Source organism: the organism of the source record quoted next, unplaced genomic scaffold (genome assembly GCF_019419815.1).
Source record: "Pyrus x bretschneideri cultivar Hongxiangsu unplaced genomic scaffold, Pyrus_bretschneideri_v1 Contig23, whole genome shotgun sequence".
Taxonomy (NCBI): Eukaryota; Viridiplantae; Streptophyta; class Magnoliopsida; order Rosales; family Rosaceae; genus Pyrus; species Pyrus x bretschneideri.
Window position 1 is genome coordinate 6021195 of NW_025999535.1, and position 136845 is coordinate 6158039.

General features: G+C 35.9%; 12 protein-coding genes and 3 long non-coding RNA genes across 18 annotated transcripts; 9 read left to right on the plus strand and 6 right to left on the minus strand.

Annotated features, from left to right (window-relative positions):
- Window positions 1-12737: 12737 nt before the first annotated feature.
- Window positions 12738-15362, plus strand: LOC103965914 (indole-3-acetic acid-amido synthetase GH3.6). Its single transcript, XM_009379014.3, has 3 exons — window positions 12738-13198; window positions 13419-14350; window positions 14472-15362. The coding sequence occupies exons 1-3, from the start codon at window positions 12873-12875 to the stop codon at window positions 15056-15058; spliced, it is 1845 nt and encodes a 614-aa protein (XP_009377289.1). The 5' UTR covers window positions 12738-12872; the 3' UTR covers window positions 15059-15362.
- Window positions 15363-35079: 19717 nt separating this feature from the next.
- On the plus strand, window positions 35080-38269 carry LOC125477948 (multiple organellar RNA editing factor 9, chloroplastic-like). Of its 3 annotated transcripts, none has more exons than XM_048585486.1 (5): window positions 35080-35474; window positions 36307-36404; window positions 36491-36556; window positions 36638-36814; window positions 37880-38269. In XM_048585486.1, exons 1-4 carry the CDS (start codon window positions 35128-35130, stop codon window positions 36811-36813), a joined length of 687 nt encoding a protein of 228 aa, XP_048441443.1. In that variant the 5' UTR covers window positions 35080-35127; the 3' UTR covers window position 36814; window positions 37880-38269. The 3 variants fall into 3 exon arrangements, with proteins under 3 accessions (XP_048441443.1, XP_048441442.1, XP_048441441.1); XM_048585485.1 differs by lacking the exon at window positions 37880-38269 and adding an exon at window positions 36892-37206; XM_048585484.1 differs by lacking the exon at window positions 37880-38269 and having other exon boundaries at window positions 36638-37206.
- Window positions 38270-38575: 306 nt separating this feature from the next.
- On the minus strand, window positions 38576-39685 carry LOC125477949. The gene is made up of 2 exons (XR_007258794.1): window positions 38906-39685; window positions 38576-38825 (listed from the first exon to the last, which is right to left on the minus strand). It is a non-coding gene; the product is annotated as an uncharacterized LOC125477949 (long non-coding RNA).
- A 6981-nt stretch (window positions 39686-46666) lies between these two features.
- LOC125477945 lies at window positions 46667-48642 on the plus strand. Its single transcript, XM_048585481.1, has 2 exons — window positions 46667-47233; window positions 48309-48642. The coding sequence occupies exons 1-2, from the start codon at window positions 46786-46788 to the stop codon at window positions 48359-48361; spliced, it is 501 nt and encodes a 166-aa protein (XP_048441438.1). The 5' UTR covers window positions 46667-46785; the 3' UTR covers window positions 48362-48642.
- A 2331-nt stretch (window positions 48643-50973) lies between these two features.
- On the plus strand, window positions 50974-53293 carry LOC125478014. The gene is made up of 3 exons (XM_048585656.1): window positions 50974-51520; window positions 52185-52371; window positions 52618-53293. The coding sequence occupies exons 1-3, from the start codon at window positions 51156-51158 to the stop codon at window positions 53002-53004; spliced, it is 939 nt and encodes a 312-aa protein (XP_048441613.1). The 5' UTR covers window positions 50974-51155; the 3' UTR covers window positions 53005-53293.
- LOC125478013 (mRNA cap guanine-N7 methyltransferase 1-like) lies at window positions 53172-57444 on the minus strand. The gene is made up of 12 exons (XM_048585655.1): window positions 57043-57444; window positions 56415-56554; window positions 56252-56320; window positions 56099-56170; window positions 55632-55733; window positions 55407-55463; window positions 55156-55294; window positions 54818-54882; window positions 54584-54697; window positions 54316-54439; window positions 54148-54209; window positions 53172-54032 (listed from the first exon to the last, which is right to left on the minus strand). The coding sequence occupies exons 1-12, from the start codon at window positions 57116-57118 to the stop codon at window positions 53937-53939; spliced, it is 1116 nt and encodes a 371-aa protein (XP_048441612.1). The 5' UTR covers window positions 57119-57444; the 3' UTR covers window positions 53172-53936.
- A 708-nt stretch (window positions 57445-58152) lies between these two features.
- LOC125478048 lies at window positions 58153-59825 on the plus strand. Its single transcript, XR_007258885.1, has 3 exons — window positions 58153-58306; window positions 59214-59401; window positions 59658-59825. It is a non-coding gene; the product is annotated as an uncharacterized LOC125478048 (long non-coding RNA).
- On the minus strand, window positions 58569-61963 carry LOC125478047 (putative beta-glucosidase 41). The gene is made up of 13 exons (XM_048585760.1): window positions 61822-61963; window positions 61666-61732; window positions 61507-61565; window positions 61016-61091; window positions 60858-60929; window positions 60603-60690; window positions 60272-60527; window positions 60044-60159; window positions 59741-59964; window positions 59354-59385; window positions 59168-59270; window positions 58980-59088; window positions 58569-58881 (listed from the first exon to the last, which is right to left on the minus strand). Exons 1-13 carry the CDS (start codon window positions 61936-61938, stop codon window positions 58686-58688), a joined length of 1515 nt encoding a protein of 504 aa, XP_048441717.1. The 5' UTR covers window positions 61939-61963; the 3' UTR covers window positions 58569-58685.
- LOC125478049 lies at window positions 60401-62400 on the plus strand. 2 transcript variants are annotated; one of them, XR_007258887.1, is made up of 4 exons: window positions 60401-60542; window positions 60644-60681; window positions 60939-61049; window positions 61723-62400. It is a non-coding gene; the product is annotated as an uncharacterized LOC125478049 (long non-coding RNA). The 2 variants fall into 2 exon arrangements; XR_007258886.1 differs by having other exon boundaries at window positions 60521-60681.
- A 3648-nt stretch (window positions 62401-66048) lies between these two features.
- On the plus strand, window positions 66049-69371 carry LOC125477964 (organelle RRM domain-containing protein 2, mitochondrial-like). Its single transcript, XM_048585502.1, has 4 exons — window positions 66049-66317; window positions 67659-67727; window positions 67811-67917; window positions 68982-69371. The coding sequence occupies exons 1-4, from the start codon at window positions 66164-66166 to the stop codon at window positions 69078-69080; spliced, it is 429 nt and encodes a 142-aa protein (XP_048441459.1). The 5' UTR covers window positions 66049-66163; the 3' UTR covers window positions 69081-69371.
- A 4596-nt stretch (window positions 69372-73967) lies between these two features.
- On the plus strand, window positions 73968-75039 carry LOC103938205. The gene is made up of 2 exons (XM_009348203.3): window positions 73968-74484; window positions 74768-75039. Exons 1-2 carry the CDS (start codon window positions 74174-74176, stop codon window positions 74817-74819), a joined length of 363 nt encoding a protein of 120 aa, XP_009346478.2. The 5' UTR covers window positions 73968-74173; the 3' UTR covers window positions 74820-75039.
- Window positions 75040-76271: 1232 nt separating this feature from the next.
- Window positions 76272-82341, minus strand: LOC103938204 (organic cation/carnitine transporter 4-like). Its single transcript, XM_009348202.3, has 2 exons — window positions 81823-82341; window positions 76272-77518 (listed from the first exon to the last, which is right to left on the minus strand). The coding sequence occupies exons 1-2, from the start codon at window positions 82271-82273 to the stop codon at window positions 76323-76325; spliced, it is 1647 nt and encodes a 548-aa protein (XP_009346477.2). The 5' UTR covers window positions 82274-82341; the 3' UTR covers window positions 76272-76322.
- A 4447-nt stretch (window positions 82342-86788) lies between these two features.
- LOC103938208 ((-)-alpha-pinene synthase-like) lies at window positions 86789-90193 on the minus strand. Its single transcript, XM_009348205.3, has 7 exons — window positions 89701-90193; window positions 89217-89493; window positions 88756-89131; window positions 88250-88468; window positions 87989-88127; window positions 87261-87509; window positions 86789-87098 (listed from the first exon to the last, which is right to left on the minus strand). The coding sequence occupies exons 1-7, from the start codon at window positions 89824-89826 to the stop codon at window positions 86802-86804; spliced, it is 1683 nt and encodes a 560-aa protein (XP_009346480.1). The 5' UTR covers window positions 89827-90193; the 3' UTR covers window positions 86789-86801.
- Window positions 90194-103734: 13541 nt separating this feature from the next.
- LOC103926895 (cytochrome P450 736A117-like) lies at window positions 103735-106740 on the plus strand. Its single transcript, XM_009335776.3, has 2 exons — window positions 103735-104707; window positions 106043-106740. Exons 1-2 carry the CDS (start codon window positions 103784-103786, stop codon window positions 106655-106657), a joined length of 1539 nt encoding a protein of 512 aa, XP_009334051.2. The 5' UTR covers window positions 103735-103783; the 3' UTR covers window positions 106658-106740.
- A 7467-nt stretch (window positions 106741-114207) lies between these two features.
- On the minus strand, window positions 114208-117763 carry LOC103926896 (chitin-inducible gibberellin-responsive protein 1). The gene is made up of 2 exons (XM_009335777.3): window positions 117407-117763; window positions 114208-116347 (listed from the first exon to the last, which is right to left on the minus strand). Exon 2 carries the CDS (start codon window positions 116204-116206, stop codon window positions 114458-114460), a length of 1749 nt encoding a protein of 582 aa, XP_009334052.2. The 5' UTR covers window positions 116207-116347; window positions 117407-117763; the 3' UTR covers window positions 114208-114457.
- Window positions 117764-136845: the final 19082 nt, after the last annotated feature.

The window sequence follows — 136845 nt, forward strand, 5'->3', positions numbered from 1 at the left end:
ACCTACAAACATGGACTTGCAAAGGCATCTGAAGAAGGCCGAGATGCGTGGTTTTCCTAGGATGATTGGAAGCATTGATTGTATGCACTAGACGTGAAAAAAATGTCCAAGTACATGGCAAGGCGCTTATGAGGACAGAAAATGAGCAAAAAGTATCATTTTGAAGGCGGTGGTATCTTTTGATACATGGATTTGGCACACCTTTTTCGGGATTCCGGGAGCTTAAAATGACCTCAACGTCCTTACCCAATCCCCAATGTTCAATGATGTCCTGCAAGGAAAAGCACCAAAAGTCACGTATGAGGTCAACAGACGTATGTACAAAGGGCCATACTACCTAGCTGACGGCATTTACCCAAGATGGTCAACATTTGTCAAAACAGTGCCACGTCCGCGAAGTGCAAAGGAAAAACACTTTGCAAGCTGTCAAAAAGGGTGCAGGAAGGATGTGTAGCGTTGTTTCGGTATTCTCCAAGCTCGCTGAGTGATCGTCAGGGGTGCTGCCAGATTGTTTGATGTAGAGTCGCTTTGATTCATCATGATGACGTGCATCATTCTTCACAACATGATTGTGGAAGATGAGTACGATTATGAAGCCGTTGATGAATATGAGCCAGACATGATGAACAATTCAAGAACACGTATATATTGTGCTCATGACGCCACCGATGAGCCCGTGCAACATGAGCCATTACAAAGGGATGGACGTTACAATGAAAGGGTCATTCAACAATATACTGCATTTTAAATGCCAAACATGCACAATGCCCGGCAAAATGACTTGATAAAGCACCAGTGGGCATTGAAACAAGCTGAAGATAATTAAGTTCATTTAGTGTGTTTTTTATTATTTGGTATGTTTATGTAATTTTATTTGGTGTGTTTTATTATTTGGTATGTTTATGTAATTTTTTTAGTTCAGCTTTAGTAAGTTTTTTATTATTCGGTATGCTTATGTAATTTTATTTGGTGTGTTTTTGTCATTTGAATAAATATTCTCTTAGTATAAATAACTTACCAAATTCATTTGAATAAATATTCAATAAATTGGAAACAACATAAAGTACTATATTCAATAAATAATAAATTACAACCCAAAGTGATTGGAAAATTATGGGCTCCGATTACAAAAACTACTCTATTCATCATCACTTAACCAATTTGTGGTGCTAGGATGATTTTCTCTTGTGGTGCTAAGACCATCTTGGCTTGCTCTCGCTTCTCTTGCATGCCTCATTCGCACCACGTTCACTTTCTCTGACTTCCAAAAAAATTTAGAATTTGAAGACTTCCCTTCTAAAGGCGTGTTCATAATCTCACGATCTCGTTGAGCCCGTCTTTCTTCTCTAACATGTTCCCTTTCTTGCTTAAGTAGCTCTCTTTCTCTCTCATTAGCATGAAATTCTCTCTCAATAGCTGCAACTTTTGCGTCCTCTCTAGCCTTATCAGCCTCATATTTCGCCATTTCCCTCGCCAAAGTCAATTCATCTTGACGAGTAAGTTCTTCCATGAACTTTGCATAATCATTCTTGGAAGCACTCCCTTTTCTCTTTGAAGTCTTATTATCTTGAGGCATAATTGGATAACGGGTCGAACCTGATGCTTGTTCAGGGAGAGGCGTTTCGGGCGCTTCTTCTGCATCATCTTCATGAACATGTGAGCCATGATCGGGTGTAGAGTGTAGAGGGGTGATGTTCATGAAAACTTCTGGACCGGCAAGCACAACTCTAAATTTAGGACAATCTTTGACAATATTCCAACATTCCTCCCGGTTGACTGATTTATTTTTGCTTTTGGTTTTGGCACCGTACCAAGCTTGTGCTTGAAGTTTCTACACAATGCGGGAGAAGAAATAATTATAATGAAAATAGGTAACAAATAAATAATACAAACAAATAATTATAATGTAAGTAGGTAACAAATAAATAATTCAAACAAATAATTATAATGTAAATTTGGGTATAGTACAAACAAATAAATAATATATTGTTACTTCATCCGAGTAATTTTCCCCACTTCGAATATTAGTACTAGCTTGTGCTAAGACGTCTCTCCACGTACTAAACGATTGGCTAAGTAATTTCCAACGACTGGACATCGATTCTTTGGTTCTTTTCCCAACAATTTTCTCAAGATAATTGGTATGAATAAGACTCAACATTTCTCGCAACTGCATCTCATTACCCGTAAGCGAACTATGAGTAACTTCAACCTAGCTAGTACACAATACAACATCTTCAAGAAGCGACCAATTTATACATGCATCAATAGTCATTTTGTTGAAAAAAAAAAGGATTGAAACTTTGAGAGAAAGAAAGGAATGCGATTGAAAGTAGTTGAGAAAATATGAAATTGTGGTGTAAGGTAGATGATAATCAGAAGGTATTTATAGAAAAGTAAAAACAATTTTTTTTTAAAAAAAAAAATTCAGATTTTTTTTTGAATTTTTTACAATTTTTTTTTAAATTTTTATTCAACTAATTAATCTCTACCGTTGGATATAAAAAAAATTTGAATTCCAACACTCTAGATTGTGCCACATGTCACGACGATAACTTTTCTTAATTTTAAAACTATTTTTCTTTTATTTTTTTATTTATAAAGCAGATTAATATCAACAGTCGATCTCAGATCGAACGGTTGATATTAAATAAATTTTTTTCTTTTTTTTACCGTTGAGATCGAACGGTCCAAGTTAAAGAGCTGTTGAGATCGAACGGACCGTGGGAAGCCACGTGGCTTCCAACGGTAACATTTCAGTCTGAAAAGTGGGCTAACTTTTCTAAAAATATGTCGGGCGAAGCGTCCCCAAACGCGAGTGGGGTGCACGCGCCTAACGAAAAAAAATAGAAAAAAAGACCTGACACCAGGCTGACGTCACATCCACTCGGGCTCTTGGGCTGGCAATTCTTCACAGGCCGTGAGCTCGGGCCTCCACCTCAACTCGGGCTCCTTCACACTGGAGCGAATCCACAGGGCCTCGGGCCCTTTTCTCTGGCCTGTTCCCCGAGCAATCCACCACGGTTGAGTTGCTCTGATACCTATTTTTGTTTTCGACTGTGCGGTTTTAGGTCAGTGTCATGGTGGAATATCGAAAATTCTAGACTTAAGATTGACGTTTATGATTGAACGTTGCATATATGCATTGATTGCTTACAACTTATACGACAGTCTGAAACTTCCAGCTAATTAATTCAGCTCACTTCGTCAAAACTTTCTTATCATCAGTTGTCATACTTCTTTTCCCCTCAACTTGACTACGCTAGATGTAGGACTATTACAACTGATTATATCAAAGATTTTTATTACCGATTACATGCGTAGAATCGATTATACCTAATTAAATTTTCTCGTTATTAGTAGCTTGAGTTACATTGCATGGGGTTACTTACCAAATAGGCTAATAATGGTGGACCCTTGCAAAAAAAAAAAAAAGCTCAAGATGCAAGAGTAAGTTAGGGGTCATGGACATGAGAAAAATTTCAGTGTGTGGGGAATACAGGCTGATATACCAAGTGTCATAATACAAATTGTTAGAAAATTTTCTAGTATCCAACCACTTTATATTATGACACTTGATGTATCGGACCGTGTTCTTAGCACGTTGAAAAATATCTCCATGCACGTATAGGTTGGAATTTGAGACAAACTATAGATTATTTTTTGGGAAAATTTGAAATAGGTCCAATTTTATAGACTACCTTTTGAAATAAGTCCAATTTTTAGTGACTTTTGACTTTTGAAATAAGTCCAATTTTTAGTTACTTTGGACCCATTTCAAAAAACCCCTTTTTTTTTTGGGGTTGGGGGGGGGGGGGGCAGTTGAATTCAACGGATGAGAATTCTCTCTGGATTCTCTTTGTGGGGATCCTCATATCATGATCGTTCATAGTATATCGTGCGATCAGTTTTCGTTAGGTACTATTTGTGTTTAATTTTAAATAAATAAATTTAAAATAATTTATGACCGTACGATGTACAATAAATGGTTAGGATGTGAGGATCCCTACAACTAGAATCTGGATGGGATCGAAATCCAAATTCAACTTGTACTTTCTTCAACAACTTTCAACGTGCCACATTTTTCCTGCTTGAAACATGTTTTACAGCCCCTCATCATTTTGTTACTTTGATTACTTTTGCACCTGAAGAAAATAAAAAGATTCCACCAATAATTCAACAAGGTAGGGCTTGCCATCAACCCATAAGCATCAGGGTCCTCATTCCATCATTACACAAATAGGAATTGCGAAAACAATATTCTTGCTTATTAATTTTCTGTGGGCTGGGTGCAAAAGCCGAAAAACTACCCACCATGTAAAACCATATGATTTTGCACCCTGTTAATTATAAAGGTTTTTCTTATCAATATATAGGTTAGTTAAAAATTGATTAGAAGACTTTAAAACATGCATGCACAATCTCCAAAGCCCCTTTTCAAGAACTGTCAAATGTAACATAGAAAGTTTACCTTGATCGATCAGCCATGAATCCATAAGTTGCATGTGATAACTAATTGTTTATACAGATTGCATCAAAATTTGAATCCGTTGTGGCTAATTAACTTTTGAGTCAATTTAGTTGGTGTCACCTTATTGAATCATGGTAGTTAAACCCAATATTTTACTGTCACGTTAGGGCAGCAGGAAGCTAGCTTTACGATACGGTAATTATTCCTTTTGCATATCCAATAAAATGCTTCCATGCATGTTTGTGCTGTCAGTGACAATTTTTTCCATGTTACACCTAAAGGGCAGCATGATATTAGGGACCACATTACGGGTCTCTTAAAGTTAATCATATCTTAAAAAGCTGTTAAACGAAAGATTTAGGTTTTCTGTGTACTCTGTGCTGGAATTTGGTTTTATTGTACTATATATGTGTCAAAGTGATTTCTCATTTCTGCCATGCAACAAGAGAATATAATGTGAACATATACTTGCCCCACAAATTGCAGTACCATCATTGATCAATGTGAATGGTTGTGGCTTTGCGCCTTTTGTAGTACTTGTGCATGCACATTTTTTAAGTCACACTACGTAGAGGCACCTATAAATGCATGAACGAAATGTAATCCCAACCAATTAATCGATAATTTTTTTCGTTTTAGTTATAATGCTAACACATGTCATTATCAATTTACACATGTTATAACATATAATATTTTAGTATTAATGCCATACCTTAAAATATAAATTTTTCATTCACCATGTTACAATTTTATGACATACAAATTAATAACATCACGTAGCAAACCTATTCTTACACTTTCGTCATCTATTAATAACTTAAAAATAAGTCGGATAGCTATAGATGATTTTATGCTAGCTGCCTCAAATACCAATTCCCACCATCTGTCTTAATATTATAATATTTGTGATTCTTTTTCCTGTTTGTCATACCATTGATTTTTATACCAAAAAATTAGTTAACAAAAGCAACCGGTCGGTTGTTCATTAGTTTTTTTTTCTTCTTTTTTTTTTCTGTCCCTAATGTAGTTATTTACATTGACTTGTTGATGAATTGCTAACTCGCAGTACTCATTTTCCAATATTGTACATTTTCAATGGAGCAATATTGGGACTCATGCTAGATCGAATACTCCATTACTTATTGAATCAAGAAATGTTATATTGCCCAAAATTTGGTTCCGGTTACTCAGTTAATTTCACGCCTAAGTACTCAGGTAGATCACAACCACAAATCCCAAGGATTTTTGTGAGCAACGCATGATTCAAATTACCCAATAAACAACAAGAACATATTAGCTACCACACATTCCAATTGCATACATCTCGGTTTCAAAAGGCAATTGCAAATTCCAATTTGGAAATGCCTTTTAAGTTGAATTGTAGCCAAATTGAAAAAGATTCTTGGCAAAGATTTACAAAGGGACAACATAAAAAGAATTTACATTGATCAATTATTTCTATAACTCCAACGTATATAGGTTTATTTACTTATTTTTGAACAAACACTAGAATATTTACGTAGAAAGAATTTACATGGGACAACATAACTCTATAAAACAAAATCATTTCTTTGCATGAGTTGAACATAAAATATGTTTTGAGTAAATGAAGACAACTACCACAGAAATAAAATCGTAACCAATACAACAACCATTGTTGACCTAAAGTTATAAATAAAAGGCTAAATTACAGCAAAGGTCTCTAATTTATACCACAAGCTTAGTTTTGTCCCTGAACTCTACTAATAGTTTCTTCCATCCTTGAATTATGTCATTTGTTGCACTAATAGTCATTTTCGTTAACTCTGTCAACTTTTCCTTTAAGTTGAAGAATATAATATGAATTTCATCCAAAAATAAGAAAATGAATTTTTTTTAAGAGAAATACTTGGCTCTTTAAGGATTGAGGAGAAAAATCTCTTTAAAATACTCCGTGACCTATTCACATAACTTCGTGCTTATGTTTAGAGGATTGATTAAATGATTTTAGTCTTAATTGATTATTTGCAAATATAATATTTACATAGTGAGGAGTAACTCCTCCTTAAGCACGAAATTCTGATCAAAATCACGAAATTCTATGAATAAGTCATGAAGTATTTTGAGGAGGAACTCGTCCTTAACCCTAAGGAGCCAAGCTCTTCTCTTTTTGAATAAATTAAATTCTTTATGTATAAAACGACCATTATACCCTTAAATTTGACAGAAAAGAAGACAAATTTGATGGAATGGACAAAAACTAAATATGAAATAAAGTTCAAACACCTTTGATATCAACACACTAGATAAAATATGAAGAAAACTAGGATAATAACCTAATAAGAGAGTAGGGTTTCAAGAAAAAGATAAAAAGGCACGCACAACTGGACTAAAACGTGGATATATATTGACATATTATGTTTGTATAATCAACAATATACTCTGCACATTCATTTCTTTTAATTATTGTCATTATGCAATACATAATGCTATCCACATATGTATCTTTCCGTCTTCCTCGAGATGTTAAATGAAAAATTACTTTTTATGAAAAATTTCTGTGGTGGTAAAAGGTCAACGGTCAAAGATTTGCATTACTCGCTCTGTCTCCCACACAGGCACCACATTCCCTTCCTCTGTAGTTTCAGCTTGTATGCAGTGCAGAACTCTCTCTCTCTCTCTCTCTCTCTCTCTCTCTCTCTAACATTGACACATTCATCGGTCAGTCGTTGGTATAAATAAACAATCCCAAAATCCTTCACTCACACCAAGCACTATGCGTCCCACTTGGGCGCGGGCCTACCTGCTTCCTCGGTGCATCCGTCTTCTCCCAATTCTCCTCCCCCTCTTCTCCACCAAATGCCCTGTGGGTACCACTTTCCCCCGGCCCTTACAGTAGCCTTAGAGCTTTGGGTCACATTTTCCCACCATTATTTTGGGGTTTTCTGACCCTGAACTTGCTCTGTTCCTCGCCATCCGATCATATTACCAGTCGGGGGTTTGACCAGTCTTAGATTAGGCCAAAAGGGTGAACAAACGACGACTGAGGTGGGGCTTTGACACGTGGTCAGATCGAGACATCTCCCCGTGGAGTGTATATGGTGACGGGGGATTGCGTCAGATTGAGAAACTTTAATTTAGTTACTTTGTTCATAACAACCATTCTCTTTTGTATTTCTGAGTTGAAAACTTATCGGTTATATAAGAGTAAGTTCTTAACTTCAATTGTATATAATCCTCTTCCTTAGATCATCTCCAATGGTTGGGATAAAAACCAAATTTTTTAGTCCGGAAAATTTAGTTTTTAACCCAGAAACAGTTTTTCTACTCCAACCGTTCTAATCTAAAATTTTAGCTCGGAATTATTAAAGAATAAACTTAAGCTATTTTTTTTGTTAAATTAAATTTAAAAATAAATAAATATGTAGATTATCGTAAATTAATTTTATGAACATTTTAATCTAAAAAAATTTAAATTCGATAAATATTGGGTGGAGTCCACTCCGATTTATGGGCTAAATTTTGGGGGAAATTTGGCATTGGTTTAGCATTTAGCATTTAGCCCAAAATTTCCCCTTGGGTTGGAGTGGGTTTGGGGGGAAATTTTGGGGGGTAATTTGGCTTTTAGCCCACCATTGGAGTTGGTCTTAGGGTTGCGAATTCAAAACTCGGAAGCCTTTGTATAATAATCACAGATTGTTGTAGAATGCGTTGAATCTTCCATCGGTGAAATACTAGGTCGATAAGGGTTAGATAATTAATTAGTTGTTTTGACTATGATTAGGTGAGAGACTTCCAGACTCTAAATCACAAGAGATTGCGGTCAAGTTAGTAAGAGAAGGATCACAAAATGTTAGATAAGAAAGAATAGAGATGCACCAGATGAGAATTGCAAAAGCATGTAAAAGGGAGTTTCAAATTCCTATTACATGCCTTTGTAATGCTCATATGGTGCATTTCTAATTCCACTTATCTAATATTTTATAATTCAGTGCTTACTAAATTGACCTCAAACCCTCGAAATTTGGAAATCCCTCACCGAAACACAGTCTTGAAATTTAGCTACGAGGTAACTAATGAGTGCTTCATTTAGTCGTGACAACTTGGTAGCAATGCTACCAAATGACAAGACTTGTCATTTTGTATTTTAGGTTCAAATATCGTTAATAATGAGTTTGATACAACTTATGCTCCTACCTCTTAATGTAAATATAACATTGTATTAAAAAAAAGTATCATCTTTAAGTCCTTTGCCAGGAGTCATACTCTACTTATATATGTGCACATGGCTATGCTCTTGACTTCTTTGTTATTTGAATGAGCTTTTTGTACTATGAAAAGCACTTCATTTTTGTAAAATCATAAACTTGCCTTGCCCTTGCTTGTTTAAGGATAAAGAGGAATTGTTGTTTAAGTTAAAGTCAAATTAAAGCACTGTTGATTAAAATGGTCCCCTAAAATCTCTAACGTTGCCACATGCAATTTGGCATTGCCTGTGGTATGAATAGGATTATCTTTGACCTAAACTTCCTTTATAATTGGACACGTTAGGTATCGAATGTTAGGACTAATGACTGCTACCCCCTTGAGCTGTATGTATTATTTTCTTTGTAATAAATTAGATAGTTTATGTAAGCTTGCAAAACAACTTTTTTTTCTTGGATTCAGGCCTATAGTTAACCATTTTCTAATTCCAACAGGGTGCATAACGATTTTCTTTCTTTTCTGTTATATAGGAAGAAATCGAACCCTCAAGCTAATCACGTTCTAACCCATTTTTCCAAACTAATTGTTATTTATTTCTGAGATTTATGAATTATTCGTTGCATACGTGGAACTTTGAGATAGCCTGATTCCACGTGAAGGTTGACAAAGAAATGTGTTTGAATAAATAAGCTTAATATTGAGAGGAGGCATGTTTTTGCTAAGCTTAACCGAGTAGTGCCAGCAGGTGCTTTCGTCTTTATCCTCCTATTTCTAATCAAGAAGTACATAAATAAGATACAAACGAATATCAAAACCTTAAGAGGGCAGACCAAACAATATAGACGAAATTATTTTCTCCCTATATCTGGCATTTGAAAAGTTAAGCCCACCTTGACGTGTACGTGTGTCCACTCGTTTCTCTCTTTGCAGGAGCAAAGAAATCATGCATGCCAATCTAGTCACCCAACAATCTGAACAAGGCAAGCTCCAACTACTCACAAATGATGGAAATTCTCCACAAATTTGCTAGAGAGAAAAGAAGACTTTTGTGGCTTTCGATCTCTAAGGTTTTTCTTTTCATATATCCCACTTAAATCGATCAAAGTTCTTCAAGAAGTAACAAAAATAACATTTTATAAATAAATGACAAGAGTCGTTTTCTTCATCTAACCACTCTACTAGGGTTAGGTTAACTTTCTTTTTATCACTTTGTGTTCATATTATCAAAGATTCAAAATTCAACCATCTTACCACTTCAAATTAGGAAGCATCTCCTCAAACACACAAAAATCCAATCCTCTCGAGTCTTCCTATAATCGCATAATACTCATAATCCCTTGAATACTATGGAAAACGTTAAAGGAGACATCTTAGAAGCGTGTATATATGCAATTCCATGTACTAATTAATGTTCTTTTCTATATAAGGTACTCTTTTGTTATTTTATTTTTTTAATTAGAGGATCCCTCATGAATTATAGGCTTACCAAGGAGGACATGGAATATATTGCAAGTCGTCTCAAACAAAATGAAGTCAACCCAATGTAGGAAATTTATGATCTTATCCTCACTCTAATGAGACAACTATTGGTTTAATTAATACGATATTCATTTAGCGAGTAATGCCAAAGAAATCACATTTTGATATCATATGCAGTATTAGTATAAAGCAGATAAAGAGGAACTATGCTACGTAAGTTGAGATATATCCCCAAATTATATATAAGAATATCTTCCTATAGAATTTTACTCAGTTGTCGTATTCAATTATAATGGATGAAAGTCCAAATATTGGATTAAACTGAGTCGAAATCCCCAAATTTCAATGCCACCCATGATTTTGTTCCCTCCAAAATCATATATAGTTTATTTACTCTTTTGTCAAGCTCATTAAATATTCTCATTAGTAAATTGTCACAACAGTAGTTGGCCATCAATGTCTAAAAAGGTTTATATATTATCATTCATCATCTTTACTGAGCACCTTTAGTTGGATATATAAATGTGCCTTTTATATTGACACGTTCCGATTCTGATGTTCTAAGATATCGCGATGGTCATGTGCTGGCGGACACTCGAAGATGATGCAAGCCATTTAATGAATGCATATGCTGAGAACATCTAAATCATATATATATTTCGTTTATGAAATGTAGCAAGATAATAAAATGTGACTATTTTGGATATCGAGATAGAAGCATGTCATATATTTCAGGTTCCACCCCTTCTTCAAATGGAATGAGATTAATGCTTTAATTATTGGGAATACTCACCATACGCATCAAGAACAACAAATAGAGATTAACTTGTCACGGGTTGTCGAGTCGTAGAAATAAATTCTTTGCAAAGCAAAGTTAAGATAAGATTTTGCAGTATTGGAGGAGTTCCAGCCGAAGAAAAATGTACTCCCCAACAGACTAACAACGTGCAGGCACAGGAGGTCCAATCATACACGTGTCGACAAACCAAGTTGGCAGCCAGCTGGCTGCTCCCACTTGGATACTTGAACAAGTAACCCTCCAAGTCTTTTACCGCACACAACTGCGCACATTATTCTTTTCTTCCGAATTATACTCGCTAAACATTGCTAAACTTGACTAAAGAGTAATGTTATATTTACTACCTATTTGCATTCAAGTTGGCAGCCAACTGGCTAGTTCCAATTGAATACTTGATCAAGTAACCCTTCAAGTCTTTTTCGGTACACTATGGCACACATTATTCTTCTTCTCCCGGATTATACTTGCTAAACATTGACTAAAGATTAATGCTACACATGTGTACTATCTCTTTAATGAAGGTAGGATCTGTTAATGTATGTAGAAGGTAGGATCTGTTAATGTATGTAGATCTCATCTTTATTAAAAAAATAATAATAATACAAATACGTAGTAAAAGTAATAGTAAGTATCACGTTAAAATATCATCGTTACGTCGTTTTTCAATTCTGATTACCGGGTAATGCAACACCACCGGCGATAAAAAATAAATGAAGTGACTGCCGGTATTTTGTGATACATCCATGGTACATGCGCGCATGTAAAGAGTGTACCTACTGCAGGTTTACCGGATATTGCCGGCTGTGAATATTTGTTTAAGAGTTTCAAAGGCCTTCAAAGTTTTTAATTTTTTTTTCCTTGTACGACAAGTACCCTTTGATATGCACTGTAGTAAGCAAGTAGTCCACTACTTTCGCAAGAGGAAAAAGGCGTTTTAAAATGGGTTAAAAACTTAAGCTTACTTAAGCTTCCAAAATGACAAAGTTCATATAAAGGTGATTTCATTTTAAGATTTTTATAGAATTAATATTTTATTTTGAGCTAAAGTTAGTGGGATTTCCATGAAATAGAATTGTCCAATTGGGAAAGGGATTTAGGTTTGTAAAGATTTGATGTACATCATAGGAAAGTTGCTTCACTTTTGATTTTATTTTTGTGGTTGCTTTGTTATGGTGACAGAATTTGACTGATTGAATAATTTAGAATAATTGTACAGTTTAGCTAGTAATGTAGCATGTCGATAGTCTTACATGTTATATTCTTAAACTTTTTATTAAATGTGTAATACAATTTAAAAGTCTAATTCAACTAGTAGTGTAACACGTCGGTAGTCTGATATATGATGTAATGTAACACTAATGTGGCATGTTATATTACTATACTCTTTGTTGAATGAACGATTCAAATTAACTGCCTAATCTCTAACACATGTGTTTTTTTTTTATCGAACTACAATCTTGCATAGCATGTTGTGGAACTCTTAATTAAATGAGGGATTCAAGTTCACAATCTAGTCCAACAACGGAAGGAGATACTTAGTGGAATTAGCCAAGGACGGCAATGAATGAATAGAAACTCCATGTTTTCATGTGAGAGTAGCAAATGTTGAGAAAAGGAAAACAAAATGATACTAACGGTGTATATTTACAACTATGCCCTTCTTTTTATTGTTGTATTTACTTTCCCATCCCCATATAACCCTCCAGGTGAAAGCAAAGCCACCTCCATTTTCCTGCTCTATATAAACACCGGTTCTCCCTTTCTTTCTCCCCACACCTAAACCATCATCTAGTTTTCATCACTCTCTCTCTCTCTCTCTCTCTCTCTCTCTCTCTCTCTCCCATACAGTTTCAAACCAATCTCTCTCTCTCTCTCTCTCTCCCATACAGTTTCAAACCAATTCTCTCTCTCTCTAATTCCAAACTACGCACAAACACCATGCCTGAAGCACCGAAGAAATTTCTGAATCCCACGGAGGACTATAACCTCCAAGACAAGAACAACAAGATCCTTCACTTCATCGAAGAAGTCACAAAAACCCCCCACGAGGTTCAAAAACGAGTCCTCGCTGAAATCCTCACCCGTAATGCTCACGTCGAGTACTTGCAGCGCCACGGCCTCAACGGTCACACTGACCGTGACACTTTCAAAAAAATCATGCCCGTTATCAAATACGAAGATATCCAGTCAGATATCAACCGTATCGCCAATGGTGACACCTCCCATATCCTCTGTTCCAAGCCCATTTCTGAGTTTTTGACCAGGTGGGTTTTTACATTTTACATTTCTTCATGCCTTTAAATTAACTTTTGTAATTGATTATTTGGATGGTTTTGTTGATTCAAGCGATATTAATATTATAAATAATTAGTAAACAACTGGACTGGGATTCGAACTTGGGTGGAGCATACTGTTGTAGCCAACTCACGTCTAGGCCTGCGGTTATTTTAATGGTTAGGCTGAATGGGCTTGTTTTTGTTGCAGTTCTGGCACATCCGGAGGGGAAAGAAAACTGATGCCAACAATTGAAGAGGAGCTAGAGAGGAGGTCTTTACTTTACAGTCTGCTGATGCCTGTGATGAGCCAGTATGTCCCCGGACTGGACAAGGGCAAAGGAATGTACTTTTTGTTCATAAAATCCGAGGCCAAAACCCCCGGCGGACTTGTGGCCAGGCCGGTCCTAACCAGCTACTACAAAAGCTCACATTTCAAACAAAGACCCTATGACCCTTACACTAACTACACCAGCCCCAATGAGACCATCCTCTGCCCGGACTCCTACCAAAGCATGTACTCCCAACTCCTCTGCGGTCTCTGCCAGAACAAGGAAGTCCTCCGAGTCGGTGCTGTTTTCGCCTCTGGCTTCATCCGGGCCATCAGGTTTCTTGAGAAGCACTGGACTATTTTGTGCAAGGACATAGCCTCCGGGACTCTTAACCCCCAGATTACAGACCCGTCAGTCCGCGAGGCAGTGATGAAGATCCTTAAGCCTGATCCGAAGCTTGCAAGTTTCATTGAGGGTGAATGCCGGAAGGACTCTTGGCATGGGATTATTACCAGGCTTTGGCCAAACACAAAGTATGTGGATGTGATTGTGACCGGGACTATGTCCCAGTACATTCCGACACTGGACTATTACAGCAACGGACTGCCTCTGGTTTGCACTATGTATGCCTCTTCGGAGTGCTACTTTGGTGTTAATCTAAACCCTCTGTGCAAACCCAGTGAAGTGTCCTACACTCTTATTCCCACCATGGGATACTTTGAGTTCCTCCCAGTCCAGAGGAACAATGGGATTAATACTAATCCCGTCTCTGTCCGCAAATCACTCAATGAGAAGGAGCAGCAAGAACTAGTTGATCTTGCAGATGTGAAGCTTGGACAAGAATATGAGCTTGTTGTCACAACATATGCTGGTAAGTGGTAACTTGATTTTTTTTATTTAAATTTTTTGTGTTTTAAGTGGTTTAATTCATGAAATTACAAATTTTGTTATTTTTGGTGCTGAAGATTGACATGGGCCTGTTTAATCCGCAGGACTGTACCGCTACAGAGTGGGGGATGTGCTAAGAGTGGCATCATTCAAGAACAAGGCACCGCAGTTCAACTTCATATGCAGGAAAAATGTTGTCCTGAGCATTGACTCGGACAAGACTGATGAGGTGGAGCTCCAAAACGCAGTGAAAAATGCCGTGAACCATTTGGTCCCGTTCGATGCCACCGTGACGGAATATACTAGCTATGCGGACACAACAACAATCCCGGGACACTATGTGCTCTTTTGGGAACTTGGCCTCAATGGGACAACTCCAATCCCACCCTCGGTCTTTGAGGACTGTTGCCTCACCGTCGAAGAGTCCCTGAACAGCGTCTACCGGCAAGGCCGGGCCTCCGACAAGTCCATCGGACCGCTCGAGATCAAGATTGTCGAGACGGGGACGTTTGACAAGCTCATGGACTATGCCATTAGCTTGGGAGCTTCCATTAACCAATACAAGACCCCTAGGTGTGTGAAATTTGCACCCATTGTGGAGCTCTTGACCACAAGGGTGGTCTCAAACTACTATAGCCCCAAGTGCCCCAAGTGGGTCCCAGGCCACAAGCAATGGTGCAACATTGATTAGGAAGGGATTAAAAAATGAAATGGAAGGGGAATGGAGTAGCTTTTGGCCCAGTGATTTTAGAAGAAGCTGCTTTCGTGGAGGTTCACAAGAAGTGCTTTTGTAATCATCTTAGGGAAAGAGTAGCAACTACTACCATTTTAATTAATTAGGTTAACCTTATGTTTTTTATTTTCATCTCTCTCATTTTGTTTTTTTTTTTTTTTGGAAGTTTTTAGAGTACTGCTTTTTTTTTTGGAAGTTTATAGCTCCTTTTTCTACCATGTACAAAAAACTGTTCCAGTTTCAAGGAAAATCTTTTTCTTTATTGTTTAATTAGCTGTATTTATTTATTTATGGAAAAGAGTTATTTTTATTTACTTGAATTAATAAGTTTCATGGCCACTTAGATTGTAGTACTAAGTGGCCATGAAACTTTTTTTTTTCATTAAGAAAAAAAGTTTTTTGGTAACTTAGTACCACGGTCTAATGGTATTCTTCTTTACTTATAAGTGAGAGGTCTTAAGTTCGTTTCTCTCCAAAAGTGAATTTGAACCACATTATTGTTAGTCTATTATGAGTTTAAGTCCAACCAGATAATATTATTTGTTAAAAAAAATAAAAAAAAATTCATGGGAATTTGATTCCTAGATCCTGCCAGGAGTCTTGTCCACTGAAGTCTCATGTGCTTTATAACGGCACTCGGTAAGAGTCTCAGAATTCCAAGTCCTTTCTTTTTCACTCAAGAAAAAGGGTCACCAACTTTTCCCATATTATATGTAGTAATTTTTTTTTTTTTGTTAGTATTATATGTAGTAATTGAGTTACTAATATAAAAACAATGAAAAAGATAACACTTTTCTAAAGATAAAGTATCATATTCCTCCCAGTGACTTGTTCCACGAGCTAGTCAAAGTGACCAAATAATGCGACTTAAGGAAAAAGGTTATGACCCAGATGGAGTATTGTAATCACTTGAAGACAATATTGTTTAACCAAGTTGGCTACAGTATTGTACTTCATCATGTGTACTTAAATGTAATGAAACTATATAATTTTTAAGCTTAGATTTAGATGAATTTAGTGTACTATTCAATCATTTGTCTAAAAAAAATAATGTAGAATTTATCCAAGAAAATTAGGCATATGAAGATATATAGAATTGGATAAAGATAAACTAATTCCTTTCTTTGCTAGACAAGGTGACCAAGCAAATGTCGTGGAATTTAATTCAAGAAATTATGTATATAGAAGGAAAATAAAATTGGATAAACTAAAATTCTTGGTCGATCTGATCAACTATGAGGGCTGTATATGGTCATATTGCAAAGTTTGGATTTATATATAGACTAGTGAAAACCAAAATTGAATGTATGAGACAAAATTGCATGCAATAGCACCAATACTTTGGCATTATTTATTTTGTATTTGAGTATTTTTTTGGATTGGGGCATTGATATTTATCCAGAAATTTGGCGCAAACCGTCAAAGACTCAAGGGACAAAGAAGTGCTTGGTGCTTTGATTTGGAAGGGAAAGGACAGATAAGGTTGAAGCAGAAGTTGTTCCCTGTTTGGCCATTGTCTTTGATAGGAGAAAACAAAAGCAGTTTTTGATATTTTTGAATTGAAGGAAAAGCCAAAACGCATTTTCAGAGAGTCCATTAGGCAGACAAAATCATAATAACCATAGCAGACAAACCCAGAAAAAGATGGAGACAAATTTAGAGACAGAAATTCAGGTCTCAAATAAAAGGAGAAGGGCCATTTTCAGAAGCAGTAGTTCTGGTACGAGTACTGTTTTCTTGTGAGAAGACAAGATAATTCATACAGCACCAGCTACTGTATTCATATGCCCTTGTCTTCACCATGTTGAATCAAAGCAGTAGTCAAGCACTAAAAATAACAAGACTGTCCACTCCTTTGTTCGCCACCCAACTAAATGCTACTACAGCGGAGGAGAAGGATATGACACTGATTAACAAGTGAGTCTGTTGCCACGTACATGGCTGTTATAGAACAAATATTTGATATTTTTTATGACTTTCTTTGGAACAAAAGATAATCGTTCATTGGCTGGAACAAAAGATAATCGAACTCTTAACCTAACAAATTAAGTTCTGACCTAGTTTTCTCTCTCAACGACATACATGCATTCTTCAAATAATATAAACAATTTTTATCACTGAGTCGGAGGAATTCGAACTTTTCTATATTGTTGTTGAGGATAAAAGTTCCACTAGAATAAGAGCAAGATCGCAGAATTATGGGTTATGACTTAATTAATTATACCATGTGAGAGCGTATTTATATTTTACAAACTATAGTATTGGACATAAGAACATTGATTCCATTTTCTTTTTTTCGATAAACAACAAGAACACAGCATAGTGTCATTCGTAAAATAATTTTTTTTAGTTACTATTATTAAGGGGGAGATGGGAGGGTTCAAAAGTATTACATTAATTTTGAAAAGTGGGAGTTTTGAATTTGGAATGCATACGTAGAAACCTAATACCCTATCCTCATTACACATATATCCATCCTATATTCTTGAATCTGGAATGCATACATAGAAACCTAATACCCTATCCTCATTACACATATATCCATCCTATATTCTAAAAAAACCAGGATGGTCAAGGATGTTTACCTAAGCACCTTGTTAGAGAATAATTCCATATCCAAGTTCTTATCTTATGCATGTGGTTCAATATCCTAATGAATAAGATGTTGGGTTTCTATTCATGCGTTTTGAGTTTGAAACTCTCATGTCTCTTTAAATTATTGTAATAGTTTCCCTCTCATTCCCCTTAATCATAATAATAATCTCTATTAATTAATGAAACCCTCTTTATCAACCAAAAGAGGGTGAAAAAACTACTTAATCTTCTATCACACAAAAAAAAATTGATGGGCAATAATGTAATTTCACATGTCCAAATTTTACTGTTTTTTATTTAAACCTTACCTACAAGTGATGTTAAAATACCTCTAATATAAAAAATAAAATAAAATAAAATAAATAAGAAAACCAAAAACAAAAACCTCCCACTCCCCCCACGTTCTCTCTCCCTCTCCCTCTCTCCCTCTCTCCCTTTCTCCTTCTCATTTTCTAAAAAAATGTATTCATACACACAAAATGTGTAGACAAATGCTAGTAGTAATAATAACAACAATAATTTAAAAAAAAATTGGAAAACGTAAAATTTATCCCCAATACCAACTTCAACTTACACACATAAGATAAAACAATCTTACACATGCGGTAAATTACAAAAATAGGATAACAACAAATCAATATATCCTATCTATCTTAATGAGAACTTCTAATTCGAGTGACAATCTATCCTATCCAACTATGCAACGCTACATTATGTGGGTTTTTTCTATGGTGGTTGATAGTTGGGTTCTTTCTTTAATGATTTAAAGAAAGAGTAAGTTGCAGTCATGATCTTTTAACTTTAATCAGATTGAAGCAATTGTCCCTCAACTAAAAATTTATTATCATTGGTCCTTTAACTCATTAAAATGTGTCGTTATTCTTTTGATAGAGCAAAGTTAGGCTGAATGGCTTACTTCCTAGAGCAAATATAGCCTAAAAGATCTGGCGTCTCCAACTATTCTTCTGATAACGGCATGTAAACTATCCTCACAAAAAGTTCTTCAAATTTTCTTGCCCATCACATATTTCTTTATTTACGACAATTAAATTAAATAAAGTAAACAAAAATAATGCATATAATTCCCAAATAAGTTTCGTCCTCGCGATTATTGCAGTCGTTGAAATATTTTCGCATGCGGCAAATCGGCGAGGAAGGCTGATTTCCAGGTACCGATTATCTTATACAGTTATATTTACCCTAATGTGGGTCCCGCAGTCCATGCAGTCACGACAAGGGAGGAGCATAGAATACTTTGCTCCCCTTCAACACGAAGGGGGACCGTGTTGGAGATCTGGCCACGTGGCTGTGAGCATGGTTGACCTAACTTACTGGTTGCCTCTGTTGCTCTAAAGAGAAGTGACCCCACCTTGTTGGGCCAATGAGAGTAAAGAGATCCACGAGGGAAAGTCGTTCCGAGTTTTCATCTGGTCGGCCACAACATAGACTGTGCAAATTCTCGGCGTAAATGGAATCCGGTGGTGGCAGTGCCATTGGAGGAAGGTGGCCTAGCTTTGGTTTCGTGCGGCCACGTGGTAGAACACGGATGACACTTTGCATTGATTGGTGGTACCATAACTTTTAATTTGGAAATTCATTTTAGGTGGTATTGACTAATCACCCAACTCTTGTTATCGAATTATTCAAATTAAGTGTAATGATTAAGAAGTTATGGGTTGAAGTTTTTTCGTTTTGGTTCAACGGTTGAGATCCGTAATGTTTCTTTAGCTCCTCTTATATGCAAAGTAACACATGTGATCGAGTAGACAAATTCATTTTCATGAGTCACGCTAATTCAAATTAGTTTCAATAGAATAGTAATTGAGTTCCGAGATAAAGTAGGAGTAGCTGAAATTAAAGAAAAGATGAGAGAAAATCGTTACGGTGATTTGAACATGTGAAACGAAGGCCTACTGACGCTCCGGTTAGAATATGCGATTACGGGGCAGAGGTTTAGGGCCGAAGGAGTAGAGGAAAACCTTGAAGGACTTTGGAAGAAACTCTAAGAAAAGACTTAGAGTACTTGGATCTAACGGAAGATGCATTACATAACCAAGCACAATGACGTTCTATGATTTATATAACCGACCTTATTTAGTAAGAGAAAGTTTTGTTGTTGTTGTTGTTGTTGTTGTTGTTGTTGTTGTATAGCAATTGAGTAGACCAACCGTAAAATAGGCAGTATTGCCTACCACACCATGAGAAGGCATTTCAGACCGACATTTCTTTTATAATAAAATATTTCATATGCCAAAAGGTAACAAAACTTAAAAAATAAAACTACAAAATAAACAACTCCATATGAGGACGTGGTATCGCCGTTGCAAGCTGAGTTAATTGCTGCTAGGAAGGGCTGTCATGTTTGTAGAGGAGTTGCAAGCTACTGAAGTAGAGCTTGAAGGAGATTTTGCCCTTACAATAGCTACTAAGCAACAACAAGGTGATGATACCTCTAATTTGGAGCCAATAAATGATAATATTCACTTATTCCTTCAAGTTTTCTCTTAATTTAAACTTACTCATGTTAGACGAGAAACAAATTAAGCAGCACATAGGCTTGCAAGAGTAGTAATCGGAGAGCAACATGAGGTGGCTTTTCAAGGAATCATCGGATATAATAGCAGACATCTTGATTTAGGATAGTTGTATTAAGTGATTACATATTTTCTCTTTTATTTTGTAATATTGACCTCTTTTTTCCTTGATTCCGGTTTGAAAGTCTAGGCAACGGTTTTTTTTTTTTTTTTTTTTTTTCCCAAAAAATTCACTTCTTTTTATGTTTTATCCTCTTGGACATATTTTATCAACATATTAATAAATATCGCATCTTTCTATATAAAAAATATATATATAAAAAAACTATATATTATAGAGGAAAAAATAGTAAAAATATAAATTACCCACTTGATTTGCCTAACCTATTGGAAAAAAATAAAAATAAAAATCACGAGATATAATTGAGTGGACATGTCCCGTCAACTTTTGTAGTACAATTTTGCCTACTTTAATTGCCTCTAACAATAGAGATGCTCTTGTGCAGTAAATCATAGGGGATTTCACAACAAAACTATTTTGATTATTTAATATTTAGCAAATAATATTTGTTAAAAAAAAATATTTAGCAAAGAATTAAAAAGTTACAACTTGCATCTAATAGACTCTCCAATTCCTCAAAAATAAATAAATAAATAAATAAAGACTCTCCTATCGTCTGAAGAAAAAAAAAATCTTGTATTTTCTTCAAAGATATCCAAGGAAAAACCCAACTCCAAGATATGTCGATTAGGTTAGCATTCAAGGCAGTGTGCCTGCTCTTTACACCCAAGTTCGAATGTTCTTATCCTCTGAGTTATATAGGTGGTTTTATCGCAAACCATCAACCGTGCACTTGAGAAATTTCTAGGCTTTCGAAACAAAAATAATGCAAGCACAAGTACGTACATCATTACTAGCAGAAAGGGAACACCCAACTATCAATTAGTATTGACAATCAAGGCCACATTACTAGAGCAATTACAGAACAACGACATGTGAGGGTGACTACAAGAAAGATGAATGAGAGAGAGGTGAAAGTCGAATATTGATAGAGAAATTAGACCACGCCTTTTGTTTTGCGACAATTTATCAAACAATGATGGACCAAAGGATGATTGAAGGTCAAGAAGAGAGAAATTTAAATTATCAGTTTATTAACTCATAAGTGTTGCAGTCCTATTAGATTAGGAATGTGATTGTGTAAATCTTAGTATATCTAGGGATATCTCTTATATTCCTATTAGGAGTAAATTACCTATTAAGAGTTGTAATCCTAAAGGGTAAGGAATTAACCTTCCATACTACTATAAATAAAGGCAAAATGGAGTGGAATAGAACACACCCACAATTACACATCTCTCTCATTCTCTCTCTATGCCGCACCCTCTCTCTCTTTCTGGCCTTCATAATTGTTCAGTAAATTATGCTTACAACACATTATCAGCACGTTCTTGATGCTGCGCTAAAAAGAGTTTGATCTTCAATCAAGGAAGTATTACGTTTTAATTATTCTTTTTATGATTAATTTATTATTTTGAATTGATCTACATGTTATTGATTCAATTTAATTTTTATATGTTGAACGTGATACAACGCATTGAAGATGCAATTCTGCGCCAACGAGCAAGAGATGCGCTAACACGCAACGGCTTTCACGCAGCTCAATCCTTTGCTTTGTTCTAATTTGACCCGGAGTAAGATGAGTGTGTTTGCCCCTCCAGTATGTTTGGTTGCATCTCTGCTGGAGTTCACTGGTCAAGGCAAGTAGATGGGTCTAAGGCGTTTAAACTTCCTCAAATCCTATTCAGTCTGATTAGATATGTCACCAAGGAGGATCTTCTACAAATTCAAAGGATTTTATTGTTTTCTGCCAATCAGGTACCCTTAAAATAAAATAAGATATTTGAAATGACCTTGAAGTATGAAAACATTCCCCATGATGCATGAACCCCCCCCATGTTTATATTTTCCTTCCGATATTTATATTGTATATGTTTATATTTGTTAATATATATATATATATATATATATTTGTTTCATGCATTACACATATATGCTATGTGGAATTGTGAGTCAAAGAATAGAAATAAATTAGAAGTAATTAGGGTTTTTCAAACCCAAGAAATTTCAAAAAAGAAAAAACAAGGTTACGGGAATTTTTTGGCTAAGGCCACGGCCTGGGTTTTTGACTGTTGCTGGATCCACATACTTGTGTTCCACACGATTGGGCCTGCAGCCTCAATCCTTACCTTGACCCATCTCAGCAGAAGCTAGCATTGCTAAGCTTCTTGGCCCAAAACTCGAAGCCAACATGTTGGGCTTCATCCATGCCGAGCCGCACCAAGCCAGCAGCTTGTGCCAGTGTCACAGATTGGGTTTGTGAAAGTTGCTAGGCCCGTAACCCTTCAAGCAACATATCAGCACATGTTGGGCTCTTCCCATCCCCTCAGCCCAATCTGCAACAAGCTTACAACTTGCACTGCAGCGAACTGAGCTACTTTGCAGCCATTTCCCCAAGGCCTAATAGGCTTGCAACCCTGTCCCATGTACTGCAACCAACCTAAATATGTTGGGTTGCATCCCTTTTTTTACCCGATGCCATATTTTGGCATCCTCCGCTTCTTAACTATACCCAAATATTTTTGGGACGTTTTTGGTTAACGCTAATTAAATTATAATTCACTTGTCACTTGGCCCACCGCCATCTAAAGTGAATATGACCCGAAGTCATTATTTTTGCTTCTACGATCGACCCCGAATGGTCCTGATCTATTGAATTAATTAAAAGTGACATGCAGTCCATTAATCTGATAATTAATCCAAAATTATTGGCCTGAAGCCTACTTTTGGACATTAACAATTCAATAATTTATTTTTATACTTTGAACCGTTGACATACTTTCGTAGTCCCGAAGCACTCACACTTGAGTCCCTGAAATAACTCAAATCCACTACACTTATTGTATATTGCATTCTGTGTTTCTTGCAGGAACCTCTTTTTTATGAACTAAACGTTCATAAACTAAATTGAACCTGTAGTTTTAAATTTAGTGCCTTCGAAGCCCGAAGTTTTCATAAAACAATACACCCATGAGAACCCAAATTTTTCATGAAAACCATGTCTTAGAATCCAAATGTTCTAACTTTGATGCTTATGGATGATTCATTCCCATAGGACTAATCACAATCTTGTTCCCTCCAATTCAGGGATTGTCGAACCATCACAAGTTCAATTTTCCTGATTTGGACGTTTTCTAATAGAAACCACTTTATGTGGGGTACAAGACATGAATCTCCACTTGACTATCAAGAAGCTGAGAAACAATTGAAGCCAACAATGGCATGGAAGAGTTAAATAAGCCTCCGCCATGATCTTCATTCGAAGACTTATGACCAAAGCATTACCAACGGAAGTACCTCATGAACGACGATTCCATGGCTCTTTGGCTCGCTTCTACAGATTGTCAAATCATGAAAGACATTGCCTAGAGCACACCATGATTATGTCTATGAATGAGTACAATTCTGAAGTTTATAAATCCGATCGAATTTTGACTGGAGAATACTTTTCTCATCCTTCCATGTTTCTAACTCGCCCCTAAAGCAGTAGTGTAGAAAGCGGAAGTTTACCAAATTCTTAGATCTAATAACTACCACAAACATAGGGTAGAATCAGGGCCTGCCAAAGTATGGCATCTTGCCTGAAGCGTGATCCTTGGTACCTAAGACCTAAAACTTCAACAATAAGGGATAATATTCCGGAACCTCAACCCTACAAAATCTACTTCCGTATCGATGGAATAGATCATTGGTTATGCACCTGTTCGTGCCCCTACCAATGTTGTTGAGGAGTACCATTCTAGTAGTCAATATGTGAGACTAATTTTTCTCCACCAAACATCGTTGGAAGAGCAGAATTTTGACATGGATGGCCTTGTTGGTCGAATCCCCTTAGTAAACCATTGACTTTGTGAATATTTTTCCATGTTCTAGGATTCAAGCTTGGTGTATGTTTTACTTATGGATAATCTTATTGATATTGTCCTCGAATATGAGTTAATTGAATCATGTTTCTTAATACATGTGACCAATTCAATTAAACACGTGATTAGGTAGGAATGTGGGAAAGTTAGTTGTCTGGATTAATGCGTACTACGCACACTAACTTTACACCTAAATCACATTTCTAACAATGACTTCAGGTCTATCCAACCTGACTAAGAGCATTGGCACGCTCCTCGTTGTATAAATGGTACTGAATTACCATTTAAGGGACCTTAAATTCTCCCTGATGTTGAGTTTTTAAGGATATTTGAGATGACAATTATCATAAATGAAACCGCTGAAGAAAATAGAGTGAAATATCTTTGCACCACCTCCAAAAATGAGCCTGAATCTTTGATTTGGGGCCAATGAGTTGTCTTCTAACTGGAAATACACCACATGTGGCCGGCCTGGAGCCTGATGATTAAGCAGTTTACTTGTTTTGGCACGACCTTTTAGGACACTTAGGTCGAACAATGATGCTACAACACATCTCCTTATCTGAGGTAAGGATATTGTGCCTACAAGCACACTTGGCCAAGCATGGTCATTAAGGAAATTGATTTTTTATATCATTCCTCACAAAGATACGACACGACTCTTTTTTCACAGTAGATTCAAGGGAAAATATGTGAACTAATCCAACAAAAATGCGGACCATATAAATACTTATGGTCGATGAATCGACAAACTGGTCACATGTTTGTCCACACACATTGCTGCTAAACCTCACGGCCGATTAAGGGTTCACTACCCTACTTATCCCTTAAGGTCCGGGAGACTGGATAATGCCGAAAAGTTTATATTGACGGTTTTCGATAAAGTATTGCATGTATTTTGGGTTTATAATTGAACATTGAATTCCTATGTTCACCCCAAAGAGCATCACCTAGTGATCATAAAGCGCAATTTAAATGATCGCCCGAATTTTGGTAAACATACCAAGTTTTTGGTTTCTGCCTAGGGCTATGCAATCCTTGTACGCAGTTATGTTGGTCAGCCTTGAGGCCCATTACCACCCAACCTATATGACATTACAATTGGTTACTGGGTACGAACCTGACGATTTTCGTATTTACGCATTTGGGTGAGCATTCCATGTGCCAAGTTATGCCGCCGCAACGTACCACCATAGGTCTTCAAAGAAGGATGTGTATCTTTTGTCGATCATGATTCTCCTTCACACTAGCTCTCTTAGAGCCCTTGCATGCAATCTCTTTACCGCTCATTTGCAGGTTGTCACTTTAATGAGACGGTTTTCCCGTTGTTAGGGGGAGATAAGAACGTCAACATTCCTATAGAATGGCGCGAATTTGCATAGACGTTGCCCACTATGTCTTATCTCGATCCCATACCGCACAAGTGTGATAAGCAAGTGCAATGAATTCTAGTTTTCAGAATGTTGCCCCAGACGTATTCCTCTGATCTAGCTAAAGTGACGAGATCATATACTAGCTACAAACATGCCTGCAAGGATAGACGTACTCAACGGACATCGAGTCAACATCCCTGGAGGGTGTGCCGCTCCTGTTAGACGGTTTGGATGCCTTTGTTGGACGGTCTGGTACATCAGCGAATAACCAATCAATCTGTCTTGGCCTAGAGCACAATAGATCATTCTATTCATAGGATTCACTTCCCTGGAAGAGGAAGACATGGCACAACAATGAATCTAAACTCGATTGATGTCTCAGATTATTTCCATCTCATGAGATTAATCCGAAATTCTCCCGAGACTTAAAGTTCTTGGTCCAGTATACTAGTTTAAATGAGCTAAATGGAATTGAAATGAGATTATCATCGATTATGTTTTCACTTATATGGTAGCTACCGACAGAAATGAAAAGCGACGATATCGAACCGTGTTCCGTTGATTAAATGGCAAGGTAGAACTGATTGGACAACTGAAATTACAATCCAGGTCAAATTTCTTACCAAAGTATGTATTGGACCTGTTGTTCCTACACTGCCCAAGGTAACCCTGTTGTGTTACAAGTGGAAAAAGAAGCGTTATGAGATGAATGAAATAGTGCGATATGATGCACGCCTTACGGCGCAAGGTTTCTCTCAAAAGGTCATGTGATTGATAGCAGCATTCTGAAATATGGTTGGTGTTTTCTCCATGGGGATATAGATATGGAGATTTACATGTAAGTTCCTGAAGAATTACATGAATTGATTCAAATAGTTCCAAAACCATGGAACACCCTCTTAACTCGTTTTGAGGCGTTCACTTACAATTCGACTGATATGGTATACTCGTCTAAGTGATTATTTGATCAGTCAGGAATATGAATTATGCCCTTGCGTGTTAAACTATGAAGTCTTATTCCAAATTGCTAGAGATACAATTTATGTCGTTGACACGAATATCACTAAGACTCCGGAAGAGCTTGAGAAAACTGCCTCAAACCTGAAGATGAAATTTGAGATGAAAGATCTTGGGAAACTCATTTATGCCTTGACCTGAAGTTGAAGCATTGTTCTGACAGTATTTTGGTCTACCAATCGAACTACACCTCGAATGTGTTACTTTTGAGTATACCTTTGATCGTCTATACGTTATATGCAAATGAGACCCTTAAAAAGGTTCTGAAATCTGAAATTCCATATCTAAGTTCAACTTTGCGCTTCGTTGTACTTAGCTCATTGTATTTAGACAGGACATCTCCTTCACTGTTGATCTTGGTCAAGATGCAGCATAGCGCCTACACGCAACCACTGAATTGGTATTAAAGACATACCTTGAGGTATCGTTTGGTATGCAGACGGGACAGGACGGGATGGGACAGGACGGAACGGAACGGAGTGGAAGCAAAGATACCCTCGGATGGAAACAAGGAGGAAGAAGAAGGAGACGGAGAGGTTATAATTTTGTGTTCCACGGATGTGGAACGAGTCGTTCCAGGGGGGTGAGGTGGAACGAAAATTCACCCAAATCTCGTCCCGTGGAACAGCTCGTTCCACCCGTTTAAGGCCCACCAAACGTGGGACGGAACGTCTTGTCCCACTCTGTTCCGTCCCATCCCACGTACCAAACGGTACCTGAAGGTACTACATGGGCAATCCCAACGCATCTCGAGCGAATCCAACCCCACTGATCCTTGAAATGATGTTTGCCATGTTTGTTATGCTGACGCTGGTTACTTATCGAACCCACACAAGGTAAAATCCCTGAATGGTTATGTCTTTACCGTTAGGGATGTTGCAATATCTTAGAGGTCCACGATATGACCTTAGTAGCGAAATCTTCGAAACATTCCAAGACTCACCTCACTTCACTACGCCACAAGTGAGGCGTGGTTAGGAGTTCTTGTTAAGCATATTCTAAGTACTTGTTGTGTTTTCATCCATCGTTGAGTGCCAACGACGATCTATAAAGACTATGTCACATGTATCAACCCGACGAAGCCATGATACATCAACGAAGTCAATGTTAAGACATATTGCGTCTACATCTACATCAGCAAAGCATCAGGAGATTGAGGTCATGAAAGCTGATCCCAGACAACCTTGTCGACCTCTACACGACGTCACTGCTGAAGTCAACCTTCCAGAAGCTTGTCCGAGGAATTGGTATGCCTAACTATCATATGCAATGTTTGTGGTTCTCATTTGAAAGTTATGTCAAACTCAGGGGAGTATCCAGAAATATACTCACTTGATCTTAATGTACTCTTTTTCCCTACGATTAAGAACATTTTTCCCACTGGGTTTTTTGCTACCTAACTAGGTTTTAATGAGGCACCCATCCTGGGTTGATCATACCCTTGTGAACTCTTCTACTTGTGTCCAAAAGACGTATAGCTTTGACTTAATGCAACTTCTCACTTTTCTCCTTAGTCTATGGGTTTTTCTCTCATCTTGGGTTTTACCATAGTAAGGTTTTGTGAGTTTTACTTTTTATGCATTTTTCCGTTGATTTGAGACTCGCATTCGCTCATTGTGCCAACGACTTCATCAACTGTACTTATTTCATCACTGAATACCTGATGCGCCATTTACTTGAGTATTTATACACTCAAGGGGGAGTGTTGCAGTCCTATTAGATTAGGAATGTGATTGTGTAAATCCTAGTATATATAAGGATATCTTTTATATTCCTATTAAGAGTAGATTACCTATTAAGAGTTGTAATCCTAAAGGGTAAGGAATTAATTTTCCCTACTACTATAAATAAAGGCACAATGGGGTGGAATATAACACACCCATAATTACACATCTCTCTTCTTCTTTCTCTATGCCGCACCCTCTCTCTCTTTCCGGCCTTCATAATTGTTCACTAAATTATGTCTACAACAATAAGATTATTTATCGAAAATACGAGAAGTTAAAATTTGTCATATTTATTATATGTTTAGATTAAACTTTTTTTCTTTTTTGTATTTACGTGACTGTATATAAATGTGTAAAATAAAATGAGCAAATACGGCATGAAATATAAACCTAACTATATTAATTAAAAATATAAACCTAAATGTGTCTGACGTAGACGACCCATTTAAAGACAAATTTAAATGAAAGATTTTTGTTCACATTAACAATATTCAATTTCCAAGTGGCAAAATTTGTTTTTAGGGTAAATGATATTACGTATGCCTACAAAACACTCATCCATCCATATCAACCACATGCTGCACTCTGCTATTTTTATAAGAATTAGCTCACTCACCGTCATTGTGGGATTCAGAATACGAACTTCGAAGGGTTTCAATGTTAAAAGTCTAAATTTTTTTTATTTTTTTTTATATAGAAATAGAGCATGAACTGCGTGAAAGAAATTTTCAGTTTATTCGTTAAGATATTTTGTCGAACACTTAGTGATTTTGTTGTTATGAACCAAACCAAGTTGCGCACATATCAAAAGATACTAACATCTGTCGAAGTAATTTGATGAGGGCTATTGGGAGAATTTATTGAGTATTGTCGAAGTAACATGAGAGAGTCATTTTGTCAAATACTTCGTGTGCACAAACAGGATCATAACAAACATTCGTAGGGCTCTCGGAAGATTTTCACATGTATATTTCTCGAAGTACCACCTTGGTCCCAATATGCACACGTCACTATTCACAATTGCATCTTCACATCACACGATCTCTCAAGAACAGAACTAGCAATTATTACAAAATTAAGAATTTTTTTTCAACGATTCTAATGTGTGAGTGACAGATTGGTATTATCTAAAAGATACATGAATGGAGTTAACTATTTTTTTCTTAATATTGAGGATTAATTTCTATTAAGTGGGGTAAGCTTCCTGAAAACTTACATTAAGCTAGAGTCAAACCCTAACCTAGGGTGCTCTCGTTATCTCCTTCTAGCTTGCTCCCATTGAAGTAGGAAAAGGATTCCAAGATTGTGACGGTTCATTGTATATCGTGTGATCAGTTTTTGTTAGGTACTATTTATATTTAATTTTAAATTTTAAATTTTGAAATAATTTCTGATGGCACAATGTACAATGAATGGTCACGATCATAAGATTCTTAAGATCCACAGGAAAAAGATCCTCACCACATCATTTTCTTAGGGATCTTAAGAATCCCGTGATTGTCAATGAAGCATATCTGACTCAAAATTCAGACCTAGAATTTTGAACGAAAATTAAATAATCATATTTAGTACATAAAGCAAAAAATTTCAAATCACAAGGACCCTCCAAATGGCAAAACGAGTGTGTAGCAACAAAACACCACACGAAAAGCATTATTATATTTTAAATGATTGGCCAAATGAGGCAAACGGCCAATTAATTTAACTTAATTTAATTAAAAGATCCGAAGAAATGGCCCAAATTTCACGTGAAATGTCACCATTGCGTCCGACTGAGGATGGCGACTGCCGAACATTGGCCGTTGTAGTTGTGGCATGTCACCTCACACGTAGGCTGTGGGCCCTTGCGTAAGCCTTCGACTTTCCCCACCCCTCCACCACCCGCACGTGAGACATATCTGATTTGTTTTCCTGCCAGGCTCACACCATAGGTCGGGTCGGGCCCAGAACTTTGGTCATCCACTATCTTCTTGTTACTTTTTGCTGTTACTTTTAAAGTTGCAAGGGAAGAAAGAAAGAACATTGTTCTTCTTCTCTTCTCTTCTCTTCTACTAGGGTTTTGAATCTTGATCTTTTGTACTTGCTTTTCGTATATAATTGGTTAGTAGTAGTTGGGAATTGTCAATTGTGGGATTCAATTGTTTTGTTTATGTATTTATCGATCTTTCACGTATGCGTGAACGACTGACGCTAGCATTTCTATCAAATAAACAACGTAACTTGAACGGAACTAAAACAATTGAAACGTTGACAAATGACAGAACGAATGATGCAACCTCAATGCTACCTACCTCCTACAAACGCGCATTGGTTTTGATTGGTTAATACCCAATTAATTATTTTTAATTAATTTCAACTATTTGGACTTTGGTTATCATTTTTTTATGAGAGGAACCTGATGGTTATCTTTTTTATATTCAAACTTCAAATACCATGTGTCAAAAATGTAGAGAGAAAAAAGAAAGAAAACATGTCGTATGTTCAAAGATGGCGTCCTCATACTGTAACAACTTAAATGAATAAACCCTAATTAAACAAGTACATTAGTAAACCCTAAACCCAGGAAAGTCTGCATTTTGTAAAAACCTTTAAGAGCGTATTTATACGTGTATTGTTTAACATATGTTTTACGTAAATTTTTTAGATTGTGAATCTGAGCCACAATGAACTATATTTAAATCAACAATTTACTTAACTAATTATAAATAAAGATTATTTCCGTCGTAGTTTAGCAACAAAATATTTCCAATCTTTAAGAACAATTGCTACACATATAAAATAAAAAGGAACATTGAAATTATATGGGAGATTTACTAGTTTGTAACTCTTATTACTAGAAGCAGTTCAACCCATTGATAAACTGAAATTATATGGGAGATTTACTAGTTTGTATCTCTTATTACTAGAAGCAGCTCAACCCACCATCGACCATTTTTTCAGAATTAGTTCAATCAGTTCTCATCCATTTTTACAGAATCAGTTCAATCAGTTCTCGTCCATTTTTGCAGAATCAGTTCAACCCATCTTCGACCATTTTTGCAAAATCAGCTCAATCAGTCCTCCACCATTTTTACAGAATCAGTTCAACTCGTCCTCGATCATTTTGTAGAATCAGTTCAATCCGTCTTCGACCATTTTTACAAAATCAATTCAACTTGCCTTCTAGATATTCAGAGGGGCAGGGATGATTGTCCATGTCAAATTTGCATCAGGTATATAATTAGACACAATTAATTCAACACATGCAGCTGCATACTGATGATTAATTAATGTTAATTGATTGAGATAATTGATATATATATATATAAGTGTTATTGGCACTCTAAAATTCTCATTCTACACTCCTCACAAGTGCATTTTTCTTTCTAAATATATAAAGTTTGGAGTGTAGAATGTGAATTTTGGAGTACCCATAACAATTCCCTATATATATAGGAATCATTTAATAAGAGGAATTCCCATTTTTCTAAAAAAAAATGAGAACACCCTCTTGACTATTAGATTTAACTTTAATGAAATTGTATGGTTGAGATTGTGTGGCACGTGATTTAATCTCAACCACACAATTTCATTAAAGTCAATCCAACGATTAAGATGATGTCTTCATTTTTTTTTTTTTAAAATGGGGATCCCTCTCTTTAAAGGGCCTATGCATGTGTGTGTGTGTGTGTGTGTGTATATATAATTGAATAGATAAAGAAGTGGGGGTGATTGAAGGTGGACTTTTGGATTTTGGACTTGGCTTATACCATGTTCGGTTTGAAATCACATAGAAATTAGGAGTTACTGGGGATTCGGAAAGCTGCTGCTGCTGCATCGTCAAAACCACAGTCGATCATGAAGTCAAGGAAGAGACGACCGAGGCTCCCAACGCTACCTCACTCGTCTCTATTGAGCCATTCGTTACCATTGCACAAGCATCAGGGGTGGGAGGGCTTAAGGTTCCAATGGGGTTTTAGTACAGATGGAAAGGAATACGGCTGGTAAGCTGATTAAAAAGTAGGTAAGAATCTGAACGATTGTAACTTTTCCAAATTATATCTTATTAAGCAAAAAAATCCATAAGAACATCTCTAATGGGAGATGTAAAGTAAAATGTCTTGAATGGGCATTTTGTATTTTTTCTTCGCCGGAAAAACTCTCTAATGGCGAAATATAAATTATTTAACTTCGACAAATGATGTAAATAAAACTTAAATTTATAATATTTTTTACATCTTTTGGTGATGGGTCCCGTTAATCCTAAAGAGAAAGTTAAATGGAATGTCAAATTTACATTCCTCGCATTGGATAGAACTTTCATTCACATCTCCCGAAAATATAAAATGGAATGTGAATTATTTTGCATCTCAAATTTGAGGTTGCTTCCTACCATCAAACAATTCTAAAAACTACTTGGTGACGCAAACAGCTGCGTCTTCAAAGTCATAAATTATTAACAACTAATTATGTATTACATAAATTAGTGGATAACCAATCATGCAAGACACAATTGAACGAGTTAGACTTGAATATGATGCATGCAGTTAATTATTCTTCTCAGTTTATATCTTCAGTTTTGACCACTTGGGTGCTGGAACGTGGCTAACTTGGACTGCTTACAGTACTCACTGTTATTTTTATTTTTATTTTGTTCTATATAAAAATATTGAGGAAGCGAGGATTTGAGTTAAGTCACACAATAAATAAGACCGTAGTGCTAATATTGAGAATAAATTTCACATCTATGAAAAAACGAATCTTGTATGAAGTATAAGACGTTTGATTACTCTTCATATTGTTAATCAGTTTAATACAATCATTTTTAAAAAAGCCCAATTACAGTGTCTTATTGTATGTCGTAATTTCTTAGCTTCCATGGAAATTGGACTGGCAGGAATAAGAAACATGGAAATGTGCAAAACAAAATAGCAATGGCAAAACCCATCCCATGACCGAAGGAAGAAAAAAACAATCAACCGATCCAGCCCAAAGAAACTTGTGTCATACATCGTCGCCCAATACTGGGCCCAATTACAACTTGGGAAGTCAATTCACACACATTTTTTACCCTCCGACACATTTATTATTTCTGATATTTGATTCTGCTTGATTTATTAAATTTGATTACCATAAATAAAAAGGTGTAAGAAGTAAAAATCATTTCCCATCCAATTTTAAGCTAAATTTGCTCTTAATTTTGGTCAAAGTAGACCTCAAACATTTTTTATTACAATGATATTTGTTTACGCGGAGAAATTTATTTACATTATAGAAAAATTTGGATTGAGTTGCTCAAACTCACCTTCAGAGGGGAATGGTCATAGAATTAGTGACTTTTCGAAGAAACATGGTGTGCAGAGGCATTCTTTGGACGCCCAAAATAATTTTTCTAACCTTTCCACAATACCCCTTCCCATATGTTCAAAACTGGGATGCAATAAGTGAATGATTAATCTTTTATTTACCAGTGCAATTCACCACTTAACTCTCAAGGCAAAAATTGACTGTAAATAAACTTTCCTTTGTTAAAGAATTTTTTCAACCAAAGCTTTCATGAAAACAGCTTGGGCTAAGTTTATTTTAACAAAAAATCATGCTATAACTTTATTTAATAAAAAAATAAAATATTAATGAAAACCCCTTAAATTTTAATAAAAAGGATAAACAAACTTAAATTTTAATGAAAAGTACAAAAAAAAAAAAAACCTAACGCGTGGAACCTTTGCGTCCATCACATACACTGTTTATGAAACTGAACACTATTGCACTATTTAATGGTCTAGTTTCATAAATGGTGCCAAGTTTTTGGTCATGTTTCATAAATAGTGCCTAGTTATTGGGTCCCGTTTCATAAATAGTGTATAGTAATTGGTACAATTTCATAAATAGTGCCTCTTTCTTAGTCCACTTTCATAAATAATGTCTAGTTATTGGTCCACTTTCATAAATAGTGTCTAGTTCTTGATCCAGTTTCATAAATAGTTTATAGTCCAATTTCATAAATAGTTTTCATCTATTGGTTTAGTTTTAGAAATAATGCTTAATTCTTTGTTTCGTTTCATAAATAGTGTATATTATTGGTCCAGTTTCATGATTAGTATCTATTTATCAAGTTTTATAAATAGTGCCTAATTCTTGGTTCAGTTTCATAACGTTTCAAACTTATGTCATTTATCCCCATTTTGTACTTGACCATCTCCTACGTTATCCCCATTTTTTCACTCTTGTCAATTATGTCGTTTACACCATGTGATGGTATTTTTTTATGCGAATACTTTTACAACTAATTCATTGTTTCAATGACACAACCGATGATATAGATAATTGTTTGTTAAATAGTTATCACATAATGTCACTAATTGCAAGAAGAATCCCTTCTCTAATACAAATATTTGTGATTTTGTGTCAATAGAATAAAGATGTGTGAATAAAAATATACACATATTTATCCTTTTGTCGCAAAACATCATCGTGATGATGTATTTGTAATGTGCATACAAATTTCTCCTCTACGCGACTTGGATTTTTTATGTTTTTTTTATTTTTTATTATTTTATCCTTATCATTAAATAAAATTAGTATATAATTTTTTTTTATTAAAATGTAAAAATTTGAAGTCATTTTCATTAATTTTCTCAAATATATGTTCTTTGCTCTCTTCAAAAATTGTTATGGGCCTTACACAAACAAAAAGCCGAATTCTCATGGCCCAGCCCAAAAATCAAAATTATTCAACGTAAGACGTGGAAAATATCGCCCCTTCTCTCTCCTTATCTACGTTGTCTCTCTTAGTCTCTCTACTTTGAACTGTGAAAATGGCAATGGCGCCGAGCCTCTATCTCACATCCAAAGCCCTAATACCAACCCCAAGACCCTCCCTTTTGCCTCCTTCTCTGCAACCCTCTTTCTCTACGCTCCGATTCAACTCAGAGATTCGGCCTTTGACTCGCTCGGTTCCCTCTAAGCTGCCCGTTCGAGCTGTGAACGACAGCGACTACTCGTCGAGGAGAAGCAGCAGCAATGAGCAGAGGGAGACGATTATGTTGCCGGGCTGTGACTATAACCACTGGCTTATTGTCATGGAGTTCCCTAAAGACCCTGCCCCAACTAGGGAGCAAATGATTGAGACCTACCTCAACACTCTCGCTTCTGTTCTTGGAAGGTACTTCTTTACCCTTTAATCTTCATTCAATTTCTGTGATTTTACAGTTTTTGTTGTTTTAATGGAAAATGTTTCTGGGTTCTGTTTGTTTTGCGGGGAAAGTTATATCTGTGGAGAAATTTTTGGTGAAATATGGTCCAGTATAAGGCTTTCTGGGTTGTTTTGTTTCGGTTGGGAGTAGTTACTGGATGTTTCGTGTGGCGGAAATGCGTTCAAATTTTGCGTAAACAGAGTTATTTGTTTTGAAGTCCCAAATTGAATGAAGTATGCTTTATATACTGCTGTAGTAGTTGCAAGGAAATGAAATGTTTATGCAGTTGAGTGGGAGATTAATCTGTTTGTGTTTATGTAGAAATAGAAAATAATTGTTAGATAACCGCGATGTAAATTTTCTTCGAAAAAGGTCCAACAAAATGACAAGAAGAGTAATGCAGTGTGGCTTGGAAATTGTAGTATTGGTTCATTCCTTATCATTAAGCAAGAGATTTTCTTTATTTTCAAAGCATTTTTTTTAATTTTATACTCTAGATATTAAGCCATCTTTTAATTTTGAGTGATTGAAGTTGCATTTTTATTTATTAAATCAAGTTCCTTATCGTATTGCAAACCTCATACTAGTAAGCTAAAAACTTGATGGTGTGGGACGATGGTATGGTATCATCTCAAAATAATTTTGGTTGATGATGATTAAGCTTCTGTGTGGATTAGTTAACTTAAGATTGTTTAACTTAACGTGAACCTGTGTGGGTATCAGTACTCTGCTAGGTTACGTACTTAGTGAGAGGCGCTTAGTTATTAATCTCACAACCTCCCATGGTTCTTTATGTTACAGCATGGAAGAAGCAAAGAGGAACATGTATGCTTTTAGCACCACCACCTACACTGGATTCCAATGTACTGTATCTGAAGAAACATCTGAAAAATTCAAAGGTATGCATCGTAGTCAGGTTCATCTTTGTGTGATTTTCTCGTATAACAGTGAGTTTGTAAAGCTAACTTGGTTCATCCTGATGCAGGATTGCCTGGTGTTCTCTGGGTGCTGCCAGATTCATATATAGATGTTAAAAACAAGGATTATGGAGGTATGTTAGGTCACAAACAAATGGTTTTGTTTTACCGCTTACGATTCAGTTTAATGATTTCATCTTGGGGGTTACATATAGGTGATAAATATGTTAATGGAGAGATAATTCCTGGAAACTACCCTGTTTATCAACCAAAGAAACGGAGAGAATCAAAATTTGAGAGCAGAAGATATGAAAGACGAAGAGATGGACCTCCTCCTGAACGAAGAAAACCTAAACAAGAAGCAACTCCATCAGACTCAGCATCTGGATGAGGTAATCAGAATGCCATTTATGCAAGCAATTGTATTTTCTTTTCAAGTTGTTTTTTACTATATTTTTCTACTCCACAGTTAGTGAACGCAGGACTGCAAAAACAAATAGTACTTTATTTAACTAGTAGTGAAGGTTATCCAATGGAGGAACTCATCCAGGGGTGCACATATATGTGCTTAGATTTGTCTGGTGAAGTCTTCTTGTCGTCTGCTTGGATAAGGAATTTTGTCATATGAGCTTGTTGTCAAAGACATAATTATTTGTGAATTATCTGGTTGATCTAGGATAACCTTTGTAATAGTTTTTTCGCATTAACACCGGGAATTTAAGTTCAGTTAGATAGTTGAGTTTAGTTGTACGGATCTTTGATTTAATGTGATTTTATTTTCTGATTTCTTTGATTTAGCCATTCTGGTTACAAAGCTTATCTCCCTTTAACTTTCCTTACCCTCGCCGATGTTATTGTGCATCCAAGCTCTTAGCACCAAACACGCATACTGCTGTGTTGATTTCGTTCTCATCGGTGTGATTTTGTTGAAAGGAGGTTTTCTTGTTTTATGTTTTTCCTCATACTATCTCGAAATGTTTGTTTAATCTGTGCTGTCTAGAAGTGACTCTGGCTAAGGTTCTTAAACTTGTGTTAATGGTAGTAATGTTTATTGATTCTTCCTTTGTGGGGACTCCACCCCCATCTTCACTTGGTACTTAACGGGAGCAAGATTTCTTGAACAGAGACCGTCTTTTCTACCTTCCGTATAGTTAACGTGCTTATGTCCTATTGGTGACACATCATTTGGTTTAAAATTTTGGTTTCCCTAGCATTATCCTTTTACATTTATTGTGGTCGTGCTTCTTCAAGGTAGCCTCGAGCAACTGCGAAGAAAACCATTGTTCGATTGCGTTGCTAACATGTACATTATATTGAAAACTCAATTTTCATTGCCCGCAATATTTGTGTGTGTATTTATAAGCTAATATTTCACCAAAAGAAAGTCGAGTTATTATCTGCTTGCAGTGGAAAGCGGTCTTAACCTTGAACTTTATGCTTGTGGCTTTTGACTCTAGATTTTCTTTTCCGTGAGATCTCAACACAATTCAACTATGCCGCAAATGGCTCTTTACTACAATGGCGGAAAGAGTGTTGGCTTTGCAGTACAGCATGAGTTTGAACTTTGTCGGCTTTTTAATCTTACAAATCTATTGTTTGACCCAAAAAAAAAAGCTATGCCTTATCAGAACAGTTGGCGTCTATGATACACTAAAGCACTGGCGGAGCCACCTTAAGGCCTACCCTGGGCTATAGCTCAGGTAGCTTTCGATGAAAAATAAAATTGTACATGTAATTTTTATTAATTTTTGAATGTAGACCACCATATATTTTGTCACTAATCCGAATTCTCTCGATTTACTCATATAAAATTATATAATACAGTTTATAAACTGTAATTTTTCTTACATCCTTTTTCTCATCGCTATTTGCACATGTACAAGTTTGGATTCGTTTGAATTTTAACACGTATTTGTTTAATAACGAAAATTCTTGGATCACCTTGTGAAATGTTTTCTTAAGCTAGCTGATACTGTGAGTATTAAGTTTCTTTATTTATAAAGATTTAAATCTTTAGCCAGCCCACCTAATAAAAATTTCTAGCTCTGCCATTGCACTAAAGCAATCCATTATCTTGGTCACCTGGTGAATAAAATTTTATAATCACTCGTTATTTGATTTGATATCAAGGGTTGAAATTAAAACATTGAAAAAACGCATCAAACTATTTTCCAACTTTAATGGCAAATCAAAGAACTGAGTGGCGATACATTCATTTCATTGACCCTAATATTGAAAATTGGGCGCAACAAAATACAAACAGAGAAGGCTCGAGCATTGAAATTCGCCAAACACCAATTATTGCAAGTGAAATAAGAAAAAGAAACCCAGAAAATAAGTTAAAAGGACAACTACGAAACCCAAAAAAATTCTTTGAAATGTTGATCTTCAGATCCATGAAAACTGAAAAGACAATGAAGTGAAAGCATAAGGGAACATGTTTCTGATTCAGAAATTCACAACACAAACGTTCAGATTCAAACCTGTGATCTCTGTGAAGGAGTCTGAGATGGTGGATGTACAAAGCTGACAGAGTCCTTCCCTGCAAGTATGCAAAACTATGACTGGCAATGCTCATACGAGCTGTCTCGTTACCTTTGGTCTTTATATATCTTGAGTTTAAAGGCAAGGCCTGTAGGTCGACTAACAAAGCTCTTTTGAGTCCACGAGTATGCGGCAGAGCATCTGTCGAGTAGGATGACAAATCTATCCGTTGGGTTGTTACAGTATCTTCAATAAGGGGTTTTATATGGTGTTGAAAAAGTGATAGATATAGTCTATTTTAGAGCTCCAAAGAATCTTTATAGAAGTATCTCCCCCGATGATAGACTATTTCATTCGGACTCTATATGGGGCTCTCTATCTTTATTTATGCAGTAATTTGATTATGCAATAAATTTTTTTTGTGTTAACTTTTCTTAAGTTGAATTTTGGACTTCCTATCTTTATTTTTATTTTTTTATTTTTTATTTTTTTATGAACCTTTCAACCTAAAAATGTTCAAATTATGGCAAAGTTAGATTTAATCACTTATGAACCGTTCGTTGGATTAGATTCTCTTATCTCAATCTTATCCGTTGAAAGATACAACCGCCACTCCGCCCTCTGAAATTATTTGATTTTCACATACAACACAACAATTTACCTAGCACCAATTGGCAAATTAGTATCATACAATTTTGATAAAAATTATTTGAAATATTCACCTACTTATGCCCATGAACGTTAAATCAATTTGAAATTTTGATTATGGAATCTAAAACAATCATTAATTAGCCAAATTGCAAGAAAAATATGTAAGAAAAAAGAATTAAAAAAAGAATAAAAGGAGATTATAAGTGTATTTGCGAGGGGAGGGAGAGTAATAAAATTTTGCTCACATGCGTTGCTACTTTTTTTGTGGAACCCACTGTTTTTTGAGGCTAGATATAGCCCAATTTTATGCTACTCTAGAAAGGAAGTTGTTAGCCCCAGTGGTGGATCTAACTCCATTTTCTGACTCATTGGGGATGAAATTTCTCACTAAGACTTGAAATGTAGTAGCCTCATGAAGGATAAAACCCCCATTGGGGATGCTCTTAATGAGGACCCATTAAGACCCGTTTAATTTGATATCACCAAACCCATTAAGACCTGTTTAATTTGATATCACCAAAATATAGATGTGAGATTGGTAGTGGTGCTAATAGTGTAAGGTGAAATCAAGCTAAATTGGTCTTAATAAGTACTCATTAACAACCCAACGAGTTAATTTGCCAGATTCTACAAAAGCTGATTTTTGCTAAATTTCAAAGTGCTACTTAGGATTTTGTTAAAGAAAAAAAAATATTACTCAGGATTTTTCTGCTCGAATAAAATTGTCAAATTTAGTCTTCAAGTTTACAACTTGTACTACACTCTCTAAAATGTGAAGACTTGCTGTCCCACTAAGCAAACATTTTTTTTTCTAATGATTCAATACTAAAATTTGTAGAGTCTGTTGGAGTGTAAATTTGTGAAGTAGCAAATTTTAGTCTTTAAATTACCATGTAGGTTAACAAATTTGTATTTGAAGAAGTCACATTTGTGTACTTTCTTAGAGATGCTCTTATTTGAAAGTTTAAGTTCAATGTAAAGAAAACAAGGACAAAGTTGGTCAGAATTCAACGAATACGAATATCGATGTATGGTATACAATGATGCATACTAAAAAAACTCCACCATTTAAACCAACTAAAGGGGAGAAATTATTTGATGCGGCTGCTATATCGCTCCCACATCCTTACGAGTGTGCTGCGTATACGTGAGCCGCACAATAAAATTTCGTCACTAGGGCACCATCAAGGCACCCGGGCCTACGAGCTAATTAACAAGCAATTACAGTTGAAAATCACTCAACATGAAATCTCCATTCTATAAAAACAGATGTAAAAGTTATTAGAAGGTGAAACTTCATGATGCTTGTGAAATGACCTCGGTAGGGTTACACAATTGTGATTTTTGTCAAACAAAGACAAGTATCGAAGGGACATCCACATGTTTGTTGAGTCGGCAGAGTGATATGTGTTCTTGAGGGAGGAGGAAGTGGTCCTAGTCTAACTAGAGCTTGGCGCTATTCGCTTAATTTCGTCCATGTACATATTTTAGTATAAGCGATATTCTAAACTAATTTAGACTAAGAAAAAGGAAGAGAGTTTAAACTCAGAATGCAGTGAATTGAAGAAGAAGATTTTAACCACTAAATCAATCCACCACATGCGTTGAGGTAAATATTAAGTGAAGTTAATAAATGTTCCACATCAAAGAATTAACAACCTTGCATAAGCTTATTATTAAAGATTTGTACTATTCCCTGTAATTGACTAATTAATTATGAGGTGGAACCCCAACTTCCATGTCTTCGTTAATTTTTAAACGCAAGATAATAGCTTTAACCTCTTGGTTACACAAAGGGCTTTCAAGACGGGAGATCAAAATTTTAGTAGCCATTTTGTGTGTGGTCTCTCTGTAGCATTTATCATTGATTAATATGTGTTAAGTTTATGACAACGAAATTAAAGAAAGTTAAGTTTATTAACACATGTTAATCAATGATAGATGCCACACACAACATAAATGTAGAAGATTTGAACTCTCAAGATGAACACTAATTTAACCAAGGGTTCAAAAAGCTAGCTTTAAATTTCATTCAAAAAAGTGAAATTGATAAATTTTCAAATTTCATGAATATCATGTGGTGGATTTAATAGGGTTCCATAAAAGGATCCACCAACTATAAAGGATTATCAAAGTAGTACGATATCCTACGTTTTTTTTTTTATATACAATTAATATGTATTAAATTGATCTAAATTATGAGAAGAAGACTCAAACTTGAATACGTAAAAAATATACATTACTATTACTAGCTTGGTTAAGTTCAAATATGCTCTTACATGCCTCTTTTAAAACAATTACTCATATATTGGGGTTCTTTTAATTTTACTAACACTAAGTTGTACGAAAAATAAATAGTTAAAATTATAAACCGTTTAAAAAATTAACAACTATGTTTTGTTTATAAAAATCTAATAATTCTTTTCAACGATTAAATTTCATATAAAACTCGTTCTACTGAGTCGAACATACTATTGTAGCCGGATCCGATAGACACTTCAAAGGATGAATAATATGGAATAAGAAGTGGCGCATGGGACCTGCAAAGCAACTACGTGGGGCCTATACTCACACTAGATTAGTAGATTTTATTCATTGTCAACAGTCAATCACTCACAAGATATCTCTATATGTGGGGCCCCAGGGGGCATTTACCAGGTAACTTTTAATCATTGCCTCGTAAAAATTTTATGTTCAACGCAGGTTTCTTCTTTCACTATTCGAGTCTTGACTCTTCAATGGCAAAATAGACTCGATATTTGATAGGATTACGGGAGCATTTATTATGTGGATGGCTTGATCATCTTTATTTTTTGTTGATTTAGTTGCTTTGTTTGGTTAATTTTTTTGGTGGTGGTGGTCTTGCAATGGAGGCACATCAAATTTGGTGGTGGCTGCTAATTTTCTCTTTAATTTTAAGGTTTATGTTGTTTTTCAGTTTAGCCCGTTGAGGCTTTTATGTTGTAATTTTTTTTTTTTACTGGGCTTGCATTTAGGCTGTGCGATGCCTTTTGAGTTCTTTTTTTCTTGTACTAGTATGATTATAGAAGTAAATTAGTTTGACCAAAAAAAAATAAAAAAAAAAGACTCAGTAAATGTTAGAAGCTGTGAGTGGTGGCATTATTGAGTGTGAACTTTATATTAGAAAAAAGGAGTTTTGCTAGACTTCGTATTGCAATCAAGATTCTAATAGATACTATGTGCTAGTCGGGCGGTGAGTTAACGCTTATTGCTTAAGCAGTTAGGTGGGGCTTAGGCGAACTAGACGGATTTAGGTAATTTATTATATATCGTATGAATAAGTGCTTATTTATACTTATAACAATACATACTTGTATTGAGATACATAAATTGCAAGATAAAATGAAATATAGATTAAAGTATTAAGTATTCGACAAGTTTCTTACAATTTATTGAACAAAAATAAAATCATAAATGAAAGTTATTGTTTTTCTGTCTAAATGAGAGTCACAAGTCTAGGAGGGCGCTTAAGGAGGCCTAGGCATATTTTCTTAATTTTCAAACCCCTAGGGGTTAATAGGGACGGTAACCAGTCATTTAACACCTAGGCGGGGATTTTTGGAACACTGATTGCAATTGGTTTTATAGCGATACATCAACTTTCTTCACGAACACAAAATATGAAGAAAAATTTGAGTGGTAATTGACTCTCGTACATCATGTAGAAACCTTCAGTTACACAACACGTGTTAAATAATTCGAATTATAATTAAAGCTCGTAACACTTTTTATGTTTTAGCTAGATAAATGTTTGCCACACGCAATGTTCTAAAAAGCGAACTGGGCGCGCATCTAATGCTTCGCAATTTTTAGAACATTAGCCACATGACATCAAATGAAAAAGTCCCTATACAACCTTTTATTTTTTCTGTAGATCAACATGAACTTAACAGTAAAAGAAAAGAAAAAAGGGTATGCAGCAAGTCTGCAGTTGTTGCCTATATATTCACCGTCCCTTCCCTTATACAGTTGCAGAATTCATATGAGGGACTTCCTGGATTCCGACTTTTCCACTACATATGCAGCCGTTACTCTCTGGTTAATTAATGTATACTCCATTGGTTCATATGGGATTGAACAATTTTTTATATACCCTTACGCGCAGTGGCGGAATCAGAATTTAACAATAATAGCGTCACAATTTTATCAAAAAAAAAAACTTCATTGAATCATTTGGTTGAGCTTCAAGTGGGTATCTACCAAATTATGCCGCATTCTGTTGATTTATGTGTAGGACTATCGAGTGAGGCTTTTTATTGAACATTTGTTGCACACCATAAGGTCGCACACAAGAAATAGGAAAAGAACGACGGATGAAAGAAAGAAAAAAATTTACAAATAACTATACGGGGCTGGGGGGGTTGCACAAAAGAAGCAGCAGTTTGTAGTTCAGTGTTTTGGCTCTTTTTTCAGTTTGCCACAATTGTGTGTAGTCATACACAAATATGTGGAGTTATGAAGCTATTGAGGTCACGAGCAGCTAATGACTTTATGTTGGCTCCGTCACTTCTTACATGCTAATGGTAGCACTCTTCAGTTATAATTTTTAGATGGAAGTATTTATTCGGTGAGTCTTTTCTACATTTAGCTGCTTGACCTGCAAACGCAAATAGACTCTGATGTTGTAGTATGTTACTTTGGGTTGATTATTAATTAATCGAAAACGTTCAAGTATCGTTTCCTGAATTTTGATTTAATTTGATATTTGAATTAAAACTTATCACAATGTGGGTTAATGATATTTTTGTGTAACACCTTTTGTCCAGAATAAAAGGATTTTAAGAGCAAGGAACCAAAGTTATAACAATGTGACAAATCTAAGAACCAAAAACTCTAATTAGCTCCAATTGAAAGACTAGTATTTTTCTAATTATTAGTTTAGTTAATGAAATAGTCATAATATGTAGTCATACTTTCCTTGTTGCCAATTTTTATGATGAAATGGCCAGGAGGAGGTCCTTTGGCTGAGCTGTTTGCACCACCTAGGGACCTTTTGTGGTGCATTTTTTGTATTTAAATGAAGATTGTACAAACTACCAAATTTTTTCTTTTATTTTTGGAATATTTTAGTCTTTAGTTGGCTTTTATTAAGAAAAAAAAATAGTTAACTACGAATCATTTGGTACAAAATGATGGTATTCTTAAAATTTTATTATACAATGTGAAATCATGTATTTCGTAAAGCTAACTTTGTTGCGGATATTGTTATGAATCTGGGAATATATCACTCGTATATAGTCTCTTTAATCTTAGAAGCGTTGTTACTTACCTCTTTTGATTGTTACTTCTTTTTTAGTTCTGTTATTTAGGTTTTTCACTAGAAAAAAACGAAAAGAAAATATTTTGAACAATATAACTATACGGTGATATATCAACCAACACGAGTTAACAAGAGCAGACCTATTCATTTGCAAGGGTGGATAACTCCCCAGCCTTGAAGAAAATCTCCTCATAGGTATTGAATTTTGCCCATCCAATAATTGGGCAAGGCAGGGTGCCACAGTGCTACACACAGGGCAGATCCATTCATAGACTTGGGTGGTCTCAGGACCATTTGAAAGTCTGAAAAGGTGTCGGTAAGGATCTCCAATGACCACCCAACGATCTTGGCAGATGATGGAAGAGAGAAGACTACTATGGTTATTTAGATGTTGTGCAACAGAACCAAGAAGAAAGATCTACTTTCAGACGAGGAGGAATACGAAGAAACCACCATGGCTCTGCTATTCTTGGATCTTGTTCTAACGAAGAAGAAAGACTCTCTTCATTCCCTAAGTGACCAACTCTCCATTTTTTTTTTATAATTGTTGTCCAATTAGATTGTGCCACCTAGCATTTTAATTAATAAAAGGATGATGTATTACTCAACCAATATGTTTGATGCTGTTATTTTTCTTTTAAATTCACTATAAATTCATACAACTTTTGAAAAATATTTCGTAAAGTACTATGAACTCATAATCACTAGAACTTTCATCTCATACCATCAAATTCATTAAAATACTAAAGGAAAATTATGATATTTTTTTTATTTTATATGTTAAATAATAAACATAAATTCTCAAACAAGCACAATTTTTTTTTAAGTATAAATAGACATTTATTTATATGATATATAATAAATTTACTTAAATCATCCTAGTACTCAGATGCCCGTCTAGGCGCATAGGCGCTACACTCGAGCCCTCCACCCAATTAGCGTCTAGTATAACTTGATTAAGAATATCTAATGTTAGAATCCTGGATCCGCCACTGGCTATACATCCCCTTTTCTACCTGAAATCAACAATCATTTTCAACTTTTTTTTCTCTATTTTAAACTCCTTTCACATATATTCACCGACTTCACTCAAATTTCTGCATCCAAATTCTTCGTTCAATCATTCAAATGACACCATCGCTAAGACTCGCCCACCAACAAATAAAACTTAGGCAAGAACGTCTTAAAAACTTTTAAGACGTACCTCAGTTAAGTTGTACCTACAAAAGCTTACAGATAAACATTAATTTAAGTTCAAGTAAAATATTATAACTAAGACTAAAATAAGATACATGATTAGTAGGTAAGAAGAAAATGGAATAGATATTTATGATGGTTATGGTGTAGAATGTAGAATTGTAGATACACTTGACTAGATACAACTTTAAGAAACAATTTAGTACGTCAGCAAGCAAGACAGCCAATAATAATAAGGTGCTACAGTACAAAATAATTAAGCTCTTGGTCCCCCGGGGAAAGAAATCCTATGTGGATGCCTTCCACCAAATTCATCCATCAATCAATCTGGATTCTTGAAATTTGATCTAACGGTTAAAATTATTATAACTTTTAAAGAAACTTCCTATTTTTAATCATTAGATCAAATTTTAAGAGCTCAAATTGATTGGTGAGATAGATTTGATGAAAGGGATCCGAATAGAACCCTTTTCTTGATCCCCCATCACCACACACAAACAAAGCAATCACCAACTAGGGTAATATAGTAACTTCACCTCACAAGCTCTTTAATAAACAGTTTCAACTTTCCAACTCTACCAGTCGGTCCAGTTCTCCTTTAATAAACAGTTTTCCAACTTTCCAACTCTCCCAAATACATTTCATTGCCCCTTAAAACCCTCCAAATCCTCTCTCTCTCTCTCTCTCTCTCTCTCTCTCTCTCTCTCTCTCGCTCTACTCTCTCTAACCATTTTCCATCCAACCACCATCATGTCCCTGTTAAACACCCACTTCTTCTCCTCCTTCCTCAGAGTCTTTCCATGGACCTTTCTCCTCCTCTCTCTACCCCTCTCTCTCTCCTCCACCAACATCCACGACCTCCTTATCTCCCAGGGTCTGCCACCTGGCCTCCTCCCAAAGGAGGTCAAGTCCTACACTCTCTCAGACAATGGGGAGCTCCAGGTCTTCCTTGATGCCCCATGCCTCACAAAATATGAGAACAGGGTTTTCTTTGAGAGCGTGGTGAGGGCAAATCTCAGCTATGGCAGCCTCATTGGGGTTCAGGGTTTGTCTCAGGAGGAGCTCTTTCTGTGGCTGCCGGTCAAAGACATCATTGTTGATGATCCAAGATCAGGTCTCATCCTCTTTGACATTGGGGTTGCTCACAAACAGTTTTCCCTCTCACTCTTTGAGGATCCCCCTGACTGTAAACCCTCAGGTAATCAAGTCTCGGAAGATTGACTTTCGCACACCCTTATTATTTCAGTCCGTTGATTTTCTATTAATTTATTCAGTCCGGTGACGGATATAGACAGAAGTTTGTAGGTGAAGAATAGGGCGTGCAGAATCACTTCTCTTAATTTAATTATGTTTTATAAGTTTTGTTTCTGCAGTTATTTTGTAACATGTGCTGCAGTTTCTATGGATATTGGTTTCTGTTATTTTTTGGTGTGCGCAACACTTGAACAGTTTCTTTTGGATTTTAACGCATGTCATGTCTCATTTCTGGTCATAAATATTGCAGAGACAAACATGTTAGTGTTTCAGATGATGGAGAGAGATTTGTTTTTTCATTTGTTGTTCTTTGTTTGTTTTATAACTTTTATTCATTAAAGAGATATTTTTTTCTTTGCCCCTTTTTTCTGTTCCCACACATGATGTATCCAAATTTCCCTATAAACAATACAAAAAATGATTATATTGCTAGAAATTTCCTATATAAAAACAAAAGAAACAAACTTTTGTTGTTGGCTTATCTTTTGAGGGAATTGTTCAACATAGTTCAATAGTGTAGCTCCTGGGCCTTTATCTAGTAGCATTCTATATTGAGAGATTATATTTACACATTCTAAATTACTTCTCTCACATCCTTTTAATTTTTTTAATATTTTCTACACACCACTAACACTTGACCGTTCGATAGAGAGAGAAAGATATTCAAACTGTAAAAGATTTTGGGTTTTTGTGAACTGGATCACTGTGATGGGTTAATAGGGCAGTATGATTTAAATTGAGTGGTCATGATCTCTCATGTTCTGGACACAGATCTAAAGTGGATCTCAATCCCCATATTATGAGTGTAGTACTAATTAAAATCATATAACTTACACAAGCGAGAGTTTAAAATACCGTGCGAGTAGGGAGATTTTTATATGGGTGCAAGAGGACAAGTAAAATCATGACCAACTGGACAAACTCACGTTTTCTATGAATACTACATCCCTAAGAGTCTGCATGTAAGATGATGGAAATGATTCTTGAGCTCCTAACAATAATCATGTGACTGTTTGCAGGTGTGTTGAAGAATCATGTGAGGAAGGAGAAAGGCTTTTGGGGTCTGAGATAGGGAGAGGAGATGCCAACTTGTTTCCCAACTTTGTCTTCTTCTTTTTCTTTAGAATATTAATGCAAGTTTAAATATTTTAATTAGCACTAAGTAGGAGCAGGTTGGCTTGAGATTATCAGAGGGTTTTGAGCAGGAAAAAGGGAGGAGCTTGTAAAAAGATGTCAGATGTGAACTCCTGGAATCAGATTAGCAGTTCTAATTAATCTTCTAACTTTTTTGTTAATTCCATATCTAATGCCACCTAATCCTGTTTAAGCAAAGCAAAGGATCAAATTTCTTTATTCCCTTCGGCTAATTATAATATCTTTTCATGTTTAAATTGGCACGGCAAGAATTATTGTTTTATACCAATATTTGATAGCAAGGTTTTGACCTTGTTTTATATATTATCTTCTGAGTTTGTATTTTAGTTGCAAATCAGCAGATGTGACGTAAATGGTATTTTCTATTAAACTAATCTCTATCCCGAAGCTGCCGACTAGGGATGGTATATGCATACCCATTTAATTAAAACGGAGATGATGGTGATTTACAGAATATTCATGGGCACTCATTGATCATCTCTGTAGCCGACTCTCAGTCAACTTGGAGAAAATTTTTATTGTGCTTCGAACACGGATGGTACACCATGTGACGTACTACCTTGTATTCTATTTTTTAAATTGTTAATTTTTTAATACAAGTATCTCACCACACAATAATGACATATGATGTACTACCCCATATTTTGAGCATAATGAAAAATCTCTCATCACCTTGGAAGTAAATGAGCTACTTTGAAACCATCAATCTGCATCCTAATCTGCATCCAGATTCAAAATTATAGAGGCTAATTATTCAATCTTTTGTTTTGTTCTCTTAATGAAGATGGTTTGAAAGAAATAATAATGGTTTTGTTCTCTTAATGAAAATTCAAACTGAGATGAGTACCATGAAGCATACTGCTTTAGCCAACTTAATTAATTCTATGATAATAGTTTTGGGTACTGGCATTTGTGTTTCATTGGCACTGGACGCTTTGAAATGGGCGTCATTTTCCTAGTTATTTTGCTTGTGTAAGTTTGTTTTGAATTAGGGTTTGTATCTTGTTGTTTTGTATTAACCTAGGACGATGATATTTTGATCTTGTTATTACTTAATATTACGATATAGTAGTATTTATCTTCACTTGTAAGTGAGAGATCTTCGGTTCGATTCTTGTTAAAAGATAAATTTAAACCACATTATTGCTAGCATATTACGAGGCTTACCTCACTTCATCACCTCCTTAATGTGGATAATATCGTTCGTTAACAAAAAAACAAAAAAAAATGATTAGATCACGTTGTTGTTATTGGCATTTGGCATGAACATAGTTGTGATCGGGACCGGGCCTTCATATTTTCAAGGCCCTGTGCGACAACGATTAAGAGACCACGTTTACATATATAATTTTCCATTTCAACTTTGTCGACCTTTTCTTTTTTTTATATACAAACAATAATTAAGAAGAAGTGATTTGAATTCGGAACTTCGGATGCGAGAAAAAAAAAAAAAACCAATTGGTTATAAGCTCTTTGCACCTTATCAACATTTTAACCAAAAAAAAAAGCTAGATGAGTAAAATAAAAAATATGTCTCATTTCTACGATACTAGGAGATGGAGGAAAAACTTAGGTTTGTCTACTAATCATCTGGTGCAGGAAACATCATTTTAATTAATTAATTTTTCTCTTATCTATAAACCAACTTAATTGCATGATCAAGGTATGCATTTCTTCAAGCGATTAGCGTGATTCTTTCATAAACAAAATACAAAACTCAAATCGCATTTGCAAATAGCGTATCTTCACCAAAGTTTATAAAATATGATGTTCTGAGGTGCTATTTGCAAAGAAAAGCTCAAAGGGGCAATGGGGAATGGGTATAGGCCTCAGTGATGATGGCCTCAAACCGTTGAGTTCGAAATGGATCGGCCCAACTCTTCCAAATTTTAGTTTAAACTTTAAAGAACTTTAAGGTTATGTGTATTAAGTGGTTTTTATGCCGCTTAATACTACGGTATAGTGATATCACTTGTAAGTGAAAGATTTTATGTTCGATTCTCGTTCAAAATGAATTTGAACCACAGTATTACTAGATCATTGTGAGGCTGAACCCACCCTCATTTCCCCTTAGTATATATAATGTATCGTTTGTTAAAAAAAAATGCGCCCTCTATTGTTTCTTTGATGTCACATGTGTCAAAAAATTTGATTATAAATCTCTATTATGCATTAAAAATATTAAAATTGAGTTTTACAGACTAAAATAAAAAAATTAGCAAAAAATATTATCTCTTCCCTATGCGTTAACATTCAATATAACGTAATTAACAGAATTAAGAGTAAAGTGATGACTTTTGAGTTTCAAATAACAAAATATGATCCAAAATTGAGCTCAAGAAGTGAAGTGGAGAAAATTTAAAGTTTTAGGAGTAAAGTTATAATTTTAGAGTTACATGGACAAAATGAGATTAAAAACGAGTTGCAAGGTGTAGCTAAAAATAAGCTTAAAAACTAGGTTTTCCTTAGCTTACAAGTAACGCAAAAATATATTAATTACCACGTGGCAGCCTAACAGCGATCATCAGTGCCAGTGTCCAGAGAATAAGGAAATTCCTTAGTCCTCTTTCTCTCCTCCACAAATTCTTATAAATTCCGATTATCCTCCGACAAACATCAATCGGAAAGAGAGAGAGAGAGAGAGAGAGGGAGAGAGAGGTTTCGACTCTCTACTTTCCAGGGTTTTACCACACTCACAGCCACAGAAAACTATGGGAGGCGGCGGAGTCATGAGGTCGGTGGCAAAGGTGGCCGGGATCGGCGGCGTGGTCCACGGCGGCAAGCTCCGTGTCGCGCCGGGGGTTCCTTTGCCGACTGGTCATTCGGTCCGCAAAGCCTCAATTCCCGTGGCAGCGACCCTCACGGCTCAGAACTACGGCGGAGGTGAAGTGGCAGCGATCGAGAAGCCTGCGTTGGACGCGGTCGACGACTTCGTCGACTGGCAGGTGGTCGGTGCCGGAAAAGATGACCTGGTGATGTCGGGCGGCGAGCCGATGCCGACGGTTGTCTTCGACGCTGCGCCGAGCTTCAAGGAGGCCAAGGAGGCCACCGCTGAATTGAAAGACGCCATCGATAAGTATAATCTCTCCACCAATTAAAATGATAAACTAATTTAATTGTTTTATTTATTATTTTCCAATGAATTTCCATTCTTTTTTTGTGTTATGCTCTGTTTGGTTAACGAGAAAAGAAAATTGCAAAATTATGAAAATCTACTTTTTTTGCAATTATTGGAAATTTACATTTCTGCTCTGGTATTGTGGAATTGCTTTGTTTGAATTACAAATTGCCAAATAGAAAGAGAATGTTTGACATTGTGTTTTTCTAGTTTTTGGGAATTTTCATTTGGGATATATTTGTATTTGTAGAAGCCGATTTTGTTGTTGAACATGAATGGTCGAAGAAATTAATTTCCTTTTTTTTGGTCGAATGTGGAAGAAATTACTTACTGAAATGGTTTTCGGTGCGAAGAAAATATGTTTGAGTTTATTGGTTTTTGAATGGAATTAACAATTTCTTGTTATCCAACTGTAGATGTGGTTGTAGTCCTGTTGATGTCTTCTTGATTTCGTATTTTGGGAGATCAGAAGTTATCCCCCTTCTATAAGCGTAATCGGTTGCACTGTTACGAGGCGCCAAATTTATAAGATTGAAAGAGTTTTTCTTCATTTTGTTGATGTTTATGTATAATCTGTAGACTAATGTTGGCTCTATCATGCGTTCCGTACATGAACTTTCAGGGTGTATCTTTCTTCACCCAAATCTACTGATTTGGGGGAGCCGTCTGCTGCTGCTGGTGCGGCTGGGCTGCCTCTGATAAAAAACCCTGAACCTGAGGAGATGGGATCCCTACTTCTTACTAGGACTTCAGTGCCGAAACATGCTCTTCAAGCATTTGAAATGCTGAGTAGAAGTTCTGAAGTTCAGGTATTTGAACGGTCACAGTTAAGCCACGGTCACGGTTAAGCCACGTCTAAGGAACTGGATCCCGGAAAGGGCAAGGGATTGAATCAATCCCTTGCCCTTTCGGGATCCAGTTGCTTTGAACATGAAATTTATATGTGTCTTTTCTTCTGAAAATGTCAAGTGCTTTAAGCTACCCGAATTTACGATGACTGGCCTCGTACGATTTGTTAGGGGACTTGATTTATTTTCTTGGTTTCATGCCCCCAGAATGTTCTTGCTTCAATTACAAGTGACCCGAATGTCTGGAATGCTATGAAGCAAAATTCTGCGGTCAAGCAATTTATGGCCAACAAGAACTGTAATCTTAACACGGAAGAGTATGCTGCAGATACTTATCCAGCTTCACCCAAGAAGCTTGAAGATGAATCAGAGAAATCTAACAGCTTGGAAGATATGCTCGGTGGTTTTGTGCAGAAAATCAAGCTTACTGTGGATAAGTGGGTCAATGATTTGTCGTCATTCATCCAGAACATTTTCGAACCCCCTGCAGCTGAGACTGAAGCAGGCGGAGGGAATACAGGGGCGGTTGTAGCATCTGCGTTCATGGGACTGGCGGTTATGGTTGTTATGGTGGTCTTGACGAAGCGTGCTTAGTTAATTCTAGCTCAATCTGCCGAAAAAACAATCCCAAACATGCGCGTCTCTGCGTAATGAGCGTTTGTGGAATAAATAAAAGCAATTTGATGCCCAAAGCATTGGTACTAGATGAGCAATCTGCGTGCATATTTCTTTAGCGTACGTGATTTTTTCTTTTTCTTTTTCTTTTTCAAATACAGTATCAGAAAGTACCTCGTGTGAAACCTTCGTTAAGCAACAAAGAAGGTAGTGACATAATATGTACAGCTTATGCAGTTTCGGTAGTATGGATTTTTGTCATGGTTCACTTTTCTGAGAGTGTTTTGTGGTCAGATTTTCGTTATGATTTATGCATTTAGAATGCTTGATCTTGACTAGTTTGGCGTCTTAGGTTGGCTTGTAGATGCTTTTAACAACGCTCTAAAATTCGCTCACATGCTAGGCGGTTAGCCACCGTCTGATTAATTCCTAATCACTTAAAAAATGACAAACTTTGAGAAACGTCCTAATTGAAGTGTATGGTAACTTTTATTCTCCAAATCTCAGGAATAATATAAGTATTTAGTTTTTAGACACTTAGTATTACAGTCTGATAATTTTCCTCTTCACTTGTAAATGAGAGGTCTTAGAATCTCATAGACGACGAATTCAACAAAATTAGGTTGTCCATTGTGTGGCTTACCTTTGACTAGTTAAACTATTTCTCATAGCAGAGATACTACAAACAGTTATTTCCTCTGCTGCTTTGATGACAATGAAAATTACAAATCTTAGATCATAATTAATCTACAAAACTGAACAATTACATCCACTTGTAATCGTAGCTAGTAGAACGGTGCGGGGAGTCGAGCTCTTCGCTTTGCCATACCGCTAAGCAGGCTTCTCCTGCCGTGCAAATTCATTGCTCGTCTGCTGTAAAAATGGGCATTCAAGACATAATTGGTGTTGCATTAGTCATTACTTATGCACATGACGTCCTCTTTTGATATGTGCATCTTCCCCTTGTCTCTCCTACCGTTTACTTGTCTCCGATCAGGTTCCCCTCGCTGGAAAGAACATAGATTTAACGCACAGCAAATGCTAACGGACTGTAATAATGGTAGCAGCAACATAAAAATGGAAAATCGCATCGGTACTAGGAGTCCAGGAGTGTGCACTCACCTTCCTCAAGACAAATGCCAAATAGAGATGAGCTACTTCCCATTCATCTTTCGATAGTGTACCTGGATATTGCAAAGCAGAAATGAGAAGCATTAAGCTCATTAAAAAAAAAAATCATAAATAAGCAACTGAAACTAAATTGTCACAGTTGATAGGAAACAAACTTACTTTGATCTTGGTTACCATCACCCAATGCACCAAGCCTCCGCATTAACTCCACAAATTCTGGTTTTTTCATATACTCATGCACAAATTCGTGGTTGTTCTTCACCAAAACTAGCTCCATATCGTACTGCAACAGGTCAATTCATTTATATGAAAACGAGAAGATTTTTAGCAAAAAGTAGATAAACGTTTCAAATAGCTCCTTTCAATTAGCAGTGTGCGCTTCTGAATGCACTTCTGTCACCATCTGTGATGAAAGAAGAAAGTATACCTCTTCGACCAACGATTTGAAAACATGAAATGGGACAATCCATTCCGGGCAATCAACAGCATCCTCCAGGTGAAACTTGTACTTGATACCAAAGGGGCTCGAAGACTTGAATTTCTGCACCATACATGAAGTATTTGTCAAATTAGGAATAATTGAAAAAAATAGATTATAAATGCTTGTCTCAGATTGGAGAATTGCCAAACTGAAAAACAAAGCATCTGAGTAAATTCATACCTTTTCAGAAAAGTCTTCATCAAAGCGTATCCAGTAGACGCTATTACCAAAGACCAATCCTTCAGCTGGACATCACAATGAAAATACCATCTCCGATAAATAACTGTGAAAGTAGTCTGCCATGCCCAAGATCTTAATGCTAAACATACGAGAGTGAAATGGGAAATTCTTTTTTTTTTTTTTTTTTAAATGAATTTTCACTATCTACTCGGCCAGAGAGAATATATTGCTTATGAGACAAATGACCGCAGTTAACAGTGTCAAATTTGTTTCTTTTTCCTAGGTCGCAGTTTAACATGACTCTCAAAGGAAATGAATCATCAAGGCCTAAGATAAACCTTCTCTGAGCTTTTTGATAATCACATTTGCATCAGGCATTGTTCCAATAAAAGTACCGCCAGGGCGCAGTAAAGCCGATACATTAGCCAAGGCTCGCCGCGCACGTGCCTCAGTAGACCAGGAATAATGCAAGGCAAACTGCAAAATAAAATGTGTTTTAAACAGTCAGTTTCAAAGGCTCTCCTCCCCTCAAATCTTTTAATTACATTACAATATAAGGTAGAAAGCTATTAGTGCATGAGAGGCTCACCTGGCAACTGACAACATCAAAGGGGGCATCATCAGCCAGGACTTTATCCAGGCGAACCTGAAACCATGCACATACATAGCATTAATAATCATACGTTACAGACGCACTAAGCGGGGTAAACATATGCTGCTTCCTAATGGCTTCTTCTTTGATTGAGTGAAGCAAAGGCAAGCTCCCAAGGAACAGAGAAATGGCTTAGTTAGCAGCTATCCAATTTGCAATTACCTCATAGCAATCTCCACATATAAGATGCGCAGGAAATGTAAACTTTTTACGACGCTGATGATGGTCAGCATCACCATTGTAACGAGTACGACAATCTTCTATCTGTACAAATATTTGAACACAATAATAAGATTGTTGATGATGGCACACTTTTAAAAATAATCACACTAAGGACAAGAGGCAGACAACAAGACTGACTTCCAACATTCTTGATAATACGACACTTCACCATAGCTCTAATGTCAGCCAACTAAAAATCTATTACTACTAATGCAAATTTATGCATCCTGAAATGTAGGTCAGCAATTGAGTGGGAATACAGCGAAATATGGTCCTAGATGTTTTCTACTCCATTAAACAATAACTAGTTAACTGCGATGAAGAGATTAGACAGACTCAGCGAAGCTATTTATCAAAAAGAAAAATGCGAACTAATAAGCCAAGTATAACCAAATTTAAATACTTACCGAGCCTTCAGCGATATCAATTCCAACATAATACCCAATTTTTGCCTTGTCCCATTTGATGAGATCACCCCCCTAGACAATAAATTACATTTAAAAGAGAACATTTAGTTGCAGGGAGGGGAAAACGAAAAGATACAAATGGACCACCAATACCTTGCCACATGCAAGATCCAGAACAGCATCTCCTTTGCGAGCATATAGCTGGATTAAAACACTCTTAATCTGCTCAACAAGAGAAGGAACTATAACCAACTGAAAAGTATGAAGTGTGATCAAACAATTTTGAAGTATTAATTAAGGAGATTAAAAGACAAACCCAATTGTTAAGCTTCTTTAAATGGATGATTGGACTAGCTTCTCGTTCTTCTAGAGTTTGATTCGTCCTTGCACTGTAATGATCGGCCACTTTACGTGCAAATTTTTTTGTGGTTTCATCCTCCAAGAATTCGGCATCACCTAAGACCACAATGTAATAAACCATGGTTAGAAAACCATGAAGATTTCAAATTTCAATATTGAATTTTCCTATTGTATGGCTATTAGATACACACACACACACACAGAAAATGCATATATTTATACATATATTTCCTTTGCTTTGTTTCAGCTAAAAAAAATAGTAAGAATTAGAAAATTCAAAATTTAGTCGTATTCCCTTCTTCTCCATTTCCTCTGTTACCAAATAGTGGGGAACTAAAAATCCCAGGTTCGAATTAATCCCCCACACTAATCAGACACAGAAAACATTCAATAAATTGGCAATCGAAAACACAAAACAAATAAGAAAAAAAGTTTTCAACTTGTGCAATTCTCTTCCTTCATTTATCAACAAAAACCCACAAAACCTAGATCCAAAAACTCCCGAAATAACCTAAAAGATTACCAATTTACCAGAAGAAATCACAAATCCGAACCAGAAAACAAAAGGGGTTTACGATTTTCACCTTCTGGGTTGTGTTTGAATCTCGACTGGGGAGGCCCGAGGGAGGTGGACGACGATTCCGAGTACCCTCGTTTCATGGGCAAAAATAGAAATTGCACCGGGACACAATCGGGGTTCTGCGAGGAAGAACCGAACGCCGGCACAAAATTAGAGCTTTGATATCAAGAAGCAAACACAGACAGACAGCAACGTTAATTTTCTTTATATTTGTGCGTGTTTTTATTCTTGAGGCGTATATTTGTGTGTGTTTAATTATTGGTGAGGTGAGAGGGGCAAGGAATGAAGGAGAAAGGCTTGAACAGATTTGAGCGGTGGCTCCGAGCACTGTTTTTCTGTATCCAATTGTTATGTTTGCAGGCCCCGTGGTGCGGTAGGGTGCGCTTCTGATTTTTCTTCTAGTTTTATGAATATCTTTTCACCTTTTTCACTATGAGTCAAAAGATTATTCAAACCCGCCCTTCCTTTTTGTCCCTTTAAAATTTTAAAAGATGATAGCCCTGGTCAGACGGTTAGTTGAGATCTTTAAGTGTAGGCAGTGTAGGAAGGAGATTAGGGGAACACAATTGTATTGAAATACATCAATTACAAAGTAAAATGGCATAGAATTAAAGTATGAGAATTTTAACGAAAAACTTCCGATGAATAGACGAAAAATCATATTTTTACATTAAAGAATTAATCATTGTACTGTTCACTTTACTATTTATTTTGTCCTTATCGTTAAAACTCAAAGTTTTCAAATCTTTTTTCATTAGTTTTTCTTTAAAGTATTAGGTCATATTGAAAATAAGAAAAACAAGCAAATAATGAGTTTTCATCTAATTATTCGGCAAGTCTCTTACAATTTATTGAACGAAAATAAAATGTCTAAGCAAGAGTCATGATGTAGACGGATGCATAGACGGATCTAGAGAAACAAAATGAATGGCTAAAAAGACCTAGCCGTATTTTTTTAATTTTCAAATATCTAATAATTAGGATTAGGATCCCTCCCAAGCGAAGGGTGAGGATCCTCCTAAGTAAGCCTATCGGATCGTTGAAATTTTATCCAATAGTTACAATTATTATAATTTTTAGAATGTATAGTCGTTGAATAAAATTTCAATGGACTTGTTGAGAGGTTCCTCACCTTTGACTCGGGAGAGGATGCTAATCCTAATAAAAATCCTTTGGGAGGGTCCTCCCAGAATACGGCCGATGGCGTCCTGAGACGGTTCCGACCTCATCGTTTCGAGTCCTACTCCGCCTCTGCGGGCGAAATGCCGGTATGCATGCCATTCTTGCCGCGCTCTTTAATTCTTTCTCCACAAATTTTGCATTTTTCTTTTTGTTCAGAAACACAATTAAAGTCAGTTAATTGAAAATTTAATCAAAGCAATTTGGGTTGCTGTAAATTGGAAACTACCGTATCTGATGGACATCATTTTGTGATGCTTGATTGTGAACTCATGTCTTTTGTTTTAGTTAATGTTTTTTTTTGTTTTGGTTCAATGTTGTCTGTCTAATTTGTTAGTTGGAATAGACAAATAAGAAGGTTTGGACTTTTGGGATTTCATCATTGAAATTTCATAGATTTTTGCTTTGATATATTCATTGCATCTGTACAAATTGTTCTTTATATGCTTTGTAGCAAAAAAAATGTTGTTAGATGTGGTGTCTCGGGTCATCGTTAACTTGGAGAAGTGTTCTAAACCACTGTACTGAAGTTTTAGGAATCCTTGTCAGGTTCTTCTTGTAATCCACATAGTAGAGACCGAACCGAACAGTGTATCCCATGTTCCATTCCCAGTTGTCGAGCAGTGACCACACAAAATAACCACGCACGTCACAGTTGTCTTGCCTGCATTGATTGAGTTTTCTGTTAAGTTACAATGTTGGAGTTCTAGAAATGTCACGAAATAAAATCACAAAGATATCGAAGTGGGGAGTGGTTATTACCTTATAGCTGCAGATAGGTTCGAGAGATAGTCCCTGTGAAAGGTTATCCTCTTTTCGTCGTTTAAAGCCTTTTCTAAAGGTATGAAACGTTTATTTGGATCATCCATACCTGTGCTCATGCATTTGAACATCTGTTATTTCATGAAACTTTGAATTGTAAGTTGTGAATCTGAATCTAGTCTACTCACCATTTTCTGTTATTATCATCGGGGGGTTCCCATACTTATCTTTCAGGTGTCTTGCCAACTTTCGGATGCCCCATGGGACTATGCGCAACCAGCGGGAAGCTGCCTGGAGGAGGAAGCACCGACGAGCTTTCTTAAATATGAAATCAGTGACTGAATTCAAGGTTTTAGGAAGGGTTTGAGACATACTCTTTCTCCGATTGCCACTCCTCCTTTGTATGCTACAATGAAAGCCAGGTATAATAATAATCAGTTGACATCCTGATTTTGATTCTTTTGTAATTAGGTAGTGCTTGGTCTTCTGGAATGGACCTTGGAATGAAATAGACATTCCATACGCAGGAATATGCCGGATGGAATGCCCATACCATTGCTTGGTCGACAGGAAAAAAAAAATTGGAATGGGCAATTTCCTTTCGCCCAAAGTGTTTTATAATTCCAATTGCTTTCCTTACCAATTTTACTTGTCCTACTTTGACCTTAACTCTTTCAGCGTTCATTCCATTCAATTCCATTCCGGTGATCATTCCAGCAACTAAACACTACAAGCGGGTAGAAAGTGTTTTGGCATCTTACGGGTTGAAATGACTGCAGCATCAGATGTAGCATCCTGCATTATGAACTTTCGAATCCGAGTCCTGTCATTTCGAGCATAATATGTGGTGTAGTGGTTTAGGCCAACAAAGTCCAAGGTTCCAACCAGGAAATTTGAGATATCCTGCGAAATCTCTGGTAGTCTCTTATCCACAAGCTTCTTCATTGAAAGTGGATATTCGCCAAAAAATAGTGGATCAAGGAACCTGATTCACTTTTCTGTGTTATTTGTGTTTATACAATTTTTGGTCTCTGTGACTCATAGAACATTTACAAAGAAATTACCATCCCAATGAAAAATCGATTGCTCTGTGTGCTGCATCTCTGTCCTCATCATTATCAGATGCAGGCTCATACCATTTGGCATCCAATGAAATTCCTACTTGGCCTCCTTGTATCTCCTAGATGGTTCAGTAAAAAAAAAACATAAGTTCCATGTGTCATTTTCTTTAACATATGGCATAAAGTTTACTATTTGAGTTAGGAAGTATAATTTTACAGAAATGAGGGTACCTTGAAAAATTGCCGGTAACTATGATAAGCGGCAGCATGAGACAGGAGGATGTTGTGAGCAACAATGTACGGTTCAGCAGATGAATTTCCCTTCTTACAAAACAAATGGCCAAGAATAGAACATCTCCCCGGAGCTTGTATGCCCAAGTCATAACCTTGGAGTGCATTACCATGAGGCTCGTTGAAGGTGATCCAGTTCTTAACTCTGTCGCCAAAAGTTTTGAAGCAGGTGAAGGCATAATGTTCGAAGTCTTTTCTGTAAGCAAGTGAGGTAAATGTTAAGTCTTTTTCAGCATTTTCAAATCCTTTCCTGCAGCTGTTTGATACTTACATTATGTTTGCACTCAACCACCCTTCATATCTGTCTTCAAGCGCTTGTGGAAGATCCCAGTGATATAGAGTTACAAAAGGTTTGATCCCTAATCGAAAAGAATAGTTTGACCTTCAATAACATTTCATTGAGAAAGAATTATTTTCTTAAAATCAGTTATGGATTTCAATGGCATTGTTAAAGCAATTGAATTGTATTCTTGAAAAAGAATTCTCCATCTAAGAATTATATTCTTATTGAGGTCTCATTGCGTACCTTTTTCGAGTAAAGCATCTATAAGGCTGTTGTAGTAGTTTATTCCTTCTGAGTTGGGTTCTCCTGTTCCGTCTGTTTCAGGTTATTTTCGAAAGCAGTAAGTAATCAGAAGACAGTGAGATAGAGAAAACGAAAATCTGGACAGAATCAAATCTTACTTGGAAAAATTCTCGGCCACGATACTGAGAATCTGTATGCATCCACTCCCATATCCTTCATCAACTCTATATCACTCTGCAAATATCAAGTTTAGTTTAGTAATTTACAATATACTTGAACTCTGCCATTTGTTTACTCTGGATATGTTTTGTGTTATGCTATTATAGTAACACCGTTATAACTTCTATTAAAAATAAAGAATTTTAACGGGGTAAATAAGGGATGAAAGTTCTAATTAGGTTACTCAAAATGACCATTGCACCACTGCGACAAGTTCAGGGGGGCCAATAGTCACTGATTTTTTATTAGGGACCCAAGCTCCAATTAGCCTAAAGTTAAGGGACCGTTGCTCTAATTTTCTCTTAATTTATTATGAAAGACTTGTCTGAACTAAAAAAAGACTTGGAAGAAAAGAAAACTTTGAGACAATCTGCTATCGCTTGTAAGGTTAAAACTCCAGAAAGTCAACTTAGGTCACTGTTATGTTCACCTGAAATCTGTGATATTGATCAACTGCTGTGTCTGCATTGCTGAAGTCCAGAATCCTCCCTGTTAAACAAACAAAACAATCTCAAAGCCGCTTCTTCCGTAAGTTTCTCTTTGTTTTTTGCATATCATTTAAAATGCCTCATTGAATTTGAATTCATACCTGGTTCTTTCGCGAAAGTGTCCCATATGCTAACTCCCTTGTTTCCTTCATTTGCAGCGCCCTCAAACTACACCACATACAAGACCCCATGAATGGTTAAACTGCTATTTGACATGCAAGCTCTGTCGAGATGTTGAAACAGAAACAAAGGAATACCTGGTATGCTGAAGAAGCTGTTCCGAAAACAAACCCGTCGGGGAAATCAGCTCTGCTAAGAGACTCCGCGTTTGCGAAGAGCCTGGCTATCAAAACCAGGACGAGGCATAGTCTCATGGCGTAGTCTTGAGGTTAGCTTCCAGCTTCATGGAGGATTCTGAATTTATAGAGGAAGTAGAATAATAAGCTAGCTTAATTTTAAAGTGAAGGATATGATCCCATTACTCACCAAATTAAAATAAAAAATAAAAATAAAAATAAAAATAAAAAGATTCAAAAATATGTTGGAGGCAGAATTTGGGCAAAAGGGTTCGATATGAGGCAATTCTCTTGCGCTGGAAGGTGACGTGGGGAGGTTGGCTGTTCTTTGTGTGCACGTTACAAACGATAAATTTGGAAATTCAGGCGCTCCTCAGAGGAAGCAACTTTCATGTTTGGTAGGTACTTTAAAGGTTTTTGTTTTAAATATTTTTGTCACTTAGCAGTCTACCAGTAGTTTTTCTACTTGAAATTATAAGATATTAGATTCGAGTTATTTGCTGGACGACCTTGCTATCAAATTATTATGACTATTTATTATGTTACTTAGACCAGATTCTACGTCTCTAAGCACAAATATCTCGTTGAAGGAAAAACAATTTTGAAATTATTATAAAATAATTTCTTTGTCCAAATGATAATATTTAAGCAAGAATCTAAATTTGGAAATTCAGGCGCTCCTCAGGGGAAGCAATTTTCATGTTTGATAGGTACTGTAAAGGTTTTTATTTTAAATTTTATTGTCACTTAGTAGTTACAGTTTACCGGTGTTTTTTCTACATGAAATTATGAGGTCTTAGATTCGAGTTATTTGCTGGACGAATTTGGTATCAAATTATTATGACTAATTTATTATGTGACTTATACCAGATCCTCCATCTCTAAGCACAAATATCTCGTTGAAGGAAAAACAATTTTGGAATTATTATAAATAAAATAAAATCCTCATCTTATTTATTTGTCCAAATGATAAGATTTAAGCAAGAATCTAAACGAAGGACAATCTTAAACCTTGAGCAATGGTACCGTCCACGTCAACCATATAAGTTCTAGTTGGTAGGGAAGATGACTAATATTATATTTTCACCTCCATTGCCTTCTTTCAATTTTTTAATTTTTTTTAATTTTTTTAATTTTGACACCGTGATAGGATAGATACAAGATATTGATGGTCATCTCATCTTACGCATAACCTCATAAAGATTGAGAAGAATATAGGGCCTTGGCGTTCATGAATTGCGTGGAAAATACAAACTTATCACCTTTCAACCTCCAAATCTAGGGAACAAGACGAATATAAGAACAAAGAATATGTGATTTGGGTCGAATAATTTATTTTATTCATTATTTTTATACTTTTTCTCGTTACAAAGTTCTATCCATTCCATGGCTAATAAATAAAAAAGTAGTTTTGACTAGGACACACAGAGATATGGAAAATTAACATTTTAGTGGTGGAGCATCCAGCATTTTGCTTTTGTGACTCGTGAGTGAGTATATTCACATCCGTTTGTGTTTGTGTATTTTTTTTATTTTTCAATTTATCTTTCCAAATTAGTTATTTAATTATAGTCCACGCCCTAATTTTAATTTCTAACCCCAGAATTAAAAAATAATAATAATTGTTTTTAACCTGGGGCTGTTGGGTAGCTTGCTTTCCAAGAAAGCTACGTAAATTTCGGAGACAAAGCCCTGGCTCCCCTTGTAAGGCCTCCGGTTAATCCCTGCCAAGTTGCGTGCCCTCGACTCAGTGTGCCCTGTAGTAGTAGGAGTGAGTTCGGTTTCATTTGATTTTTGGTTTGGTTTGGTTCGCTTTTATTTTTTTTAATAACTTGTAAATAAAATTTAACACAAAAGGCCCATTAATAAGTAGGCCAACAGCACATGGCCCAACAGCTTCTTCCTCTCCACGGGTTGAAGGAGGCCCCGAGAGGGCCGTTGCAGATTCTGGCGACTACGACAAGGTCGGTGCAGGAAATCAGGAAGAATAAGACACCCCGGAAGTAGAAAAACCGTTTGGCCGCAGAGCGTAAATCTCCACGGCCAAACGGTTTTTCGGTTTGGCGGTGAGGATACCCAAATCCAAGTCTTCACCTTCCCACATCCTGAAGACGCCACCCAAGTCCCCAACATCTCCGTCTTCCTCTCTGTCGTGGAAGCTCTAAGGCTTGACGTCCAGCTTTCCCTGGGTTTGCAACGCCACCGTCGAGCAGGGCAGGTCGAAATCGACGACAGCGGGGAGGACGGTAGTGAGCCCTGATTGGACGCTGACGTTATCAGGTTTTTGATCTCGTCAATGTCGGATTGGAAGGATGGATTATAAGAAAATTTTCAAAATGCATTTTGTACGACATGAAGATAATAGTTTGGTATTGTGGTATGGGTAAAATAAAAATTTAACAAAAATAAAAAGTAAAACATAAAATAAATAAAATTAAGGCGTAGGGAGACGCAGCTCGAACTCATGCCCTCAAGAAGGTCCAAAGTGCAATTGAAGCAGTGGAGGCTCGTGAGGTTTAGAGTTTAGGGGTATGTGAATGGTAACAGAAGAATAGTAGCAGGCTGTAAAGATAACATTTCGAGTTTAGAATGTTTCAGCACCTGACGCACCGAAATTCTTTTCTCTCACCACAGCTTAGCGGATAAATGTTTTTTTTTTTTTTTTTTGTCTTTTCGAAAGAAGGAGATACTATGTTAAAAGTTGCAAATTTAGTGTGAATTTTATAATGAGTAATGTTAGGAAGACTAAATTTATATATTAAATTTGTAAACTAAAAGATGTGTCACCAATAAGAAATGAGCACGCTTATCAACGTTTAAATAATAATCCAATCATCAACTTCTATATTATTTAATTTACAAAATTTAGTCTACAATTTTTTTTAGTACATTAATTATTTTACACTAAGGGAAGAGGAAGTTCGGTTAAACCACAAAATGGACAGTCTAATTTGGTATCGAATTCGTCGTCCATGAGATTCGAACCTAAGACCTTTTACTTTCAAGTGAAGATGAATACCACTTGTCCATAGTACTAAGAGCTGGTTTGGTATTGTTGTGCTTTGAAAAAAGTTGCTTCTGCTGTGTTATGAGAATAATTATTTGTGAAATAAAGCAGCAGAGTGTTTGGTAAAGCAGTATTATAGTGTTTGGTAAAATTTTATGTAAAACAGATGTGAAAAAAAAGTCGATTTTTCAAAGTTGGGTTTTGCAGCTTCTTGTTTTTGGTTCTTTTTCACCAAAAACTGTGAAAAAAATGAAGCTAAATGTTTACCAAACACAAAAACAGCTCCCAGATTTTTTTGACATCAGTTTTTTTCATAATCACCTTAGTACCAAACCAGGTCTAAGTAACAATTTAGTCTACAAATTTAGTTTCTCTAATATTACTCTTTTATAATGGATGATAGTTGCTTATAAGGGGACCCCATCCCACAACAATATTTCATCCAACGAACCATTGATTGACCCGTTAGACCATATCTAAAGGAGATGTCAAATTTTGAACATAAAATTTGAATTTGATAGCCTATGTGGTATTTTGACATCTTTTAAGTTTTACTTTTCACCTGATATGTCAAATTAAATTATTATTTTATTTTTTATAACATAAATGGTTAAATGAATAAAAAATTAATAAATAACATTTAATTAATTATTAAATTGCCACCAACAGGAGAGATAGAATCTAAACGAATGCACGGACAACATTCAATATTAATTATAAGAAAAACTAATGAAAATGATTTGAAAACTTTGAGTTTTAATGATAAAGATAAAATAAAGAATAAAATGAATAGTACAAGGATTGACTTTTTAGTGTAAAAATGTGATTTTTCGTTAAAATGAACTTTACCGTGGGTTTTTGGTTAAAACTCTCTTAATTATAATAATGATTAAATTAATAAAAAAACATTTAATAATTAATTAAAAATATTTGAAGCTACTGTCAAATTTGACAACAACCTCTTTGCTGCCAATTCATGTCAGCGCCACATAGGAATTGACATTTCGTTTGGAGAATATTAGTGTGATATTTTATTACTGTTATAATTTATGTGAATATTTTGACATTTCATTTGAAGATGTTTTTAGACTAAACCCTAAACCCTACCCCTTTTAGGCATTACATACTAGAAACGGAGGCCAATTTCGTAACTTCAGCAATTAGCTTCCCAATCTCTCTCATATAGCTGACCTTTCTCTGTCTCTCTCGCTCTCTCCCGAAAATCTACATCCAGGTTTATCGAATAGGGTTTTAGCTTTTAGGCCGTTGCAGCATAGACTCTCAAGCGCAAAGACAATGGCTTTGACACTGCGAGCAGCGGCGGCGGTGGCCGCCGGTTCCACTCGTGGCTTGGGGCGGCTCTTCTCAACAAGTTTCATTCCCCCAATGAACTCTGCAACGCCTTCGGCTCGAGAGCAGGCTGAGCCGAGCACCAACCTCTTCGTCTCCGGTATGTCAATCTCTTCGTCTTTTCCGGCTTTTCCCCTCATTTCCTTCATGTTTACCGATTTATCTCTTATGGGTCATCGGCGTTTTGGTCTATTTTGAATTAATTTGTAAAAAGCTCGCATCTTTGTGTGACTTGTTCAATGATTTTTGAGTTAGCTGCTGAGAAAATGATTACAGGAAATCCTAATTTTGTTTAGACTTATTTGATATGTTAATCACTTTTGGGCAACCTAGAAACTGAACCCCCACTAAATTGATTGGTTTGCTTACTTCGACAATTTAACATTTTGTTTTTAATTACAGAAATCCTAATTAGGTACCAACTGTTGCTTTTCAACTTTCTATGCTTTTTTTTTTCCCTGACAAGCCAAACAGACTGTTACAGAGTTAAAGGTTTGTAACTTCTTAATTATAGACTGATATTAAATGTTGGATATCTACGGTCCGTTTGATAACTAATTCGTTTTTAGTTTTCAATGTTTATGCTTGAAGAATGGTCGTGGAGGTGGGGAGAGAGGGGAAGTAATATAGAAGAATGAATGAAAACAAAATCTTGAAAGTGAACAAACTTTAGTGTTTTTTGTTTTAGTTTTCATCTTCTGTACCTATACATTTCTTCTACGTCTGTCCGACCCTCGTTCCTTCACTTATGTATATCCCTGTATATCTCTCATTTCTTCCATGCATTTCCGCTCCATCCCTAACAAAAAAAATAAAAACTAAAACCAAAAACCAAAAATGAAATTGTTATTAAACGGGCCATAAATTTTGAGTTTTTGTGATCTCTTTCTTTGACATTTGTCTTTAGCAGTTGTTTTTTTTTTTTCTTCGTATAGGTTTACTGTCAGGTATAATAGAATAAATAGTATCTTTTGGAAATGATTGTTTACTCCTCAGTCAATGTTATTTGTGAATGTGCAAATGACTGATGTATTTAGTGAGTATGAAAGTTGATTCTGAAAATCCATGAACCACTTGATGCTAACAATGGATAGTCGACTCTTCATTAACGAGCTAATGTTTTGTTTCCCATGGCCCGTCAGTCAGATGTAGTTTTGAATTTTTTTTTTTTTTCATTAGTAAGGGTTGGAAGTGCAAATTTATTTTTTAAGGCAACAATTTATTTTTTGTTAAGCACAGGAAGAGTTTCAGAGCTTATCCATGTACATTGATGATCTTGAAGGCAATTTCTTTGTCTTCCATGTATTTTTAGATTAAATCTTTCATCCTTTGTTTAGTTGATAAGTGCCTCGCAGACTTTAGTAGTCTAGATTCATTTACACTTGAGTTTCCTTTTGGTTTACTATGATTTTTATTAGGTCACTTATCTGTTTGTTTTCAGGGCTCAGCAAACGTACTACTACAGAAAAATTACACGAAGCCTTTTCTCAGTTTGGTGAAGTAGTTCATGGTGTGTAGTTATCCTTCACAATTGTTATCTTTATTAATGATTTCTATAGTAAATATTTACTAATGATTCTCTGCTGTTTACAGCTAGAGTGGTAACTGATCGAGTATCAGGATATTCCAAGGGGTTTGGTTTTGTAAAGTATGCTACCCTAGAAGATGCTGCCAAAGGCATAGAAGGGATGGATGGAAAGGTCAGTTGACAGTATTCCTTGCACCGTTAAAGTTTGTTAGACACTACACGATAAGTCAGTGAAAATACAATATTTTGGCGATGCAATATGGCTTCTCCCAACCCAACAAAAGGGTTCTCTATATTTGTTGGGGTAGCCTTGTTCCATTGGATGTACTGACACTCAAACGCCAGAACTATAAAAAAGAAAGATGTTTAACAAATTGAAAATCTTCCTTCTAAAAAAATATTTCATCAATTCTTCAGGAAAATGTTTTCAGTTACTTCCCGCTGGCTCAAGGCAAACAGAATGCACATACTTTGCTTCCATTCAGAAGGAAGCTCTAAGACTGATATAAGCACAATATAAGAAATTTCCAGTCGGGGCCCTCATGATTACATTACCTTAACATTTCAAGCACCGAAGCAGTTTTAGCATACTTAGTTTTCTTTCAAAGACGTATCTGGAACTCTCCTTGAACCAAAAAATTATGTTTACTTTTTCTGACTAACAAAAAGCCACTTCATCTTATTCTGCATGCTCCACATTTTTTTCATCTTTCACTCTATGGAGTTCCATGGCATGGAAGTTCCAATAAGCTAATGCAATTATCTCATGACCAAACTTTGCTGCATGTTCATCCCATAACCTGCGGACCACATGGTCTCGTGTCCAAAGATCATTAGCCACCAGATTGTCACGTTGTTCAAACTCACAATTGCAGGAAGCTTTTACAAATTTGAAAATAAGATTTCATAATTTTGACATTATATATATTTAGTTATCTTGTTATTTGTTATTGCTGCAATATTTTTTTCTTGCATTCATTGAACAAAACAAACACTATTGATGCCTGTTTGGGAATTTACTTAACTTGTAAGGCCCTTTAAAATACAAAAGTGTTCAGATATTACTTATCACCCTTTCTCTGGCACTGCTACTTTTTAGGGGTTTTGTTTATTAATGTCGATTCAGCCTTCCTCCTCCATTGATAGTGGGAATGGTTGTCCATTTATTTGTTATCAATATTTAGTATACACACTTTTCTATCTTGGAACTGAAGTTTTTGTTTTGTTTGTGTGTAGTTTCTTGATGGTTGGGTCATATTTGCTGAATACGCAAGACCCAGACAGCCAACTCCACCACCTCAGAACAATATGGCTTCACCATATAGCCGTTATTAAATCCTGTGTCCAAGGCGAGAAAGCTTGTCAGGTTAATAATATTTATCACCAGCTGGAATTCATTGATCATACTTCATCATTTTTCGGTTTAAGGTTGGGTGGTCTTCATTGCCTGGAATTTCATAAATGAGGTGGGGATTGTCCTAATCTGACAACCAATCAAGATTAGGAAGTCAAATGTAGCATCATTCATATGTTTTAATGTAGTCTGCAAGACTGTTTGCTTTTGTCAACATGTAGCGGAACTTCTACTGATATATCATATATTCTAGACCTCTTTTTGAACTTGAACGGTAGATGACTTTGCTTGTTGGCTGTCTGGTATTGTATTATTCTTCGAAAAAAAAAACTAGAAATTAAAGTTCACCAATTCCTTTGTATCTTCAATTTGTGTGAAGGGTATTCAGTTTCTCTGAGCTTGAGGCTGATGCCTCGTAAGCGTTTCAGGCATGAGGCATCTAGAATTTGTTGAGTAGTTGAAATCCGAGTTTGAGTTCATTTATGAGGTAGGAGTCCATGCTGCGATGTGAGCCGATCATTATTATTGGCCTTTCTATGTAAGGTATGTGGCTTCCTTCGTCATCTTTGTGCGATATGTGATTAGTGCTACTGATTGGCATTAAGCCTAAGCTATTACTCAATTAAGTAGTGATGGTCCCGATTGTCTTCCCCAGCAGTGCCCAGTCCTAATCCTCGTGATAATTATCCTTGGGGCTATTGATTAATTGTTGCCATTAGGCCTAAGTCGGTACTGGTCCCTCTTATGTTTCTCATCGATGCCAAGTTTCTTAATAAGGTCATCCTAACCATGTTAGCTCCTATCAAGTCGGCTTTCGTGGTGTGTGTCCTGCCTTGTCTCGTTGAGATCGTTTGGTATGTAGCGATTGGTCGACCCGATTATCAGAAAGAAATCCTCATTTTCCATGGTTTTCCAGTTGCAAGTTTGTAGGGTAATTCAGTGTCGTATCTGTATGATCTGGCACTTCAAGTTTAGTGTGTTTTGGACTTTTGGTAGACACATACATATGGTGGCTAGATGCAGATGAATTTCGCTAGAACAGTACAAACTCAGTCTTTGATGGCTTCTCCTGCCCTTAACTACACGAGTGCAGGTGTGGCCTTAGTCGGCCAATTGCGTTCACACAATTTCGTGACATGCCCCAATGGCCGTCGAGCACCGCCTTGTGATCGAAGCAACCGGAGAAAATTTCTGGCCGTGAAAGTGACCAGACATTGGATATTTTGAAGTTAATGCCTCGTCATCGAATTAGGACAAACAAATCGTTTTTTGGTTGAATGGAAATTAGAGGGGGAATGAGAAAACAATATTAGATGAGTCCTCGTTTCTCAGCAGCTATGCAGCAAGCATTTTTGGGGACAACTGGTCCTGTCAGATTTAGTGAGTCACAGATGCTTGAATTGTGGCTTTCTTTCAAAAATGATATTTAGCAGAAAGAAAGAATATTTTGGTATAAGTTGGGATTAAATGAATGAAGTCTGAGACGAGTAGGATTCTCTTCCTGTTTTTTTTTTCTTTCCTTTTCTCCTCTCCCATTTAAACGGTCACGGTTAAGTCACGTTAACATCTTATATTAAGGTTTTTTTATAGAGAGAGAAGGACAAAATGGGAAGTGTGAGAGGAGGGAAGGAAATGGGAGGAGAATAGAAGGAAAGAGAATCATATTTGGTAACTACTGTTTCGTTTGCTAGAATCAAAATTGTGGTGGAAATGAATTTGGATTGTTGAGAAGGTTGCATATTGTACTCCCTTCACCCTTTTACGTGGTTCAAAATGAGGAATGCTTGCGTTAGTCACTCGTATTGTGTCGGGCTATCCCTGACTGATACGAGTCTTATGGATGCAACTCATAATACTATTGGACAACTGTAAATAATAATGTAAGAGGAGGGATTTTACAGTCAAAACAAACTCGAAACCTCTTCCAAAATTAAGAAGAAAAATATTGCAGAACTAAAATCATAGAATTAGGTCTAAGAAATAAATGAAAATAACTCGTTGCTGGGCTGCTAGGCATTTCTATAAATAACAAGTTCAAATGTGGCACGTTTTTGTTGATTGATCCAATTCGCCTTGTTATTAATATACACAAAACGTGTAGTGTATTTGTTAGATTGTAGTGGATGGAGCAAAAGTTGGCCAACATATTGTTTATCCCCGTAGGCAAAGCACTGCGAGTAACCTTTGTCATGTGGCAATCCGACGTCAAAGATTATGACCCATCAATTGAATTTATTTATTTTATAAAGATTAAGTACCTAAAACTCTTCAACGATTTAATGTCATTCTAAATTGGTCTCAATCTTTTAAAACATTCGAAACAAGTGCCCAATCTATTGAAAATGTCATATCCGTTAAGTTCAGATAATTTTTTTGCTAAATGTACATGTGGCAACAATGAGTCTCACTTTTTAACTTACCGTGACACAAACAATAATAATAATAACTTAAAAAACGACACGAAGATGAGAAAAAAAAAAAAAACAAACAAACAAATTCACAAATAAAATGAAAGACAAAATGAAGATCGGGAAATATTGAGCCCCTGCCACCTCCAAGCTCAATCTACCACCGAAACCCCATCCCAACCTTTGTGCTAATCTTGAAAGCTGTGATTGGCCTAGTTAATTTAACAAAAATTAAATTAGGGTCTAACGAATGTGACATTTTTAATAGGTTAGATGTTTTGTTCGGAATGTTTAAAAAGGTTAAGACTAATTTGGAATGACACTAAAAAGTTGGGGGGTTTTAAGTACTTAGTCCATTATATAATTTAGAGGAGTTTAAGAATTTGTTGAAAATATTAATACGTGACAATAATCAGATGGGGCTTGTAGGATAATTGGGTATTTTTGTGGGTGAGGTTCTTGAATAAAAATGACCTCTATTGACATAAATTTGAATAATTTGTCGCCCTTTATTTGGGGCATGTTTATGCTTTTTTAATTTAGGTTTTGGTAAGTTATGCACACCAAGTAATATTATTGGTAGAATTTTAAAAAGTCATAAGTGGTGTGTTATCTTGGGGGATGGTGTCTTCTTGTTTAAACTTATTACGTTTTATGTTTAGACTTTAATTATTATTTTTTTATTTGTGTAGCATAAAATAATAATATCGGTGGCATTTAAGAATAAATCCATAAGAGCCAAATTCCATACCTTTGTCATAACTTGATTACCCACCACAAGTCCAGGACTGCGAACCACATCAAAGCAATTTGTAATTACGTATCAACCATATACAAAGTGACACTTTTTTGTTTTTTTTACTTTTTATTTTTTGTTTTTTTTTTGAGAAAAAAAGTGACGCATATTTTGAATAAGAAAAGTGGCATTTACAAGTCACTTTATGAAGGAATTAGATTCCATCTGGATTCATCTTGTGAGACCTTAAGAATTATTACATTTTAGTCATTTATCGTGTATTGTATGGTCAGAAATTATTTAACTTTTTTATTTAAAATTAAATAAAAATAATATCCAACAAAAAATAATCACACGATATACAATTAATAATTAAAATGTGAAAATCCCTAAGATTCCAACAAAATGAATCAAGAGAGAATCCGCTTCCTTTTCTTTCTGAAGTTCACATTCTAAATATACAAAATTTAATAAATTGAAAAGCTGACGTGATGTAACCTTTATACAATCACAGTTGGCGATCATTAATTTTTTATTTTATTTATTTATGTTTTACGGTGTTGTTTTCAAGTGATTACATGAAGTATTTAAAGAGTTAATTGCCTTGTGTCATTTAAGAATAAGCATGCCTTTCAACATGAAAAATAAAATGTCCCACATATTATTATGTTAAGGGTACGACGTGGTTAGGGCGGCTATAGGGAGAATCCACCGAGGCAGTCAACTTAAGTGAAAGACATTCATTTTTACTTATAGGCAAAAAGTCTTAAGTTCGATTTTCGTCAAAAACGAATTTGAATCACATTATTACTAGTCATTGTAAGGCTAAACTCATCTCCACTCTCTGAGTGTAGATGACATCGTTTGTTCAAAAAAAAAAAAAACAGTTGTTTGTAAATGCATAAATAAGAATGACACTCATTTCTTACAATTTCATTCATCAAAACACATGCCATTAGTCCTAACAAATCCAACCCTCTACTACAGTGGTGAAAAGGTGATGAGCTATTGCAAGACAGCGCAGGTTTAAACCCAGTCGTTAGTTAATTTAACATCTAATCTAATAAAAATCTAGCGTTTAACAAAGAAAAAAAAAAAAAAAGCATGGAAACTCTCTTTTATGCCATTTTTTTTGTCCGTTGCACGCCCCTACCACTTGCGCTATAAAATACGTTTTTACTTGCACATCTTACCCATTAAAAATTTATTTGATAATTAAGAAGTAGATTTGAATTGATAAGGATCAAAATCATGGGGCTCTTTATATGTATTTTCTATACTTCCTCTTTCCGCAATATTTTATCTTAACAAATCATGTGGCCCCCGAATATTGAATCAAAATATTGATTCAATTTACAAAACAAGTATATTGAATCAAATTGTCAAATTTTCTTTGTAGACAGAGCCACAGAGATGCACTACTACACACCATGTCATTCCATAAATTCATTATGATTGGAAATAAGAGAAAGACGTAATGAAATAGATTCATTTTTAGCATAACGTTTCTGTTTAATAATATAATATATTTAAGTTTTTGTTCAAATGATTTTACTATTAGATCATAATGCCACATGCAGGCATGATAGTGAACTAGTTCTATGTAAGTTACACGGTCGAAAACAGGGGCACAATTGTAATAATCCCACAAAACCATGCCCAGTCTGATCGCATGCTTAAGATAAATCCCAACATATCCACCCAAACCAAACGCATTATAAAATCCTCGCTCTCCCACAAAAACCAGAGGAGAGCCAGGAACAAAGTCCACTCCCCAAAACCTTCCATCTCTTCAGCCTGAAACTAAATAGCCTGAACCGTAGACGAAAATGAGATCCCGCCAATGGCACAAACCGTAAATCTCAACAATTTCGAGCCCCTCTTTCACACAATTCTCAGGTGACGCACATCGTAACAGCAAAATCACGCCATGAAGTTCTTTTTAGAGTTCGTCTCGTGCTGCAGGGCCACTCGCCCCTCAACATCCACCAGCGAGCCGGCTCCGCTTTCTGAGGAGACGAGGTCACTGGTGAGGGCGCCGAGCCGAATGATACGCTGCAGCAGAAAGCGCAGGAGCTCAGTAAATTCGTGCGACTGGAGGCCGTCGCTAAGCTCAATTTCCGAGGATAACGTTGCTGCGATGGTGGTGGATCGAACGGCTGGGATCGAGAGATCCGTGAAGAGGAAGAGCGGTCATGATCGAACAAAAGTTCAGGTCCGCAGCCACGACGAAGATTACGGGTACGTGAATAGTAAAATATAGTAAATAGCAAAATAGTAAAAGCATCGGATGTTTTGCTTTCTTTAGACCACGACGTTGTTTCATTTGTGTTTGGTTTTGTTATTAGAAAATTGTTAACCACACTCCCATTTTTTCCCTAACATACTTCACTCTTTGTTTCAAATAATGGGATTTAATAAATCAAACGAAACCAGGAAACATAATTAAATTAAATTGATTAGTTATCATTTCTCTTATTATTGGTTGTAAAATTGATTACATATTGTATGGAGTTTTTTTCAGGCGAGCTTCATTTGCGATTCCGGCGTTCTCTCCGATGCCTTTTATGTTTTGATATCATGGGATGAACTTGCAATAGCAGCCGGTTATTCGTGCTCGAAACTGGGTGGGATAATGAAATGAGAGTGAGTGTATATGAACTTTAGGAAAATAACAATTAAAAAGCCTTCTTGTATTGTACCATTGTACTCGAATAGTACATTTGTATATTTTCCATTTATTTGTTTATGTTTCCAATTGTTCATCCAATCCACTTACATTTGGCTTTTGTTTCATAACTCAAGTTGAGTCTAATTAAATGCTAGACTGGAAATTAAGTTTAACTGGAAATTGTTTTGTTTATAATTTTAATAAGGTAGAATATTAAACTTAAAAACAAAACAATTTAAGGCAGAATATTGCTCTTAAAAAAAACAATTTCCAATTAAAATTCTCTTCAAGAGTAAGAGATTTCAAATTCAATCCGACCACGACAAAAGAAAATAAAATTTTCAAATTTCATGACAAAAGAAGAGATCCCAAAAATTAATACAGAACCTTTCAACAGTCTTGAAACAAGGTTTCCTATATCGCATCACTACCTTAGTCTGTCCAAGGTGTATAGTATTAGGGAGTTGATGCAAATGTTCATACATGGTAAACCGTTGGATATCATATCATCATGGACTGGCAATATTTGTTTATATTAACGTAGAAAGTGAAGAGCGGGATATAAATATGTCGTTTTAATTTTCATTGAGCCTGCAAGATTAGAGATAGATAAGCTGAGCAGCCATAGATCGTCAAATGAATCACCCTTTCAACTTAACAGAGTGACTCATAGTCTATTGCGTAATCTGTTGGAAATGGAGCATAATCTAGTTCATTAAGTTTTTTGTTGACAAAATTTGGAAGGATTCATATTTTTGCCCCAAGGGTTGGGAGAGTCTAATAGACGGATCCACGGGGCTTTGTTGTTGTTGTGATCGTCAACTACTAGCTAAAAAGGCACTTCACTAAAAAAAATGCACATGCATGGCAATTGGCAAAAGTAGCGTCTGATCCAATTCAGCCTTGTTTGGTTTGTCAAAGTTATGAAAACTGGGGTCACTCTAGTTTATGTTTTATTAGAATATTCTAAAATTAATTGGCAATAAGATAGAGAGGCTAAAAATTAATTAAACTACGTACTTAGCAAAGCTTCATTTTTCGATGCATGTACTCTCTACAGGGGCAGCTGGATTGTAGTTGCTTCGCTTATATACGTCGTCAAAATTAAGAAAATATGAATTTAAGTAATTGGCAGCTGGATGGTAGGAGGCTAAGCTGTTGACAATGGGAGGTTTTTGCCTTCGGAAGAGAAGCAGATTGAAATTATAAGTGAAAAACATGCAGTGTGGTTTCTGTAATCCTCTTGCAGGGATAATTATTTTGTAGTGTGGTTTTTGGTCATATATATGCATTCGTGCATTACCAGTACTATTTGCTACGGATTAACAATTGATGCTACGTACTGATAACGTTAACGAAAAAGATACAATGTCAATCTTAGACTTATTATAATCAGGAAATGACAAATTCACACACTTCTGAAAGCACCCTCCCCATCCTCCATCCCAGTCAATGTATCATACAAAGGCTTATTCAACGTCTCCGGCAAATAAAATGCAAACATTCCACCCACAATCCCACACATGGCAAACACTGCAAACGGCAAACCCCCACCCAAAACCACCACAAACGGGGCCAAAATCGCCCCCATTTGTGCGGCTTGTGTGGCACATCCAAGCGCTGCATTCCTCACCACAGTCGGAAACAACTCCGTGGTGTAAATAAAAAGCAAATTGTAAGTCCCCGCCATCCCAAAAATCCCCAAAATCCCGCACACCATCCTAACAACTTTCCACACCCCAACATTCCCCACCAAGCTCCCAAGAAAACAAAAAACCCCACTAAACCATAGTGTCCCAATTGCCAGTGGCTTCCTTCCATACTTGTCCAGTAATATTGCTGTGATTGTGAAAGCTGGCATTTCCGCCACGGCATTGAGTAGCACGTTGATGTAGAGGTTGGTTTCGAGGTTGACAACGTTCAAACTCAAACCATAGTACACGACCGAGCACAAGAAATTTATGGTCACAGCTAGGAATAACCGAATTCGAGTAACTGGAGACTTCATCACATCAATTAGAGAACCACTTATTGCTTCTTTTCTCTCCAACAGTTCCTTGAACGTTTGGTCATCCTCGTTTGTAATAGTAGTACTATTATCATTGCTTGCTTCTTCGTCTAGGGTTAGGACAACTCCCTCAGGAAGGTAGTTCTTGTTGGACTTTGCAATTACGCGCATTAGTTTCATGGCTTCAGATATTCTTCCTCGTATGAGGTACCACCTTGGGGACTCAGAGACAAATGGTAGGACAACGAGCAAGAAGAGCAATGATGGGATTGAGGAGACAATGTAGAGCTCGCGCCATTGTGGGAAAATGTACGCAACACAAGAGAGGATTGCAATTCCTGTTGAGAAGAAGTAGAATGTGGACATTCCTGCTGCACCGCGCTTTGTAGGACCGACAGGTTCAGTGGCAAGGACGAAGGCACATAGACCAACCCCACCCGTGCTGAAGCCGGTGAGGAGGCGGAAGAGGACGTAGGTCCAGTAGTTTGGGGAGAATGCTGTTAGGCAGCCGAAGATCGTATTCACAATGCAAACAACGGTTAGGGAGCCTTTTCTTCCTAAAAACGAGTCTGACAAATGCCCAAAGATTCCCGCACCTAAAATGAAAATACGTAAATATTAATCTTAGTAGCCAGTTAAAATATAATAGCAAAAAAAAGAGTTCATTATCCAACATTAATTTACAATATTTGGTACATTGACTGAATTACACTAATAGTTTGTATTATCGACAATGTACCAAATACTATTTATTGGCACCTGTTACAGCCATTCACCATTTACATACACAGGTAACAAGTAGTACAACACAATCAAACCTGAAGAAAGAACTAAAAGAGAAATTTGGGCCCTATTACTTGACATGGACCAGGAAAATGATAAAGAGCACTAACCAAATTTCCTCTATCAATTTGGTTGCTCTTCTCCTTCTTCTTTTTATTTTTACTTTTTTAATGCAATGATATATTTATACTAGAGAATTAAAGATTGTGCTAAATCATAATTTGATACTAAATTTATCATCTACAAATTTCGAACTTAAAATCTTTTACTTACAAATAGAATAAAAATATTACTAAAATGCAGTAGAAGGTGTCATATGATGCTCCAATTGTATATGATTCATGTGCATATAACTAGAATTAGCATGACTTACTATAGCTATGATTTTATGATAGGATCAACGCATTACTACTGACCAAGGAATAATAGTGGCATGTGATGTCGACCTATACACTATTCTATATCGCCAGTTATTTGGGAACGCTTTGCACACATGCATGTAAAGGAACACAGATACATGCTACCTCTAGAATTATTGGCCTGCCGCTACGCTATATGCTGCAGGCTTCACCCGTATGAAAGCATCTTTAACTCAATCATGTAACCCCATTGTCGCCAGTTATTTTTTGTTGCATGTGAATTAGCCCGTTAATGGGATAGTGTGCTCTCGTCTTTATGTCTAAGTTCCAATCTTTTCTTCGTAAATTAAAATATATTGTTTTGTTAGAGAACAAAAGGAAATTAAAGTCAAATGATTAATATTTGTTTTCTTCTTTGGGTAGGTACTTAAGCGAGATATAATCATTCGAAACTAGGGTTTTGTTTTTCTTTTTTAGTCCAATGATATATTTTTACACTACAGAGAGGGAGAGTTCGGCTAAATTACACAATGAGTAACCGAATATGGTATCGCATTTACCATTCACAAGATTCGAATCTAATACATTTCACTTTCAATTAAAAAGAAATATTACCAGACTATAGTACTGAGTCACGAAACTAGGGTTTAGTTAAAGCCGAAAGAAGTGCTTTACAGGTAAGCTTGAAAGGATATACCTTCTATATGAAAAAAGCCTGCATTTGGATATACGTTCTACATGAAAAAAGCTTGCTTTTTTTTTTTTTTTCGTTCGAAAAAAGCCTGCATTTTTGGATATGCCTTTGTATGTGGAAAAGTCTGAACTTTGTCCAATACATTTGAGTTCACTTTTAGAAAAGAATGAACCCATCTCGAACCTTTTTCATTGTTTTTCCTTCTTATCTTTGCTATTTTAGATAAAGTGGCATCTCTCTTTAGTTTGTTAAATTCAGCTAGCTAGGACGTAATTATTGATTTCCACTCCAACTTGTAATGAGTTGTCGATTTTTATGAACTTTAAATGTAGTCAATACACTCTTTCTGAATTTTTAAAATTGACCAATTTTCCTCTTGAACTTTAGTTTTAGCCTATTACCTTCTGAACTTTTATAATTGGCCAATTTTCTCTCTAAATTTTAGGTTTTACAATGTAAAAATGTAATTTTATCCTTAATATGGACAACATATTGTATTTTTCTTCTTCGCTTTCCTTAGTTCACTTGGTGCACTTTTTTTTTTTTTTTTGAATTTTAGGGTTTAGGCGAGAAATTAAGGTTCGGGTTGGGGGGGGGGGAGGGAGAGAATTGGCCAATTATAAAAGTTCAGGGAGTAATCAGCTAAAATTAAAATTTCGAGGGGAGAAATTGGTCAATTATAAAAGTTTAGGGAGTAATTGGCTAAAATTAAAATTTCGAGGGGAGAAATTGGTTAATTATAAAAGTTACAGAGGAATAATCCGTTAAAACTATGGTTCAGAGAGAAAATTGGCAGTTTCTTAAAAATTCAAGTGAGCAATCGGCCAATACCTCAGATTAGATATGAACCCTTGGTTTTGTTTAATCTTTTCACATTTTCCCGTTTAATTCCATTTTTTAAGCTAATTCCAAGAGTTTAGTTTACATATGTGTTTTTGTTTTATATTCTATGTTTGAGAATAAATTTTCAAATTGGACATATGATAAAATAATATGCATTTAAATGATAGAATAAATTTTATATTCTATGTTTGAGAATAAATTTTCATATCGGACACATGATAGTAAAACTTCACACCTAATAATAATATGTAGTTAAGTTGGAGTTAATATCGATAATGTTAGTGGTATACATGCTAAACCTAAAAAGTGTATAATTTTACCCAAATTCATCCAAAATATACTAAAAGAGAAAAGAGATCAAACTTGAGTGCGTGTTCTAAGCAACATGGGATATGTTTTGTTATAAGTATAAAGAATGAGAGAAAAATTGAGCTTAACCTTATCTGTTATACAACCCAAAATGATGTATAGCAAGATAAATGAGAAGAACACGTGAGACCTCAGACCTGTTCCATATGTACTTAAGAAATGGACAAAATGACACCTATATCCTCACGCCATTGAAACCCAACCAACAAACTGAAAGCTACCTAGATTTCTCTGAGCTGCATGCAGACACAGAACATTCGTCGTCTTTCTCCAAAAGCATCCGCATATTTTGACTTCACTCACGCTATCACGCAAGTACCCTAGCTTGTTCTTCTCTCCACAGTCCAAATATTAATTAGTTTGTTTACAATATGTATATGTATATATATATACATATATATATATTTACAACTAGATATATTTTTCTGTTCTCTCGCGGTCATATTCTGCTAGCTGCTAGTGATAGTGATAGTGATGACAAGACAAGCCTTCTAAAGTCCTGATTAAAAAGTGTAATTTGGACATATTAATAAGGATAATGCTAGCCGGACTCGCCGATCTCGTGAATCTGTTTCGATTTAGTGCTCCTAGGGTTCCACTGTTACAAGAACTTAAGAAAATTGTAATTTAAAATTTTCAGTTCTCTTCTCCCTGGCACTATGAATTGGTAACCATGGTTGTCGATTTGCATATATCCATCGAAATATACTGGGGAAACCTAGGATTTGAATCTGTAAACCAAAGAAACAACCCAAGATCTGAATTTTGGAACTGAAAAAAGTCGGGGGTCAGTCTGCAATTTGAATTTGTCTCTCTCTTTTCCAAATTATTAATTTTTATATGGGTTTCTCACCACATCTTTTTTTTTTTCTCTAAATTTTTCCATCGGAAATTTGTGGATATTAGATACATGTTCTTGAACCATGAATAATTTGTATATTTTGTGGACTATGAGTTAGTGGGTTTGCTTGATAAGCTTTTAATGGAGTTTTTATAAGTTAGGAGCCATGATCCTTTCATCGTTTGAGAGATGCAACGGGAATTTTTTTACAGATATCTGGGTTTCATCCGCATGGAGATAAATTGGGGAGGAGAGGCGAGGAAGAGGGGACAAGAGAGAGAAGTATCATTATTACAATTTTTTAAAAAGTATATTAAGGAACACATGGTTGGCGAGTCGGACTGGACCAAAAACATGCTGTAGACGTAACTTTGTATAAACTACTCTTTTGCAATGTCACCAATTTTCCTATATATATTTTTGACCGTTTATGCAAAGTTCTAGTTACGTAATGCTTTTTGGTTTATTTTAATACAAAAATATTTATACTTTAGGCTAAGTCATATAGGTTAGTCGTAATAATTTGACTACACAAATCCACAAATGGAAAAACATGAACAATCTTCCACAACTAGTCAAAGACAGATTACTACTATATAATGGAATGGCTTAATCATTTAAAAATGTCCACATGCATATATTCAAAATAAAACTATTTGTACCGTATTTACTGTGCGGAATATTCTTAATGTTCATTATATCTTCCTAATTCATGAATTTTTATTGTTACAACATTACTGATTATTTTATGTGAGTAGATAGTCTTTTCTAAAATCTATATTAAAAAAAATATGTATATTCCATTTGTGTGCTCGTTATGTTCTTTGCACCTGTAAACATCTATCATCGACAAATTCGCTATCAAACAAGTTGGACCAAAAACGTATTTATATTTTCACAGTTGTAGAAGTTTATCTCGTATGTTATATTATCCCGTGATTTTTTTTAAAATTATAAACTAACAAAACAACAGATTAATTTGAGGGGGAGAGGAAGAGTAGGAAAACTGACCAATCATACAGCCGCCGAAGAACAAGGCCTGAGCCAGCCCAACCTTATACTTCTCCTCACAAACCAACCCCCATTCAGCAACGGTCGAGCTTCCAAGACCGCCGATCCACTCCCATGAACCCGGTTCGAGCCCGCAAACGGTCCTCGCCCCGGCATCGCAACCCGAACCAGCTGCTCCATCCAAACACCGCCAAGCCGGTTCACGGTCCGCAAATATCATGACCATGGTGTGGAAGGCCTCCAGAGCCCAAGCCAAGCTGGTCAGCACGAAGTGCTTCATTTGGTACGGACCAAACTCCCCGCAATACTTTTGTAACATGTCGTCGATGCATAGTTTCTCCGATTCAGGCTCTCCGGCGGGTTTATTTGCATTGGAGAGCAGAGGTGACCGGAGCTCGGGGCTCTGATCGCCTCCCGAGTCAGATGACGATGATGATGAACGGGTGGGCATGTTATGAATTGACCTAATTAATTTCTTGTATAAGAGGTGGTCGTGGTGGCGTTTCTCATGTCGAAGGTTTAAGAGGTGGTGGCTATATATATACTTGTGTTTTTCCTTGTCACCAGGAGCGTGATGCTTTTGGCTTGACACGTGGAGGGAACTCTAGCCGTCGATTTGTTTCCTAGCTTTTCTCACTCAAATGGGTTTTGCGGGAGAAGTATTTACCTGACATTGGTAAACGGTCACCCAGACGTTTTGCACCAATTATATAATATGACCACGTGAAGATAAATTTACACTTCTCGATATATTATTGTCACGAAATATTATTGTAATGGTGTAAGTTTCTCTCTTACGTAGGGCTTAGGGGTGGCCTGGCAAGATTAGGGAATGCTATTAGGATCTCTTTCCTTGGCATTACCCCATTTATCATGAAAGTAATAACTATTCTTTTGTTCGTGATAAATCACTATCTCAAGGACAGAGGTCGGTGTGAGTCACAAAGGGTTCATTAGGTTCATAGCCCAAATGCTGAAAATGTGAAGCTGTAGCTAAAACGCCTGAAGTCGTGTGAAAGAAAGAAAAGAAGAAGAGAGGGATTTTGCACCTTGGGTTTTTGCTTTAAGCTTTCCCACTGGGATTCCTCTAAAATTTGTTCCCCAGTACTCTTAATATGTTGATTCGATATTTCATAACTCATTTGTTTATTTTATATGAAAGATCTTGATGGAGCCGAATATGGATATGTTAAACGCTTTTAAGCACTTGAACCGCAAATTTTTTACAAAATTTCTTAAACTTGCGACAAGAAATACAGAGTATTTAAATAAAAGAACAATGAAGAATGAGAAAGATGAAGAACTAGAAAGAAAATTTATACAGAAATGAAGCTTCAGTATTTTTGAGAAAAATGACTAACTAATTACATTTGTGAGGTATAGTTCTAATTAACCTCAATAAACAAATCACTTAACAGCCTAGAAAATATTGTAACAACTTGTCTTCTTACTGGTTTGATACTGCTATTCTTTAAAAAAAAGAACTGATTTTGCTGTGCCGTACCAAACACTTCAGTGCTTTATTCGCATTGGAGAGCAGAGGTGACCGGAGCTCGGGGCCCTGATTGCCTCCCGAATCAGATGACGAATATGATGAGCTGGCGGGCATGTTATAAGTTGGCCTAATTAATTTCTTGTGTAAGAGGTGGCGGTGGTGGCGTTTCTCATGTCGAAGGTTTAAGAGGTGGTGGCTAAATTGCTATACATATAAGCTTGTGTTTTCCTTGTCGCTAGGAGCGTGATGCTTTTGGTTTGATACGTGGAGGGAATTCCAGCAGTTGGTTTGTTGGATCAAGGTTTATGACTCAAATGGGTTTTGTAGGATAAATACTTACATGATGCAGAGTAGATTATCATTTCGCCGTTTCGTACCAATTATATAATGTCACATGAAAATATATCGTCATATTTTTGTCACGAGATGTTATAGGCGGACTGTGAAGATTAGGGAATGTTCTTGGGATCTCTTTCCATGGCATTACCCCATTTTTCATGAAAGTAATAACTTTTATTTGTTCTTCATAAATCAATACCTCAAGGACAAAGGTCGGTGTGGGTCACAAAGGGTTCACTAGGTTCATAGCCCAAATGCCGAAAATGTGAAGCTGTAGCTACAATCCAATGAAGTCCTGTGAAAGAAAGAAAAGAAGAAGAAAGGGCTTTTGCACAAGGGGTTCATTAGGTTCATAGCCCAAACGCTGAAACTTTGAAGCTTTAGCTAAAATGCATTGAAGTCTTGTGAAAGAAAGAAAAGAAGAAGGGGCTTTTCCACCTTGTGTTTTTGCTTTAAGCTTCCCACTGCGATTCCTCTACAATTTGTTCCCCACTCTTAATATTTTGATTCGACATTTCATAAATCATTTTATAGGAGAGATCTTGATGGAGCCGAATATGTATAAGTTAAACACTTTTAAATACTTGAGTCACAAACTCTTTATAAAATTGCTCCAACTTACGACAAGAAATACTCAGTAGTAAAATAAAGCTTATTTTTAGCTGCACTCCCTAGAATTTGATTTCAATCCAACTTTGCTCTCTGAAACTCAAAAGTCGTCACTTTGCTCCTTGAAACTTGATTTTGATCCTACTTTGTCCCCTGAAACTCAAAATTCGCCACTTTACTACCTGAATTTTGATTTTAATCCCACTTTACTCTCTAAAACTCAAAACTCGACACTTTACTCTTTAAAACTCAAAATTAGCCTTACATTGCCTTGTTTCTATTTTTTAAATAAGTTAATCTCTTCAAAATTTATAATGGATAATTTGCCAAATTTCTCATGAAATAAATAAATAGTAAAAAGAACAAAACAAACTATTTTCTCTCCTCACCATGCATCTCCATTAATAACATAATAAATAACAAAATCAATGACAAAATCAATGAAACCAATGATATGGTGGCTGGAGATGGAGGGAGGGGGATGAATGTATGGGCAATGATTAGAGAGAGGGAGAGAGATGAAGCTCATTGTTGAATCTCACGTCTGCCAGAGGGAAAGAAGAAAAAAATTCAATTTAAATAGGATTGTCCCACTTTAAGTAATATCAAGGTCTTTTATGGTAAAACTTTATACCTAACGGATTTGACATGTAATAATTACTAAGTGAGGGATAATATCAGTGTTGGTTGAGTGAGGCTTTTGGCCTGTTGATTTGAAAAATTCAACACTCATGAATTGTTTTTTTTCTTCTTCTATTTTTCTTACTTTTTCTTTATTTTAATATGTTCTACAATATTTGAAAACTAAATTTTCTTTTCTTCTTTTGTTTCAATCTACGTCTCACAATTTAATTGGATATGTGAACATTATTCTTGTGCCACGTCAGTCATAAGTGTGCCCTAATTATACCACATAAGTAAACTTAACGGTTATTTAATGGAATACATAGAAACAACCCAAAGTGGAGTGAATATTTGAGTCTCAGGGAGTAAAGTGTTGACTTTTGAGTTTCAGGGGGCGAAGTGTGGTCAAAATCAAGTTACAAGAAGAAAAAGTGGCGACGTTTGAGTTCCAGGGGATAAAGTGGGATCAAAATCAAGTTTCAGGGAACAAAGTGACGACATTTGAGTTTCAGGGAGCAAAGTGGGATTGAAATCGAGTTCCAATGAACATTGCTAAAGATAAGTCTAAAGTAAAAGTATAATGAAGAATTAAGAAATATGAAGAATCTGAAAGAAAGTTTAGAGAGAAATGAAGCTTCTGTATTTATGAAAAAATGCCTAACTAACTACATTTGCGAGTTGCAGTTCCTTATATACTTATATACTGAATACAGTACAAGCTTACATGTAATTAACTAACCAACTAATAAATCACTTAACAGCCTCGCCAATATTGTAACAACTTTAACGGACATGACTATAGAGTAACCTATAATAAAGAGACATGTGTCTTCACTGATAGCGTGCCAAAAGGGTGGGATGGGCTGGGCTTTTGAGCAGTGAAGGGATAGGGAAAGGGGTTGGAGTCGTTGAACTTGGATTAACTAGTCCAACGGAGCTGACTGTTTGGCCTCCATTTGTTGGTCCGCAGATATAGATGTAGAATCAATATAATTGTTAGCAAGTCCTAGCCTCTAGGAGACCAATTGCGGTTATAATTATTTGACTTTTTACTTGTGATTAACTGGCAAGGTGAATGGAACATGCAACATCTTCCAGTATTGTAAACACAAGTACTAATAGACTAAAATCTATTTGATTAAAAGAAATAATCTTCATTTTTAACTCACTGAATTTGAGTTAAATTCCCCACATATTATTTAGGGGTGTGCTATCCACACACCTCATTTTACTTCTCACACACCCCTTGATAATTTATGTTTGTTGATCTTCTTCAATTCATTCGATCCAACGGCTGAAAATTCAAAAGATGTGTGAGAAGTAAAATGAGATGTGTAGATATCACATCCCATTATTTATAGGGCTATATATAATCAGCCTAGGTACATGTACATCAGTCACAAGTGGTATTTTTGTGGAGATTTAAATTGGGTGGGAGGATGCGAATACCATGATTTAAGTTTGCAGCCAATATAGGTGATCTATTCATTCCTTTATTATTATTATTATTATTATTATTTTATTTATTTAAGGGACAACTGGTGGCAAGCCACGGTTATCCATCCCTTTTAGAGGCCGGGAAGACTCACAGAGGTATTTCAGCCTCCCCTGACCTGAGTGCTGGTAAGTGACAACCATATTTTACGGGGCAGTAGCAAGGTAACTGACAACTAGTTCATCAGTTTGTCATGAGGCAATATAGCAGCTAGGGTTCCGGTGCGTGTTCTGCTCTCTGATTCCATTAAACTCTGTTTTATTTTTAATATAATTTGTTGGTAGAAACACTATTACACACATTTGAAACAAACCAACCCAACACTCCTAGCAAACGTTTGTTCCAACGACACCAGGACAACGTCGGACCTAAATGCCATTTTATTTTCGCGAAGAACAAAAGAAGGATTCTGCCAACTCATATAATTGGCACTGGATCAACAAAAAGTGCAGCAATAATATCCTTCACCACTTTACCAACATGAGTGTAGCCATCTTCACCTTTGTAGAGGAGATCTACTACCCTTGTTAAATTGAGAACACGCATGAGGACGGGCATTGGCACTGCAGTTGGTCTGTGGAACTCCTCGTTTATATCCTTCCACAGATTCACGACTTGTTTGTTAAAAACCTCGATCGTCTCTTGCTCCGACACCCCATATTGCTTCATGTAGCAATCAACACTAGAAGCAACATGCCCTCTCTCTTTCTCAAACTGCAAAAACATAGATTTTCAAAATATCATACTTGGACGTAAATTTATTACACTACTAACGTTGAAATTACATAGTCCTGATACTTTTTTAATTATTAAAGGGTACCATAGCATTTGTCAAAAAGTGGATGCAATCAATAGGTACTAGAAGCTGCTGTGTACCTTGGTCGTAACCATATCATCTATGAACCTGAAAAGGGTTGTTGAAGCTCTAACAATTTTGGCGTCATTGAAGAGCCACTCAAATGTCTCCTTGGTTACGATATCTCCCATACCAACCAAGGATACGGTTGAAAGCATTGGGTAGCCAGTGGACACAATAGCAACCGGCAAATACTCCTCCATAGTTGGGGTGTATCCTTCGTTTAACCATTTAGCCTCTTCAAGGTACGCTCGAGCAATACCTTTCAACTACACGGGGCATGTGTACGTAGTTAGTAAATTATAGTAACTAACCCCATAAAAAAAAAAAAAAGAAAAAAAAACTATAATCATGGCATAATCTGCACGTGTGAATATCATTTCTACTTAAATGACGTAGTTCTTTACTGAACAATGGATATTGTATTAATATAGGGAATTGTTATTGGCAATAAAAAAAATCTCATTTTGCACTCCAACCTTTCTATAATTAGAAAGAAAAATACACTTGTGAGGAGTGTAGGACAAGATTTTTAGAGTGCTAATAACAATACTCTTAATAAAGTGTCGATATCATTGTCAATAAACCTTGTGTCGTATTAATATCAATACAAATCCATTCGAACGTACTGCTTAGTGCATAGAGAATTTCTGATTTATGCACACACACAAACACTTCAAAAAATTGCTTAGACCATTAATTAAAAGTAAGCGTTGAAAGCTATGTATGTGCATGTTGGTATACATACGGATTCCTTTGTATAGTAAACTCGGTATGATCTTCCTTCCTTTACCATCTCTTCCTCAATTTCATAGATAACACTCAAAAGTGTATGATAAAATATTTGCATATAGTCCGGGAGTTCATCTAAGCAATTCATATCCCACCTGAGAATTTCATAAACCACATTAATCTTAAGCATATATATAGTTAGGAGTACTTCTCTGCGACAATAAGTCACGTTTAAATTATTAAAAAGCAAATACATTGAATTACTTCAGATTAGTACCTCTCAATTGCCCCGGTAAAGATCTCGAGTTCTTCGAATGTAGCATATGCGTCGTAGATATCATCCATCACTGATACCAGGGCAATCACTTTTGTAAGAAACTTTCTTGCTCTAACGTATTGGGGTTCAAAATATACTCCCACTATCCAAAGGTACAACTCCACAATCCTATCTCTTGCAAAAGGCAGCTTCTTTTCAAAGTCTAGATCTTTCCACCACCTAATCAAAGAAAATTAGTTACCAACTAAAAATACACACACACACACGCATATGGAGCACTAATTGATAAACATTTTAGGATCTACATAGCCCACCTCCAAGATCACCAATATTTTTTTAATTTAACCATCTATTATTAACTATGAGTGTTATCACAAGGGTCTCAGTGATATATTTGTGGTGAACTCACACATATAAACTCTATATTATTTTGCTATATTCGAGACTCTATTCTCCACCTCTAATTGCAAACTCTTTTATATATGCTTACTAATTCAAAGACTTACCTAGTAATCTCACTAAGCTCCTTTTTGTGTAAAGATTGAACCAGATTGAAATCTAACTTTGCAAGTTTCAGTAGAGCTTCGTTATGTGCAGCTTCATCTTGGTAGATTGACATGTAACACCTGGCACATACCCTCTCTAGATCCTTTTGCAAAGGTCTCTCTAAGGCTTGAGTTGTTTGTTCTGTTAGCTGATAGCTTACATTTGTTGTTGAAGCTGACTCAAGGTGAGTGGTGGTGAAAACAAGAGCCTCATCAAGTATATCTTCACCCCGGACCCCTAGATGTGCTGCTTCATAAAGGCTTAGCATGCCCGGAATGTCGGCAGTTAAGCATCCCTTGAATTTGCCATTTGCATCTTTGAACTTGTTGAATATATCTGCTTGATTGTTATAAAAAATGAATTATTAGTTGGCAAAGCTCACTCACATTACACTAGTGTGCATGAATATATTCAAACCTACCACATGAAACATTATATCCGTGTTGTCTTAGTAGCCGAAAACCAAGAGCAACAATGTGAAGATCACCACCAACATCTTCATGGTCGTTAAATGTGCCATGCATACGTTTTAGTGTTTCTTCGATTTCGCTTGCGAAATGGTACGCCACGCCAAGGCGTTGGATTGCATCGATCAACTTCAGCTGATGTGAAAAGTCACTTGCCATAGTTTTGAATACTTCACTCCTCACTACTTCTTTCAGCTCATCAATTTCTTGTTTATTACGGGCATGAGTTGTCTACAGCAAAAAGAATTTACTAAATAAGTGAAAATAGATTTTTTTGTCTAAATAAAATTGTTATTAGCACTCAAAATAGTCATAATGCTCTATCTTTTATTTTCTCGCTAAGTAAAATGCAGAATAATTTTTTTAGAGTACTAATAGCAGCTCTCAACATGCAAATCTGGAATATATGATCTAGACATGATAATTGCAAGAGATTACAATGTCTTGGGAATCATAGTTGATGAACCGATCTCCCCAAATGCTTGGTGGGAAATTTGCCGTCGGACGAACAATTTCGGGCTTAGCATTTGTCGAAAGGACTCCTGCACAAATTGGGATAGACATGATATGCTTTTTTTTTTTTTTTTTCCTTATCTATCTATTTGAGCTTTGCTATGCAAATATGAAAATCATTGATTATAGGCTCATCTATATATAGGAAAGGAAATGGTCCTTATACTATTTCTGACGTTTCATGGGGCCATTTGATTTGGAGCATATATATGTTTGGTGTTTATGTCTTCCTTTAGAGATGACAGGTGAACAGATCATAAGGCTTATCAACTATGCATCCATGCTTAATTTCTGCGTTGGATATGTATTCAAACATGGAGGAGGATTCTCTCCTCTCCTAATCTCTCTCTCCTTCCCTCCCCTTCTACTTGAATGGTTACGGTTAAGCCACGTTAACATCTTATATTGACTTATTTATAAAGACAATAAGACAAAAAGCAAAGTATGAGAGAACGGAGGGAAGGAGATGAGAATAAAAGGGGATAGTATCCTACTCCTTCAAAAATACACATACCGACAAATATCACCTAGATCGCACTCAATCTAGCTTTATATGAATGACACTATGTCTTACGACTTATATGATTCCGAAGTAACAAGTTAAAATGTACTTAGCATGTGTCTTATTTATTTTCCTCTTCAATCTTGGCTTAAAAGTGAGATTTGAGATAGAACTTGGATTGTCTGCCTTCCTCATTCCATGCTCTCTCCATGCCTTCATATATTTAGTGGTCACAATTAAGTCACGCCAACATTTTATATCGATTTTTTTATAGAAATAATAAGACAAAAGCAATGAAAATATAAAAAGTTGACGTGACTTAACCGTGACCACAGAAATAAGAGGATATGGGGAGGGCAGACAATCCAAGTCCTTTGAGATATATTATATTTTTGTCGCTTGCATATTATATTTTTATTCTCAGAAACAGAATAAGTCGAAGGAGAGGAGATATATTAACAAGAATGTGAGAAAGTAAAAAAAAAAAAATTGTGAAAATCTTTCCTTACAAAAAATGAAAATATGTGCCACTATAACACTCGGTCAATCGTGGGTCATATCAGATTGTTTAATCATCTTAATACATGAAGCAATCGTGGCTCTCTGTTCCTTATAAAAATAAAATAAAGGAAGCCTATCTTCAACGCAATCTCTTCTAGCATAATCCATTATATTATTGACAGTGAACCCAAAAATTGGCAGGTGAATACAAAATGGACCCATTGAAGACAGTGCGCAATTGTCGAATGCAATAGTTTGGTAGGTGAATACGAATGAGGATGCTCTTCAGATCCTTTTTTATGAGGATTTTGGAAATTTTCAAATCGTATTTGTTTATTGTAAATCGTACGGTCATAAATTATTTTAAATATTTTTATTAAAAATTAAATATGAATAATATCTGATAAAAACTGACTTCATAATATACGATAAACGAACATGATTTAAGAATTCTTAAGATCCTCACAAAGAGTACCCTCATTCGGTGAATACAAAATGCACATATTCAAGACACTGCACAATTTTCGATCATTTCGACCTAATAGTAAACCATCAGTCCACTTATTTTAAACTGTTAGATGTACATGCTCCTGGTCGTGGGTTGCATGAGTAGCAAATAGGGCGGTGGATTTCATTGCAAGGAATATATCACCGGAGATGTGCGGCTTCAGCTGGGTTGTCAGACCTCCATCTTTGCTTGTAGGTATTTTGAACAAAGACGGTCTTCCATGTCCTCCATTGTAAGGGTGGCGAGTCTTTTTGCAAGGGTAGATGGGACGACGATGGTGTCCTGTGTGATAGCGTCGCATTGTGTCCTGTTTCCTGTTTAGCTTGGTTTCTGCTCCCTGGGCTTGTGGGGAAGCTTTCTGTTTGTTGTTTGGCTTGGTGTCCTTTTGTTTCTATGAATCGTTTCTTTCAAAAAAAAAAAAAAAAAGATCAGATTGAATTTTGTGAAGAAGTTTAATAAAGCATGGACTGCTTTTAGATGGGAAAAAACGTGAAGCACGTGACAATGTAGGTTTTTTTTGGAGAAACTGGGAAAAGTTCATAACCAGGGCCGGAGCCAAAAACATAGGGAGGCCTACCAGGAGGCAACAACCAAAGAAAACAAACAAAAAGCGGTGAAGAGGGGAACAAGGGCTAAAGACGCTGCACCAAGTCCCAAGCGTCGCCCCCTACACTACTCAAAAAATTACGGAGGACACGGGAGGCCATCCTTGTTTAAATATGGACCAACGAAGATGGGGATGGTTAATCCAAGTAAAACCGCACATCTCCATGTTACTTCTTGATGCCCTACACTACCCAAAAAATTACGGAGGGCACGTGATAGTGTAGTTTTGCAATTTAATCAGCTTATCAACTATGTATCCATGCTTTGTGATTGGGAGACGTATTGAAATGCATACATATCGACAAATATTACCTAGGTCGCACTCAATCTAAGATCTATACAGGATCTTTTTCGACAAGAGAAAATAAAACTGTTATATTTTTCACTATCAAGTAATAGCATGTTTTATGTTGAAGAATTCTTTAATAGCTCATTTACTAATTCATAATCAGATTAAAGAGAATTGAATTGAAGATGAATTGAATTAAAGATGAATTGAATTGAGGAGAAAACAGAATTAGATTCCAGTTAAAGTTGTTTACTATACTAACTAGAATCGGAGTAAAAATAATATTGATTTCATATAACTTGTTTACTAGTTTACCTAAATCGAAATTAAAACTAATTTGATTACTAAACTACCCTGGTATAACATAATTTTTTTTCATGCTAGTTAATGAGATTTAATTTTATATCATACTAATAAATTTCATCATGTAAGATTTTGTGTTATAATTTAATAAAAAATAAAAATATTGGACCATCCTTATCCCACCCTTTCGCCCAAATGCATCCTCATCCATTCCCACCCATTTTGTTATTTGATAAAAAAAAAACTCATTCTTCTTCCGGATCTTTCATCATCCTCATTCCACCTCTTTGCCAAGATGCATCCTTAACCTTTTCTTTCCCAACTACCCTCTCACTTGTTCAAATGCATAGACCCCACGGCTTCCCCTTTCATTCTAATCACTTGTCTTTCTCGTCTTTTCTTTTCCAACAGCCCTCCCACTTGCCCAAATGCATAAACCTTCACGATGTCTCCTATCATCCTCAATCAATTTTCGTTTTTTGTCAATAGGTTCTGCAAGCAACCAGGAGAATAGGGTTTGGTGGCCTAAGTCCTCCAATAGAAATTGGTGGATTGGAGAAGACGGATATAGTATCTGCCTGCTGGTGGTGAAGTTGTAGATTATTTTGTATTAAGCAAAATTATAGGAGGGCAATCTCGGAATAAAAGTTGTATTCCGGATGGCCTCCAATATCCAAAACTCAAATACTAGCTTAATATAGAGAATCTCACTCCGCCAATTTCAGGAGTTCAATTCGGGAATTAGGAATTTAGGTGCGGGTCCCACACGTAAGCTGATTCCTACCCAAGCGAATCTCATTGATATTTACAGTTAAAATGTTTGTCCTTAATTAGCTTGCAGACAATTGCTTGAATAAGTAATTTTTAGTTTAGTGTTCAATAGATTATTTATTTCTCACTACAGGCACAGGCACAATTTATACGTCAATTGGCCTATTCTAAATATACAAATTACAAAATATTGATGAAACTTGGTTTTGATATTTGTAAATTCATCATTCCAGCTAATTTTTCAAACATCTATCCGAGATAAATTAAGAAAGTCTGACAGTCTTATACGCTTATGATATGAGTTAACTACACATTCTATCAATTGAGCCTTGTTAGTAGCCCCTGCTCACTTGCACCTCAACCCTCTCCAATATGGATTTCTTGAGTTCTGGTTAGGAGCCTTCATTGCACCTAACGAGGGTAATCTAAGTTTCCTCAAGCCCTGCTCCGCTTTTTATAGTTTTTTTCTTCTGTCTGTTCTTTACGAATTCCTTTGAGTTACTACTAGGCATTTGAGTCTTCTTGATGACTTTCACAAGTCTCCGCCGTTCCGATTTGCAGCTTATTACTTCACTCTTTTATGCATGGTCTCCACCATTTCTTACGTCTAGGATTTTGCCGTAAGATTTTTTATGGCATTTGTTTCTATTAAGTGAGATTTTAAATATATTTGAAATTCTTATAAATAAAAGTAGAGTCTGCCAACATATATGGATTCCAACTCTATTAGAGTGTTGGTATAAATATGATATAAAAAAAAAGATAATATTAGAGAAATCAAAATTTTAAACTAAATTTGCAAATCAAATTATGTGTCACAAATAGGAAATAAGCACGTTAATAAACACTTAATAATTCAATCATCTACCTCTACATTATTGAGTTTACAAAACTTAGTTTAACATCTCTAATATTATCCACAATAAAATATAATTAAAATAGCATTTTTTAATATATAATGGACCAAAATAAACAAAGAACACAAAAAATAAAAGTGAGTGGCAATATTATTTTTCTTGAAGTCGGATGAGATGCACATGTCATATGAGGTGTACAAAAGACTTTTGCACCAACATGCATTGTCACTAAGACAAATTATTGCAGTCCGTCGATATTTAAATATTAAAATCTTCACATGTCACTGCTTAATAAGACAAATATTATAATCTTCACATGTCACTGCTCACTAAGACAAATTATTGCAGTCCGTGGATCTTTAAATATTATATTCTTCACATGTCACTGCTCACTAAGACAAATTATTGCAGTCCGTGGATCTTTAAATATTATAATCTTCACACTATGGCAGGCAGCATACTTATGCTTTAACTCTATAGGGTTGCTTATATTTATTTTAGAGTTATTTTGGTTGCAGTCTGTGGTGAACTCAATTGTTAAATTGAAATTGATCAAAGTTTTTATTTTTATTTTTATTTTTTTATTTTGTACACTTCAACATTTTAGTATTTAGGGAACATTATATATAGAGATAAAAACTTTCACTATATTTCAAGAAACTCCTCTTGTTTTTAAACATGTTAAGAAGAGACAAAAATATAGGAGAGACAAAAATATACAAACAACTAAAGTACAACCCAAAAACATGGAAACCATGCTTTAAAGTACCATTTATACCCCTAAGACTTATAGAACCCAACTCTCACAAGTCCAACAAAATTAATATATGTCATAAGCTCAACCAATTCTCAACTATTTTTGCATAATCAATTCAATACTCCATATGAGGATGTGGTATCGCTATTGCAAGTTGAGTTGATTGCTGCAAGAAGGGTTGTCATGTTTGTAGAGGAGTTGCAAGCTACTGAAGTTTAATTCGAAGTGTAATTTCTTTTTTCCTATCAAAATAGGCCTTACTTATTGGAGTGTAATTCGAAGTGTTCCTTTCCATATTCTTATCATCCATCTCTTGTATTCGTTTGGCCCGTTCTTCATGCCTACAGTTCCTTTCTTCCGCCTCAAGGGTAGTTTGCTCCGCCATTAATTGCAATGAGGCTGCCACTTCCTGTTGAGCGGCGTAATCATCATTTGCCTTGCCCTTTTCCTTCAACCTTCGTGTCTTGTTTCGTCCCATAGCCCTAGGTATGGAACCTTCACCCGAAGACGGATTTTCTACCCTTATTTGTTGAATGGTAGGAGATCCATCTTCATCAATATATGCAGCTGAGGATGCAGTTCCGAACACCAGCTTAGGACCTACTCTATGTTGAGGTGGATCTTCAAATAACACCCACCATTTACAAATTTCCCAACAACTCTGAAACTGAAAGGGTTTCAAGCTGCCCTATATATACAATTCCTCCGTTTGGCGTACCTAGAAAATAAAATTACAAAAATTAAAAAAAATTAATTTATGAAATTAAATGTCATATAATTAAATGTATTTACGAAAATTAAAGGAAAGTAATTCATGAAATTAAATGTAATATAATTAAATATTTAAAATAAATTGTGAAAACACTTACTTCGTCGTAGTAGTTAGCGTCGTTTTAATGTCTACTTGTGGCTGCTAACAGTGCTTGATGCCATTTGTTCAAACTTGGGTGAAGATGTTTCTTCCATCTTGAAGAACAACTCTCGTGGTTTCAGACATTCAGTGGAGTGATGCCTTCGTAGAACTCTAAGTATTTTTTGGATACACGAATCCAAACACGTTCACTTGTTTGAGAACTCCCCCCACAATATCTTCTGACACCCATCTATAAGCCTTGCAAAGAGCTTCATCATTTTTCAGGTCCAAGCCCTACCTTTTATTGCAGACGAGGCCATTTGAAAATTATTGAAATAATTGAAGGAAATGTTTTTGAAAGAGGTAAGAAAATATGAGAATTGAAATGGTGTAGGAATGGTGAATGAATGATTTAGGTATTTATAGGAAAAAAATTAGAATTTTTAAGAATTAAAAAAAAAAATTGGCCCAAAAAACCAAACAAAAAAAAAACAATAAATAAATTGAATCCAATGGTAACTGGCATTAGCTAGCAATGGCTAGCTGACGTCAGCTAGCCATTGGATTCAAAAATTTGTTTAAGAATTCATGTTGGATATAACCGACAGGATTAATAACAAAGTTGTCAGTTATATCTGACATCAATTCTTAAATTCCTGGCCCAGCCCGGGGCTGGCTGGCTGGCTCCTTTGGGCCAGTCAGTTGGCCATTTGGCCCTTTCAGATTTCGTGGGGCTCACGAGCCCTCTGGCCTAGCCCTCAGTTGGAGACGATTTTCGAGTTAATTTTGGCCTTTTAGCCCTCTGGACCCTTCAATTGGAGATGACCTAAACTTACTCATGTTAGACGAGAAACAAATTAGGTAGCACATAGGCTTGCAAGAGTAGTAATCGGAGAGCAACATGAGATGGATTGTTTCAAGCAATCATCAGATATAGTAGCAGACATCTTAATTTGGGATAGTTGTATTAAGTGATTACATCTTTTCTCTTTTATTTTGTAACAGTGACCTCTTTTTTTTTTCAAAAAATTCACTTCTTTATGTTTTATCCTCTTGTACATATTTTATCAACATATTAATAAATATCGCATCTTTCTATAAAAAAAATAAAAATAAAAATAAAAAAACTATGTATTATAGAGGAAAAAATAATAAAAATATAAATTTACTCACTTGATTTGCCTAACCAGGAATTACAAAAAAAAAAAAAAAATTCACGAGATACAATTGAGTAGACATGTCCCGTCAATTTTTGTAGTACAATTTTGCCTACTTTAATTGCCTCTAACAATAAAGACTCTCCTATTCCTTAAAATAAAAAAAAAAATAAAAAAAAACACACTCTCCTATCGTCTGAAGAAAAACAAATCTTATATTTTCTTCAAATATATCCAAGGAAAAACCAAACTCTAAGATATGTCGATTAGGTTAGCATTCAAGGTAGTGTGCCTGCTCTTTACACCCAAGTTCGAATGTTATCCTCTGAGTTATGTAGGTGGTTTTATCACAAATCATTAACGGTGTACTTGAGAAATTTCTAGGCTTTTGAAACAAAAATAGAGTAAGCATAAGTACGTACATCATTACTAGCAGAAGGGGAACACCCAACTATCAATTAGTATGGACGATCAAGGCCACAGTACCGGAGCAATTACAGAACAACGACATGTGAGGGTGACTACAAGAGAGATGCATGAGAGAGAGGAGAAAGTCAAATATTGATATAGAAATTAGACCACGCCTTTTGTTTTGCGACAATTTATCAAACAATGATGGACCAAAGGATGATTGAAGGTCAATAAGAGAGAAATTTAAATTATCGGTTTATTAACTCATAAGATTATTTATTGAAAATGCGAGAAGATAAAATTTGTCACATTTATTATATGTTTAGATTTTTTTTTTTTTTGGTATTTACGTGATTATATATAAATGTGTAAAATAAAACGAGCAAATACAACACAGCATGAAACATAAACCTAGCTATATTGATTGAAAATAGGGGGTCTTAATGAAAAACTCACGGTATTGTTCACTTAAACCAAAAATCAGATTTTTACATTAAAAAGTCGAACCTGGTACTATTCACTTTACCCTTTATTTTGTCCTTATCGTTAAAACTCAAAGTTTTCAAGCTATTTTCATTAGTTTTCTTTTAAAAATATAAACCTAAGTGTGTCTAACGTAGACGATCCATTTAAAGACAAATTTAAATGAAAAGAGTTTTTTGTTCACATAACAATATTCAATCATCAAAAAATTTCAAGTGGCAAAATTTGTTTTTAGGGTAAATGATATTACGTATGCCTACAAAACACTCATCCATCCATATCTACCACATGCTGCACTCTGCCATTTTTATAAGAATTAGCTCACTCACCATCAGTGACGGATTCAGAATACGAATTTCGGAGGGTTCCAGTGTTAAAAGTCTAAATTTTTTTTTTTAATATAGAAATAGAGCACAAAGTGCGTAAAAGAAATTTTCAATTTATTCGTTGAAACATTTTGTCGAACACTTGGTGGTCTTGTTGTTATCAACCGAACCAAGTTATGCACATATCAAAAGATATTAACATCTGCCGAAGAAATTTGATGAGGGCAATTGGGAGAATTTGTCGAGTATTATCGAAGTAACTTGAGAGAGTCATTTTGTCAAATACTTAGTGTGCATAAAAAGGATCATAACAAACATTTGGAGGACCCTTGAAAGATTGTCACATTTATATTTCTCGGAGGACCACCTTGGTCCCAATATGCACCCGCCACTATTCACAATGGCATCATCACATCACACACTCTCTCAAGAACAGAATTAGAAATTTTACAAAATTAAGAATCTTTTTTCAACGATTCTAATGTGTGAGTGACAGACTGGTATTATCTTAGAGATACGAGAATGGAGTTAGCTAATTTTTCTTGATATTGAGGGTTAATTTCTATTAAGTGGGGTAAAGCTTCCTGAAAACTTGCACTAAGCTAGAGCAAACCCTAATCTAGGGTGCTCTCCTTATCTCCTTCTAGCTTTGCTCCCATTGTATTGAAGCATATCTGACTAAAAATTCAGATCTAGGATTTTGAACAAAAATTAAATAATCATATTTAGTACGTGAAAAAAAAAAAAAAAAAAAAAAAACGAGTGTGTAGCAACAAAACACCACACGAAAACACAACGATTGGCCAAAGGAGGCAAACGGCCATTTAATTTAACTTAATTTAATTAAAAAGATCTGGCAAAATGGCCCAAATTTCATGTGAAATGTCACCGTCGCGTCCAATTGAGAATGGCGACGGCCGAACGTTGGCCGTTGTAGTTGGGCATGTCACCTCACAATGGGTTGTGTGCCCTTGTGAAAGCCTCCGACTTTCCCCACCCCTCCACCACCCGCAGGTGAGATGTATCTGATTTGTTTTCTGGCCGGGCTCACACCATGGGTCGGGTCGGGCCCAGAACTTTGGTCATCCATCTCCTTACTTGTTGCTTTTACTTTCAAAGTTGCAAGGGAAGAAAGAAAGAACATTGTTCTTCCTCTCTTCTCTTCTACTAGGGTTTTGAATCTTGATCTTTTGTTCTTGCTTTTCAAATATAATTGGTTAGTAGTAGTTGGGAATTGTCAATTGTGGGATTCAATTCTTTCATTTATATATTTATTGATCTTCCACATATGCATGAACGACTAATGCTAGCATTTCTCTCAAATAAACAACGTGACTTGAAAGAAACTAAAACAATTGAAACGCTGAAAAATGACAGAGCGAATGGTGCAACCTCAATGCTACCTACCTACCTCCATACAAACACACATTGGTTTTGATTGGTTCTTTTGTTCTTGCTTTTCATATATAATTGGTTAGTAGTAGTTGGGAATTGTCAATTGTGGGATTCAATTCTTTCATTTATATATTTATTGATCTTCCACATATGCATGAACGACTAATGCTAGCATTTATCTGAAATAAACAACGTGACTTGAAAGAAATTAAAACAATTGAAACACTGAAAAATGACAGAGCGAATGATGCAACCTCAATGCTACCTACCTACCTCCATACAAACACACATTGGTTTTGATTGGTTCTTTTGTTCTTGCTTTTCATATATAATTGGTTAGTAGTTGGGAATTGTCAATTGTGGGATTCAATTCTTTCATTTATATATTTTTTTGATCTTCCACATATGCATGAACGACTGATACTAGCATTTCTCTCAAATAAACAACGTGACTTGAAAGAAATTAAAACAATTGAAACGCTGAAAAATGACAGAGCGAACGAATGATGCAACCTCAATACTACCTACCTACCTCCATACAAACACACATTGGTTTTGATTGGTTCTTTTGTTCTTGCTTTTCATATATAATTGGTTAGTAGTTGGGAATTGTCAATTGTGGGATTCAATTCTTTCATTTATATATTTTTTTGATCTTCCACATATGCATGAACGACTGATACTAGCATTTCTCTCAAATAAACAATGTGACTTGAAAGAAATTAAAACAATTGAAATGCTGAAAAATGACAGGGCGAATGGTGCAACCTCAATGCTACCTACCTACCTCCATACAAACACACATTGGTTTTGATTGGTTAATACCCAATTAATTATTTTTAATTGATTTCAACTTTTTGGACTTTTGTTATCATTTTTTATGAGAGGAACATGATGATTATCATTTTTATAGTCAAACTTCAAAGATGGCGTCCTCAGACTGTAACGACTTAAATGAATAAACCCTAATTAAACTAGTAAATTAGTAAACCCTAAACCCTACACTAAAAAACGTCTGCATTTTGTAAAAACCTTTAAGAGCGTATTGTTCTATTGTCATACATGTATTGTTTAACAAATGTTTTACGTAAAATTTTTAGATTGTGAATCTGAGCCACAATGAACTATATTTAAATCAAGGGAGCATTATATATAGAGACAAAAACTTTCACTATATAGGAACTCCTCTAGTTTTTAAACATGTCAAGGAGAGGCAAAAATATAAAACAACTAAAGTATGTCATACCGACTTTATTGAAATACCCCGAATCCCGGATCCGGTGGTGGTACATGCCTCCAGCGTTATCGTGACCTCCGGGATCTTTGCGGTGCTTCCCTATACATAGACCGGCGCTAACGCCTCTCTTCTTGCAGCTCTTCTCGAATTGGATCGTCTTTTCTCTCTCTCTCTTCTCTGAGTTTGCCCCTCCTTCACTCACTCACCTAGCTAGGGTTTATGCGCCTCCACCTTTTCAAATATAAGGGTATTTTTGTAACTTACACTCTAGTAAAAAAATACATTAATGATGTCATCTTACACATGTATTAACTTTTGTCTCTCTTTGAAATATTTAAAAAGTATTGTCTCAATATATAATTAAGTATTAAAAGTATACTCAGTGTATAATTTTTCCTAATATTTATTACATTTCTATGTTATTTTTTTATTTTTAAATTTAAAATTGTTGATTAAAGTCAACACTTAAAACAATCTGCCTTCTTGTGTTTTTCAATTCAAAATTGCTCTAATTAACAACATTCAAGGGACTCTAAATCCAAGAACTATTGTAATTTGAAATTCTAATGAAATTCAGTCTATCGTCAATTCTAAAAAAAATTATACATGCAAGTGGCCTTTTACCACAATGGTGGAAATATGGTGAGCCCTTATACAACGATTGGGTTCAAACCCCGTCGATGGCTAATTTAACATCTAATCTAACAAAATCTATCGTTTGAAAAAAAAATCTAAAAAAATTATGAAATTGTAAAAATCAGAAAATTAATGGGATTATAGATTTACAAATCTCACGGATTATGAGATTTTTAAAAAATGTCTACAATAAAAATTGGGCACATATTTCTGCAAATTTAATCGAGTAGTGTTAAGCAAATAATGTACCTCATTAAATTTATTATTATGGGTACATACGAAAACAATATACCTAAGAACTTGACAGAAAAGGTACCAATGAACATAAAAAAATGTATGTACCCAAAATCCATAAATACCAATGGGTACATATACTGAATTTACAAGAAATTTATAATTAACATTGTACTCACATAAAAATAAATATAAGAGAACAAACTCATGGGTACCTGTAAAAACTCAATAAAAAGAATGTACCACATTGTTTTATAAGCATTCTTATGAACACATAAAAATTCAACAACCGAAACCATTTTACCTAATTTTCTCCAAAAGACGTTGTGCCTATATCAATATGTAAAATGAAATTGTAGTCACAAAACATATTGTACCAACAGATATATTTGAATGAAGTAACATGTAAAATAAAATTGTACCCATGAAACATAAAAGTGTAACCCACCATACATTGAACAATCAAGATTAATATTCAATAATAAGTAAAAGAAAAAAAGTTGACTGCATAAATGTAAGAGAGCTTTAATGAAAATGACTCCTCCAGATCTTTTATTAATTATAAACAATCTAATAATTGTGTTTATGAAAAAAGCTTAAACTTTAATGAAAAGAATTTAAACTTTAACGAAAATGACAAAAGTTTAACATAATACAAAAAACCGACTCACAAATCTCACGCGTTCCAATTTCCATTACACACACTCTCTCACTCCCTTCCTCACTCCACCCGTTCCCTTCAGTACCGTTTGGTACGTGGGACGGGACGGAACAAAGTGGGACAAGGCGTTCTGTCCCACGTTTGGTGCGCCTAAAACGGGTGGAACGAGCTGTTCCACGGGACGAGTTTTGGGTGAATTTTCGTTCCACCTCACTCCCCTGGAATGACTCGTTCCACATCTGTGGTACACAAAATTATAACATCTCCGTCTCCTTCTTCTTCCTCCTTGTTTCCATCCGAGGGCGTCTTTGCTCTTGCTCCGTTCCGTTCCGTCCTGTCCCGTCCCGTTCCATCCCATTCCGTTCTTTCCAATTCTTAACGCTCACTCTCTCTCTCTCATCTTTCACCTATTCCCATCAATTTTCTCTCTCTACTTTCCTCTCTCCTCACTCATCCAAATCAACTTTCTCTCTCATCTCTCCTCTCACATTTCTTCTCGCATATCGCTTTACTTTCACTCCATAAACAATATTATTTTATTTTATTTTTTGTTTTATTGTTTGTTGATTTATTTGACCATCGATTCATGACTTTCTTAGGACAAACTATAATAATATTACAATACTAAAAATGAAGAAGATTTTCATTTTTCATATTTAAAAACAGTGCTTATTTTAATTTTGAAATAGTGATTTTAATTTCAGTTTGGATAAATTTTTAAGTTTAACATTGATTATTTCTAGATTGAACACTGATTATTTTTAAAATTGAACAATGACTATTTTTTAAACTGAACACTAGTACTATTACTATTTCTTAAACTGAACACTGACTATTTCTTAAAATGAATATGGGTACTATCACTATTTCTTAAAGTGAATACTAGTACTATCACTATTTCGTAAACTTTAACACTGACTATTTTTTAATCTGAACACTGAATTTCTTTAACTGACACTGATTATTTCTAAAATTAAACACGGGTACTATAACTATGTCTTAAACCGAACACTGATACTATCATCATTTTTTAAACTAAACACTGACTCTTTTTTAAATCCTCATTGTTTTTGCTTGGTTGCTTATTTACCTTAAATTTAATAAGAGATGAGATTTCAATTATCAACTAAAATCTAGACAAAGCAATTAATATTAATTACAAAAAAAATTAGGCAAATACTTTAACCAAAAATTTAAAAAAATATAGGCTAGCAAATTGTTTACATATGTAAATTTTTAAATCTAAAATAAGGATGTGAACAAAATCAAAAGGAGACTTTGATAAATAATAATAATAATAATAATACTAATAACAATTAGATTTCAATCAATGACATATAAAAATTAGGAACGACAACCTAAGTTCTTAATAATTTATAAAAGCTCTACACTGCAAAAAAAATAAATAGAATCATTAATTCCACTAAACCCTGGGCCCGGGCTGATCTTATATATAAGGAGTATCCCAGAACAACACAAACAAACATTCATATACATTTCAAAACGAAGACGAAGAAAAAAATGTTAAATCTCCTGAGTAAAACCTTGTCAAGCTTGTTGGAAGATTTTTCCTTCAAGTATTTAGTATTTTTGGCTATATTCCTCATACTGATATACAGATGGTTCTCCAGATCCACAAACTCATCACCACCTTCTCCACCAAAGCTCCCTGTCATTGGAAACCTCCACCAACTAGGCCCGCACATTCATCGCTCACTGAACTCCTTAGCTCAACGTCATGGACCTCTCATGCTGCTCCATTTTGGAAGCGTACCAGTCCTTGTGGTCTCTTCGGATGATGCTGCCTGCGAGATCATGAAAACCCATGATATCACATTCGCCAACAGACCCAAGAACATCTTCTTTAAGAAGGTTTGCTACAATTTCAAAGACGTGGCCACGGCACCTTATGGGGAGTATTGGAGGCAGGTGAAAAGTATATGTGTTTTAAATCTCTTAAGTAACAAAAGGGTTCGCTCTTTTCGTATTGTGAGAGAAGAAGAAACCGAATCCTTGATCACCAAGATAAGGCAGTCGTCAACATCAACATCATCAGTTGTGAATTTAAGCGAAATGCTTGCGACGCTTACTAATGATGTGGTGTGTAGAGTGGCAATGGGGTCGAAATACTGTGATCGCGGCGAACGTGGAAAGGTGTTTAAGGAACTTACTTCGGAGTTGTCAATCTTGATGTCACGTATCCATATTGGAGACTATATTCCATGGCTTGCTTGGGTCAGCCGTCTCAATGGTTTGGACGCCAAGTTCGACAATCTGGCTAAACGGTTCGATGAATTTCTTGAAATGGTCGTTCAAGAGCATATAGGTGATGCTCTTATCAAGAACAAGGACCAAAAGGATCTTGTGGACATTTTGCTTTGCATGCAGAAAGAAAGAGGGGATGATTCTCTTATTGATGGAGTTAGCATAAAGGCTATTATCTTGGTAATTATTTCTCTCTCTCTCAATCTTTTGTTACATGCGTACATAGTTGTCTCCCTAAATGAGTTCCTAACTAAAATTTAGCTAAGAAGGGTTTAGAGAATTTCATTATCAATCACACTTACCAACATGTTCCTAGAATAGTGAAATTTCTAGGAGCTCCTAAGGGCTCCTACCATTAATTACTATTTTTTTAATTGACCATAATATTATGACTCTCTAAAGTAAAGAGTAAAATGAAGTAGAATTTTATACGGAGCTACTAAAATAGCTTTTCAAATTTTTAGCTAAAATTTAAATAAAAAATAGAGAGCATGATTGGAGATGCTCTTAGATTATTGTTATCTATTTTACAATAATAATATGCTAGAATGACAATGTTTTAAAGGGCTGATGCAATAGTACATTTGCCATGTGGTCATATCTTTGAGTATCTCTATGGAGATGTCAAATGTGAAACATCAAAAATGATATTTGATGGTTTATGTGACAATTTGATATTTTGACCAATTTTTTGCTCCACCCAATTGTTAAATAAAAATGTTATTCTATAAGTATTTTTTTCATCTCTTTGTGGGGTCCAACTATTAAGATAACCAATCAAATATTTAGAATACACAACACTATTTATTATGAATTGCATCACACCTATTACAAAATTATTGAATTAATTTGATTGCAGCTGTCAAATTTGACTCAACTCCACGTAAGCAATTGAAGGCTCTGTTGAAGAGTTTACTATTATTTTTTTATCGTTTTATGTCTAATGTGGCAATTTTGATATTCCCTTATTTGCTAGAAGTTAATAAGTTTTGGGTATATTAATATGAACAAATAGAATAGCAGGGAGATGCCATTTCCACTTTATTCACGTTCCACTCTTTTAGAGTATCTTGCACTCATTTCTAATGTAAGATAACTCTTTTAGAATACTAGTAATTTAGGAAAGAGTGTAAAAAATAAGAACGGAGGAATGCAAAGTAATCTTTTTGAAGTGATAATGACAATTTTCATGAAATATACCACAAAGCTGATAATTCAAACTCAGCTATATATTAATTTTCATCAAATATCATATAAAGTCTTAACCACTGCCAAAATCATAAGTTTCACCCTATAGATGTGGTATGAAAATATGACAAACATAGTTTTATTGCTTCATCCTTTAGTATCTAAGAGGAAAGATTGTCCTCATTATATAAATACTTAATTGGATATTTTGAATGAAACTACATATATAAACATTTTACTCGAGAAAAGATGTACTTTTGAATCATATAAGTAGCTAGGTGCTCAAATGTTAATTTAATCAAATTTTGTTCATTAACATTCTTGTAGGACATGTTTGCGGCTGGCACCGAAACCTCATTCACACTCATAGAATGGACGATGTCTGAGCTTTTAAGACATCCAAAGATCATGGAAAAACTTCAGAATGAGGTAAGGGGAATTGTCGGCAACAAAACGGACATAATTACAGAGGGTGATTTGGTTGGGATGCACTACTTGAAAGCCGTGATCAAGGAAACTCTTCGCCTGCATCCTCCAATACCATTACTACTTCCCAGGATGTCGTCTCAAGATGCAACGATAAACGGTTACAGCATTAAAGCCAACACACATGTTATTGTGAATGCCTGGCAGATTGGAAGAGATCCAAAGTCATACAACAACCCGGAAGAGTACGAACCAGAAAGGTTCTTGAATAGTACACTAGATTATAAAGGAAATGACTTCCACTACATTCCATTTGGAGCTGGCAGACGGGGCTGCCCAGGAATCCAGTTTGCCATGGCTGTCCAAGAGATTGCTTTGGCAAATTTAATGCACAAGTTTGATTGGGCACTGCCTAATGCTGCAAGAGGGGAGGACTTAGACATGACTGAGTCCACTGGAGCAAGCGTTTGTAGAGTATATCCTCTTAAAGTCGTTGCTCTTCCATATTCGGGCTAATGTAGTATTGGAGAAACCAACACAATCATCTGTACTGGAATATTTCATATTTTATTTAACAATTCTGTAGAAATTTGGTTTAAGTTTCTGGTATATTTCATGTTTTGTGTGAATGTACATTAACACATATAAAGGAAAAGAGAAGGAGAGGTTACAACCAACCATCCTTAGACTAAACCCTAGAGACCGGATAAAGCTATACCCTAACAAGGACTCCTTAATTAATTGGGAATTTTAATGAAAAGCTCATGTTACTGTTCACTTTAACGAAAAACAACATTTTTACACCAAAAAGTCAATCATAGTACTATTCACTTTACCCTTTATTTTGTCCTTATCATTAAAACTCAAAGTTTTTAAACCATTTTCATTAATTTTCCTTTAATTTAATGGATGACATCAAACAATTCTAAGAAGTGATCTACACGTTACTAGTCAGCAGCCAAAGTTGACAAAAAAGTGCCATGATGTTGACACAAAAAGTGACAAGCAGCCAAAGTTGACAAAGGGTGTCATGATTTCTGATTTCATATATGTCAAGGATTTGTAATTCCAATACTCCCCCTCAAACTGGATCGAGGAGAATAGTTTAGCCAACCTTGACTAGGAGACGCTGAAATTGTGCAGACGATAGAGCCTTAGTAAACACATCTGCCATTTGATCATAACTGCGAGTGAAGATCATTTGAATGAGTAGTGATTGAACTTGAGCCCTGATGAGGTGGCAGTCAACTTCAATATGCTTGGTCCTTTCATGAAAAACTGGGTTGGCAGCAATGTGCATGGCTACTTGATTATCATGCATAAGAGACATGGGAGCTGACTCGAGAACCCTAGGTCAGACAAGAGACCTTTGAGCCAAATTAATTCATATGCAGTGGCAACCATTGCTCGATACTCATCTTCAGCACTAAAGCAGGCAACTTGTTTCTTGCTCTTCTAAGTGACAATGTTGCCTCCAACAAATGTGCAATAACCAGTGGTGGATTTTCTGTCAAGGGCACTGGCTACGCAGTCAACATCAGTGTATGCATGAATCTCAGTGGACTGGTTGTTACGCATGAGGATGCCCCTAGTTATGGACCCTTTGAGATAGCATAGGATCTTTTTAACAATATTGAGATGTTGTACTGTGGGTGCATGCATGAATTGACTGACCAAGCTGATAGCAAAAGTAATGTTTGGAAGAGTAATGGTAAGATAGATTAGCTAACCAACCAATCTTTGATAATATGTGACATTCTTGAGTGCTTCGCCATCTATGGTAAGCTTGAGTTTACTGTCAATTGGGGTGACGACTGGCTTGCAATCAGTGAACTCAGCTTCCTTGATGAGATCCATGACATATTTTCGTTGGTTTAAAAGTAAACCCCATTATGAGGTTTCCATTTCAATGCCAAGGAAATACTTCAACTTCCCAAGGTCCTTGATGGCAAAGGTTTAATGTAAGGAGGCTTTCAAGGCTTCAATTTCAGATGCATTGTCACCTGTGATGATAAGATCATCTACATAAATAAGGATAACCAACTTCCCATTGGATCCATTTCGTACAAATAAGGAATAGTTAGCATTGCTTCTGAGAAAACCCTCATTTTCCAACACTAAACTAAGTTTGGCATACCAAGCTCTTGGTGATTGTTTCAAACCATAGATTGCCTTGTGTAGTTTGCACACCATACCATCTTTTGCTTGAGGGTAACCTGGGGGAATTTGCATGTATACTTCCTCCTGAAGCTCTCCATGAAGGAAAACATTTTTAACATCCATCTGGTATAACGATCACCCACAATAGACAACAACAGAAAGTAACACATGCACTATGTTCATTTTTGCCACTAGGGCAAAAGTTTCCTTGTAATCAACCCTAAAGGTTTGAGTAAACCCATGAGCAACAAGCCTAGCTTTGTGTCTTTTGTTTTTTAGCCATTAGTTTTGAGCTTAGTTTTGTAAATCCAACGACTCCCAACTGCCTTCTTTCCTGGAGGTAATTGAACAACAATTTAAGTGAAATTCTCCTCCAAAGCTTGAAGTTCTTCAGACATGGCTTTCCTCCAGTAAGGGATAAGGTTAGCTTCTAGAAGGGTAGTAGGTTCTACAAGATTTGAGACCTCAGTAACGAATGCAACATGTGAATTTGAAAAACTATGATTACTTATTGCTTTAGAGATGGGATATCTAGAAGCATAAGTAACATAATCTACAAACTTGGTAGGGGCATTCCTTTCTCAAGTTGGGTTCCTCCTAACTTCTTGAGAAGGTTGATGAGTTAGGTTGATAGACCGTTAAGCTTATGGTTTCTAACATGACTTATTGCTCTTGATTGTTACTGCCTTGTAAAGAATCATCATCAGTTAAAGGCTTAGTGCACATAGGCAATGGAAATAAATCACACAGAAGCTCCCCCCTCACATGAAGTATAACCCATTTTTTTTGAAAAATGGAGTCTCTTCCTTAAAGTGAACGTCGCTGGATACAACACACTTGTTAGTGACAGGATTAAAATATTTATATCCCTTTTGAATAGAGGAGTATCCCACGAACACACATTTCACAGCCTTAGCATCCAATTTGTCACAATGTTGAGTTTGCACATGTACAAAACAAGTGCAACCGAATACTTTCAAGTGTGACAGGTTTATAGGTCTGTCTTTAAGGGTTTCATATAGTGATCTGAAACCTACACCCCTTCACTGAACGCCAAGCCAATCTCCATTCAAATGGAATCAACTCGATCATTCAAGTCGGATAGCATTTATCAATGCCGACCTACATTAACCACTTTCTTCTCTTATGATTTATCGAGTTACAGGAGAATCGAGTGACTTTATCTTAGATTATATAAGTCTAAGAGAGAGTTATTATAGATTTAACACTAACCCCATTAGGCAAGTGGAGTAGAATCAATCAAGTGGCATACCTTGAATCTAGCCTACAATCCTTTCGTTCTTCTTTCAATTGATAGTTAGTCGGGTGTATCTTGTTCAAGAAAAAGCTCTTTCTTTTGGTGAATATCCGTATACCCGAAAGTTACAGCTAAAGATGAATGTCGAGAATCGTACATTGTACAAGCTTAAAATCAAAACCACAATGAGAGATATTCGATCCCAGAATTAGCTCTATCCCACCTCCAATGAGATGTGTTAAGCATATACTGACTTTTTGTCTTGATTTAAGAGTTAGCCCTACTAAATAGGGCATAGCGTTGTGCTCAATAAAAGTGTTCCTTCCTTCTTGATGTGAAACTCTCGTCGATGGGACAAGATAAAGATTGCCTCTATGCTTCGAACCTTTTTCCTTTAAGAAAGAGGGCAAGATCACTCCTAAAAGCAACCGTGATCTTATATACCATACCACTAAATGAAACTTCTTTCCTGCTTAAGGCACTACTTCTGATGGAAACCCTGATCCAGCGGATGGCCTAGCTCGTTTCCTAGATCCTCTATTTTATCATAAGGCCCTAACTTTCCACATGTACTAGGGGGTATGGCTAAAATCCTTGATCCGGTGGATGCAGTTGATCTTAGGCTTTTGTGTATGACCCTATCAATAAAGATAGATCTTTCCTCACCCAAAGACATCCCCTACTAAATGGGGGGGAGATTGAATGAGCTATCCTTATGTAGATAGATCGATTAAAGGACCCCTGCTTATGATCGAGTCTGTCGATAGAGTCATGCCTTGCATAAGTACTCTATTGGAGAAAGGGCAAATCCATCCCCCTTATTCCTTCGTTCTCCTATCGTATGGATGTCTGTTTTCCCTCTTAAGTCCCTTTAATGTTGTCGCATTGTTGCCCTTTTCGGTATGGTCCTTCATTCAATACCAAAACTTTTTAGGTATATTCATATACAACATGAGTTCACAAGTCTTCTCAAGTAAATCTCTATTCTTCCTCTTGGCTATCCCATTCTGTTGTGGGGTTCCCACACAACTTGTTTGATGAATAATTCCTTATGAACTTAATTATTGAGTCATGATATTGGACAAAAACTCAGTGTCATTGTCTGATCTCAATGTTTTAATAGTTGAGTGAAATTGTGTTACAACCAACTTATGAAAATCTTTAGAACAATAGTTAGGACTTCACCTTTAGATTTCATGAGATAAAGAAAAGTAACTCAAGTGTAATCAGCCACAAATATGACAAAATACTTGTAACCCTCAATTGATTCAAAAGTTGGACCCCATACGTAGTGTGTACCATTTCAAATGGTGTGCTAGACTTAGACATTGAAGAGCCAAAAGGCAGTCTAGCAAATTCAGAAAACTGACAAGTATCACATGTAAAAGATGGGTGACAAAACATGGGAAATAGTTTTGACAAAATAAATTTGGATGGATGAGCTAGTCTTTGATGCCAAATTTGTTGATCATGGGGTTTACTTGAATTTGCTTGAAGAGCTTTAGGTAGATGGGACTTCTTGCAAAAATAATACAGGCCATTTAGAAAGAAATCTTCACCAATCATCTTCTTGGTGATACAATCCTGAAATATCACATTAGTTGGTGAGTAAATGGCAATGCATTTTAAAGTAGACGTGAGCTGCCCTATGGAAAGTAATTTAAATGGGAAAGATTGAACATATAGAACACTAGACTTAATGTTATGTGACATCTACCCATCAACGAGACACTTTTTCCATTTGCAATTGACACTTGAGAGGGTTTTGAAAAAGGATGAAATCATGCAAGTTTGAGACTTTATTTGTCATGTGATTAGTGGCACTTGAGTCAATTATCCAACAATCAAGTTCAACACTAGTTTGGAATGTAGTGGAGAAAACATTAAGGATAGTTGAAGCTTCATCAAGAGGAACATGGTCACGGTCAGCAAGGAACCCAACAAACTGGCCAAGAAGTGCAATGTGGTTCTCACTTTCAACCTTTGGAGTTGATGCAGCTTCTCCATGTCCTTTACTTTGTAGATAAGCTGCAAATTCATTGATAAGTGACAAGGGGTTTGTAGTGAAGTCTACTGAGCCATGGTTGAGTGAGCTCGATGCATGATTCGTAGTGTGTTGTGCTTTGTAAGGAGTTATCTATGATGTTTTGGAAGTGATCAACCTAATGTTCTTATTGAACTTAGGTTTCAATTCTGGATGTAGTACCTAACACATTTCCTCCATATGCCCTGTAGCATTGTAATACTTGCACTTTAGGTGTGGATTCTTCCCCATGTACACCTTGTTGTCAGTTTATCTGTAGTTCGCAGGGTACCCTCGAGCATCAGGTATTTTGTGGCTTAACTCTCAGTTCATCACTCTTTTTCTTACTTCTTCACTTTGCCCAAGATCGCAGGACCCATCAAGCAGCACTAGGCCCCACGGCCTGCACCATATTCCTCCTCTTAGCCCATTCAAATAGGCCAAATGCAAAAAAAAAAAAAAAAAAAAAAAAAAAAAAAAAAAAAAAAAAAAAAAAAAAAAAAAAAAAAAAAAAAAAAAAAGGGAAAGGCATGAGGCTCCATAGCCCAAGGTCAGCAGCCCAGGGAGCCCGATCCATGCTAGCTCCCATCTTTCCCTCCCGCGCTTCCTCTCACCTCTCCTGCATAGGCCCAAGCCCAACAGTCCAAGTGCAAGCCTAGGCACAACGACCTAGACCATGGCGCCCCAATGGCCCCAAGGCCCCCAAAAATTACGAAGACAAGGAAAAATTAATTTTTTCTTACCTTGGAGCAGCATGAAAACGAAGAAAGCAACGAAAGACGGTCTTTTGCACGGGCAAGTGTAGAAGATTACTAAGGGAGAGGGAACAAATATCCTCTAACTTTCTCTCTTATAGGGTAGAATAAATTGCTCATTAAAGTTGATTTAATAATCTACTTAAGGTAGACTTAAATAGACTTTAGAAGTAATTTATTTCCCTTTCCTATAAGGATCTAATTTCCAATTAAAGAGGGATTATACATCAAAACAGGAAACAATCCTATGTTTTCTAAAGCAAGAAGATCTCTACACCTGCTGCCCTTTCTGAGAGCAGCCTAACATGTGTGGGGACATTTGTGGAGCCAAAAATAATCAAGAAAAATATGGAGGCGACACATGAATTTTTGGGTTAAAAAGACAAAATTACCCTCGAGGCACACCGGAACTCCCACGCGCAAGCAGCGGACAATTACGACTCAATCAAAGTCAAAAGTGATCAAAATAGGTATTTATTCAAAACCTATTTCATCGATCCTCATCAAATCCTCCCCACAAGGTAACCCTCAATTATTCATTCAAATTAGGATTAATTACCTTAATTAATTGATTGATTAATTTTCTAATTAATTTCCCAATTGATTGAAAGATATTATTTTGACATAATATCTTGCAATTAGAGTCAAAAACCACCATAAGCTGCCGGACCCTTTCTCTCTAAAGAGGGTTGGCCACACCCCTATATAAACACCTTCATTTCTCCAAAAACCTAAGTCCAATTCTCTTCTAAAGTTCTCCAAATTTCTCTAAACACTTTTCCCTCAAATTCTAATTTTGGCATCAGAAGTTCTTCGGCCAAAGCCCCCCCCCCCCCCCCCCCCCACCTCAAAAAAAAATTCATCGTAGACACGTAAGGCTCTTGGCCCTAACCTAAGATGTTACTTGTTTTGCAGGTGCATTTTCATCCAAAAAGAAGAAGACGGAAATTTGCATCCATAATCATGAACGCTAAAAAAGGTATTTATTGATCATAACTTCTCGTGATCTCTTTCTATAAGTCTTGTTTTTTTTAGGGGAAATATGATATTCATGCAAATAAAGATTGAAATAGTATAAACAGATAGAAGGAATTTAGCAGGTATTAGAAAATCTTGTTTGGGCTTTCAACCCAGTTTAAGAAAAAAGAGACTCATTTTACAATTAGACTGACAAACTATACTCAAATAAAACATCTTAGATTAGATCGGTGATTTGAGCCTTGCAAGCAATCCCTCCCATAGCTAGCCAACCGGTGCGCCATAAGTTGATTATTTAGGCAAGTCAGACTACTCATAAGGCTTGACCATCAGACTACTAAATAGCACCTTACTCTCTAACACCCTTAAGGGGTTTAAAAAGAGCCAAGAACTTGGGATTTAGTCATCAACTACATAAGTAGGCTACTTTGTTTTCAAGCAATTAAAAAGGCCTAACTCCCCGATAAACTGACCCCCGATCCCCTCAAATCCATTACCAGTTTAAGCTAAATACGTCATTCTTCAAATAGAGGTGAATCCTACATACATTAACGAGCCATAGGTATTAGAGTGTTGGGCAGTAAGTAGTGAGTACATGAAGTATAAAAAGCATTATTGCATTAACATTATCTTACAATTTGATGTATGTGCAATTAATGTTGTAACGTTGTGCAATGTCGGATTCTACTTGTGCAGTTCGAGAAAGAGAGAAGGCATGTCGTTCTGGTACTGTATTGATTGTTAGTTTGTTACATGAAACAATGGCGAAATACAAGACGGTTTTCCGTCATTGCTTCATGGAAATACTCGGGGTGAAAAGAGATTGAGGAGGGGCGGGAATGAAGAAGCGAGCCGGATTAGTCTTAGTTATTAGTAAAAGACTTTGTAAAAGTAAAACAAACCCTGCATTATAATTACATATAACTCTATCAAAGAAGAGATAAACAGAATCTTGTATACACAGCGGTAACACGTTCGGTGGTAGGGAACCACATTCTGCAGCGGCATACAAATGCCGGCCATCCTAAGTACAAAAGTGAACAGCGTCGTAGAAAGAAACTATAGGGCTTTGTGTATCGCATTAAAAGAAAAATACAAACTGGTAAATTATACTGCTACCTCTGTATCTTTATTTCCTATACTCAATGCCAGGCAGAAGCTGATATTAAGTTCCTGTCCTTCCATCCCAAGAGCATAGCACCGTCCTTCTCAACCAGTGTATAATGCTCCGAGTAACACCTCAGCAGACTCCCAATGACAGAGTTTACATATGAGCTCAACGGGTACTGCTGAAACCCTGCCATTGTCAACCTGGATTTCCACTTGCCAAAGAGCTCGTGACGTTCCACCCTTTCCTTCCCCTCGCAAGCAATGACATTCACAATATCTCTTGCCAAGCAATGCTGCTCCACATTGATTCTTTCCTTGCTGTTCCTTGGCAGGGTCACGTCAATAGACTCAAACATCGCCAAGTAGTACTCAAGAGTTTCCACAAACCTATTGAAAAAGGGGGTTGTGTTCGTGTTTGATTCTTGTTCCACCAAAGTGGTTACCTTTGGATTTAGAGACCTCACTGTTCTCAGCAGCCCATCCCTCGGATTGTTCTCATCGACGCTTTCATCTGGTGTGTGATGAAGCTGCAGAGGGAAGTTCACGGCAAGAGCCTCTCCGGGCCTGACATCAAGCATGTCCCGTGTGACATCAGGTGCGAAAACTGGGACTCCATGAAATTCAACTGGGATGTTAAATTTGTCTGAGATGGCTTTCAACCGTCTCCCTACTGCCTCCAACCCATCACCACGGGCATGCTTAGAAACAGGATCATCGATACCTGTAATTCGTACATGGGGAGCCCCACTGGGTCTTGCTGCAAGTGCTTGAAGGAGAGTAACCCACTGGGTTCCCTGAGCAATCTGGAAGTCTATAATGTGGATGCGGTCCTCATTTCTGCATGCCTCAGCAATGGCCCCGTTGGCTGCCATGTAACCAAACTTTAAGTATGGGCAGATCTCATACAGAATCTGCATGTAGGACAACAAGTCGTTGCTTTCAGGCTCTCTACACCTAAGGGCGTGGTAAATATTGGCACCTGATGCCTCCTTCCTGGCCACCAGCCCTTCTACCAAGTAAGCTCCAAGTCGCTGGATTGGTTCTCCACCGATAGACACAGCTCCTCTAGCAATTTCAATCAATTTTTCGAAACTATCGACTTCGTTGTTGGAGAGAGCTCCAGCACATGCAATCAGCAATTCCTTCAGATTACTTGCTGGCAAACCCTTAAGAGATGCTTCATCTATCACTTTATGACGTTTCTCAAACTGAGCTTCACCCAACTGCCTCTGCCGAGAAACAAAGGATGTCTGCCGTTGAACAGGGTTTGAACCCTGGTGCTCCTGGATCCATGACATGGACCTCTGGGTCTGCCGCCTGCTACTTTCTCCACTAGAAGTGTTTGCTGTGGTGACTTCTTCCTCATCGTCAGGCCCCATTAAAGCACTCTCCAATTCCTGCAAAGTTTGTTTTATATTCTGGCTACTATTTGCATCCGTTAAGGAAGAAGCCCTACCAGAATAGACCTGCAGACTGTCTCTACTACAGTCCACCGAAGGGCTTAAGCTTAACCGATTAACGTAACTGTTTGTTTCAAATGAAGATGTACCGGAGGGCGTGGCTCCTGAGAGATTCTCCGGGGAGCTGTGCTGCTCCTGACTGTTGCTCAGTGTCGTAAGAGTATCAGAATCAAAGTCAGTCGAAAAGGGTGTATTTGATGAGTTCTTAATATCAAATTTCAACGTCCCAAGTAACCTTTTAGGTAAAGACTGAACAGTGGGAAGCGGAGCTGTATGTGACAATCCTGCACCAGTCGCACGAAATCTAAAATGCTGGTCCATGCTATGAGATTGGCATCAGCTATTCCATGTGACAACAAATCCGATTGTATAACTTATCAACCAGAATAGGATCAAGCTTTGTGCTTTCCCCAAAAAACACTCTTGACAACCCTTGTGAAGTTTCAAGATAACAAAATAAACCTGCAATATTGATACAGAAAAAGACCAATTAACTGGAGATTCTGAGGGAAAATGCACATACTACCTTGAAAAGCAGAAATTATAACTAAACCACAATCCGTCTTGCCTGAATGTATTATCGAATCAATAAATACCGAGAAAAGTTTTAAATCTTAAACGGATATTAATCAGAATAGAGAGCAGGAAGCAACCACTCAGGACTCAGGAGGATCTGCATCTCACAGACAGAGTACTTGAGCTACCCTTTTGAAGCATAGGAAGCAACGAAATGGGCCGCTCTATTTAACCGATGTAATGGAATATTGCTTCAGCGAGTGATATCTCAACTAAGAATTCCAAGTCGTCCTAATTCTCGACACTTTTTCCTAACACGACCACTTACCCTTTGACAAATAGAATCCCGAAAAAATGCAAAGGCCTCTAATTTCCTAAAGCATCACTAGTTTGTCTATCAATGGGTTAGTCGCAGAGCAGATACCAAACAAAGGATAACCAAATGGACATTGAATCAAACAGGGCGAGACTAACGGGCCTCATCAATCGAAAAATAGAAGATCCAGTGACCTGACACCAGGAGAACATGGTTTCAGTATTGACAAACTATGTCAAGGTGCACAATTTATAAAATTTAACTTCCAAGTGAATAAATTTGGAGTAATTTTCCGTTTTGGGACCAAAAATCAATACTCAAAAGCCATCAAAACCACAACCAGTTGAACTGATTTTACAAAACCCAACACTTCAAATCACAAAACGCTCCAAATCCACTCACCATCTGTTTGTTCTCAAGTGATAGAAAACAGATCAAAATAAGAAAAACCCAAGATTTCCTCACCCTATACGCCACTAATCAACCTACACCCTCCAATCAATGAAGCCCAATACGAGCCACAAGCTCAGATTTCCCCTTTTCCCCAAAACCCCGAATCAACAAACTACACAAAGACTGAAAAGAAATCAGATTCCACCCAACTTTGTTTTCACCTCAACTTTCTCAGCTACCAAACAAATTATACTAAAACCAATAATTCAAAGATATACAAATCTATGAACAAATACCTGTAATTTCACTTCTGGGTCTTCTCGGTCTTCGGCTTAGACTGCAAGTTTGGGTAGTGGGTAAGTTCTGGTTTGGTCCAAGAACCTGTTCGTCAAGTCGTGGGAGCTCTGAATTCGCTGAGTTCTCGAAAGAAGCAGATGCTAGGCTTCCAAGGTATATATAGCAGAAAGAGATGGTGAGGTGGTGGCGCCGACCATACGTTCCACTGTTTGAATAACACAACATTCCTAGTTCGTCGAAAGTCACGGGGGAGATGCCAATACGCGCTTCTTCTCGGCAAGTGAGAAACTATGGACATGTTGGTAAAAGGGAGATAATGATATGATTGAAAATTCGGAACATTAAAAAGACTATCGATTCAAATTCATGTCGCGGCTAGCAGATGTTATGGAATAATGGCTGGCCGCGTATTCAAATTCTCATTTATTTGATGCATATTATTAAAGCGAGAGAATCTCGCATATATAAAGGTTTTATTTGGTAGAGAGAAATTGTTTGGCTATGATTATCCGTTATATTAAACGTGTTTTAAAAGAAGTAATAGATGAAAACTTTTTTATTATGTCCAAGTTAAAGATTATTCACGAAGAAAAATTGTTCATTTAATCTTATCATATTTGTGAAAATTAGTAAGATTATCTTTTGTTCAACTTGAACAAAATTAAAAAGTTGGCATTCATTTCTTCTTTCAAAATAACTTTAATATAATGGATTGTTGCCAAATGTACAAATCTCGGTGACATCTCTTCTACTTTGATTGGTAGACACCGCATGGGAGAGATCATGGTAAAACTTGGATAGTGCTAACTTTTTATCTCTACACATGTTGTTAATTTTATGTTGTTGATCTTTTTCAATTCATTTGATTCAACAGTCAAAAATTAAGAAGGATGTATGACAAGTAAAATAAGTGTATAAATAACAGTACCCTAAAATTTTGGTGAACTTTTGGAAAATAAAAAACTATTGTATCCCTTTAATTGGATTTGTAGTTGTGTCACACCGCATAGGAAGATAATCCTCCACTTTGTTGTAGGGATCCTAGGCATCTCCACATCCTAACCGTTTCAGTTCAATCTAAGAGTATGAATATGTTGAAAAGATAAATTGAATGAGGATTAGCGATAAAACATGTCCAAATGGAAAATTATTGTTTTTTCTAGCTTGAATCGTGGGTTGGAAACCAAAGTTCGTTGAAGATTGAACGAGTGGACACGAGTTTAATCACCACGGGACGGCCACATGGTTGATGATGAATTTCAGGTTCGTATTCCACACAATACGTTATGGGTTCGATTTCTAACGTTAATAGGTCGCACAATGGTGATCAAAAAGAGGTTGAAACGTCTCTCTCTGTTAGTCTTCCTGACCTTTAAAAAAATGAACTATAGCAGAAAAACTACCAAGTGGTCCCTTTTTTGTTAAAAAAAAAAAAAAAAAAACGAGTGGACATGAGTTTGACTCGAGAAAAGTTTGTCAAACTTGCAGACTTTTCTTCTCTTAACAAATTTAAAAAATAGAACCTTATTGATTTAGCTTAATTATTTCAAAATTAATTAAGGTTATAACTTTGGTCTCTTTTAGGTGATTATAAGTCAATTGATCACCATTTTAGGATATAAACCGGGATCCTGGAGTTGCTTTTCCAGAAAAAATAAAAAATAAAAAAAGAAAATCTTATCTGGATTGGAGGAGGAAATCCAGAAGTGCTATGGAACCTAGTGGCTTAAATTAGTTTGGAGAAGAAAGATCTTATTGTCCGGTGTGGCTGTAATGCTACTAGCACTTCGTGCTACGGTATTTTAGCTATTAAATTTGATTTGCACAACTGTTGAATCTTTTATTTTTAATTTCAGTTATTTTTCGTATCACTTAGTGCTACGTACCGTTGAAGAAATTTACCTATTAACTTTCAATGTGTGTTGAAAAAAAAGGTTTAAATTTGATTTAATGTTTGATCCAGACCTAGTCGACTTTTTTAGAGGAAATTTTCCCATTGACTTCCAATTTGAGGTGCATGATGACTTTTTTTTATAGTGTTTATCATTTTTGCAATTCAAAGTGGTAAATTGATCATATCACCTCAATAAGGAGTCATCAATTAGTATATAAAGGATTAAATCAGATTGTTTAAAGTCGACACTTTCAATAAACTTCCACATTTGCTTGATAATCGATGTGGCTAATTGCCGAGAAGAGGAAAGCTAGTAACTTTCTCTGATTTTCTTTCAAATTCTCCTATGTTATGATTGAACCGTCTACTTTTTAGATCACCTTTTAAATATCATTTATGTAAAAATCATTAAGTCATCTAATGAATAATAATTATAGATAGATAAATCATGTTTCTCACTTAAACACTTAATTATTTATAACTTTGTTTTTCATAAATCCTTTTTCTGCTGAACTAATTATATTCATCTCATTGCTCCTCCCAAATGTCTTTTTTGTTTTTTTCCCAAAGATATAATTTATTATAAACGAATAAAAATTTTTACTTCTTGCGCCAAAATATTAAACAAAAAACCAAGGGCAAATACAATCTATACAAAAAAACGACCCTTAATAAAAAGGTTTGCATCTTGCGTCTGAATGTCTATTTTTAGTTTCATTGTTTTGTCTGGATTAATCATTTGTAAATAGATTCATTTTCTTTCTTATCTTCATATATTTACGTGCCGACAAGCATATAACCCTTTGTAGGCTCATTCTGAACCGTGGATTAGTATGTTACTCAAATCTAAACCGTTGATTAATATTTATTTACTCCTATCCAATTTTGGATTTAGGGTGAGGTGAGTGTTGACAGCTGCAACCGTAAAATTCGAATAAACGACATGCAACCCAACGGTGCGGGGACTGAAACGCGACGAATAAAGACCACCCCGTAGGCAGTGACACTAATGAAGCACACACATTGCACGTGGAAATTTGAATCTTATTCCTTTTGACTCTTTTACATGACTTAGCACGCACTTCAAGAAGGTGTCCTTAGTTTTATCCCGCGTTCCACCGTTTGTTTTCTTACCTAATTATATTTTGAATAAGGGTAACGAGTGATATACAAATTTTTTTAGATCAAATTTATGAATTATATGACGTGTTATCAAGAAAAAATATGTACATTAATTGACACTCATTAATAATCTAATTAACAACAACTATGTTCTATTTGCTTGCAAGTTGTTAAGTATATTAGCATTAGACCTTTCTTCTTCTTTTATTTTCTTTTAAGAGCAACTATAGAGTGATTTAATTGATAAGAACAAAAAAATAAAAGAACGTGCCAAATTAGGTACATATATTTTAAGAACCAATTCTTTGATCTAGAGAGAAATTTACATAACTAATTCATCAGATAAACTTCCACATAACTATCAGTAACAACTACTACAAACACAAACAGTAAACAATACATATTTAACGCAGAGAAGATAAAAACGTCATAGACCGACCTTGTATATGTATATCTTAAAATAATAATATCGAAGTGTGCGTCATGAAAGCAAACGGTTGGATTTTTCTAATAAATAGATTTTTTATTCTTAACTTATTGCAAACTGAGTTCAATCTTTTCTCGTCGTAGGTAAAGATTGCGGCTGAGTTTGGTGCCATTATCCTATCAGTCCATTGATAACTTTCTTTTGGCTTCCAATTTCGTATACAAACTCCTTTACTTGAGTGCAACGTGCTCCCTTCTTAGAGATTTTAATGTTCATGGAGTTCAATGTATTTATTGAGCAGCAATTTTTGTTGCCGATGCTCCAGCAAATTGTGAATATATTATATCAGATGTTTGTATTTGGTTTCTAATTCTCTCAAGTTGGTGCTTTTAAAATTATTTGTTGATAATCAGCGGTTAAGATTATTTAACATGACATGTTATGATGTTTGGTTGTAATTTGCATCGTAATTTCCATATGAAATGATATGTAAAAATAAAAATGTGAAACTCGGATGGAGTACGAGAAACATGTTTAATCAATAATCATATTAGAATAATGTTAGATATATCAAATTTTTAGACCAAATTTATAAATAATGTGATGTGTCACCAAAATAAGATATACACATTAATCAACATTTTAGTAATTATTCAATCATCAACAATCACGTCATATAGTTTATAAAAACTAATTTGAATGGATGTTCTAGCATCCATATATATCAAGTCTTTATCCTTCAAATCTTCAATCATATTTTGGCCAAAATAGCAGACATGTTTCTGTTCAACCAAACCTACAAATCACGTCAGGATTCTGTCACGCTCTCATATAGCCAAATAGCACGTACACTCCCACCCTTTTTAGCATGATCGTCGACAAAATTAAACTCTACTCTCACGTTATTTTCACTTTCTTTTGATCTCATCTCTGTTTTTCTGTAAACAACCATGAACTAATGATGCACCAGAACTTTACAGGACTTTGCTTTTTGCGTCATAAAGGATAAGGTTGGTTATAAGGACTAATTAAAAGCATGCTTATGCCAATTAAAGAATATTCGCGAACGTTAACAAAAGCACTTTTAGTCTTTCAGTACAGAAAGGGATAGATATTAAGCATTAATTCTCAAGTGCTTTCTTTTGCTTATGACTGGACAATCATGATCATCAACTTCCTCACATTTTCATGCACTATCCTCATTCACACTACAATATCTAAGTTACTTTTAAGGGATGTTAAAGTAATTAAGTGTCACAACCATATCTATCATCTTCATATATAAAGATAAAGGCCAATGAACAGTGTTTTTTAACGTCAAAAGCTTCATTAAAAAAATTGGACAAAAATGCCCCAAACAAAAAACTTCAAAAACAAGTCAAAATAATGTATCAAATATGGCAGGGATATTTTCATCATTTTAACAATGTTTTTTTAATAATAAATTTTTTTTGCTTTTAATTAGTACCTTACAATAGGCTAGCAATAATGTGATTCAATTAGTTGTTCATTAAATATTATTTTCTCTATTTTTAAACACGTTCAAAACATCTTAAGAGGCGTATAATGCCAGTTATAAAAATGTCTTTCGCACGTGGATAATAATGTGATTAAATTAGTTGTCAAATGAATTTTTTTTTTTAACAATATTATCTACACTAAGGGGGAAAGGATGGTTGGCTTAGCTTCACAATGAGCTAGCAATAATGTAATTCAATCAATTCTTTATTAAATATTATTTTCTCTATTATTAATATAAATTCAATAGAGACATATTTTATTATGTGTATGCAGTTGCTTTAATTAGTTTATGAGGGGGTTCTTCTAGCATGATCTAAGATTATTCATTTACTTCAAATATTTGACTTTCCTTTTGTCAATTTATGCATATAAATACACATTTAAAACGTGTAAGTTATGCGTAGCACGTCGTGATTCAAAAAATGTCATGTGAGTACATGAAGGCTAGTTCTTATAACGTTTACAATTTAATATTATGTCATTGACATGAATTAACTATTCATAAATTATTAGAATAGGGTATTACAATTTTATGTGTTATATATGAGTGACCGATGAGTTTATATATGCACATTCAAGATACAGACCCAAGTTGATAAGTATTGTTAAATAAAACATGTTTATTATATAAATGAATTGTAACATAACATTATGTCGTGATGCCGACATTAAAAAAATTTCATTTATAAAAGAAGCATGTTAGTTGTGGAACGTGACACGACAAATTATTTTATCCCTATCTAATTACTATAGCGGTCAAAAGTTGTTGAATCAAATCCATTATGTCATATGTACAACTAATGGTCTAAAAATTCATAATGCTCTTAATTAGTAAGAATGATCATAAACCATGGCTAAGATAGACTAATCGAAAACTATTTTACAGACCAGAATTTAGGGTTTAAGATCTAGGATTAGGGTTTACTCAGTGTTTAAAATATCAGTATCGGTGGAAATATTGATAAGTAAATTTATATAAATATCCATGGATATATCAATTTCAACATTGATATCGGTTGCTTTTGATGGAAACAAGGAAAATTTAAAATGAAATTTAGGAAATGTCAAATACTGGTTCAGACGAAATATAAGAGTTTCTTCAATTTTAACCGATACATCAGAAATATCGACAAAATCTATCGATTTTAGCCAAAATTTAAGATTTTCTCCGATTTAGAGTGAAGTTTAGACTTCACAACCTCCTTCATATTTTTCTTTGATTTTTCAAATATTTCACGAAAATATCAACCGTATCAAAGAAATTTCAAATACTGAGTTGACTTGGTGGAACTCCCCGAAGTAAACAAGAAATACTGAAATAGTGACAAATTGAAAAAGAACTACAATAATTGATTAGCACAAGTGCACAACATAGTCATTGTTGTTTCCCCAAGTCCCAAGCCCTATTCCAATTTCCTTCAATTTCCTTTGTCCTTGTATCCACTAGTGGGCCATCGATCTGCGGTTCTGCATGACATAGATATTCAATCACCCCAAGGCACCAGTCACTTTATCTCTTCCTTCCCCACTTTGGTCTTTGGATAATCTGACCAATTTTCACGTGCTTCCCGCCTGTTTATAACTGTAAGTCGGCACATTTAAATTGTATTTTCCATTTTCCACATAAATTTAAAAAATAAATATATATTTATATATAACGTACATTTATCACTTAATATTACGATCTAGTCGTAATTATCTTTAATTGTAAGTGAGAGATTTTAGTTCGATTATCGCTAAAAACAAATTTGAATCACACTATTATTAACCTATTGTAAGGTTAAGCATACCCCTTTTCTCCTTAGTATAAATAATATTGTTTTTAAAAAAAATATATATACACACTACACATTTGATTAACCTTGAGAATTTCTCAATTATTCTGTTGGTCACACGGGAAAGAAACAGTCGGAAAAGGCAGACGAAATTATAGAACAGGAGGGTGCGTTCCCATTTCTCACCCATAGGATAATGGCTTAAAGCCGCACTTGATTCAGTTCCAAATCTATCTGTAATTCTGCTTGCGTGCCACGTCAACAGTGTGTCAAAGCTGATGTGATGTGTGGCCTCGATTGATTGGAGAATTGGTTGTCCTGTAATACCAGGAGTACGACAGGAGTAGGTCAAAGGTCAAACCTGCGCTTCTCATTCGCTGCGGGAACGCACATTTATGGAGGTTTGACCAGGGTTTGGAAGAAGATCATGTTGTTGACTTCTATATCCAGCAAATTGGACCCCAAATTACACTATAAAAAAAGATTAAATGCTAAAATAAAAGATTCCTGAGGTTTTGAGTTAGTCCATGAATTAGGCGGCTGTTAATTAGAGATTATGTGTTTATTTGTTTATGTTTAGTTTTGGTTTCCCACCTGGATTGTGCTGGAATTTCCTTCACTTTTCAAACTTGGCCATATCCTCAAGTATCAGCTTTTGTTGTACAAGGACGTTTCAGCGGCTGATCTTTCATGCGTGCCACGAACGGCATTTTTTTATTGGATAATGTCTTGAGGGTTTTTTTTATCTAAACTAGTTTATGAGATCGATATAATTCTTCATTTTAGTTTTTCAAATTTAAAATTGATAGGAGTGATCTGTGAGATTGTTTACCGTTAATCATTTAGGTCATTCCGTGAAAAATCTCTGTTAAATTAAGAGCATTTTTGTCAAATCAACCATTCTCTTAAAGTCGTGGTTTCTTCAATTTAAATGAAGATTTTTTCACAAACTGATCAAAATAATTGATGGTGAATTATCTCATAGATCATTTGTATCTATTTTAAATCTTAGGGGATACTCGTTTATTCAATATTGGCCCATCCATAACAATCATATCAATTTTAGGCAGCTATCCAGTAATTTCTTTTGGATATCATCAGTAAGGAGTTATGTTAATCTTATGAACTATTTTTGGCTAAAAAGCCATGTCTTGAATAACCTTCCCATATAAGTTTAGGGAAGTTGATTTTCACATGTCTTTTTAACTTTTAACTTTTATTTTCAGTCGTCTTGAATAACGTTCTCATGTAAGTTTAGGGAAGCTAATTTTCAAACATCTAACTTTTAACATTTTCTTTTTATTTTCAGTCGTTTTGAATAACTTTCTCATGTAAGTTTAAGGAAGCTGACTTTCACATTTCTTTTTTATTTTCAATCATCTTGAATAACTTTCTCATGTAAGTTTTGATTTTCACATTTCTTTTTAATTTTCGTCATGGTGTGTGTTTATCATTACTTGAAGCTTAACTAGGTATCAAATAGTAAGAGATAAGTTTAACAGACTTCTAATAACTTTCTTGGCAAAAAAGAAAAATGAATGATTGGAGTAAGTAATTAACATGTTAATAGTAACATTGTGATGGTCTACAATGTAGTCCAATTCCAAATTTTGGATCCCAACTAATGTGTCAATGTTATACTTGTTCATATCCAAAACATACATTAAACCTCATTCACTTCTAACAAATAAAATGTTTATATTTCCATGGTACATTTGTAGTGAGGGCCTCGCTGCTCAAGTCATTACAAGCATTCACTTATGCAGTTGAGGCCATAAATTCGACTCTTTTCTCTATTAATATTGCTTGTAAACAAGAAACTACCATCTAAATTATATATATTGGTGCAAGTGGTGGATTGCCTTGATGGTTATGGTCTTTCTCTTTAACTCACTGCGTCTGGTTTTAAACCAATCCTATATAAATTAGCCCACCCCTCTTAGCAAAAATTTGAATATCCCCCACATAAAGCCTATATTAATTATATACAACATTCACAATACCAAAAAATGCCTCTCTCTAACTAGTAATTAAATACATTTTGAATGAAAAATTTAAAAAGGAAAACCCATGGTCCATTGGCTTCATTTTTTTTTTCTTTTTCTGAACGGTTTATAATTAAAATAATAAATCAGATTTTTAAAATTAACAACCTAAAAAATATAATTTAATAAAAAGTAAAAGTCAATTGGCACGCGCGCGAGAAATTTTTGACTCCGCAATTGTTGAGACGGATTCTTTCAAATCAGGATCATGGGATGGGCAAAAGAAAACGGGAGCTCTTGTTGGGTTGTTGTATGGAATTTATCCGTTCGGCCCATAATTAATTAGAAGATGTACAAGATTCTAACTGGACAAAATGGCCAACCACGTTACCAACCCATATCCGAAGCCCGCATTTAAAAACATAAGGCAAACAATGAGGCTTTCTATGGTGCAGATCAAATGTGCATATTTAAGATACGCATCTGAATGAGAGTTGTTAGATTATTTAGTCTAACGAGATTTAACGATTTTTGTTCAGATATATAACTTAAATGTGCACTACAGAAAACTGAGACAAACAATAACGTTGACCAAAATTATAACTCATGTGCACAATTTGGTTATGGCATTGATGCTATTAAGGACTAATTCATTTTGTTGAGAGTATGAATTTCATGTCAGGAAATTAAAGTTTTGTGTAATAGCTTAAATTGTGCAGAATCTATACCTTTAATTATCAATTAATTTTAGATTAGGTGCTTACATTTTTAAGTAGTCATTTGCGGGCATGCATCTAGCCGCCATTTACGTGCATTGCATCTAGTCATTTGAAATCCTTGCTTCTAATAAATTGAACAGTTCTTTTTACTAATAGATTGCCTAATATAGTCTAGATTCCTCGGTACTTGAAAATTCTTCGTCCAAATAGAACACAAAAAAAATCAATAGCATTTGTCCTAGTATTAGCCCTCTTTTTTGTTGGAGGAAAACTGGTCTTACATATTTCAACATAGCCGATTTCTCTAATTGAATAGTATTCACTTCCAGCTTAAACTAAAAATTCGACTCTCGCTGTTCTTTAAAATTTTTTAAGTTTTTGATTTTCAACTAAGAATACATGGCCAACAGTTTGGTTTCTGTCATTCTCTCATAAATCCAATTATTACATCCAACACCCAAAAGAATTTGCTAACATTATTTCAATTTTGAAAGTTCAGAGTTTTTTGTCAAATCAAGTTTTTACACAAACTCTTTTGCTTTTTTGTATTTAAAGTGCTTTTTCGTTTTTTTATTTAAAGTGCTTTTGACTATATGGAATAAGTTAGATCATTTATACGAATTTGTTGTATGCTAAGCTCACTTAATTTGGAGGTAGATAGTCATCCCCCTACTCCAAATATATGGAATGAGATTATATATATATATATATATATATATATATATATATATATATATGTGTGTGTGTGTGTGTGTGTGTGTGGAGAACGTGAAGAGAACAAAATCACATGCAGTCACATGTGCTTCTCACATGCCCCATGGACCCCGACCTAGAGGACATTTGCTTGCTTGCTTCAACCTTATTAAGAGGACAACTCATATATCTTTAACTCCATGTTAAATATGGTGGGAGCACACTAACTAGTCTTGCAATTCATTGATATTTTTCTTTACTTATAATATTTGACTTACATAAATGATTAGAACATATTATATAATTATAATTGTGTTGAGTTCGATAAGTTTAATTCATTACTAATTAATTTAGACTGAAGTAGATAAGTTGCATTTCTACTTTCATCTTGGACAAAATTCAGAACAATCATTTATTCATTCAACAGATATTGAATTTAGTATATCATCCAATGCAATCTCATATTAAAAACTAAACAATGTCAATTGGTAAGATCATCCTCAAATCACATCTAGCAATAATTCAACGTAACCAAACCGTCGTCATGGAAAGAAAATGATTTTCCTACAAATTAAGTTAAACAAATAAAATAAAAAAAATCAACAAACAGAATCAACAAGAGTTTGCATTAGTTGAAAAAAAGTGCAAAATCTCTCATGTCACAGAAAATTCTCCTTTGAAAATTCTCCTTTGAAAATTTTCCAGTGACTGGGTCTAGCGACAAGCACTACCTCCCTTTTTGAGCTTTGTTTGAGCTCATTTGACCGTCTAGGTAATAATTAACTTCCCATCTTGGATTACTATCATAATTTGAGAGTTAATAAAAGTGATTAAGGTGATCGAATATCTGCTCATTTCTACGAAACCATCATTGCACAAACATTGTTCGGCCCCTCAGCTCTTAATCATATCACCCTTTTCTTTCCTTTAACCCAAAAAAGTCATCGTTTTGAGCATCTGCGTCTCTTTTTGACGCATTCCTTCGATATCAACGAACATTCCTATATTGATCACTTTCATAATATATCAATTTACTAAATTAGACTTACTGTCTCAGACAATATATATGGGGACAAATTCGTGGCACTATTTTTTTTTACGCAACTTCTGACATAAGTTTTTGTAAGGTTCACTTCATAATATGTTTTAACGATTCAAACTATTTATCTTTTAGAACATCATTCATAGAACATTCATGCAAAAAATTAGACACATCCAAAACCATAAAGACGTTCATTTGTAGTGAAGAAAATAGACGAATAAGGTTCTACAAAATCCTAAACCCTTAATTCAACGTCATAGGGCTTCAGATTTGAGTGATTTTTGGCAAGCATGATCTTTGAGGAAATACCTAAATGATAAACGTTTCGGATTATTGAAATATATTACGAAGTGAGCCCATTAAAAACTTGTGTCAAAACCTGCATCTCCTTTTAAAGCATTCCTTCGATATCAACAAACAGATCATTTTCATAATATATCAATTTACTAAATCAGCTCTATTTGTCTCAGACATTATATATCGTATCCTTTAGTATATAAATACGTAGAAGTTGGCATTGTTTTATTCGTTGTTGGTTGTACTTATTTCGATCACATTAAGCACCGTCGTGACCTCCACACCAAGGCGCACTCTATGTGATTTGGACGTATAAATAAGCATGGCCTAGTAGTTGGTATGATTTTATCCACGTTTTGAAATTGTACGAGGCAACGTCTATCCCATGTTTATGCTTATTGTATACTCATAAGTCTCGAAATGTAGCTCCCTTATATGTGCAATTGAATTTCATCCCTACAAGAAAAGTGATCAATAAACATGATAGACTAGCTGTGTGATAGTCTGTAAACACTTCTATTATCTACATGATCAGACCGATCAGTATTTATATATATGTCTTCGATTTGGGGTACTTTTCTGTGTTTGATATTATAACTCTAAGAGCATCTCCACCCGTTAATAGAAGGCAAGGGCAATGTAATTACCCTTACTATTCACTCCAAACAGTAATTGCCTTGTGCAAGTTCATCTGTTTGGAAGGAGGAAGGGTAAGAGCAATAACGATTACTATTCACAAATATATTTTTTATTTTGTAATATTTTCTTCATCTTATCCTCCATATATCAGCATTGCCATAGGTTTTTGTTTAATTTTCAATGTTAATTTGCAAGTGTGTTGAACTTTGTAAGATTTTTTAATTGGGAACTTTGTAAGTTTTTTTTTTTGGTAATTTTAATGATTTTTTAAAATTTGTTAGAATTTGATTAATCCTGGCCGTTGAAAATTTCATGGTTTTTTTTAAACCAGAGGCTCTACAAAGTTGCCACTAGCGTAGCAACAACATTTGCAAATTTTTAACCGTTGGATTTCTAACGGTCCTGATCAACAAACCGCTAAATATCCAACGACTGTAAATGGATCAAATTTGAGCCGTTCGGCTTTGTTGGGCTTCACGGAGTGGGGGGCTTTGTCTGCTGTAGACGTCGTCATCTTCATGCGGGCGCAAGCTCCGACTTCAGTTGGCAGGGCAGCCGCAAGGGCTCCTGCCTTTCACCCAATTGCCCTCCTTTTTTCCACCGGTGGAGCGATTTTCTCTGGGGCAACAAGGCAGTTCAGCTCAATTGCAAGGGTAATTAGGAATTGTTGGAGATGCTTTAAGGATGTGAATCACTTTAGAAAATTAAGAGACATTGCATGTCCTTGTAAAGAGTAAACTATTTCTTATATTGTCAAAGAACATCAACTTTCTGCATGTTGTTTCATTTATTATAAACGTAACATGAGCACGTAACATAGAAGCATATGGTATTCATTTTGCCTCAAAATTCAAATTTAACTTACTCTACAAGTAGATTTTCATTACTAGATATTAGTTAATATTCAAAGATAATACAGTTAGAAGTGCCATTTAGTATTACGATCTAATTGTAAGGATATAGATGGCTAGGATTATGCCATGTGTTAAAACGAGAAACTGAATGTTTAGTTAGTCAGTTAGAAAGGTAGTCTTTTATATAAATAGATCATTGTAATGACTTACTAGTTAAGAAAGATAAATACAACGAATATTTGCAGCTTCTCTCTCTAAACATTTCTCTCTCTCTCTCTCTCTCGTTCTTGAATTCCTATTCTTTCATTTGTTCTTCCTCTGTCTATGTTAACATGGTATCCAGAGCCAAAGATGCTCGCGCTGTAATCTTCGATCCTCTTCTTTGTCTATAATTCTGGTATTCTTCGTCTGCAAATCTGGTTTTTTTTTGGCTTCCGCTCATCTTCTTTGTCTGTAATTCTGGTATTCTTCGTCTGCAACTCTGGTCTACAAATTCTAGGGTTTCTTGTGCACACCAGGTGTTTGTCATTTTTCCTCTGTTAGAAATTGTGTTCCTTTACTCTTGCAACTATGGTGAATGCATCACAATTACAAATTTTACAGTCTCCGATCACTGCTCTTATCTCTACGATCTCTACGTCTGTAAATGTGAAGCTTGATGATTCGAATTACTTGAATTGGCAATTTCAAATGCAATTGTTGCTTGAAGGTCATGGGATCTTGGCTTTTGTTGATGGTTCACATGTGTGTCCCCCTCGATATGTTCCTGATTCTGCTAATTCTGATGGTTCTGGTGATAGCTCTGCTCTAATCGAGAATGAGAACTATATTGTTTGGAAGATGCACGACCGTGCTCTTATGCAGTTGATCACTGCTACTTTGTCTCCTGTAGCGATTTCATGTGCCATTGGTAGTACCAGTGCTTGTGATCTGTGGACTCGGTTGAAGGAACATTTTTCGGTGGTATCTCGTACTAGTATATTTCAACTTAAGTCGAATCTTCAGACTATTCGGAAGGGTTCAGATTCGGTGTCTCAATATCTGCACCGTATTAAGGAAGCTCGGGATTATTTGTCAGCCGCTGGGGTTACTTTTGCCGATGAGGATATTGTTATCCTTGCTCTTAATGGCTTACCTCCTGAGTATAATACCTTTCGCAGTGTTATTCGGGGTCGTGAGAGTGTTATTTCTCTAAAGGAGTTTAGGGTACAATTGCTTGCTGAGGAGCTGATTGTTAACAGCAATATGAACTCATCGATTCTCACTGCTATGATGGCTAATAATTCTGGTTCTCAGTCCTCTACCACTTCTCCTCGATCTGGGGGTTCAGGTCTTGGTTTCTCGGGTCACAATAATGGCTCTAATAGTGGTTATTCTGGTTCTTCAGGAGGCTATCGATCTTTTACCAACAAGAAGGGCAAAGGAAAATTTTATCAAGGGAATAGGTATCCTCAGTCTAATTCTCGACAGCAGTTTCCCACTAATTTTCCTCATTCGCATCCTGGTGTTCTTGGCCCTTCACCACAGTACTTTGGTTCTCCTACCCCACCACAGGTTTCTTGTCAACTGTGTAATACGGTTGGTCACACGGCTCCGTTCTGTAACTCCAAATCAACAGATAGGCAAGGTTGTAACATCTGTGGTAAAGCAAATCACACTACCTGGTATTGCTTCTTCAATGACAAAGGTCCTAACTTCGGTGGTCCCCATCATTATACAGCACCTATGACTGCGCATCCTTCTTCTGCTCCTAACTTTGGTGCTCCACCATTCTCACCTCAGTCTCATATGCAAGCTATGCACACAGTTACTTCTACATCGTCTCCAGCTTCCACATCCTCTCATCAACCACAGATGTGGATCACTGATTTCGGTGCTACAAATCATATGACCGCTGACCTTAGTAACTTGTCATTGGCTTCTCCTTATCCCACAAATGAGACTGTCCAAACTGCAAATGGTGAAGGTTTGCACATATCTCATATTGGTAGCTCCATTATTCCAACACCTATGCATCCCCTAAAACTCAATTCTGTTCTCTATGTGCCTAGACTTTCCAGCAACTTGTTATCCGTTCACAAAATTTGTCTTGATAACAACTGTTGGTTAATATTTGATGCTTATTATTTCTGGATTCAGGACAAGGTCACAGGGAGGATATTATACAAATGCCCATGCAGTAATGGACTCTATCCCATCTTTTCCCCTCTCCGTCCTCACACATTTCATCGTCCAGGTCCTTCTCCAGCTTCTGCATTTCTTGGTCAGATTGTCAGTTCTCATCTCTGGCATAGTAGGTTAGGTCATCCTACTAATAACATAGCCAAAATAATGCTCAATAAGTCTTCCATTTCTTGTACAAAGGATGCTGTCCCATTGATGTGTCATGGTTGCTTAGAAGGCAAGTTTACTAAACTGCCTTTTCAGTCTAGTGATCATAAGTCTGTCATTCCTTTTGAAACTGTACACAGTGACCTTTGGGGTCCTTCTCCATGTACTTCCATTGATGGCTATAAATACTATGTGACTCTTATTGATGAGTGCACTCGTTATTGTTGGTTGTTTCCCCTTGTCTACAAGTCTGATTTTTTTGACACATTTGTTGGGTTTTACTCTTTTGTACACACACAATTCTCCGCATCTATCAAAACATTACAAACTGATGGTGGTGGAGAATATTCCAGTGTTAAACTTCAATTTTTCCTTCATAGTAAAGGTATTACACACCATAAGTCGTGCCCCTATACTCCGGAACAAAACGGGTTGGCTGAGAGGAAACACAGGCACATTATTGAGACCACTGTCACACTCCTCCAATCTGCACAATTGCCTTCTCATTTCTGGTCCTTTGCCTGTCATGTTGTTGTGTATCTTATAAATCGTATGCCTACTCCTATCTTGAAACATTGTTCTCCTTTTGAGGCTCTCTTTGGCACCCCTCCTATCTTAACTCATCTTCGTGTCTTTGGTTGTTCTTGCTTTCCCCTATTGAGACCTTACAATACCACCAAGTTACAACCTAAAACCAAAGAATGTGTTTTCCTTGGGTATGCCTCAAAGTACAAGGGTTTTATATGTTATGATGTCTTAACAGGTAGAGTTTATATCTCTCGTCATGTTGTCTTCAATGAGTCTAGATTCCCATATCCTCATTTGACTATGAAACCTCTATCTACCTCTGTCCAAGTACCTCTCCCTCAGTCTTTCCCTGTACATCCTGTTATTGATCTACATAACACCTTAGTTTCGCCTCCACTTCCGCTCTCACCCTCACCAGCTCTGTCCGTGAATGATGGTGTCTCTTCATCATCCATTCCCATGTCTTCTTCCCCCAATACTTCTCCGTCTGTTTCAGTACCATCTCATAACATACTGTCATCCCCCGAGAATGTTGCTTCTCCGTCCATTACTGCACCTGCTTGTTCTTCCCCATTACCCCCTGTGGATCCTATGTTCAATTCTGATGACCTTCAAGTGGTCTTGCCTATAGCACCGCTTAATCTACATCCTATGCAAACAAGAAGTAAGGCTGGTATAATAAAAAAGAAAGTGTTGCTCAGTCAGCTTCATGATTCTAGTCCGGTTGATTTGGCTCAAGTGGAACCTGCTACGTATAAGTCTGCCTTGAAAACCCCAGTTTGGTTGAATGCTATGACAGATGAGTTGGCTGCCCTTCACAATCAAAACACATGGAGTCTAGTTCCTTTGCCACCTAACAAGAATCTGGTGGGTTGCAAATGGGTGTTTAAGCTCAAAACGAACTCTGATGGTTCTATTGCTCGACATAAGGCCCACTTGGTTGCCAAAGGGTTTAATCAGGAACCTGACTTAGATTATGGGGAGACTTTCAGTCCAGTGGTCAAGCCAACCACCGTGCGTCTTGTTCTAGCTTTGGCAGCCCACTTTAATTGGTCTCTGCGACAGTTGGACGTGAAGAATGCCTTCCTCCATGGGGTGTTGAATGAAGAGGTCTACATGGCTCAACCTCTTGGTTTTGAAGATCATTCTCATCCTGAGCTCGTGTGCAGACTTCATAAGTCCCTATATGGATTAAAACAGGCTCCTCGAGCCTGGAATGAGAGGTTCACCGGGTTTCTTCCATCTTTGGGATTTCAGTCTACATATTCCGATTCTTCCTTGTTTGTTAAGTTTGTTGGAAGTGATATTGTCATCCTCTTACTTTATGTGGATGACATTATTATCTCTGGGAGTTCTTCTTTTGCTATTCAGCAGGTTATTCACTCCTTGACCACTGAATTCGATATCAAGGATTTGGGAGAGTTGCATTACTTTCTGGGCATTCAGGTTACCAAAACTGCTCAAGGCTTATTCTTGTCACAATCAAAGTATATCCAAGATTTATTGGCGAAGGTTGACATGTTGGACTGCAAAGCCTGTGACACTCCGTGTCTTCCTTATAATCGGCTTTTAAAGGATGATGGTCTTCCATACAACAATCCAACAGCATATAGGAGCATTGTTGGCGCGTTACAGTATCTCACTTTCACTCGGCCTGACATTACTTTCTCAGTTCATCAAGTCTGCCAATTTATGCAGTCTTCAATGATGTCCCATTTCACGGCAGTGAAACGTATTTTGCGTTATCTCAAGGGTACTTTATTGGTTGGTCTCTCTTATACTCGGGGTGATTTGTCATTAAAGGCTTTTAGTGATGCAGACTGGGCCGGGGACCCTAATGATCGCCGGTCGACTACTGGCATGGTTGTCTTTTTGGGCAATAATCCTATTTCCTGGTCCTCCAAGAAGCAAAACACGGTTTCCCGGTCCTCTACAGAGGCTGAGTACAGGGCTTTGTCCACTACAACTGCTGAGCTTGACTGGATTCAGCAATTGTTACAGTTCCTGCATATTAAAATCTGTGATGCTCCTGTGCTTTTCTGTGATAATCTCTCTGCCATTGCATTGTCGTTCAATCCTATTCAGCATCAACGGACCAAGCATATTGAAATTGATGTGCATTTTGTCCGGGAACGTGTTGCTAAGAAGACACTCCTGGTTCAGTTTGTTTCTTCTCGGGAACAATTTGCCGATATACTCACTAAAGGTCTCTGTGCTCCTCTCTTTCGATCTCATTGCTTCAACCTCATGCTTGGTTCTTCCACGGCATGAGTTTGAGGGGGCATGTAAGGATATAGATGGCTAGGATTATGCCATGTGTTAAAACGAGAAACTGAATGTTTAGTTAGTCAGTTAGAAAGGTAGTCTTTTATATAAATAGATCATTGTAATGACTTACTAGTTAAGAAAGATAAATACAACGAATATTTGCAGCTTCTCTCTCTAAACATTTCTCTCTCTCTCTCTCGTTCTTGAATTCCTATTCTTTCATTTGTTCTTCCTCTGTCTATGTTAACACTAATGGTATTCCTCTTCATTTGTAAGTGAGAGGTCTTAGGTTCGATTCTCACCAAATGCGAATTTAAATTACATTATTGCTAGCCTATTGTGAGGTTAAGCTCATTCAAATACAGCTAGAAGTACCTCCAAAACCCTAGTTTCTATCATGAGATTATCTGATTAATTATTTTATCCTTAAAATCATGATGAGATTATCTGATTATTTTATCCTAAAAATCAAGATCACAAAAGGAATTAAAAATCTTATAAACACTACTCATCCAGGGCAACATCAATCTTAATATTATTTTAACTACCCAAAAAAATATCTTAATATTTTATTGTATTGAGAAAAGTTGACAATATTAAGAGATGAAAAATGTTGGAGACCATATTTTACCACGTAATGTGGCGGGTTGATAATTAATTTCCTTATTTAGTGATTTAAAGAAAAAATTTAACCCTTAATTGCCACATCATGTGTTATAGAAAATGTGGTTTAAGTAGATGATCTCTTTAGTAGTGAGAGATCTTAGGTTCGAATCTCATGGATGACGAATTTGATACCAAATTAGGTTGCCCATTATGTGGCTTAATTGAACTCCCCATCTCCTTAGTTTAAAAATATCAATGTACTCAAGAAAAAATAGTAGATGATCTTTTTAGCATCACCATAAGAGATATGTTAATAATCAATGATGTTAAAAAGACCATCATTTTAGACTATATTTTACAAATCACATAAAAAGTAGATGACCTTTTTAGCATCGTCATAAGAGATATATTAATAATCAATGATGTTAAAAAGATTATCATTTTAGACTATATTTTACAAATCACATAATGTAACGATTAACGGTTGAATTCACTTTTTAAATCATTAAAATTGAAACATAATCGTCAACCATCATATTATGTAATTTCAGTAATTAGCACATCATGCCATTAAAAGTCAAACTATATATACACTCAATGCTCAAACAAGACTGTTTGGTTTTATACATACATACACACGTGTATATATATATAGATGCATGAGGTGGGTTTTGCAAACCAAATAGGACAGTCCAAGACATTATAATTACTGTATTTTAATTGCATCATGACATGAC

Coding starts and splice junctions, on each gene's coding strand:
- LOC103965914 (XM_009379014.3), top strand. CDS start 12,873: ATGCCTGAAGCACCGAAGAAATTTCTGAATCCCACGGAGGACTATAAC. Junction 13,199..13,418: donor ATTTCTGAGTTTTTGACCAG/GTGGGTTTTTAC, acceptor TTTTTGTTGCAG/TTCTGGCACATCCGGAGGGG. Junction 14,351..14,471: donor TGTTGTCACAACATATGCTG/GTAAGTGGTAAC, acceptor TTTAATCCGCAG/GACTGTACCGCTACAGAGTG.
- LOC125477948 (XM_048585486.1), top strand. CDS start 35,128: ATGGCAATGGCGCCGAGCCTCTATCTCACATCCAAAGCCCTAATACCA. Junction 35,475..36,306: donor CTCGCTTCTGTTCTTGGAAG/GTACTTCTTTAC, acceptor TTTATGTTACAG/CATGGAAGAAGCAAAGAGGA. Junction 36,405..36,490: donor AACATCTGAAAAATTCAAAG/GTATGCATCGTA, acceptor ATCCTGATGCAG/GATTGCCTGGTGTTCTCTGG.
- LOC125477945 (XM_048585481.1), top strand. CDS start 46,786: ATGTCCCTGTTAAACACCCACTTCTTCTCCTCCTTCCTCAGAGTCTTT. Junction 47,234..48,308: donor CCCTGACTGTAAACCCTCAG/GTAATCAAGTCT, acceptor GACTGTTTGCAG/GTGTGTTGAAGAATCATGTG.
- LOC125478014 (XM_048585656.1), top strand. CDS start 51,156: ATGGGAGGCGGCGGAGTCATGAGGTCGGTGGCAAAGGTGGCCGGGATC. Junction 51,521..52,184: donor TTGAAAGACGCCATCGATAA/GTATAATCTCTC, acceptor ATGAACTTTCAG/GGTGTATCTTTCTTCACCCA. Junction 52,372..52,617: donor GTAGAAGTTCTGAAGTTCAG/GTATTTGAACGG, acceptor TCATGCCCCCAG/AATGTTCTTGCTTCAATTAC.
- LOC125478013 (XM_048585655.1), bottom strand. CDS start 57,118: ATGAAACGAGGGTACTCGGAATCGTCGTCCACCTCCCTCGGGCCTCCC. Junction 55,734..56,098: donor TTGATATCGCTGAAGGCTCG/GTAAGTATTTAA, acceptor ATATTTGTACAG/ATAGAAGATTGTCGTACTCG. Junction 54,698..54,817: donor ATGAAGACTTTTCTGAAAAG/GTATGAATTTAC, acceptor TGTATGGTGCAG/AAATTCAAGTCTTCGAGCCC.
- LOC125478047 (XM_048585760.1), bottom strand. CDS start 61,938: ATGAGACTATGCCTCGTCCTGGTTTTGATAGCCAGGCTCTTCGCAAAC. Junction 59,271..59,353: donor GAGTGGCAATCGGAGAAAGA/GTATGTCTCAAA, acceptor TTCCTCCTCCAG/GCAGCTTCCCGCTGGTTGCG. Junction 59,089..59,167: donor GATGATAATAACAGAAAATG/GTGAGTAGACTA, acceptor GCATGAGCACAG/GTATGGATGATCCAAATAAA.
- LOC125477964 (XM_048585502.1), top strand. CDS start 66,164: ATGGCTTTGACACTGCGAGCAGCGGCGGCGGTGGCCGCCGGTTCCACT. Junction 66,318..67,658: donor CACCAACCTCTTCGTCTCCG/GTATGTCAATCT, acceptor GTTTGTTTTCAG/GGCTCAGCAAACGTACTACT. Junction 67,918..68,981: donor TAGAAGGGATGGATGGAAAG/GTCAGTTGACAG, acceptor GTTTGTGTGTAG/TTTCTTGATGGTTGGGTCAT.
- LOC103938205 (XM_009348203.3), top strand. CDS start 74,174: ATGAAGTTCTTTTTAGAGTTCGTCTCGTGCTGCAGGGCCACTCGCCCC. Junction 74,485..74,767: donor AGCCACGACGAAGATTACGG/GTACGTGAATAG, acceptor AGTTTTTTTCAG/GCGAGCTTCATTTGCGATTC.
- LOC103938204 (XM_009348202.3), bottom strand. CDS start 82,273: ATGCCCACCCGTTCATCATCATCGTCATCTGACTCGGGAGGCGATCAG. Junction 77,519..81,822: donor CTTCGGCGGCTGTATGATTG/GTCAGTTTTCCT, acceptor TTTTCATTTTAG/GTGCGGGAATCTTTGGGCAT.
- LOC103938208 (XM_009348205.3), bottom strand. CDS start 89,826: ATGTCTATCCCAATTTGTGCAGGAGTCCTTTCGACAAATGCTAAGCCC. Junction 88,469..88,755: donor GAGCTTAGTGAGATTACTAG/GTAAGTCTTTGA, acceptor TTCTTTGATTAG/GTGGTGGAAAGATCTAGACT. Junction 87,510..87,988: donor TTTACTATACAAAGGAATCC/GTATGTATACCA, acceptor TGCCCCGTGTAG/TTGAAAGGTATTGCTCGAGC.
- LOC103926895 (XM_009335776.3), top strand. CDS start 103,784: ATGTTAAATCTCCTGAGTAAAACCTTGTCAAGCTTGTTGGAAGATTTT. Junction 104,708..106,042: donor GCATAAAGGCTATTATCTTG/GTAATTATTTCT, acceptor ACATTCTTGTAG/GACATGTTTGCGGCTGGCAC.
- LOC103926896 (XM_009335777.3), bottom strand. CDS start 116,206: ATGGACCAGCATTTTAGATTTCGTGCGACTGGTGCAGGATTGTCACAT.